Source organism: Fringilla coelebs (genome assembly GCF_963513975.1).
Source record: "Fringilla coelebs genome assembly, chromosome: 2".
In the NCBI taxonomy this organism is placed as follows: Eukaryota; Metazoa; Chordata; class Aves; order Passeriformes; family Fringillidae; genus Fringilla; species Fringilla coelebs.
The window spans coordinates 116289730-116432443 of record NC_140029.1 but is presented as its reverse complement, the minus strand read 5'-3'; the positions used below and the strand labels follow the sequence as shown (position 1 = coordinate 116432443).

The following is a 142714-nucleotide window of genomic DNA, read 5'->3' as shown; positions in this document are numbered from 1 at the left end:
AGGAAACATCAGAAGGCTACACAAGAATGAAGGATAAAAGCCCGTGACAGACTCAGAGACCCAGCTGGACTGGGATTGGCCATTAATTAAAAACAATTCACATGCTGGGCAAACAGTTCTCCAAATCACATTCCAGAGCAGTAAAACATGGAGAAACTGAGGCTTCTCATCTTCCCAGGAGAAGAAATCCTGGTGATCCTGGGATTTTTCAGAAAATATCCTGGTGACACCCAGGTTTTCTGACTCTAGAGGAGAGACATGCAGCAGCAGGGTTGTGCTGGCTGGGGAGGGGAGGCACAGGGCATGAACTCTGCTGTGAGCCCTGCAGGGTGAGTTCCTGCCTGGGTTATTCAGTGGGGCTGCCCTGGGGCATGGCACCACTGCTGGCCACAGCTCTGGGGTCAGACAGGGGCAGGGGCTGCCACAGGATCCTGTTCCACACGTGGGACAGAGCCCAGGCACGTGCAGGGCAGAGAAACCCCTGTCAGATACTGGAGAAACGCATTTGGAGGAGGAAATGGCCCGAGGAGCAGCGTGTCCTGCACGCTTGGCTTTGGCAATACATAGAGCAGGCAGAGGAAGGGGTTTAATCACTCTCCCTCAGCAGTGTGGGTCATTAATCCAGGACTGAAACCTGTGGTTTCTCTCACAGGAACTGCAGAATCTGAGTTATCCTGCCCCAATCCCCCTCCAAGTGATCCTCCTAAGTGATGAAGGACAAACAAAGCTGGATGTGTCTGTGGATGAAATTAAACTTGTTAAATTAGAACTCTCCTGGTGGGCCAAACTCTCCTGCTCCTAAAGTCGCAACAAAGAGTTTATCTAGGACTTAAAACATGGGGAAACTATCTTTTGTTTGTATAGATTTTTTTATTATTTGTTTTACACACAAAAGGATCTACCCTTTGAATTTCCTAGAATGCAAGTGGCAAAGTAGGAGTCAAATTTAGGTCTAAAACTGTGTCCTTTCCACTAGCCCAGGTTGTCCCAAACCTTGGACACTTTCAGGGACGGGATTTGTGATTCTGTGACTGTCTGCTGGGTCATTCTGATTCCTACCCCACACATTGTTCTTTTCCCTACAGAGTTCAGGATTTACCTGCCCAAATTCACCCAATTCCAGCACGTTTATTCCTGGTTCTCCAGCAGCTCCCTGCTGGCACTGGCAGGACGAGGCTGCCCAGTGTCAGTGCTCCCTGCTGTAATGGAATCTATTTTCCCTTTGCCTTTCTGGAGTGAGATGTAAGCAAAAGTTACACTTTTGAAGCACAGAAAGGGACCACCATGGTGAAATTAGCATTAAAATGTTAAAAAAAAGTTCTTCTGCTGCAAGAAAACGACAAACTGCTAATTTACGTATTAATAGCATAACTTAATGCTCAGGAAGATAAAAAGTGCAATCTTTGGCCAGTTGCAGGGAATTAATTCCAGCAGTGAAAGGATCCTATGAAAAGCACAAAGCAAGGCCTGAATATTCTGAGAGAATGTTGTTGTCAGTCAGGTTTGAGTGTGTGTAGGGACAGAGAGAATTGTTGTGTTGTTGCAGGGCTTTAGAGAGAGCCTGGGCAGGTATTTAGGGTGGGCTGTCCTTTGGGGCATGCTGCCAAAGCAGAGAGAAAAGATAAAAAGGAAAAAGATAAAAAGATAAAATGGAACACAGAGGGCCACAGAACCAGCCCCTGGGCTTTTCTTTTTCTGTACTTCCTTCTCTTACTCTGGAATGTTGGTGCTCATCCTGGGAGTGTCACTGTTGACATTGACTAAGATTTTCTCACAGAAGTTCTAGGAAATACATTTGCCACCACATGAATTATGTAGGGAAACAAGGCACCATCAAACCCCATTAAACAGATATTTTCAGCTCTCCTTCTCCTGTTCCACAGGGGATGAAACCTCAGAGACAAATTAGTAACAACAGATTGCAGGGAAGGTGTTGAAAGGGGCTAAAAGAAAAACAAACAAAAGAAAACCCAAAAAGAATTACATAAAAGAATTGCGGAAAACAAAAGAATTACACAATTTTAAAAGTCCCCAAACGTACCTGAAAGGGAGGGGTGGATTTTCAGGCACTTGTTAGAGGAGTAAATACACAGTGAGTAATCTGTGCTCGGTTATTTCCTGCTAACCTGTGGGAGAGCTCCATGCTTAGCACCACTCGATCCACCAGTGACACGAGATTGGGAAACCTGGGAAGGGATTGGAGGGGATGGGCTGCATTGTCCATCCCCACTGAAACCACCACCCAAACCTCTCCAGGGCTGCAGGGCTTTGTCCATCCCCACCACCCAAACCTCTCCAGGGCTGCAGGGCATTGTCCATCCCCACCACCCAAACCTCTCCAGGGCTGCAGGGCATTGTCCATCCCCACCACCCAAACCTCTCCAGGGCTGCAGGGCATTGTCCATCCCCACCACCCAAACCTCTCCAGGGCTGCAGGGCATTGTCCATCCCCACCACCCAAACCTCTCCAGGGCTGCAGGGCATTGTCCATCCCCACCAACCAAACCTCTCCAGGGCTGCAGGGCTCTGTCCTCACAACCAGGCAAACCTCTCCAGGGCAGCTGACCCTGGGTAACTCTAACTGGGGCTGACACATCTGGTGACAGCAGGACCTTTCCAGGGGCTCCATTAGCCCTCCACCCTCCTCGGGAGGGCAGGAGAACCCCCGGGGATGTCTGTGCCAGCTCTGGCGTGCCTGTGGCTGTGCCAGCCCCGGGGAGCAGGGATGTTCTGGCTCTGTGTGTGACGTGGCACCCAAAGTGCAGACAGGTTCTGGGTGTCACACAAGCCCTGCTGGCCGTGGTGAGCCCGGGCAGAGGAAATCCCTGGGGCGGGGCTGGGCAGGCAGCGCTCCATCGCGCGCACACGTCCCTTGCTCCCCAAACTGCATTTCCTGAGGGTTGCCGGGGTCATCCTGCGCTTGGCTGCTTCAAGGGACGCGCACAGGAGCTGGGCAGAGGAGTGGAGGGCTGCTGGAGAGTCCTGGGGCAGCAGCACAGCAGCACAGACCTCTGGGCACCTGCAGCGTGCCTGCGCTCACCAGGAAACGCTCAGAACCCCAGAATCGTTCAGGCTGGAAAAGCCCTCAAGGATCTGAGTCCAGGCTGGGACTGATCCCCCACGGGGGTTTGGGATGTCCCAAAGGCTCAGGGCAGGCTGGCCCTGCAGAAGGCACTCGGTCACCAGCACCCTTGGCCACCACAGGGCCGGTTTGTGTTGGCAGCTCTCGCTGGAGCCCGCTGGATGTGGCAGCGTGAGAGGCAGGGTCTGCCAGGGTCTGGAGGGGATCTCCTCCCCCAGCAGCCCTGGGGAGCCCCAGATGAGCAGAGGAGCAGTGCCCTGGCAGTCCCTGGTGGTGCTGCTGGGCTCATCCCCGCTGGCAGTGCAGGGCAGCTGAGAGCAGGTCAGGCACACAGCAGGAGCGGGTCACAGAACTCGTGCAGGTGCTGTGGCTGCTCCAGGAACGGGTGAGTTTTCTGCTTTTGAAGTGTCTGTTTGGCACGAAGGTGTTGGATTTGTCACTTAAATTGCTGCCAGCTCTTGCTGTTGTTGGAATGAAGAGAGATGTGTAAAGGAAAGGGGGTGCTGAAGGGAACTGTATGACATGTTCAGTGACACTCAGATTGTATTTGGTTAAAATTGCACCTCAGAAAACTCCCCTCAGCAGCAGGATTTGTTCTGGGGGGCAGGGAGGTGCTTTGAAGGGCAGCACCACTGGCACAGACCCTGGTGGGACTCGCTGCCTGGCAAGAGAAGAATTTACAGCAGAGTTTATTTTCCACAATGCCTCAGAATTTCCCACTGCTCAGGTGGTGACACGTTGGAGTGAGGAGCCTTTTTGGAGGGACAGGCAAAGGATGAGATAAAAGAATAAAAGGCCTAATGGTAAAATTAGCTCTCTCTTTCATTTTTAAAGAGCTGGGAGTGGAGGGCTGAGATCTCAGGTAGCCATTTGTGCTCTGCTTTTGCTCTGCTGCAGACAGCTGAGCTCCATATAGCATTTTCTGTTTCCCCCTGAATTGTTTTTAAGATGAGACAATTGGTTGTATTTGCTGTCAGTGAGGACAGGCTGGCTTCAGTGCCTTCAGATCCCTGGGATGGAATAACTCTGTGGCTGTACATGGCCTGTAAACCCTCCTGTCAGCCCCTCCCCAGCCACTCCTGCTCCTCGATGCTGCTAAAACCAGACCATTTGTGCTTTGGAACGCCTTTTGTTTGTCCTCCCTGACAGCTGGAACATTTTCTGCTTGGCAGCCCGGTACAGGCAGCGCTGGCAGAGATCTGCAGCTGAAATGCCCTGCCCAGCACAGTTCTCGTTTTCTCTTGCTCTTTGCTGCTTCCATAGCCAGAGAGTGCCAGGTTAGCCCCAGCCAGGCTCTGAGTGGAACCAGGAGGGCAGAGGGTAAGCCAGGGAGCATTCCCAGGGCAGGCAGAGGGAAGGGGCTGTTGGCTGGGGGCTCAGCTCTCCAGGCTCCCCTGGAAAAACCTCTCCTGCCTTTTCTGAAGGCTGCCCGTGTGGGGGCTCACAGGGATCTGCAGGAGAGCTGTGACATTTCTGAGCACAAACACATTTAGGCTTAATGCCCCTCACACCCCAGGGCTGGGGACTGCGTGTATTTATTTGTCTCAGAGCCTGTCTGAGCCTTCCCCCTGCTATAATGAAGTGTTTTGCTAAGCCATTGTTTTTACCATAAATATATTCCCTTGGCTGCATCTTTGTGGTGGATTACTTGCTCCAGAATCTTTTCTTTTCATCTCAGAGATGAATATACATTTCGGGACCAGGTTTTGAAATACCAGTTTGCTTCAGGAAACTTCTTATGAGCAAGTCTGGGAAGCCAGCACTAAATCACTTTTGTATATTTTATTTCCCAAGGAATCAGACACACTTTGTTTATTATCTAGCAAAACCCCAAGCAGAATGTAAAAACCAAGACTGAATCAGAAAGGAGCATTATAAAAATACTGAACCTGTCTTTCCCTGGCAATGGGGAAATACATTGCTTGGCTTTAATGTGAAAAAGAAATGATGCAGTGGTAAAGGAACAAAACCAAAGGCAGCTCAGAGGCTGAGGGGAAAGCTGATGTCTTTCCAGGCAGTCTGAGGGTGCGAAGCTTTGGGATGGGTTTGGTCTCTCTGCTGACTTGGGGCAGGTTTGTTACACAGCCCAGGCACTCTGGGGCCTGCACAGGCTGAGTTTCTGAACTTTGGGGTAGAGGAACAGGTTCAGGGGGGGAATGGGGCATGTGGTTCAGGAAGGTTTGGGATAAAAGGAGGCTGCAACCCTGAGAGAAAAGGAGGGAGAGAGAGAGAGAAAAAAAAATGGGAGAGAAAGAGAAACAAAACTGGGAGAGAGAGAAGGAAGGAGAGAGAAAAAGAGAGAGAAAAGGGAGAGAGAGTAAGAGGGGGAAAGTGGGAGAGAGAGGGAGAGAAAGAGAGAAAAACCCGGGAGAGGGAGAGAGGAAGGGAGGGAGAGAGAGAAAGAGAGAAAAAAACAGGAGGGGGAGAGAGAGGGAGGAAAAGAGAAAAAGAGATAATAAAATGGGAGAGGGAGAGACAGGGAGGGAGGGAGGGAGGCAGAGAAAAAGAAAATAAAATGGGAGAGAGAGAGAGAGAGGAAGAAACTGGGAGAGAGGGAGAGAAAGAAAATGTGCAAGGGAGAGAATGAGAGAAAAAAACAGGAGGAAGAGAGGGAGAAAGGGAGAAAGAGAAAACCCCTTGGGCATGTTCCCCAGCAGCCTCTGCCTTTACTGGAGGGAAGTTGCAGGACTCTGTCTCCTGTCTGGGGTACCCTGTGGCATTTCCTGACAGGTCTGACTTGCCTGGGATCCTGTCACAGCCTGGGTCCAGCACGTGGCCAGAGGGGCTGGAGGTGCCTCCCCCAGTTGTTGCCCCCAGTGTGGGTGCCCAGCTCCCTTGGGCACTGGCTGGCACCTGGAGGTGCATGGGGCACCCAAGGCTGCCCAGGGCAGAGGAGAGGGGACATGGGGGGGCAGAAAGGACACATGGATGTCCAGAGCAGGCACTGAGGGAAAGTCAGGAAGGGTTTTGGCAAATCTCACCCACGAGTGCAACTTTGGGGAGTAAAACACGGCAGGATGCGTGGCAGCCAAGTCAGATATAGGGTCTGGGCTGTAGGGATGGTGATCAAAAATGCCCCTGCAGGGTCCTTTAGGAAAACATTGGGATGGTTTGCACATTCTCCCAGAGTTGCTGATCACATGGGCACCCAGAGGGGACAGAGGGCTCAGAGAAGGGGTCCTAGCAATCCACACCCAGAGGGGACAATATGGTGTTGGTTTGGGAAAGGATTGGTCAAAGGGGAATGTGGGGAAATAGGCCAAGGCAAATGGAAGTGGGAGGCTGTGTGATCAGGAAAGGCTGGGTGTGCAGGGTAAGGTGCAGGGCAGGCTGTGGGGTGCCCTGTGAGGTACAGGGACAGGGTTTGGTGTGGCACAGGGAGCACTTCTGGTGTGCCTTGTAAGAGATAATGTGTCACCAAAGCCTGACCTGATGCACTGAGGGATTCTGTTTGGCTCACTGGGCAGGTGAGTGATTGTACAAAGAATTTGGTGGCTGTGGGAGGGTGAGAGCCCACGTGCAGGGGATGGAGAGGTGGCTGAGTCTGCCAGGAATTGGTTAGAAAGGGGTCCCAGGTATATGAAAGGTGGAAGAAGGGCTGAGGAAAAGGTGAGGGTACAGGCAAGGATAATGGCACAGTTTTTACAGCTCCCAATGGGAAAAGTGCAGGGAGCCCCAGGAGCAAAGGGAATGGGGAAGCCACCAGGACAGTGACAGGGAAGGAGTCAGTGTGCCATTTGTGAAAAAGACCATTAGAGATGGATTGTTCAGGGTGTCAGGATCTGCTGCTGGACCTGGGCTCACCACACTGGACCAGAAGTGTTCCTGGCAGGCACAGGAACTTCTCTGTCTGCTGTGAATTTTGTGCCAAAGGGGGAACAGTTGTTCAGATGTTCTTTTGCTGAGTGGGAAGGATGGGCAGGTGCATTTGGTTCAAGACTATTGGTGAATGTGTGTGTGGATGGGAATGAGCACTGTGTGCATTATATCCACAGCTACCATTCCCTTCAAACACACTGTACAGGGCTGGGAGAGGCCAGGAAGAACGAGGCATGAGCAGTCTTGTGTCCACTGAGTTGTTTTACACTTTTTCTCTGTGCAACAATATTCATCCCTTTTGGGTTTTTTGAGCCCAGTTTAAGACCCTGTACTGACTGTGTGCAGCAAAACTGCAGGGCTGCCATGATCCAGGTGAGTTCTCTGGCTTGCTCAGATCCTGCTGCTGAGGAGCCAACTCCTCGGGAGGAGCAGATGGATGGAGGGACCAGGATGGGAGGGAAGCTGTGGGAGAGCCTGCCTGGCACCCCTGCCCCTGCCAGCCTGGTTCTGATGGGCTGCTCCTCCCCAGGAGCTGAGGGCGCAGAACCCCAGGGGCTGCTTGACCTCATAGGGGTTTCTTAAGGTCATTTTGGGTTTCTTGAGGTCATTTTGGGTTTCTTGAGGTCATTGCAGTCCCTGGGTGGGGTTATGTCTTAGGTAGGAACAAAAAATGAAACTGAAAGTATGCATGCTATCCCCATCTCCATGAGCTGCTAAAACAGGTGGGACGCTGTTCTTTCCCTCTTCCATGACTCATCTCCAATAAATCTCTCCAAGGGGTATTTCTGTGCAGGTGGCCCCCAAAATCTCTCAGGATGACTCCTAAGTGACATCACCTCGTGGTGAGATGCTCCACCCAGGGGGAGGAGCCAAGCATCCCACCTGCATATAAGCCGAGATTTGGAGCACCATCAGCCCTTTGCCTGCGGAGTTTGCAGAGGAGCAGAGGTCCAGGATCACCAGGGGACCCTCAGAGGAAGACCAGGCCCTTCTGCAGGATCAGTGCTGCGACAGAACCACGTCCATCCCTCCCACAGCCACCTTTGATCAGACCACTGAGGTGCCAGGTTGTATTCTGACTCTGTCACTTTAAGCTGGTGTTTTCTGCCTTTTTTCATTTCTCCTATTAAATTGTAGGTCTGACTTGGGATCTCCCACTGGTTTGCTGTCAAGCTGGTACATATTTGGCACCCTATATGGAGCCAGTCCTGAGAGAAGTCATAATTTTGTGTTACAGAAACCTCCTGTTCACCGTGGTGCTCACCATGCTTACATGGCTCTTACATCTTGCTCTCTCTCTGTTTCCACACATGGCGAGCTACCTGTCTGCTGCAGTGCGCCTGTGGAGCTCAGGGAATGGTATGAAAATTGTTTTGTTGGTCTATTGTGTCTATTGCATGATAACCTCTGGGGAAATGAATATAACTTGGAATAGAAATTCACTTTTGTTCGCTTGTCCTGGTCTGGGCTGCTGCATCTCCATCCTCCTCGACAATCACAGCCAGCCCCTGACTTTCAGACTTGACAGCACAGTTTTTGAAAATCTTGAGTTCCCTCGGGGTGTCAAAGATGGCATCATCATCTCGTTGTTAGCTCTGCTTTGTCTTTTCTCTGGAGTCTGCCCCCTCTGCACCCTGTACATCCTCTACACCATGCTTAGAGACAGAGAAGTGCTCCGTGTGGCACAGTGGCATCTCGAGGAGGAGGAGGAGGGAAGGACAGAGTCAGCAAGCACCACGTCTGCACAGCCTGCCACATGGAGAAGAGGAACCAAGAGCACAGCAACAGGCACCACGTCTGCACAGCCTGCCACGGGGAGGAGAGGAACCAAAACCAAAGGAACGGGCACCACGTCTGCACAGCCTGCCATGGAGAGAAGAGGAACCAAGAGCACAGCAACAGGCACCACATCTGCACAGCCTGCCACAGGGAGGAGAGGAACCAAAACCAAAGGAACGGGCACCACGTCTGCACAGCCTGCCACAGGGAGGAGAGGAGCCCAAAGGGCAGTCAGTGCTTCCACACAGACCCTCACCGAGCCAGCAGGAGTTGCCCCTGTTCAGAAGAAGGAATCCAAGAGCAAATCCATCCACAGAGTGGCTGGACCCTCACACCCAGCAGAAGAGCCAGAGATTATCAGTGACTCTGTGTCCCTGGGTGGGCGGCGAGGCCGGCGGAGGGAGCTCAGCCCCCAGACCAACGAGTCCATCCTGGCCTGGGACAGCACAGGCAGTGACAGCACCCTGGGCAGGCAGCTGGGATCCCTGTCCTGGGATGTGCTCACTGCCCAGGGCACCAGGAGAGCCCAGGGAGCTCTCAGCCTCTGGCAGTGACTCTGGTGAGTGTAAGGGATGGAGATCTTTGTAAAGAAAACCTCCAGGTGCTCCAGGGGAGATGGAGCCCAATGCAACAAGGAGATCATTGTTCCCTGAGAGCCCCAAGGGGTACAGTGCCCATTGCAGATGTGGATGAGATTTGCACACCTTGGAGCAGAGATCCTCCTGTTACCTGGAGGTGCTGCAGGGGGAGAAGGAGAGGACAAGGTGGGAGCACTGGTCAGCAAGTTGAGAATTTACTGGGACACTGTCACTGCCCTGTTATGCACCCATGTCTCCTCCATGGAAACAAAGCTGGCTGAGCACATCTGGAGCTTGGAAGAGAAAATTGAAGAGGGCCACCAGAAACTGAGAAAGGAGCTTCAGGAAGGGATTTACCAGTTCAGGAAGGGATTTACCTCATCTCACCAGAACCACCAAGGCTCTGCATTAGGAGCAGATGTCCCCCAGCCAGGCAGAGAGGATACACTCCACAAGGTAACCTGTGTTTTTTCTTTCAGGAACATGGGATGGAAAACCCCCTCCTCCTCAGCAGCCTGGGTGCCTGAACTGAGAAGAGGAACACCTACCACAAGAAGCTCATCTAGAGTCAACACTGCTCCAGTCTCTCGTGGACAGAACTCCTGCTGGGATAGGAATGATAACATGACTGGTTCTCTTGAAGAACAAGTTCTTGTTCTCAGGAACACATTTCCAGGAGGAGACCAGCTGTACCTTGACCAGGATTAGAGGGGCCCTGCTGCTAGCTGGGTGGAGGAAAAGGAGAATTGGATCTATTGGACTGTGTGGATGCCATGGCCTGGCACGTCTGACCCACACAGGGACAGCTTTGGTGCACACTGGCACTCCGTGTACCCTGATGCCACCCAGGTGTGTGGGAGTGGAACTCATGTCTGTTTCTGGGCTCACAGGAGGATCCCAGCACCTGAAGTGAATTTATCTGGGGACGAGTGGCACAAACACCCCGTGGTGGCTGGCCCAGAGGCCCTGCATCCTCAGCACAGACCAGCTCAGAAATGGGAGTTTCAGAGACCCAAAGGACATCGTTGGGCTTTTGGCATTGCTGCTGCAGAAACAGAAGGCATCAGAGAGCTGGGTGCTCTGCCTGGTCTCTCAGATGAGCCCTCTGCTGTGGGACCGCTGAGAATTGAAGAAGAACAGGAACCAATCACTACAGCAACCCTGCACCATCAACAATTCTTCATCAGAACATAAACTTGCTGTAGAACAGCTCAACAAGGCCAAAGTGCTTTTCTTCCTTCCCCCCACCCCCCTTAATTAAAGCAAAATAAAACCCAAAATAAGACTTGTCTCAACTTGTGTCTGTGATTCCCATTCCCATGAGATGATTTGGGAACTGGGGAGCGAAGGGGGGTCAGCAGGGCCTGTTCAGCCCAGTATGGCCAGTGCCTAAATCCAGTGGACAGTTTGGATTATTTTCAAACCAGGACAGGTTACTTAAAGTCATTTAAGTCCCTGATCAGGGTTACTTGAGGTCACAGGGGTCATGAGGGGTCATTTGAGGTCACAATTGGGGTTACTCTAGGTCATAGGGGTCATGAGAGGTCACAATTGGGGTTACTCTAGGTCATAGAGGTCATGAGAGGTCACAATCGGGGTTACTCTAGGTCATAGGGGTCACTTGAGGTCACAGAGGTTACTTTAGGTCATTTGAGAATTTTTTGGTTTTTCCAGGGGTTACTTTAGGTCGTTTGAGACCCTGCTCGGGGTCATTTGAGGTCATGATCAGGGTTACTGTAGGTCATAGGGGTCATGAGAGGTCACAATCGGGGTTACTCTAGGTCATAGGGGTCGTTTGAGGTCACAATCGGGGTTACTCTAGGTCATAGGGGTCGTTTGAGGTCACTGGGGTTACTTTAGGTCATTTGAGAATTTTTTGGTTTTTCCAGGGGTTACTTTAGGTCATTTGAGACCCTGCTCGGGGTCATTTGAGGTCATGATCAGGGTTACTGTAGGTCATAGGGGTCATGAGAGGTCACAATCGGGGTTACTCTAGGTCATAGGGGTCATGAGAGGTCACAAAGGTTACTTGAGGTCATTTAAAAATTTTTTGCTTTCTTCAAGGGTTACTTTAGGTCATTTGAGACCCTACTCGGGGTCATTCGAGGTCACAATCGAGGTTACTTCAGGTCACAGGGGTCGTTTGAGGTCACAATCAGGGTTACTCTAGGTCACAGGGGTCGTTTCAGGTCACAATCAGGGTTACTTTAGGTCAAAGGGGTCACTTGAGGTCATTTGAGTATTTTATAATTTAATTTATTTTCCTTTCAATCTTCACTTGAGTTAGTTTGGGATGACTTGAACAGGAAGCCCACTCTGCAGAGACTCTGCCTGTGGCCTTTGGTGTCCCTAACATGCAGCCAGGACAGCAGGACAGCAGCCAGGACAGCAGGACACGAGTGGACACCCCACACTCGGGTCAGGCTCTCCAAAGCCCCGCAGATTTGGATTTCTCAGCTGGAAGAGAAGGGTGGGAGAGCTGGGCTCTCAGTGACCATGGGCAGGGATCTCAGGGATATTCAGGGGCTGACAGAGCTGGCTTTACTCTCTGCATTTACTTGCCACACCTCTTGCAGGGAGCAGACGTAGCTAAGTCATGTTTCAAATGTTCAGATGTTGTTAAAAAGGCTTAGGGTAGTGATACCCGGGGTAGTTGCGAGACTCTTCTGTTCTCCTGTTGAAATAAATAATTTTTTAAAAAATCTCAGGCAGTCGTGGATTTTTCTGACAAGTCCATGCTTTTATTTCTAATGCACAGCAAGAGCTCAGCTTGTATCCAAAGTCACTGTGTCCTGCAATCACCGAAGATCAAAGCATGTCAGACCACCAGGATTTTACAGCAGAGATTTAACCACGATATTTACCCAGCCAGCTCTTTCCCAGCGGTGCAGGGAGGCTGAAGGCTCTGCCAGCTGTGAGCACAGAGCCCCAGGGCAGCCTCACCCCTGTAGGAGAGCTCAGGAACCTGACACAAGGCTGTGGCCACCATGTACAGCAAGGACAGCCCCACGCCAGGCCTCTCCCTGCCAGAGAAAAGTGATCACTCCCACCCTGCTCCAGGCCCCTCCCGGAGCTCAGAGGGGCTCCTTCCCCAAAAGTCCTTGCTCTTGTTCCTGGGCATCCTCGCCTTGCCTGGCTCAGGGAAGGACACTTCAGCCACCCAGACCAGCTCCAGGAATCCCCCTGGCTGCTCAGGGCCACTGGACACGGGCTCTGGCTGGATATAACCCAGCAGGAGCAGCCCTGAGCACGGGGATGTGTCCCAGCTCCCAGCCAAACTTCTCCTGCTACCCTCAGAAAACTCATCCACAGCAGCAGGCCAGTTGCAAAGTCCAACTGCAGGGGTTTTTGCTAAATCTTACAGCTTCCTTTTCCTGCTCCTGCTCCCAGAATGCAGCTCCCGAGTCAGCTCGGAGCGTCTGAACAGGGCAAAGGAAGAGGAAAAACTCTGTGTCCCTCAGCAGGCACAAGTGCACCTCTCCAGTGCCAAGTGCCTCCCTTGCACACAGACATAAAACATCTGCTGATCCTCTACGGGGGCTTTTCCCCACCAGAATCCACACTGTGAGAATTCCAGTTCTGCTCAGCAGGAGGAGGCAACCCCTGGTTCCCTGTCCTGCAGATCAGCTGCACCTGAGGCAGTTGTTCCTGCAGCAGACTCTGAAATTTTAGTGCCACAGACCCAGAAAGGTATTCCCGTGAGCCTGAGGTGCTCCACACATCCCCAGATTGCCATTGGTGCCACCCCAGCCCCAGCCATGCCAGCAGCAGCCCAGCCTGGCTCTGCCCTTGGAATCAGGGCTGGGCTGCAAGCCCACACAGGAGCACAGGGCTGGCTGAGCTCCTCTTTTGATCAGCTGGTAAAAGGCAGAAATGGAGAATATGCAGCCATCAGGTGCTAATGCCAGACATAAAAAGCTCAGGTTTGCTTTGAAATGGATGTTAAATGCTCAAATAAAACAGTTTTTTATCTTTCTGCTCTTTGGAAATAAAGTTGCCAGTGCAAATGGCACGCCCAGTTCCAGTTTGATTCCTAGATGAGGCCACTGATAGTGGAAGCGTTCAGGATCCTCTAATTAATGTTACAGAAAACTGTACTTAATTACTTCTTAAGCACTTACATCTGCATAAAGTTGCATTACACTGAATACATCATCATTTAAATCCATTACCTACACATAAATATGTATCAGATTTGCATTGCAGATGTCTTCATCCTCTGCTTTGTTAATCACAAATGTCAAATCGAAATTACTCCAAAATGTGCAAATCTGGCTTACTCACCAAATAGTTCCATATTAAACAAAATATGCATTATAAGGAAAAAAATCACAATAAAATGGGGGTTCCTCAGGGTGGTGGAAATTATAACCAAAGTTACCAGAATGACTCCACTGAAATCATCTGTCAGTGACAGACTTCATAAGACAACAGGAAAAAAAAAAAACCATGGTTTGGTGCTAGAAAAACCTATTTATGAGTGTTTTCTTCAATTTCCATCTAGGATTAGTGAGTGCTGATTTGACTCCTCGAGTGATGAGCTGGAGACATTAAACCAGTTTTGTGGGGCCTGGAAAATTCCCAGTGCAGGATCTGAGCTGGCTGCCTTCAATGCAAATGCTCCTGAGTTAATCCATGTAATGAATTTCTGTGAAGCACGGCGCTGCCTCATCTAAGTTCATCTGAAGGCAAGTTAATAAAAGGCTTCTTTAATTAAATGCAGCTTTCCATGTTCTCTTTCAAATGGAGCAGCCTAATGAATACGCAGAGACATTGCTCTCCTCAGCCCCAGCAGCCAGCACAGCCTTTTCTCAGCAGCAGCCAGAGGCACAGCAGAGGGTCAGCCAGCCTGAGCCCTGTGCCCTGAGATTGTCCCTTCAGTGCTGCCACCATCCCTGCTGGCTGCAGAACCAGAGGAGCCCTGCTCAGCTGGGCCTTCCTTGGGCACTCACCGTGGCAGCCAAATGCAGACTCCCAGGCTTGCAGCTGGGAATGCCAGAATTCCAAACCATGCAAATGCTGTTGGATGCTGCAGGACAGACAGACAGACAGGACCAGGCTGCATTCCCAGGGCAGCTGGAGCAACATCAGGGCTTGGCTGTTTGGGCGTGCTGGGAGCCGTGGGCAGCAGCTGTGTGCTCCGAGGGGCAGGTGGGGACTGCCCTGCATTCCCTGGCTGGGTAATGGCACTGGGCCTTCCTGGGCAGGGTCTGTGCCAGCTCTGCAGAGCAGGAGGGGTGCAAGCAGCAGGGAAGCCAGTCCTGGGAATGATTAAAAACCTGTTCCATGAGCCACGCTCCGTGCCCTGCGGAGGAGATCAGGAGGACGCACCAGCTCCACGAGCATCAGAGAGATCCATGGGCAGTCCCAGAGGCCTCTGCTGGGGTGGCACAAACATCTCTGGGCCGGGACTGGAAGCTGGAGGCTTCTCTGCTCGCTGAGCCGTGCTGCCAGCTCCAGGCTCGTCCCAGGGCACTCCTCAGGGACACTCCACTCCTCAGGGAGATGCCCTGCTCCCTTTGCCACTGGGTACTGCAGAGCAGCTCCTTCCCTGCAGCCCAGCACAGGCTGCTCACCCTCCCTGAGAGCCTGCTGCCATCCCACGCCATTCCTCATTCCCAAAGAGATGCAGACTGGGCTCTGACCACACACCTGTGTGAGAACAGCTCCTGCCAGGCACCAGAGAGCAGAGATCCGAGTCAGCAGTAACAGCAGAGCAGCACCATTTCTCCTCCTGGAGGTAAATTGAGAAGTCAATCAGTGTCAAGCAGGAAGATGACAGCATGCCCCTGGATCCGCGGCAGCGTCCAAGGCCAGGCTGGACGGGGCCTGGAGCTGCCTGGGATGGCGGAGGGTGTCCCTGCCGCGGCAGGGCTGGGATGGATGGTCCTTAGGGCGCTGTGTCCCCAGAGCTCTCGGTGGCAGCGGCTACACGTAGGCATGGACGCCCAGGGCCGGCGCTCCCGCCCGGCGCCGCGCCGCCAGCCAGGGGTAGGCGGGCCCGGCGGCCGCCGTGCCGGCCCGGCTCCAGACGTGGCAGTACATGGCTCCTGCCGCCAGCAGCAGGGCACCGCTGGCCCAGCCCACGTAGAGGGCAGCGCCCAGCTCCCGCTTGAGGGGCACGGGCACGGCGGGGTCGTAGAAGTCGCGGACGATGGCGCCGCCGGTCCAGGAGACGGGCAGCAGCACCAGGCCGGCCGTCAGCAGGAAGGCCACCCCCGCCGCCAGGATGAGGGCGCTGACCCGGGGCCCCTCCTCGCTGGGCCGGCTGTACTTGACCCCCGCGATGGCCAGCAGGAAGGCGGCGACGGCCAGCGCCACGGCCAGGCACATCAGGGCGCGCAGGGCCTCCAGCGGCGGCGGCAGCGCCAGCACCGAGTCGTAGAGCTTGCACTGCAGCCGCAGCCCCAGCTGGCTGATGCAGTCCATCCACAGCCCCTCCCAGATGCTCTCGAACACCACCATGTTGGCCTCCACGTAGGCTGACACCCTCCACTGCGGCATGGCCGTGGCCGCCAGCGTGCCCAGCATGCCCACGCCGCCCAGGATCAGCCCGGTGATCTGCAGCACGCAGCACGCCATGCTGCCCCAAGGTGCTCCTGCTGCTCCCAAAGGTGCTCCTGCTGCTGCCCAAAGGTGCTCCTGCTGCTGCCCAAAGGTGCTCCTGCTGCTGCCCAAGGTGCTCCTGCTGCTCCCAAAGGTGCTCCTGCTGCTGCCCAAAGGTGCTCCTGCTGCTGCCCAAGGTGCTCCTGCTGCTGCCCAAAGGTGCTCCAGCTATTGTCCCAAAGGTGCTCCTGCTGCTGCCCAAGGTGCTCCTGCTGCTGCCCAAAGGTGCTCCCTCCAGATGCCCAAAGGTGCTCCCTCCAGATGCCCAAAGGTGCTCCAGCTGCTGCTGCCCAAAGGTGCTCCTCCAGCTGCCCAAAGGTGCTCCCTCCAGCTGCCCAAGGTGCTCCAGCTGCTGCCAAAGTCACCTACTCACAGGGGCCATGGAAAGCTCCAGTGGAAGCTGCAGGACAGGCCATGTCTCCTCCTCGTGCAGCAGGTCGGGTTCCCAGGGAGAGGCTGGCTGCAGCCCGGAGCTCTCACGGTGGAGATCCATTCCTGAGAGCTCCAAGGCCCTGCTATTTATGGGCTCTGAGATGCTCTGAGTGCAGCCCATCAAGCCCGGCCGGTTTGCAGCCAATGGCAGCCGGCAGAGGTGGGGCAGGGCTGATTTCTCTGCTCCTCATGGGGCGCCTCAAGTGCTGCTGTGATTAAGCAAGTGGCAGGGATTCAATTAAAGGTGCCTAATTGCAGGGCTAACAATTTCTTAACTGCAAGATTGCAGCTCTGTTGAAATCCAGTACAGAAGGCCCGAACTTCCTCCTGCTGAAATATTGTTTAAAATGGGTCGTTACACTTGTTCTTACAACAAAAGCTCAACTTGAGGCCTGAGTGGGGCTCATTTCCTAAGTGCTGGGGAAACAGCTGATTGTTATTTTCCTTTCCATCAAGCCAACAGGTACTTGGTGCAGCCCTTCAATGGAGATTTCTCGTTTTGATCAAGCACAAAAGCTTAATCATGATCTTAGACAGGTACAGGAAAGTCAAGTATTCCAGCCAACATCAAAGCTTCGCTCTTCCAGCTCCAAAACTCACCAGGGCAACGAAGCAAAGAGGAGGCTGAGCTTCACAGCTGCTGCTTTTGACTCCGGGAGCAGAGGCACCACAGCCAGGGGATAATCCTCCGTGAGAACCAGAAGGAAAATGTCCTTGTGTGCCACGCCAGGGGTCTCAGTGACACAGGGCTGCTCTGCTGTGCAGGCACAGAGCCAGAGTCCCTGCCCAGAGCTGCAGATCCCTGCAAGCCTGGGCAAACACCCCTGGCAGAGGCTGCTCTGCCTCGGGCAGCCCAGGAAATGCTGCTGCACCCACCTGGGCTGCTTTCCTCTCCCACCCTGAGGTCTCTGCCTGGTTTGACCTGCTGTCATTTACAGGTGTGTAAGACACAGAGAGAATATGGAGCAAGGCAATTTTTTTCTCAGTAGAAGTATGTCTGAAGTATGCTTTTGCATATATTTTTATGTGGCTTTTATATTTAGATGCTAAGTGCCATTTTGTATTCACTGCATTAATCCTGTGCAGAACTAGAGATGACACTCTTAGTGGCCTTCATAATTTAATGTAAACTGTTGACACTTAGAATTGTCTGACCTCTGAATTTCACAGAGCTAAGTGTGTACACTTACCACAGGTTTTAGAAAACTTACACAGAGTATCAATGTAGCAGTACCGAGACAAGGCTGAACGGGGACAGCTCACAGCTGGTGGAGAAGCTGATGTGCTGCTGCTTTCTCCAGCTCTTAAACCAGTTTAAAAAAATACAAGTTAAAGAAGAACCTTCTAATTTGGCCCACCAAAGCCCTAGAAGCACTGTGGAAGAAGGACATCATCTGGGTTTTTCTGCTGGTGTGTTTGGAAGTCTCAAACATTGCCTGTGATGGCATTAATTTAATTACAGCTTTAGGTGCCTGCACAACATGCTCAAAGCCAAAGGTAAAGCCATGAAAAGGAAACTGTCCACCCAAACCACCCACAGCCCAGTTCCTTCTTGGAAGGAAGGAAGTGTCAGGTAATAGGAATTATTCAGTATAATGTTGCATTTCCATGTGGAAAATGCTCCCAAGGCATGTGGGCAGCTCAGCTTTGAGTCTACAACCAGGAATCTGGTGAGAAAAAAATGTCCCCAGGTGAGGTGTGAAGCACAGAGATGAATCCATCACCAGGTTTGTCCTTACAGGGAGAGAGAGGAGTGTCACATCACCCTTCACAGGCAGAGGAGGAGAGCCCTGTGCTGCAGGAATGTGAGGCACTGTATCCATGCCCCAGAGGAGGAGGTGGAATCAGGAGCCAGGTGGGTCTGAAGGAAGCTCCCTTCTCTGGCAGGACCCTGCACACAGACCTGTGCTGTTCCACTGGAACTCCATCATCTTCCTTTATTTCTGAATTCCCCAAACTGTTTCTTGGATTCCTTATTTGAACTCCAGAACCAGAAATCAATTTATGATGGAAAATCTCTCTCAAAACCAGCATTTGATGGGTTTTTTTTTAGCCAGGAAAGCCCTTTGTGCAAGGTTTGCAGGCAGGCAGCCCCTGCAGGTGAGCACAGCTGGAGCACAGACCGTGCCTGATGCCCTGCATCCATTCTCCTGCCTGCCTGATCCAGCAGGGCTGCTGGGAGATGATTCTCCTGGGATTCATCCTCTGGGATGCTCTGGGAGGGGCAGCAGCTGAGGCCATGCAGGAAATCAGCAGGGCATGGCTGCAGAGAGGAGGAAAACTCTCAGAGAAACAGGATTAAAGTGCAGCCATACACCCAGGGAGTGCCCCTGGCTGGGTGGGGCTCCTCTGGAGCAGGAACCAGAGCCCTTGGTGGGGGAGACCCAGAGCAGCATCACAGGGGACACCCAGGTGACACTGCTGGGGCACAGGGGACACCCAGGTGACACTGGTGCAGGATGGACCCTTCTGTTGGAAGCTGAGGGGAAGGAGGCAGCAGAGGGAAAGCTCCCAATGGAAGCTGAAGGCGAATTTCAGGAGCTGAAAAGAGTTTTGCAGCTTTCAAAAGTTTACAGGGGGATAAACCCCCAAAACTCTGTGAGTATCTGGGACCTGGAGAACCTCCTGAGCCTCCCCCAGCTGCCGGGGAGGCCCTGGCTCTGCCAACCCGAGGAAAAGCCATTTTTGGCAGGTAAATGCCCTGTCTGGGGCAGCCTGGAGGGCTCCTACAGCCCTGTGCCCCCCAGAGCTGCAGCTCCATTTGAGGGCTCCCAGAGGAGGGGCTGGGCTGGCTGAGGCACTTCCAACCCCCCTGGGCAGTGCCTCTCTCAGAGCACAGAGCACACAAGGGCTCCCAGGTGGGAGGGCAGGAGCTAAGGGGAAATCCCTGCTCACCCTGAGCACACCTGGGCAGCCTCCTTGCTGTGCACCATCCCTGTGCTGGGCCCTTTGGATGCCTGCCTGCCTCAGGAGGATGAGAGCAGTTCTCATGCCAGCTGTCAGCCCAAAATGTGCTTCAGAGAGGAGAGGGGGAGCTCTGAGGAGCCCTCCCAGCTCATCTCTCCCTCATTTCCATCTGCTCTTCCCTTCAAATCAGGATGCTCATCTGAATCTCTCCCTGGGGCTCCCCCTTTGCTCCCTCTGTGGCTCTCCAAGTGCTGATGCCCCTTGAAAAGGAAGGAGTGGAGCATCCCCAGCCCCAGGACTAACAGAGCCTGGCAGCAAGCCCGGTGTGTAACTAGTCACAGGCACCAGTACTGGCAGCACTGACCTGCCTCCCCCAAAGCAGGATGGATTCCTCTTTGAGCAGCTTCTCTGCCTTCCATTTCAGAGTGCCCACCCACACAGAGGAGGCAGGAGGCTCTGATCAGCACAGATGTGCAGCCATGGTGTGCAGAGCTCACTCTGCTGGCTCAGGAGCACCCCTGGGGCAGGCAGGTGTGGAGATCTCCCAAAGGCACACTGCAGATCTGTGCTCACCGGGCTTCCAGGGCTCCCCATCTCCCCAGGGCCAGCCCAGCATCCCTGCATCCCTGCCTGGGCCCTGCTGGGAGGGCTCAGGGAGTGAGAGCACGTAGGAAATGCTTGGGAACACGTCCAGGAAGCCCTGTGAGTGGCAGCAGTCCCGTCCTGCCCGTGGCTCCCTGCCCTTCCTCCCTGCTGGGCTAGCCAAAGTGACCCTGAGTCTGTTCTTGCTCCAGGAGAAAACAGCCTGGGGGCAACAGAGGCCTTTTCATTTCTGCTACCTTCACTTGCTGCCTGCTCTTCTGCTCTGTCTGCAATGCTAAAAGGTGAAAGGGCCCCTCCTCCCCCCTCTTCAAGCACAGCACATGGTGGCAGGGATGGCCTAAGGAAAGGTGGGAGGCAAGCTTTGTAGAAAGAAGTGACGGCTTTTGCTTCACCTGGTGCTCTCAGAAACAAGACTTGGGGCTCAGACTCCCAAGATTGTTTCTGGAGCTCAGCATTGTCACACCCCCTGAGCCAGAGCTCCCCTGGAGCCAAGCAGCACTGGGAACTGCAGCAGTCAGTCTCCAACCATGCCAAAAAGGGCTTTTTTCCATCTCTCCTAGTCAGGATTTGGGCACTTCCCTGTCCAGCGTGGTGCCCTGTGCCCAGCCCACGTCCCGAGTGTAATTCCACTGTTCACTTCCAGCTGCACAAAATCAGCTCCAGCACTGCCACCCAGCCTGTGCCCCCAGAGCCCAAAGCAGGAGGGTGTGCAGCCTGCCAGGGCACAAACGTGTGGCACCACATTCCTGAGGCTCCCAGCTCCTCCTCAGGGACAGGCCAGGGCTGTTCCTGGCCAGGCAAAGCGGGAATTCCTCTGCCCACGGCCCAGCAGCAGCAGCTGCTTTCACTCCAGGTCTGAAATGCACGGAGGACAGCACCTCAGGAGAAGGAGGAATGTCTAATAACTATTTATCCCAAAGATGTGCTGGCAGTTTGGGGGCTGGAAGAGAGGGAAGGGAAAGGGAAAAAAAGGGAAAACAGCTTGATGTGTGCAGCCTGACTTTAAACCAAGGATGTTTTCCTCAGGGGAGCTGGTGCAGTTATGTTGGAGAGCAGCAGGGCTCACATTGCAGGCAGAGGATGGAGTTGAGGATCATTAGGATGAGAGGAGCTGCCTCTGTGCACGAGGCCATTGCCAGGGAGGTGAGAGTGCCTGGAGCAGCCAGGGAGAGCAGCTCCTCTGATCCTGAGCGTGTTAGCCTTCATTAGTTACACTGGACACCTCAGGGATGCACATGTGGAAGAGGCTGAACAATTCCTCAGGAAGGAAATGGGAAGCAAAATCAAATACAGCATGGATGTAGCAAAAAAAAAGTCAGGTTGTGTTTGGTGTCCAAAGCTGATAAAATCAAATCCATTTGGACCTTATTAAAGCACCTGGCATGGCAGTGTGGAGGAACAGAGACACTGGAGGGGTGGCAGAGAGGAGCAAGGATGTGAAGTGCAGGCAGAGCCCACAACAACAAAACAACCAAAGGCTGTGCAGGGGGAGAGCTGCCACATTCCTACCTCCACGCACTGATTGCTGCTGCTCTGGGAGGCAGGGGTTCCCCGGGGTCCCACCAACTCCCCTCGGCAACCCAGCAGCAAAAGAGGGAGTGCAGCGAGGAAACCTACCTGAGACCCTGCTCTGGGGGATGTGCTGTCCCTGGCTGGGCCCAAAACCCGGGATAACGGGGTGCAGGGCATCCCACACGGCCTGGGAAGGGCTCTCCTGGCTCTGGGAGCCGCTCACCTGGGCTGGGATCCCTGGGGCAGCGTGCTCCCAGTGCTCTGCAGCAGCCAGGCTCCCTGGCATGCTCTGGGCAGCTCCTCTGGAATCCTATGTGCAGCTCCCCTGGGATGCTCTGGGCAGCTCTTCCCTGGAATTCTGTGCGTGGGTTTGGGGCAAGAAGCCTGGAAAGGGAGAGGAGAAGCAGCCCAAAACTACCTGAGGGGGTAAATTGATGCAAGGAGGGTGACAGAGGGGAGAGGAGGGGAAGGAGAGGACTGTGGCAGGAGGGGCTGCAGAAGCCAGGTGTTGGCAGGGAAAGCTTTTGGGAAGGAATTGTGGAGCAGCCTCAGCTGCAGGGAGGAGGCTGAGGTCAGGCTTCCTGCAAACCCCTCCTGGTGGGATGGGTTTCCAAGGGCTCTGCAGGTGGTGTGGCAGGAACAGCCCCCAGGAGCAGTGGTGGTGCATCTATCCACCCCCAACGTGGCTGTTCCAGAGCTCTGGAATGGAGTGGGAGCTTTTGGAATGTTCTAGAGGGAGCTTCACCCACCTGAGGCAAAGGAGCCTTTTCCCCTCTGGCCTGCAGGGTGTGCATCCATGGCACCAGGTCACCTGGAAGGGCTCCACTTCCACGGGCTGCAATGCCCAGGGTGCAGAGTGGGACGGGGCAGAGCCCCTGGATCAGCTCTGGAAGCAACACTGCTCACTCCCCAAATCCCTCCTTCTTGTCCCTAGGCAGGAAAAAAAGGGTTTGACATCATAAACCTCCGATGAAGTGTTTGAAACAGCCAGGAAACAGGAATGGTGTGCTCCATCAGACACCCCAAATTGAATTATGCTCCCAGTTCAGTCAGTGGCAGGATTCCATTGATTTCTCTTACACTCTATTTATTGGTTGCAAAATTCTATTAAAATATTGCTGCTATTGATTATTTTGGGTCATTCATTAAATCAATTTGTCTGGAATGACTCATTTTTTTACTAGGCTTTGTTTCTTTACATCATTGCTTATCATGGCAGCATGACCTTAATGGGAATAATGTAATTTAGCCTGGTTTAATGGGAACTGTGAGCAAATATTAGGGGTGTTGATATTCCTTATGCTTATCAACTGGGCTGGGGTGTGTGAGTGGGTCCCAGCAAAAGTCTTGGGCTGATTGTACAAAAGATCCTTGTATAAAAAGATATATATTTTTAAAAAATTATATATTTTTAAAAGAAATAAATAATAATTAAAAATATCTATTTATACATGACACGAGAGTCCTGTGGCAAGCATCCAGGGTTTGTGGTGTGTGCAATCCTGGAAGAGAAATGCTGTAAGCCACGAGTTTGCTGCCTCTAAAAGAAGGTTGTGAATGAATTTGACCTAAACGGGCTACAAAGGAAATATTAACTTTCCCTGAAAGGAGGGTAATTGGGATGTACATAGAGAGCTGTGTTTATTCTCTGAAATAAGACATATTTTTTCATGTATTTCAGCTTACCTTGCTCTGCTGGATAAACTCTCCAGGCAACCCTCCATTAAGCCTACAGTAAATCAATCCCTTAGTGAATGCTTTTCTTTTAAACCATTATTATCTTGTCTTTATTCACTGTTATCCCTTCTTTCCCAGGCAGAAAAAAACCCAAAAACCCTCAGCTGCTTAACTCAGCTCTTCATTGCAGCAGGGCACAATTTCAGACCACAGTGTAATCTCAAGCCCTTTATTACTGTTTGTCACACAAAATGCACCCCAAAGCAGGAGCAGAGCCTCCCCACACAAAAGCTGTTCCAAAGCACTCCTAAAATAACCACAGCACTTCCAAAATAACCCAAGGCACTACCAAAATAACACAAAGCCCTACCAAAATAACCCAGGGTGCTAGCAAAATAACCACAGCACTTCCAAAATAACCAAAGCACTACCAAAATAACCCAAGTTACTATCAAAATAATCCAAGTTGCTATCAAAATAACCAAAGCACTACCAAAATAACCCAAGTTATTATCAAAATAACCTGAAGTTACTATCAAAATAGCCCGAGGCACTAGCAGAATAACACAAAGCACTTCCAAAATAACAAAAGTACTTCCAAAAGAACCCAAGTTCCCCTCAAAATAACCCAAGTTACTGCCAAAATAGCCCAAGGCACTCCCAAAATAGCATTATTTTTATATATATAACATCCAGAGCCCACTGGACGGGCTGAGCCCCCAGCCACAGCAAGGAGCAGCAAGAGGCCAAGGCAGGTTTTCATTCCTTTTTTGCCAGACCTTGAATCCCTTTGGAAGAGCTGGAAGCAGCCAGAGCCACTTGGGATAAATGTCCCTTCTGAGGCAAGTGCTCAGCTTGGAGTAATTATTGTAAAAATGAATAACAAAGAGCCCCAAGCCCCAAACTGTGGCTGTGTTCATGCTGAGGGATGGGAAGCCCTGGTGCAGTCCCTGGGGTGTGCTGAGATCAGGAATATTTTATATATGTATATACACACACCTGTGGACATTCCTTTTGCTGCACATGGAGCTGTGGGAATGGCAGGACTGCAGGGATCCCCACGTGCTCAAGGGATTGCACATTCAGCTCCTCAGCTTGGGATCTGAGCCACTCCACAAAGTGTTTTGCTCTGCAGAAATCAGCTGTTTGCCTGTGATGGGATGCAGTGGGAAGCCCCAGGTCCTGAGAGGGCCAGACCTGCTCAAGTTGTTCAGAAGAACAGCCCTTCTGCTTGGGAAAACAAACCAAAACCCCTTCAGATTTATGGCAAGAGGGCGAACTGCCCATTGGAGAGTTCTTGTCTTTCTTTCTTCCTTTCCTGGAAAATGCCAGGTGAAGATATTTGTGAAAACCAGAACAACAGAAACCACGGGTAAAAATCTAAGGGAAGAAACCCAAACAGAGAGGGAACAGCAGATCCTTTTTACAAATTCTTATAGCTGTGAATGCATGCATGAAATACCCAGCCCAGTATCTGAGTGTGGGAAATAAAAACCCAGGCACAAACTGGGATATCTCTGTGGCCAAACTGAACTCCATATGTGAAGAGAAAACCTGATTTGCTACACAGTGAAAGAACAATTGAGGGTCTAAGCAGCTAGATACTGCAATCCAAGCCTGCTGCTATTCCCCTGAACTTTCCTGCCTCTAGTTTTTCCCTTGCCCTTTCCATCTCCTCAGAAGCAGAAGGCAATGCACAGGTGCTGAATGTGCCAGCTGGCTGGCATGCCAGGCACGGAGAAGGGAGAACAGCCCCATTTATAGGGAATATTTTCTGCTGCCCAGGTGTGCCTCTGTGTCTAAAACCATGGCCAGGAGGGGAGGCAAACATTCCACACATCTTTCCACGTTCAGTTTGTCATATCCAGTGACTTACCCCACCTCTGCAGCTGGCTGCTGCCCATAAAACCATGGAAAACATGGGAAAAGGGAAGGCAGGGGGCCTCTCCTTCTGCCTCTGGCCCTTGGAGCTCTGGTTTTCCTTTTGGGTTTTCTGCAGCGGTCGCTGCTGGGTGTCTGGGTCCAGGACTTCAGGAAAACTGAGCGGGGAAATTTCTTGGATAAGCAGATTCCTGGGATCACAGAAGAGTTCAGGCCAGAAGGAGCCCCTGGATCATCTCAGCCACCCCACGCTGGGAGCTGTGCCCTTCCAAATCACTGAGAGCCCAGTCAAGGTCCATCCCCAGCATCAAAAATGCCCCCAGGTTTCCCAGGGGGTTCAATCCTGCCTCCCCCAGGAGGGACTGGAGGAGAGCCTAGAAATGCACGGCATTTCCCTGCTGGAAGGGATCTGGCAGGGTCAGCACAGGAAAAAATGGGATTATCATGGCCTGGCTCTGCAGCCCCCTGGTCGCCACTCAAGCAGCAAAGGAAAAGCTCCCAGCCCAAGAGAACAAACAAACACTTCAATAATGCATCAGGAGGCAAACACCAACAGCAGGGCTGCCTTCTCCCTGAGACTGATGGAGCTCTAATTTACAGGACATGGAAAATAATTAGCTGAGCAAATATAATTTAACCATGTTATTGATTAATTTACAGAAGCATTAAGCTTCCACATAAATTCATGGTAAGATTGTGTCTGCATCAAGGATGCAGCGTTTGTGCATTCTTGGAAGGATTAAATTTAAGTGCCTTATCTTGCTCAAAACCACTTTTGGAAGGAAATGTGGGGAAATCTTATTTGATGTTATGAATTGCATCTGCTTGTTTATAATTAAAACACAGGAGAGGGGCAAGGCAGGAATCTCATTAGTTGTTCTTCTCTGCATTCAGACATGTCATTTCATCGAGGGGAAATATCACAAATGCCTGTGAGTAGCTCGTCACAGCTCACTGTCAGCCACAGGATCCTGCTGCTGTGGAGGAAAACAAATATGTGCAGCCATCCTTTCACTTTTCCTTTCCTCCTTTCCTTTCCCCCCCCATTCCCACTCTGTTAAGGAATTAATACCCCCGAAATCGGTTTCCAACTTTTCTGTACACCCTGTGTGTTTTCCTGCTTGGAGCTCTGCCCTCCTCCCCTTCCTCCTCTCCAGAGAGGGTGAGAGCTGCAGGCACTTTGATTCTGTGTATTTGGACCTCAAATGTTCTAAAATTATGGGTCTGAAACATTTTCCAGGCTTGGAACAGGGACACAGCTCCAAAACAGGATTGCTGTAGTGGCTAAAGAGCCTCAGAGGCTCAACTAACTCCCTGAAGTCCTTGGCTCAGAGAGAGCTGGAACCTCAGATGGATATTGCCCAAGCTGATTTGATTAAAAGTTTCCCATCTCTGCACAAACCCCATCATTTGTGGCCCTTCTGCTCCAACCCACTGGAGGTTACACCACCGCCAGCTTCCATTTCATTTTCTCTTCCAACAGGTCCCCGGGCTTCTGTGTGCAGCATTCCTGACATTCCAGCTGTGGAGGGCTGCCCATGCCGGCTGGCAGCACTTCCAGCAGTGTGGAAAGGCACTTTATTCAAGATAAAAACCCCTGGCTTGGGTTTTATCCGAGGGCTGGGCTCCTGCTGCAGCCTCAGGGACTGCCCTGAGCTTTCACAGGTGGGAACTGGAGCACAGCTTCACACTGAGCTGCTCACCTGGGAGGATCCAGGCAGGGCAGAGAAGGCTGGAAAGCCCAGGGGAGAGCCCAGGGCAGAGCTGCCCAGCCCTGGGGACACAGCAGCAGCAGCACCTGGAGCTGCCACCAGCCTGGCAGAGCTGGGGTGCAGCTGTGGGATTGTGGGGGCAAGGAATGAGGAATCTGACTGCATGCTCCTAGAAGGCTGATTGATTATTTTATGTACTTCTCTTGGATTAAAGAATGCTGTGCTAAATGATATTAAGAATAGAGAAAGGATACTTACAGAAGTTTTGACAAGATACTGATGGAAAACTCGTGACTCTCCGGAGTCTGACACAGCCTGACCATGGGCATTGGTCATTAGGCAAAAACAATCCACCTGCTGGATAAACAATCTCCAGCCACATTCCACAGCAGCAAACACAGGAGAAGCAAATCAGCATTTTTCTCTGAGGCTTCCCAGTGTTGGCTCCTCTCATGAAATTAAAGATTAAATGAGAAACAGGTTCACACCCATGGCAACTCTCATCTGTCTTGGTTTTGCATTTCTACTTCTATATAATAAAATAATTTATTTTCTTCTATAAAACGTGTATATAAATATTTAATATAAAATATATTAAAATATTTTCTATATATTTACATGTATAGTGTATCTTTTAGGTATTATATATATAACATATAAAAATATATACTATAAAATAGATTTTCTATATAATATATATTATAATAGATAAAATATATATAATATAATATATAATAGGTGATATATAATATTATCTATAATAGATAATATTATATATCTAAAGATTGATATAATTACATATATAATATATAAATAAATAACATATAAAAATATATATCAATATATAAATATAGCTTTATAATTTATAATAAATAATAAAATTTATTTTAAAATTAAATATATATTATATATGTATATATAGATATATCTCTATAAATAATAATAAAAATAATTTTTTGAAAAAATATATATCTATATCAATAGATTTGTGACACAGGTGTCATTCCCCCACAATTCCCCCTCTGCAGGAAAGCAGGGCCAGGGAATTGTTCTCCTGCCAAACCTGCCAGGTCAGGTTCCTTTCCATGCTGGCTTCTGCAGCACCGTCCTTGCTCAGTGACAACTTCTTGAGCAGCTCCAAGGACAACAAGCAAAGGGAGAGGCTGGAGAGGGGTGGAGGGGATGAGGAGCACGGGGAGGAAAAGCAGAGCCCTTCACTTCCACCCCCTTCCCTGCAGTGTCCCAAATAATCCTTATCTCAATATTTTGTTCTGAGGCTGTGTTGCCTCTTATCTTGTTACACCACGGTTTTGTATTTGATCTTAATCTTCCTCTGTTTAGCTTGTGCCAGCCTCTGGCCTTTTCACATTTAAGGATTTTCTGTCTGCAGAAATTTCCCCTTAGGACTGGAGGGGGGAAGTGTTTCTGCGGATAAATTATCACATAGGAGCCAACATTATAAGAAGGGGGAAAACAAAATAAAAGATAAGGCCATTTCAGCATGAATTCGTTTTCCTAGAGCTTACAGAAAGATCAGACACTTTGTTTTTTGTTGGATGGAGGCAGTGCCGTGCAATGACACCAGTTCACCACAGTGCAGCTCGGCAGGCTCCAGCCTCTGTCCAGAGCTGCCTCCAGCAGCCCTGGGGGCCTGGGGAGGGAACATTCACTTCATCATTTCACCACCAACTGCAGAGTCAACAGCAGCTCCAGCGCTGCCAAATTATTCCCCCCTCACAGAAGCAGCTGTGCCAGAACATGATCATTACACACCTCAAACGAGCCCTGGTGTTTTGGAGGTCGTTACAAATTCCCATGTAAGACTGCTGATGAATGTTCATCCTCAGTATCCCAAAACACCACGGATTGTACATTCAATCAGGAATTCCTCAGAAAGATCACCAGGGTCTCAGAGCTGCAGCACCTACAGGAGAGATGGAGAGAGGCTGTTTGCAAGGGCCTGGAGTGGCAGGACACAGGGAATGGCTGCAAAAGGGAAGAGAGTGGGTTTGGATGGGATTTTGGGAAGGAATTATTCCCTGGCAGGGTGGGCAGGCCCTGGCACAGGGTGCCCAGAGCATCTGGGGCTGCCCCTGGATCCCTGGCAGTGTCCCAGGCCAGCTTGGAGCACCCTGGGATAGAGGAACGTGTCCCTGCCCATGGCAGGGCTGGAATGGGATGAGCTCCAAGGTCCCTTCCAGCCCGGAGCAATTTCTATCTGAGCAGAGGCAGCAATTGTTGCACTGAAATACCTGCACAAATCCACTGTGCAAGAGATTTCCCCTGAACGAGGAGTCCTTGTGCTTCTCTTTCCAGGAACTTGGCCTTGGCTTTCCTGGCTCCATCATCTTCCAGAGACCTCCTCCCGCTCAGCCTCCCTCCCAGGAGCCTGCCCCAGCTGCTCTGGGGGCAGGCAGAGCTGGGAGAGGAACAACATCGAGGAAATCATCAAACCCCGCAGCCACCCTGGAGCTGAGCTTTGTGCCACATCCTCATGGCTCCCGGGGCTGCTCCTGGGAAACCAGGCACATCTGGGGACATCCTGTGAGCAGCTGCCTTGGGTTTGTCTTTCCTGGGTGAAAAATGAGCAGGGAAGCCTCAGGAAGAGGGGGATGGCTGCAGCCAGGGGTGTAAAGGCTGCTGCTTTGGGAGATCCCTCTGGGAGCCTCCTCTAGAGGCTGCTGTTTAGGAATTCCCTCTGGAAGCCATCCCTTCCCCGAGGAGGAGACTCCCAGAGTGTCCCAAGAGAGGCAGCTGCTTGTCCTGGCTCCTCCTGGCTGGGTTCCTCAGTGGCAGTGCTGGCTGTCCTCCTGACTCCCCAGAGCACAAATTATCCCCTCCCTGCTCCCTGCTCTCCTCAGAGGAAAAAGGAAATTTTCAGCACATGGAAAAAGAAATTCCCGCCCAGGTCGTGAAGGAGCTGCAGCAGGAACTCCTGTCCCCAGCACCCAAATTGTCACTCTTACTGCCATTGTCACTCCAGCCCTTGTGCACTTACTACATTCTAATTTAATTGCTTGTGCTTCGTATTTCACACAGCCTCACAGTGAGCAGAGCTTTTCCAGGCAAAGGCAGGAGCGTGTCCCTCACAAACTGCTCGGTTTTCTGCCCTGGGGTGTGACTGAAATGCTGTTTAAGTGGCAGGCAGCTCAGGAGTCCGAGGGCAATTCCCATCTGTGTGTGTCACAAATTGTCACACAGCACCTCTCGGGAGGCTGATGCACGGTACCAGACACTGCTGGGCTTGCTCCAGGGCAATCCCTGCCTTTCTATGGATGCAGTGCTAGCTGAACATGCTGGAAAAGCAGCTACATCATCACTGGTGCCTTGGCCAAGGCTGGGATTTTGGGCTTTTAATAAAGCCCCTTTTGATTCATCAGTCGATGGCAGCAACAAAGCACTCTGCGTTTCAGGATTTCTCTTCCTGAGCCTTGCCCTGTGAGCACCCCCAGCTCCCTGCCAGTTCTGTCCCGCTCATTCTCACCTGAAAGCCAGCTGGGCAGGGGCATCATGGAGCCAGAGGATCATGGAAGCATTCCTTGGCTTGGGAGGGACATTAAAGCCCACCCAGTTTCCCCCTTCCACGGCAGGGACACCTTCCTCTGGAGCTCCAGGGAGCATCCCAGAACAAACCCTGGCAGCTTGCAGAGGTTGTGGGCTGGGCTCAGGGGGTGTCCTGGGCTCTCCAGGCAGCTCCCAGCGCAGGGATGCTCTCCTGGAGCAGGAGGAGCGTGCTGGATGTGCTCACTGCCTGATTACCACCCACAAAAGCCTGGCACTCCCTGCTGGGCTGCCCGGGAGCGGAGCAGCCCAGCAAATAGCCGCAGTGCTCGCTGCTGACACGTCCCAGGGACAGGAACAACAGGTACCGGGCGTTTGCTGCCCTCCCCTCCTGTCTTACAAGCAGCTCTCAGCTGCTGCTCACCACAAATTCATTACAGCAAAGAGGCAAGGCCAAGTGAAAGCCCCACGCCACCCCCCGGGGAAGCACAACCCATTTCCAACCCTTCTTTGTTCTTAATTCTGCTTTTCTGCGGCCAGCCAGCCCGGGGTGAGGCTGCTCAGAGAGCCCCAGGAGAGGTTCCCAGTGCAAGGAGAGGGAAAGGGTGGCATCCCACAGAAAGGGACACTTTCCTGAGTGTGGAAAGCTCCAGCTCAAAAATAATAATTAGCAGAGGGTGGGAATGGAGCCTCTTTCAGAGTGATGGCCTGGCTGGAGAGGTTAAAGGGGTTGGGAATGGGAGGAGAGCAGGGAGGGTGCCCAGAGAGCAATTTCATCAGCCCCGGGGTGGAGGGGTCACCGCAGCTCCAGGCAGGGCAGTGGAATATAAAGCAGGCATTAAAATACCATGGAGGGAGCCAGAACACACCTGGGCACTTACTCACTGTGCTTCTCCAGACTGCTGGGTGCCAGCAGCCCAAACTGAGCCTCCCACTCACCTGGGAGCAGAAACACCCTGTCCGTGTGCTGGAAACGCGGGGGGGGCTCAGGTCCTGCAGGAGGGTGACAGGGTTACCCCAAAATTCTTCCCTGGAGCCCTCCAGGGACGGGGTGGGCAGGGGGAGGCACAGGCGGGGCAGCCTCTGTGCCTGCAACAGTAAAAACAACAAACAAACCACTAAAACCACCCTGTAAAAACAAACAAAAACCTGAATCGAGCAAAACGAAACAAAAACCTGAATCGAGCAAAACAAAACAAACAAAAACCCAAACAAAGAAAGAAAAGTGAAACTATTTCCCACTTGAGGAAACCCAGAGATGCAGGAATTCCCAAGGCAGGCAGGGAGGGGAGGCCAGGCTCCGGGCCAGCACCTGCTCGGGTGGGTCTGCCCTGCTCCTGAGCTCACCTGGAAGCAGCAGAGGGATGGGAAACGAGGAATGGCAGCAGGAGCTCTCAGACTGGCCCAACGAGGTGTCTGCTGGTGCTTTATGCCGTGCTAGGCAGCCCTGAGGGGTTCATGGACCTCTCCTCAACACAAACGTTCAGGCAAATCCTTTCTTCTGCTCTGTCTTTCAGCAGAACTGACAAAAACTGCAATAAATAGCAGAGGGGAGAGGACCAGCCTGTGGCATGGAAAGGGGGAGACAGAACCTGGTGAAGAAGCCTCAGTGTTGAGAAAATTCATCCACAAACACCAGAGATTTGTGTCCAAAAAGGAGACAGAGTCCTTTCTGGCTTTATTCCAATAAAGGGAGAGGCCATGGGGCATTCCCCTGGGGTCTCTCACATTTTTGGAGGACTCAGCCTCCTTTTTATCCCAATTTCCCTCATTTCCCTTCTCTCTTTCCCCGTTCCTGAGGTACTTGAGAGGTACAGACTCCCCAGAACACCTGATACCAGAGATTTCCCTCTAATGTACAACCCCCCCTTTTCATTTTTAATTCTTACTGAATTCAGGGGTTTTTCTTCCCCATTGTTTCTTTCATCTCTCAATGTCCAATTTCGTTTATCAGCAAACCCAAAGTTTATTTGTAAAAGCAAATCTCTTTTTCCATTCATCAATCAGTGGAACCCTTCCCATGGTTTCTTTTCTCTCCCAGTGCTGGTTTGACCTTCCAGCAGCCCCACAGCTGGTTTGGAAAGACAAATCCTCATTCCTCTCAGCACCAAGGAGGAGAGGGGATGTGCCACCAGGGGATGTCAGTGTCCCACCGGGGTGGGGGACACAGGGTGATTCCTGGCTGGAAATGGGGAGTGAGCAGCCCTCTCTCGGCTGCAGCTCCCTGCCAGGGCTCCTACGGGACAAAGCGGAGCTGGGGACTTCTGCTCCCAGGATTCTGAGGATTTTAAACCCAGGAGCTCACAGGTGCTGGGGCCCAGCTTGTGCCCATTCCCTCTGACAGCTTTTTGGGATGCTCTCTAACAGCTTTTTGTTCCTCTTATATCGTGCTGCCCAAAGCTGCACCCAGTTCTTGCAGCAAGGGACAGCAGGCAAGGGAATGAACCCGACAGGAAAAGCAGGGGAAATGCTTTTCTGTGCTGATCCAAGGCCTGAGGACAATCCAAAATGATTCTGGCTTGAAACAAGTGCTGGGCAAGAGCAGCAGAGGTGGTGCCTTGACACGGAGCCCTCCCAGAGCAGCTCCCCAGCAGCCTGCCCCTGCCAGCCCTGCAGCAGGGTATTGCAGCGTTTGATCCCCCTCCTGCCCTCAGGATTATGGACTAGGAGAAGGAAGGATCTGGAAGATTGTTTTCCTGTGCCCCTGTTAAGCTCCTCTCTCCCAAGCCTGATGCCCATATGGCCTGTTAATAATGCAGCACCATCATTGAGCAGAGTTTGCCTTCAGATCAATCCCAAAGGAAGCCCGGGCTGGGATAATGCTCCCTTAATAGGGCACGCAGAGGGGGCCAAGCAGCAAAGCAAACCACAGAGGTGCCAAGGTGGGAGAAAAACACATGCTATGCACTTCAAAAATAACAAAAATAAAAATGAAAATAATAATTCTTATTATTACTTTCATATTATGCCATATTATTATTTATTGTAATAGTAATAGTAGTAGTAGTAGTAGTAATGATAATGATAATAATAATAGCAGCACAGGTGGCCTGAAAAGGGATTAGAAAATATGAGGTGCAAACAAGCACTGGTGTCAGTTTGAGCTCCTGCTGGAGGGAAAAAAGTCTCCCCCCAGCTCAAATGGCAAGGGGAAGGAAATTTGCCCTTTTTCCCCCCTTTTTGTTTTTTTGGGAATTACACTCCAGCAGCACCCCAGGAGGGATGGAGAGAGCCCAGGGCAGCCCTCACGGCAGATCACTGGCAGGGTCTGCTGAGGAAACAGCAAAGGAGCTGGCTGCTGATTCTGAATTTAGAATTTTTAAATTCTAAATATTTTTTCTAATTTTTCTTTTATTTTAATTTAGAATTTTTCTATTTGCTGGCTATACCCAGACCCGTGCACGCTCAGCACAGTGTGTTTGCCAAGAGCACAGCCACAGGCACTGGCAGCAGCCCTGCAGCCCAAACCTGGGCTCTCAGGAGAGCCAGGGCAGCTCCCACCCCTCTGCAGCAGCCCTGCAGCTCCATTTGCTGTATTGATTACATGGCAACCCATGGCAGGGCTCCATTAGCCATCCACAGAGAGGCTTAGGTTTTGGCTAAGGATTAATTTAAGGGTTTTTATGCAATGCAGGCAAATCTGCTTTGGCTTTGCAAGGCTCTGACATTCCCGGGTGGGAGGGAATTTGCTGCCCCAAAATCCGCTTTTCCCCGCGACGTGCACGGGAATATTAGAAAGCATAATTCTCCGTGAGCCACTCCAGGCTGAGCGCCCCAGTTCCACCAGGGGCTGGAGATTTGAACCTCACAGCTCCCCCCCTGCCCACGGCTCTGTTTATTGCTCTTTCCAACTCACCTAGAAAAGGATTCTCCGAGTTTTCCTGCCGTTCTTTGGAAGTTCCTTCTAAAAGGAGGAGTGGCAGCACCGATGGCCAGAGAGGGATGCTTCCCATGGCTCCCACAGAGGATTTGCACTCCTGCTGACTCTTCAGACCTGACCTTTTCATGGGATACTTTAACCTGCAGAACCAGAAGGACTTGGATACAGAGGCTGATATTTTTGGCAAGAAAACAACAATGGGATATTTTAAAAGTACCTGTGGCGTGAGCTTTCTCAGCCAACCTTGTTGTGACACACCAACCCACAGTGCTGCACTCTAAACTCCTTGCTCACCTCTGGAACTACTTTTATTTTTCTGTATCTTAAACCCTAAAACTATAAACTTTCCTTTACTTAGTTTAACATGTCTCTACTTTGAACCACAAATCCACATTCTCGCTTCCAGTACCTCAGTTTGGGAGCCTTCTCCAAGGGCTCCCACCAAATCCTGGGTTTAATTCTTGCCTTACAGCCCAAAGTTCTGAGAATTCCCTGCATTTCAGATTCCAACACCCCCTCCCTGTGGGAATTCCTGGGACCTTCCTCTCTGCACCCTGCTTGGGATGTTTCTCCAGAGAAAGGGAGAAGCCTTTTTAGGAAGTTACTTTGGGAAGTTTTAGTTAGTTTAGAGAAAAAATGATTAGGAAAGGTGTCTGAGAGATGTTTAGTCAGCCACCTTTCCTTTCCTAAGCCAGGTCCCAAAGTCTGGTCCCTGGTCCAAAACTCTCCAGCTGTGGATGCCACGTGGGGAGATGGATTTTTCCCTACTCACAGGTCTGCTGCCAGCACGGCAGCCTCCTTCTGTCCATGTTCCTCCACCCTGCTGGTAAAGGCTTCTGGGAGGGGCCACGCTCTCCCCAAAAAGACAAGAGCATTCTCCTCCCTCTCAATGGTGTTTCCAGGGGAAAATTATCTCCAAAAGTGCGACTGAAGAGGGCTGAGGTGGATCCAGGGGACTGCATTGTGCTCTGTCTGAGCAGAACTTTGCCTCTGAGGATCGTGCTGGGAATTAATTTCAGTCCATCCATTCACCGGGAGCACGAGCCAGGAGAGCCAGGCTTTGGAAATTGTGAGGACCTCCATCAAATCATTAATTCCTGCCAAATGCACAGAGCAACTTCATTAAGGTTAAGAAAAGAGGCCATCACATGCAATCAGGTTCCCATTATTAAGAGAGAAACCCATTATTCCAGTGACCCTACACCTCTCAGAAGACACCAAATTGTTTCTGCAGGCAGATGGGAAAACAGCCTTTAATGAGTCACCTTTTGGCAGCAAAGAGTGAAACCTGTCTGGATTTAAAGAATTCTGAAAGTTTTTTTTTAAATGTTTTTGTTGAAGAGAGTTTAACACTTGGACCAGGCAGGGGTCTGAGGGACCCCTGCAGCTGCTCAGCCCTGCTGCTGTGCTCCACTGATGCCTCAAGTTTCAGCTTTCGTGTTTTCCAGGCTCTGTACTGCAGTGGTGCAGAGCTCTGAGCTCCACACAGAGTGTCAGCAACTCCTCCTCACGGCTCAGTCACACCAAACAATCCTTGTCCAGCCCCAGAGCCAAGGACACCTCCACAGCTTCAGCCCAAAAAGGTGTGAAAAATGGCAAAGTGAGGAGAGCAGTCTGGGAGGGTGGGACTGCAGAACCTGGAGCTGGGACTGGAGAGTGAACCCCAGTGTGGAAATGGACCCAAACTTATCAAAGCTTTGGAAACTTTGATAAAAACTCACGACTGATCATCCAAGCTGGGTGTAGCCCCGGCTGGGCTCTTGCACTGCCCAAGCTGTATCCTTTAAGGCCTTTTAATAAATCCCTGCTATATTCTTTAGCCCTGCCCAGCCTCTGTTCCAGGCATCAAGGAGCTGACCAGGTGTGTGCCCCACGTCCCCTGGAATGAGAAATGGAACTTTTGGCACACCTGGGCTATTTCTGACTCCAATAAATGAAATTAAACCCGCCCTGCCACCTCAGCAGACACGATTTACCCTCTCTCTCAAGGGCACTGAGAGCTTGTGACAAGAAAAGCCCCTTTTGTTTGGGGAGGAAGCAGAATTAAGCTCGGTGCAGCGCCTGGGCGGCTCAGCCAAGGGCAGGGCTGGGGATGAGCAGGGAGCACAGAGCCCTTCACCCCAAAACACCCACCCTGGCCGGGCCTGGCAGGGCTCTGGGAGGGGAGATCCCACCTCTGCAGCAGCAGTCTGGGAGCACAGGCTCTGCAGCAGCCCCTAAAATCAATGTATTCTCTGTGCACTGCTGCTGAGCCTCTGCCTCACACGCTCTGGGCTTCCCTTCAGGCTGTCTGTTACACCCGTGGCGTTTTATCAGGCTGATAATTCAGCTTTATAAGAATCCCCTGGTACCAGAATTAGTTTTGTCAAGTCCCTTATCCACAGCCTGAAAACAGCCAGGCATTTTGTAGAAACAATAAATCCATTATGTCAACACAATTAATTCTGTTCGCCGCCTAAAACATCCTGTCGAGGAACAAAAGGCATTAACTTAATATCTTTATCTAGTTGACAAAAAGCAAATTAGTTCAGAGCCTTTGATGTGGCTGTGGTTTGCACCAAGGAAAATCCTCCTTGTCAAAAATCCCATTTTATCAGCATTTTGTGAGAGGTCAGGACGCGGGGGCTGCATCAGGGCTCTGCTGATCCTCTCGGTGCCTCCTGAGCAGGCAGAGCTCCTCCTGACCATGTGCTGGGAAGTGAAGAGGCTGCTCTGCCCCCTGGACCATCACTGCCTCCGTGGGTATTTTCAGAGCTCAGAAAGGAAGGGGTGGGAGAGGAATGAGGATTTGTCTTTCCAAACCAGCTGTGGGGCTGCTGGAAGGTAAAATCAGCACTGGGAGAGAAAAGAAACCACGGGAAGGGTTCCACTGATTGATGAATGGAAAAAGAGATTTGCTTTTACAAATAAACTTTGGGTTTGCTGATAAACGAAATTGGACATTGAAAGATGAAAGAAACAATGGGGAAGAAAAACCCCTGAATTCAGTAAGAATTAAAAATGAAAAGGGAGGGTTGTACATTAGAGGGGAATCTTCTGTATCAGGTGTTCTGGGAAGTCTGAACCTCTCAAGTACCTCAGGAACGGGGAAAGAGAGAAGGGAAATGAGGGAAATTGGGATAAAAAGGAGGCTGAGTCCTCCAAAAATGTGAGAGACCCCAGGGGAATGCCCCATGGCCTCTCCCTTTATTGGAATAAAGAAAGGACTCCTCTGTCTCCTTTTTGGACATAAACCTCTGGTGTTTGTGGGTTAATTTTCCCAGCAGGTGGGTTCCTCTCTGCTCCTGCAGCCCCAGCAGCAAGGGCTGGGCTTCTCCTGGCAATGTTTGACTCCAAAGCCACTGATGGGCAGGGGGGCTGGGGGCTCCAGGTTTCTGGAGGAGCTCAGCTCTCCATGCCTTGGGAAAGGCTCTCTCCCATGGATGGGGGCTTCTCCTGCAGCCACTGGAAACCAGGGGTTCCAAGTTCACAGTGAGAGCTGTGCTGGGTTTCCTTCCCTTCAGTGTCCATCTGGGAGTGGCCACAGCAGCACCTCTTCTCCTCCTCACCCTGGGAATAAAGATCTCTCTTGAGAGGGACGAGGTTGGGAAGTGCAGAACTCTGGTATAGCAGAACTAAGAGGTTCATTTCAAAAGGGCAAAAAAAACCAAAACCAAAAAGCCCACAAAAAACCAGAACAAAAAACCCCCAAAACAAACCAAAAACCAACCCAAAAAACCAACAACAAAAAAAAAAACCAAAACCCACCAAAAGACCCACAGGAATTAAAAAGATGCTCACAGTGAACACCCAAGGAAAAGTCTCCAGGTCTATCTCATTCTGCCTCCTCCAGGCTTCTTTCCCAGCCAGGCTTTCCCTGCACTGAGGGCAGCAGCGCAGCTCCAGGCAGTGCAGCTGGAATGATTGTGGATTGTGGGGCCATCAATAGACTCCTGATTAGTCATTTTTCTTCCATTTGTGCCTGCAGTGATTAAGAAACATCCAGCTGTTCCTTTCATTTTTCACAGAACCTTTCCTAACCATTTTCCCCCTCCTGTGCTGCCGTGTCTGGGTTGGGCTGGGCTGTGCTGTGGCCACACAAGGAGCCAGAGGGGCTGAGAGCCCAGCTGGGGGCTGAGGCTCTCCTGGGCTCTCCTGGGCATGCTGCAGGATCAGCTCCTGCCTTTAACTCCCTGCTGCTCAGGGTTGTCAGATTATCCCTTTTCTCACCCAGAGATGGGGCAACTGAGAGGAGTTTTAAAAGCTTTGATTCCATTTTCAGTCTCATAAGAAGGGTGAGACAATACAGATGTTATAATTCACACCATCACAATCAAAACCCAACTATTTCCTGATTACACTACGCTATAAGTGTTTCTTGGCCCTATAAATATATTTGCTGTGACAGGTTTTGAGTGGTTGTCTCCACCCTCCCATGGTACCAAATCCTCTCCTAACACCCCCTCTGCTCTGCCAGCAAGGCAGGCATGACTTCATTCCTGGCCAGGGTTTCTGTGTGTGGCTGACAAAATTCTGGCCTCCACAGGGATGCTGCTACACAACTTTCCCACTTATTTATACATACATACAGCAAAAAGGAAGGAATTCGTGTTCATTGGTTCTAAATGACATAATTCCTTGCATCAGTTAGCATTCTCTCCTCGATTGGTTATTATTTCTCACTCCCATGCTAATTAGTCTGTATTTTTAGTACCTTTTTCCTCCAAATTCCAGGACGTAGTGAGTCTCTTTTAGCATCTTCTTTACTTCTGCTTTCTGCAAAGTGTCCTTGTGGTCCGTAAATTCTGTATTCCAGGTGTCCAATCCATCTTCCTCTCCCAGGCTTTGGTCACTGGAGCACATCAGAGTTAGTTCATCAAAAGTTCAAGTTTCTGTAATTTTCCCCTGCTGCCATCCCACTGAAGCAGCTTATGACAACTTTGCTGAGAGTAACACAATTTATCATTTATACATACGTTGGCTATGATTAATTAAAACAACACTTTGAAAAGGTAATTAAATCCATTACCTCCAATTATTTGAAAGCTCCCTCGTTTCCAGCATGCTCAGAGCTGTTGTGTCAGCCCAGAGCTCCAGAGGTGGCACAGCAGATCACACCCTGGGAAATACATTCTGCTGCTCAGAGACGGATCCAAGTCCAGAGGAAAAGGGGGAAAAAAACCAGGGGGGGATGTATTTTTTTACAGTGCAAGGGCACAGCACAGCAACAGGGTGGGAAAGGCTCGAACGCCCTGGTGGCCCAGGGGAGGGACAAGGGGGGTGGGGGATCCCTGCAGCTCCCACAGGTGAGGGGGGGGGTCTCCTCCTCTCTCCTGGGATCAGGGGGTCCTCCTCCTCTCTCCTGGGATCAGGGGGTGCTCCTCAGATCAGGGGGTTCTCCTCAGATCAGGGGGTTCTCCTCCTGTGCTCCTGGGGATGAGGAGGATTCTCCTCCTGTGCATCTGCGGCTCACAGAGCCAGGGTGCCACCGTGAGCATGGATGTGGAACGGCCAGAGCAGACAGGGAATTCCACAGGGCACATCCAGCCCCTTCAGTGAGGAATGGCAGGACACAAGCACAATCCTCGCTTTGTCTGGGGGCACAGTGTGTCCCTCCCCCCTTCCCCAGCAGGGCTGAGCTGCACTGCCCCAGTTCCTCTGAGCCCACTGGCTTTTCTCTGCAGAAATGGGGGAGTTAACCCCAGGGCTGGGACACACGAATTGGTGGCAGTGAAATCAGCGATTTCCCAAAGTGCAGAGCCAAACAAAACCCCCTGCGGTGCTGCAGAAAAGGTGCATTTGCTGGAATCTCTCTCACACCAACTGCATCTCTTTCTGTGTTTTGTCTTTAGAGGAGAAAACGAAGCTGTTTGCCCTCTGCATTGAAGGGACCTGCACATCCCAGTCCCACACAGGTGGGACTCTCCTTCCAGCAGGATAAATTTATCCGTGCTGCCCCTGAAGGCTGAGGGGGAAGAACTTTCCCCAGCCATGGGCAGGCAAACTGAGCCACCAGCATCCTTTGAGTTTGATTTACTGCTGTTCAAATCAAGGCTGCCAAGGAAACACTGAGCCCTCTGCCTTTTGTGGTGCTGCCCACTCCTGCCTTGATGTTCAGACAGCAATTTTCACAGGAACTGATGCAAGCCCTCCTCATCCCCTGAAATCCACTGCAGCTCCTGCAGGGCTCTTCTGCTGTCACCAAAACAAGAGAGCCAGCAGCAGAAAGGGTTGGGGTGGCTTTCCCCAGCCTGTGTCTGAGCACTGGGGTGTGCACCTGCATCTCTCAGCATTTCTGTGTGCTGTGCTAACAGTCCCTCCAGAGCCAGGCTCACTGCATTTCACTGCACCAGCAAAGTGACAAAGTGACACCGTCCCTTTGCCTCCCTGGAAACGCACACAACGTCCCCAGGATGCTGTTCAATCAATAACCTCCAGGTAAGGCTGGCTCTGCCTGCTTGCACAGGGCTGGAGGAGCCCTGGGAAGAAAATGCTCTGTCCAAAACCAGACACCACAGGTGAGTGATGCAGCCTCAGCTTGGTGGAACTCTCATTGCTACCTCCAAACAACACCAGCTCCCTCTGAGGCACAGAAAAGCCCTTTCCCTCCTGTAAAAACAAAGAGTTAAATGTGGGGACAGCCCTTCCTCATCTCTTTTAGACTTCCTTGCCTTCAGGACCAGAGAGCAGGAGTCCAAGAGAAAGTTTAATTGGTGGACTGTGCTTCCCCAAAAGATCTGCTCCACACTCCAGGTGTAACTGCTGTTGTTGGTACCAGGAGGATGTCTGGCAGCTAAATATCCTAAATAAAATGGCCTAACTCTCCCACAACTGGACCAAACTGCTGTTTTCTTTTACCTTTAATGACAGCTCTTTCTCTGTTCTTTTACACAGGAGACAAGCAAGGAAGGGTCACTTAAAAATCTCTTCATTACCAGCTGCTCATCTTCTCATGTCTCCTGAGGGTTACAGGGGGCAGAGGATTGGATTTTCTTATCTTTTCAAGTAACTTTCTTTTAATCTCCTTTTCCTGGAGTATGCCAGTGTATAATTCAGCTAATAGTCTGGCATTGCAGTGACCTCAAAGGGAGCTGATGCTCTCCCTCTGCTCAAGTCTTTTAATTCCATATTGGAGATCTGAAGGGCTTTTTTAGTGCTCTCCTGGTGCCTGTGGCAGGGGACGGAGCAATTCTCTCTAAGTGCATTTCCACCCAAGCTCTGTTCCACATCCCTCTGCCTCCTCCAGCACTGAGCTCATTCCCATCCTCACCACCCTGAAACAACCACGGAGCTCCTGAGGAGTTAATTAAAGGGGTTTAATCTCTGCTGAGATGAAGAGAAGCTGAACCCATCCCTGGAAATGACTTTCCCTAATGGAATGATGCACAAAGCCACTCGAGGGATGGCAGGGGAGGGTTCCTAACCCCAACCCCAACCCCGTGCAGCCAGAGGAGCCTCCAGGCTCCCACGGAGGAAACCGAGAGCTACGATTCCTGCTGGATGGACCAGAAGGCAGCAGAGCAGGTTTTTCTCCAGGAACTGAAGGAAAAAGCTGCTGGAACCAGGGCTGGGCAGTTGGGTGTAAAATGCAGTGCCAGAGGCACCTGGGCCCTGAGCACAGCTGATCCAGAACAGCCTGTGTCCCTCTCTGGGGTTCCCTCCACTTCCCCAGCACTGAGGCCACGGGCAAAATGTCACACTCTGAGCACCCAGGTTGATTCAGAGCCTGCCCTCCATCCGTGGGCAGCCTAGAACACATTTAATATTCTATTCACACCTCTCTGCAGCTTTATGGATCCCAGTTTCTGCCTTTGATCTGTTCCCTGCAACGTTAATGAATTTCAAGCCCTCTTTATTTTTCAGCGTGCTATTGCTAATCGTTTCCTGGAGTTGGGTGTTTTGTTTCAAACAGTGTTTTCCCCAGAGGCAGACCACTTGGCTTTTGGACCAAGGTGTGATGGCAGAGGGGCCATCAGTTAACTGACCCTGCCAGCTGGGCATCTGGCACAGCTCTCTGCCACACCTGAGTCTGGCCTGGCACAAAAACGAGGGATTGCTGCTCACCTCTCCAAACTGCACAGGGAACTGCAGGAGGATTTCCCCTCTGTGCTCCTCTGTTTCTGGCTGGTGGCAGCACAGAGCTTTAAAGCCAAAGCATCCCAGCTGTGGAGCTGGCATACCCGTGTCACCTGTCACCACTCGTGCGCTGGTTTCTTCTCGAGACCCTCACTGTCTTCTTCTCACCATCTCCCCGACTTCCTGAGGAGTTGGGATTAGCCTGGCAGCCTCACAAGCCCAAAATAATCCTGCTGAAGCAGCAAACACTGCATTGCTGCAAGGCATGCTGTGGAAGTGCTGCACACACCCCACCCCATTTTAATGCCATTTCCCCCGTGTCATTTCTGTCATCCCCCCAGTGCCACCCCAGCTCCATCTGTGGGGTGCCCATGCTCTCCCACTGCTGTGCCAACACCAACCCCCAGCATGCTCCCCGGGTTTGGGCCAAACACAGCACCCCAAAGGGAGAGGGACTGGCCAAGGAACTGGCCACAGAGAGACTGGGGAGCTTTCTCCAATCCAACTGGAATTCTTCCGGAATTTGCTCTTTTTTATCTCATTTTTGAAACCCTCACTTTAAGGTTCCTTGTGACCAGCCTGGAAGAGCAGCAGGGATGGCTGGTTATGGATGCCATAAGGGAAATGGGAATTGCCCCCTCACCAAAACACGAGCAGAGCCTTACCTGAGGGCTCCTTCCTGAGCTGCAGCAGCTGGGAATGCAGGACCTCCTCCCTGCCATCACCCTTCCCACCTCCCAGCCCTCCTGTGACAGGCTCCACACACCACCCTCTGCCGTTATTTTTGGGTTTTTTTCCTCCAGTATTTTATTTCCGACAGGCATTTACAACGTTCCATTCATAGAACTAAAAACATAAAAATAGACCTTCTTTCAGCTTATAAAAGAAATATATAAGAACCTTTGACATAGACATGTCATGACATTATGTACAAGAGCCACGGTACCTTCCCAGTACCAGCCTTCCAGTATGTGAGTGCTGGCTGCATCCTCTGGGAGCAGCCCAGGACAGCCAAACCCTCCAGCACGTGGGACACCGACAGGTGATGGTACAAAAACAACCATGTGATCATACAAAGGGGGTAGAAACTCTTCTAAAGCTCTTACGAAAAGAAACCAGGAGATTGCAAAAAGTTACTAGAGAAAGCTTCCATAAGTCAAGTATAGTGCACCAGAAACCAGGGGAGGGAGGGGGAGAGGGAAGGATGCCGGCTGGGACACACGGACAGTGATGGATGTTTCCAGGGGAGGGGATAATTCTTGTTATGTTTTAAAATATAGTCAGAGTGGATTTTATAAAATATAATCCTAAGGCTATTATAAAATTTCAGGTTCTCAAAGTACCCAGTGATGTGTCAAACACCAGTAGATACCAACAAAACGAAACAAAATTTCATATAATCTTCCTTTTTTTTTTTCCTATAGGTGAGACTGCAATGGGCAAAGCTATATAAATCCTAAAAAAAAAAAAAAAAGTGCTATTTTGTGTTTCGTATTTGGAAGTCTACTTAAAAACCACGAGATTTTAGTCACATTTTACCCTGTTTTATATGTTTAAATAAAGGATTTAAAATGTTAAAGAAGTTTACCTGTGTAGAACTTTTTTCATCCTCTATTGCAGTGGAAAAGCTTTTATAAAGGAATTAAAATACACTAGTTTCACCCACGGTACGAGAGTGGGCGAGGTCAGTTTTTTGGCCATGAATTCCCCTAAGCCCAAACTCTGCCACAGAGAGTGGGGCAAAGGGATCTGCGGCTCCAGCAAGGGCACACCACAGATGCCTTTGCTCCACTGCAATTCAGTCATGCCATTTTATTTATTATTCTTTTTATTAACTAACTAAACTCCAGTCTCAAACATATACAATAAACCTTTTCCTGAAGAAAGTTATACCTAAATAAGAGTTTCCAGTTCATATTTTAATATAAAACCACCGTTCCTAACCCTCTGCAAAAAGCTAGCCTCGTATCCTAGACGTGGAGCTACCCTAAATCTCTTACCCCTTTGTGCCCCTGCATCTCAGGTAAAATACAAAAAAATATCTCTTCAAGTGTTAAATTTGGATCTCTTTCGAGAGAGTTTGGCATCTTTACAAGAGTATGTAAAACTAGAGCTTCCAACATCGACATTAAATTAGACCGGCCACAGACCAAGAGGACTGAACACGACATAGATCCCAAACCTTTCCTCACACGTTCCTAAAATACATGAATAATCTCTTACATTTAGAGAGGGAAAGGGAGTCAGAATACTGCGACTGTACAGGTTAAAAAGGCAGTTTCCTCGTGAAGGAGATGAGCCTACGGCCGACGGCTTTCACCGACCCCTCTGTCCTCGCGCTCCTGCCGGAGCCCATTGGCTGCACAGAGGTTAAGACACCCAGAGTCATTGGTTTTCCAGTGATTACCTTCTCCCCGTACTCAATTTCAGCCCCTGATTGTTTTAGAATAAATAAAGTAGTGTGAAAGCCCTTGGTTAACGCAAGACAGGACCTCGAGCTCGTTTCGTTCCCGGATTTTGAGCGTCCGACGGTGCGGCTCGGGACCGGCTGAGCTGCCGCGACGGCGCGCGGGGTCCCGGCGGGGACGGAGGGCTCGGGGCCGCCTCAGAGCTCGGTGTTGAGCTTCCTGCCGGGCACAAAGTCCTCCCGCCGCACCCAGATCACCTCCTCGCCGTGGCCCTCGGCGGCGCCGTTGATGGCGGGCAGGGCCGCCTGCTTCCTCAGCTGGGCCATCCTGGCGGCGTGCGCCTCCCCGGGCGGGCAGGGCCGCTCGGGCCGCCGGCCGCCCGCCAGCGACGCGGCCTGCAGCCGCTCCCGCAGCTCGCGCTGCGCCCCGCGCGCCGCCTCGCAGAAGTCGTCGTCGTCGCTCAGGATGTCGGTCTCCTTGATGTCCTCCTGCTCCTCGTACTGCGCCAGGTCGAACTGCTCCTCGACCCAGCGGTCAGTGTCCCCTCCCTGCGCGGGCTCTTTCTCGGGGCTGCTGCCGTGGACGGCCTCCGAGTCAATGGTAAACCTGTTTCGGGCCAGCCGCCGCCTCCTCCGCCCCAGAGACTTGCTGGGGGCTGACACTGCACACACAAAGATAAAACCCCACAGGTGTTTTACACGCGGCACAACTCTGCGCTAAAGCTAAGTCCTGCCTGGGGCGGGCAGGGCCCGTCGCTCCCATCTCCCCGCAGCCACGGCTCCTCAGCTCCTCAGCATGAGGCCTTTGCGGCTGCACGAGGAGGTCCTGCTGCTCACATCCACCATGTCACAGATCCCGGCCTCTGGATCCACCGTGCCACAGATCCCGGCCTCTGAATCCACCGTGCCACAGGTCACGGCCCCTCTGGATCCACCGTGTCACAGATCACAGCCTCTGGATCCACCGTGCCACAGATCACGGCCTCACGGCTGCTCCTCCTGAGCGCCAGGCAGCCAGCCAGCACCAAGGGCATCTGCCCAGCTCAGCTTCTCACTCGCAGCCCCTGCTGCCAGCACACCACAAAATCCAACAGCTTCACACCTTGCAGAGGGACATCTGGGCTCAGAGCAGCTTTCCTACAGCTTTCCCAGGGGCTAGCTCAGCGCTGAAGATGCTGCGTTATTTACAAGGAATTATGTTCCTTGTCCAGGCTCTGCTGCTCCCTTCCTCACTTCCTCGCTACTGGGCAAGGACAAAACCAATCCCCCAACCCAGAAGAGCTATCAGAAGTTCTTTCCTCAGCATCTACTCAGCAACTGGCCCAATTAGCAATTTCCCATCCTCTGTGTCAGAACATCTTCCCCAGCAGAGGCAAATCCTGCAGGCACCGCGGTGCTTCAGGGGCACACACAGAGCTCTGAGGTTGGAGTTTGTTCCCCTGCACTGAACAGCACCTCAGCACTGCAGGATGAATTTATCCAGCTCTGCCTTGGGGTTCAGGTCACATTTTAACATCCCTGAGCCTCACGAGGTGCATTAATTACAATGGCTCAGCAGCTGCAAATTTTATCTGTAGGGAGAGGTCTGGACTCCAAGGTGGGATTTTAATCCCTGCAGAATTCATCACACAAATGCCCCACGGAGCCAATCTGAAAGGAGGTCTGGCGTCTCCAGCAGCACCCCGAGTGAGAAGCTGGGCTCAGCTGGTGCTGGTCTGGCCTGCCCTGGTCAGAGGAGGAACAGAAAGCCTGGCTCTCTACAGTGCTGGATCTACTGAGCAGAACAAGAAATAAACAGCAGACCAGAACAAAACACACAGCCGTGCCGTGTACTTTGGGGTTGGAAGCAAATGTTTCTTCCCTCCAGCATCTAGACTTCTGAAAATGAAAACCTGCTTTTCCCTGAAGTCAACTGCAAAGGAAAATCCATGGCTTAGGACAGGCCACAACAAAAATAAGAGTACCAAGTGCTAACTTCTCCAAATGTGGGAAGGAGGAGGATGTCCCCTTTAGCAGTTGAGCTGGAAAGGCTCAGGTGGAGGACACCCACAGCTGCCCCTCAAACCAAGCTCAGGGGAGCTGTTTTTCCTCATGCATTTTAGTTCAAAAGTGCTCGGCTTAGCTCAAAATTCTGTACATGCTTTTAAGGATCACACAGCTTCTGCTCTGTTCAGCTGAACCGCAGCTGGGAGTAAAGTGCACAGCCAATGGGTACTGCCAGGAATCCCACCTCCCTTCCAGGCCGGGAGCACTGCTCTGAAGCTGAGCCTCCAGTGCAAAGCAGGGTAAATAGAGGCAATTTAAGGCTCTCAAGGAAGTGAAGCATGGGAAACCAGCAGTTTTTACACACACAGGAGAGAATGCTAATCCTAATATACAAGTGTCAGACACTGTCGTGTGTCCTACAACGCTGCCGGGGTTACTGGGATCTTGAAAGTCTGTAGCCCTACAGTACCTGCCCTGTTCATGGCTGGCCTTGCACCTTTTAGAGCACACAATCTTTTTCCACCAAAAGGAACATATTGCTGGGAGGAGGGCAAACTTTCGGTTTTAAGGAGCTGTCTTCTGTGTTTGTCCCGCAGGATGGAGTGCACTGCCTTCAGAAAGTCCTTCCTGTGCTCTGGAGAGCTGAAAAAGAGGTGGGAATACAAAAGGCAGAGTTACCCCTTGGGAACTGCTAAAAGCTGCCTGTAAATGAGGTAAATAATGGCCACTTCTGTGATTTAAGACAGTGCAGATCGCCTGGCAGGTGCTTCCCCAGAGAATACCCCACTGAACTCAGTATTTTCATGGTCACTGCAGTGGGCATCCAAGGAAACCAACACCCAGGTCATTAATAAAACATTCAGCCTTTCAGCACTCTCGAGGTTTCCTTTCCCTGCAGTGCCACCCACATGTGGCAATAAGGCTTTTCCCATAAAGCTGCAAAGCTGATCAAGTTATTTCCAGAGGCTGTACAAAATTCTACCTTCCAGAAGTTCGGTTTGAATGCCCTCTCCCCACTCTAACTAAGAAAGGAGTTCCCAACTGCTGGCAGGTGCAGCAACCAGACCTTTGTCCTTAGGGTGCCCAGAGTGACAAACTGAGGGCCAGCCCCAGTTCAGGGGGATGCTATCCTACCCCTTCACCTTCCCCTCAGTGAAGTCTGAATTCAATTCAATTCAGGTCTTCAACTGAGCTGGGATTTATCTGTTTGCACCAGGATTTACTTCAGTGGCACAGCAGGAGAGGTAAATACCAGATCCAGTTTAACAGTTCCCAGATTGCCTCGAAAGGAAAGGCACAGGCAGGCAGGGATGCAGAGATGCAGCTGTGAAGGAGAACAGAAAACAGGGAGTCCCACTTACCTACAGCAGAGGTGAAATGTCCTTTCTGGCCTGCCCTCAGACTCAGATTTGACATGGACAATCTCGCACACAGAATTGGTCTCTGCATCTAAAGGGGAAGCAAGCAGAGCTTTGTGTCTACCTTCACGTGTAAGGGCAGGGCATTTCCTGCATGCCCGGCGAGGGTGCCCAGGCACACAGACTGCAAGCCTGGCAGATCGCAGGTCTGTAACTCCAGGAGCATTACCTGCGCTGGCCAGGGCCCGCACCTGCAGCGCTTCCAAAGGGATCATGTGGCGGAACCGGAACGGATCCCAGTCTTCATAAATGGAGGCTCTGTGGGATCCTCCCTGGAAGAATTTCGAACACCGTCAGGAAAGCAGACGCCCTGGGGCAGGCAGACGGTCCTGCGCTCTGTGCTGAGGGCTCCCAGCTACAGACCTGCTGCAATCCTGCTTTTCCCACCCCACACCTCCCTCGGGGGCCTCTCTGCGGGCACCTTGTGGAGACTGGACTAAAGCAGCCCTAAGGCCCCTCAGCTCTCAGCAACGCCCTCCAGAGTCACCCAGCCCAGCCCTGGGTGCACACACACTCGGCAAACATCAGAGTTTTGCTTTTCCCTCTGAAGTCCCCCTGTGCCAGCTGCCTTTCCCCATGCAGGTGCCTCCAGCCCCTCTCTCTGCTTTATGCCATGAGTAGGGATCACCAGTTTCCCTATACCACTAGAGACTGTGCCCCATGGTAGCACTGCTAAGCTCAGCTTCAACTTGGAATCCCAAACTCCAGTGGGATCCCTGAGCCACTCCTGATGGAGCTGAGAGCAGCCAGCACTGGTGGCACACAAGACCCAGGGCACTGTGTGAGGTGACAGACATTAATTAGCTCTCACACACTCCCTCACACTGACCAAAGAACCTAAGCCAAGAGACACACAGCGACATCTTCAGCCAGGACAATCCCACAGCAGGGAATGGATGTGGCAAGCATGGCAACAAGGGATAAAGGAATGCTTGCTGTGCCCACCCAGCTCCTCAGACACCAGGGACCACGCGTGCCAGAGCACATTCCAGCTCCATGGCTTTGTGGGAAGCAAAACTCCATCACAGCCCCAGAAATGCCCACGGCATCACCCAAACAGTCCCTGCACACTTACCAGTTTCTTCTTCTGTTTGGAACCATCCTTGTACACAAGGACCACGGCAGTTTTGAACACTGGAGGAGAAAGTTAGAGACAAAAGTTATGGAGTCACAGAATCCCAGGATTCCAGGACAGCTGGGGTTGGAAGGGACCTCTGGAGATCACCCAGTCCACCCCCCCCCACCAAGGCAGGGTCACCCGGAACAGGTGACACAGAAATTTTGGGATGTCCCCAGAGATGGAGCCTGCAGGCCCTCCCTGGGCAGCTGTTCCAGGGCTCTGCCCCCTCCGTGGACAGAAGTTCTTCCTCAGGCTGAGGTGGAACTCGTTGTGTTTCAGTTCATGGCCACTGCTCCTCATCCTGTCACTGGCACCACTGAGCAGAGTGTGGCACCATCCTCTGACAGCCTTGGGGATGTTTGTGTGGGTTGATGGGGTATCTGTGTGCATTGATGGGGTATCTGTGCATTGATGGGGTATTTTTGTGGATTGAAGGATCCCCTCTCAGCCCTTCTTTGCTAAGAGGTACCAGGCCCAGCTCCCACAGCCTCTCCTCAAGAGCATCCATAAGGCTTGGGATGGGTCTCCTCTATTCCCGAGCACACAAGCCCTTTGGCTGAGCCAGGAAAACGACCAGAGAGCAGAAGTGAGCGCTGCAGCCAAGAGACAAGCCCAGGTTTAAATTCCAGGCAGCCCTGGGGAAGGCAGTGCTCAGACACTTTAAACATCTGCTGAGGCACAGCTGCCACTCTTTAAGGCATGTGAAATGCAAGTCCTGGGATACAAACCGAATGCTGCCAGCTCAGGTTCCTTCTTCCACTTGCCCAGGGAAGCAGGAGGGTTCAGCCATATCACTGTGTTATGCAAGAGCAAGTCCCCCATGGAAAGGTCGGCCACCTGCCAACACATGCACAAAGGCAAGGGTTTTAATCAGCTCAAGGAATCTGATGGCAGTTTGCAGCTCGAGGAAACTTGCATCAAGTCTAGACCTGCACAAAACTGCCCCCAGCAAACTCCTGGAGTATTTCATCAGCTGACTGCAAACAGATGCAGGCAAACACTTAATTAATGAGCATAAATCAGGGTCAGTTAAACTCAAGAGTCCAGCTCTTAGAAGTCAGGGTCAAAACCAGACTTTTTTTTGCCTTTTCCTCTCCTTTGTCCATTTTTCTCTCTATCAGTTTCTTTGTATTTTGTTGGCATATTTAAGCGCATATTCTGTTTGGGGTGACGTTTAGAGACTGCATCAGGTGCAGTGGCCAAAGCAGCCCCTCCCCACAGTTGCTGTGGCTCTTGACCTTGCCCAAAGGCTCCTCTGGGGACACCACATTGCTGGGAACACACTAAGAAAGGAGTTCCCGACTGCTGGCAGGTGCAGCAACCAGAGCTTTGTCCTTAGGGTGCCCAGAGTGACAAACTGAGGGCCAGCCCCAGTTCAGGGGGATGTTATTGCATCCCTCACCCTCCCCTCAGTGAAGTCTGAATTCAGTTCAGTTCAGGTCTTCAACTGAGCTGGGATTTATCTGTTTGCACCAGGATTTACTTCAGTGGCACAGCAGGAGAGGTAAATACTGGGTCCAGTTTAACAGGCACCAAAATAACCCTTTCCACTCCAACTCTGATTGTTACCTCTTTTTTCTCCCCTGTTTGCTCCGCTATGAGTTGGTCAAACACTGCCCCATATTCTTCATGGATTTTCTGCATTTCATTAATGTGGCTGGCAACTTTGTTCATTGTTTTGATGGCCACTGGAAGAGAGACAGGGGATGAGCAAAAGGCAGTTTTAACCCCCTGAGAGGATGGGAGGGGAGGAGGTTCAAGAGCAGAGGTGAGCCACACAAAGGTGGGGTTAAGTCCTTACCATCAAGGTGATAATGTTCTTCACTGTCCACATCAGTGAGAGCAAAGAGCTCCTTGAGCAGGAGGGGGTATTTGAGTATCCTCTGGATGGGTTTGATGAGGTAAGACTCCAGGGTGGAGGAGTGCTGCCGGCGTGGGTTCTGGGCATCCAGGAACGCCTTGAAAGCAGTGTCTGTCTTGGCTGCCAGATTCAAAGGAAGCATTGGATCAATGAAAATTCATGACTGTGCCCTGAGAAAGCAACTTTTCCAGGTTTAAATTGGTTTATCTGGAGACATTTTGCAAGGAAGTGCAGATTTATTGGGCCTGCAGAATTAGATTTACGCCCTCCAGGATTTGAGTCACTGACACTCTCCCCGGATGTGCTATTTAGGATTTCACAGCAAGCATCCACCTCCAGCAGGGCAATTTTTATTTGCACTATCCATGATAGAATCTCTTGAGCTGAAAGAGCCCCAGGAGGACTATCCAGTCCCACCCCTGTTCCTGCACAGACCCTCAACAATCCTGCCCTGAGTATCCCTGCAGAGCTCTCCAAAGGCTCCTGGAGCTCTGTGGGGCTGTGCCCATGCCCTGGGGAGCCTGGGCAGTGCCCAGCACCTCTGAGGGAAGAGCCTTTCCCTAAAATCCAGCCTGAACCTCCCTTAGCACAGCTCCAGCCTTTCCCTAGGGTCCTGGTCACAGGGAGCAGAGCCTGGAGCTCCCTCTCAGGAGGAGCAGTAAGTACTGCTGGCCTGGCAGCTATTTTAGATGTTTTAATCATCTGCTCCCTTTAAGCAAAGTCAAATTGGACACTTGTGAGAAGTGCCTGCTTCTAAGCCACGGTGCACCCACAATATTGGCGAGTCTGGCTCTTGTTACCTCATTAAACCTTAAAATGCAGCACTGAGTCACAACAAGCAGCGGGAGCTGGTGAGAGGCAGGAGCAGAAACTGAGGCTAATGCACCAGAATTTGGGACCACAGGCAGACTGGACACCTGACTGCCATCATCTTTTCCACCTGACTGCTATGAATTTATAAAATTGCCAGTTTCTCTGCTGCTCCCTCCACTGGAGCATAAGGAGGGAAGGAAGGAGGAGGTGGTATTTATAGACATACAAATTATTCAGTGCAAGAGCAATTCCACACAATTGCTTTTATTGGAGTCATGTCCCCTGCTGGGGTTGGGAGTTTTTTGCAGGCAGTCACCTGATTTCCATAAAGCAACTTGAGTTTCAAATGCAAAAGCCACATGCACCTCAGCTGAGGACACCAAGTGACACCTGAAATACACTCCCAGGCTGTTGAAGAAATTTACCTCTGGAATAGAATTTTAAGTTCTGTTTATGCCATAATTCAAGCACAACACTTTCTCATTTATAAATACAGTCAGCAATGGAAAAGAAAAGCAAAAGAACCAGATCTACCTAGCCTACAGTTTTAACATTAGGGTCCTATAAAATACTGCCAAAAGAAAACATGGATGTGACTAGCAACATATCATTTATTTATGTATTCCACAGAGCTGCCAAGTGTTCTTTGCAGCACAGGGAATAAAAGGTTACAAGCAGAAATGAAAAAAGGAAAAGTGCACAGAAAAAACACAAAGCCCAAACTAACCAAGAAACAAAAATCCTCAAAATTTTTGACTGTCAGACATGCAGCTGTTGTTTGAAAAACCAGAGATCCTCCCTCATTGGCATCACTGCTACAACTGGAGCCATTTTTTGTTTAATGTCTTGGCCAAAATGGAACTGCACAAAGCACTGGTAGCTCCATGAGATTTACACTTCCACAGGGGAAAACACCCCTGTGAGACAAGCTGGCCCAGGAGCCAGACCACAGGGCTTTCATCTCCAACCCAGCACGCCAAGCTCTGCCAGGAATTCTGCCATGGAAACTTCTCAGGCAAATTGGAATGAAGGCAAGAGGAAGGAGAGAGGGCTAAAATGTTTTGCCAGCTTCCATAAAACATTCTCTCAGTCTGATCCTCTGCTGGTGCTCCCCCATTCCTGCCCTCAGAGGTTTGGGGGGCAGTGACGACCACCACCAGCATGTGGCTGTGACAGCTTGCTGGATTATGCCCTTTTCTAACCCAGAAATAAAGCAACTGAGATGCCTTTTAAGAACTTTGATTCCATGTTCAGTCTCATGTGAAGGGTGAGACAATACAGATGTTATAATTCACACCATCACAATCAAAAGCTAATTATTCCCTAATTACAGTACCCTATAAGTGTTTCTTGGCCTGTCAGCTTCTTGTCACACCATGCTGGAAATTCCTTAAAACAAATTATCTAAAATTACTCCTCATGGTTCCTACTACAGTGCATCTTTCATAGTTCTATTTCTCTAAAGTATCCAGTCTTATTTACAAAGTCATCCTTTAAAACTCGTTTCTAGCTCTGTTTCTCGCTCAGCAATGTCTGTCCTATTCCATGGCATTTCTAAGTCAGCATTTCTTATCTCAAAACTTCCATCCATTTCAGATACATACTATGTGAGCCTTCTGTCAGGCTTTGAGATTCTCTACTAATCCATTTCCCACAGCAGCTCTGAAAGGGGCTCTTACCTTTCACCAGGACTTTGGGGACTTTTGTGTGGCTGGCACAGAAGGCACTGTACAGCTTGAACCTGTCAGCGTAGTACAGGAAGGATCCACCCAGGGAGAACAACACTTTCTGGGATTAAAAGGGAAAAGCAAAGCATTAGTAAAAAGGCATTTGGTTACTTTGCCTTCAGCCAGGTCATCTGAAGCTTCCATTCAGCTTTTGGAGGACAGGAGAATGCAGCTTTAATGTGTTTGCACACCAAGACATCACTGCTGGAGTGAGCCCAGGGGAGGCACCAGGATGATGGAGCAGGGGGGATGGAGCAGTTCTGCTGGGAGGAAAGGCTGAGAGAACTGGGATTGTGAGAAGTTTTGGAATGACCTCACTGTGGCCTTCCAGTGCCTGAAGGGAGCCAGCAAGGAAGATGGAGAGAGACTCTTTACAAGGGGCTGGAGTGACAGGACAAGGGGCAGTGGTTTCAAACTAAAAGAAGAGAAGGTTTAGATGGGATATTGGGAAGGAATTGTTCCCTGTGAGGGTGGGCAGGCCCGGGCACAGGGTGCCCAGAGCAGCTGTGGCTGCCCCTGGATCCCTGAAGTGCCTAAGGCCAGGTTGGACAGGGCTTGGAACAGCCTGGGACAGTGGAAGGGATCTTGCAGGTTCCTTCCACCCAAACCATTCTGTGAGTCCATGATTCATCCACCAGGAAACAGGCCCAGCCCTGGTGTGTGGATTCAGCCTCTGTAGTCAGCACCATCAGCCAAGCCCCAGCCTGGAGGCAGCCCTGGCTGCACTGGGAGTTAACTCCAGAGCTGCATCTAAAAGCCTCACTGCCCTCTGCAATGGCCAGAGCCCACAGAGAGGACTGATGTGTCTGAGCCTGCACTGGATCAGGGCACTGAGGAGCTGCAGGCAACCCTCATCCCTCACAAACACACCAAGGGGTTCACCTGCCTGGAAATGACCTGGTGCTCAGGGTCAAACACAATCCCAAAACCTCTTGGGAACCAGACAGCACCTGGTGAGGGGCTGAGAGCACACGTGGGCAGCCTGGGGACAGTCAGGGGAAGCAAACTGCAGAACTGAAAGCACAGAACCCCACATCTCCTTCACACCCAGCTGCTTTCACACAGGGCCCAGGGGCAGAACTGAAAGTGAGCTCGGTGCAGCTTTGTGGGAAGAGCTGGAAGCAGCAGCACTCAGGAGATGGAGCTTTCTCTGGAAGGACCCTACACTGGCACTCCTCTCTTACAGCTCAGAGCACACAGGGGCCTGAGGAACCATCATCATCATCATCATTACTATTATTATTCATATTATTCATTAATTCATTCTGTCCTTTACCAAGGTAAGTGGTGCTGAGAGCCAGAGTGGAACTCCCCAAAGGAAAAACATTCTATTATCTCCTTGCCATGCCTCCACCACCAGTACCACTGCATTAGACACAAAATGCAATCTGCCTCCACATCTCCCTGGGTTTGAAATGCAGTTTGCAGAGCTGCAGTTTCCATTTCTAGCTGTGAAGATGCACACCTGCTGAAAGGTAGAAGTATTTGCCACCATGGACTGAAAGTGGAAATACAAAATTCCATGTATTGTTCTGATCTGTAGCCCCAGAGGGCTTCTGAACATGAGACTTGTCAGGGCAAAGATTTTATGTAACTTTCCATTTCTAGCATATCCTGACAGCTGAAGGCAAGAAATCTGGCAGAAGGGCAAGAATAGAACCAAAAAGCACATGGTTGCTAGTGCTCTATATGGCTAAATGCAGCATAAACTACAATTGCAGCAGAATCACTTTTCAGCAGTACCAGCATCAGTTGAAAATTGATCTTAAATGGAAGAAGATGCAGGTTTTTACATGAACAGTGACAACAGTCAGAAAAAGTAGATGGAGAGTGTTAAAGGTTTCCTCAAAATTTAAACAATGAGATAATGCAAATAATGTGGTTTTGATATATAAAAGTAAACAATTAATTACCTTAAATTGCTCAACCTTTTCAAGCTTTTCCAGGTCTGGAACCAGCCTTACTCCATCTTCCAGAGTTTTTAAGAACTCCACCTGGAATGCTACCATTTCAGTCAGATTCCCAAAGAGAACATCCAGCTAATAAAAGGAGAAAAAAAACAGAATGCTGAAAACATCACTTTGAGGCTAAATTGTGTTTTCTAGAACTGCAGCAATTCTCAGTCCAATTGTAAAACAATGTGATGTCAGGAAAAAACAAGCTGCAGACATTACTGAGCAGCACCTTGATGCTCCACTCGATCCATTATTTGACAGAAATGGAATTCAGTGAAATTAATTTCAGACAAACAAGGGTCAACATACCTCATCTGGTGTGAGGAAGGTTTCTTTCTGTAGAGGCTTCAGGTATCTCTCCATCAGACAATTTAAATCCTAAAAATTCAGAGAAAGATTCCCACATTGGTCCCTCAGACTGCCTCTGGGTATTTCCTGAGGTGGCAAATGATGCTCACCTGATCTGAGGATTTTCCCTTTTTACACACAACACAAAATAGCTGGATTCCAGCCCATTTAAGACAGGAAAAGGAAACATTCACACATTTCTAGTTACAAAACCAGAACCAGACCTCAGCGAGCAGTAACCGCACACCAGCTAAGCCCAACAGCCGAACCATTAGGAAATGCCTTATCTCCGTGGTTTCAGTGATATTTTAGGCACTATATATATTCTATATAAAATACATTTATCTCATAGAACTGAATGCAAGTTCAGCAAGAGCTCCAGACGCGAAGCAGAGCCAGAAAGCAGCAGAGCTCTGGGGGAAGCTGAGGCTGAAGCCCTCACCTTGACGTAGGTGCGCTCGGTCTCCAGGAGCTCACAGATGACCTTCCTGAGCTTGTCTGCGTCTGTGAGCTGCCTCATGGTGCTCAGCTGGGGCCCTGCACAGTCCTGGGGGGGAGCACTGCAGTCAGAGGGGTTCATTTCATGCAGACTGCGACAGAAAGCTGCGACCTGCTCTGTGCTCTTTGGAGAGAAGGGAGAGGAAAGAGCAGTGGTAATATTGGAAGTAAGAGCCAGAGGAACAAAGGGGCTGAGGAGGGTGTGCAGCTGAACAGTTGCAGCTTGGGGACTTCTCAACAGGCACCACAACTGTCTATCCCATCTCTCTGTGACTGAGGATAAAGGAAAAAAAAAAAGGAATTGCAGAACTCAAATTAATTGAAGTGCTGCTCAACTCCATTCCTTGTCTCAGACACACGTGAATTTTAATTAAAACAGGCTCGTCCAGCACTTAACATTGACAAACTCACAGAGAAGCCCAAGAATTGGGAACCAAAAATGCCTGTGCAGACAGAACTCACACCCCAGCCCCTGGCAGTTCCCCAGCCGGGGCTGCAGCAGTGCTGGGAACAGTTCTGCTGACACAGAGGCAGAAACCACTCCGGCTGGGCCGTGGGGAAGCAGAGCCTCCCAGCTAAATCCCCTCCAGGCTCCAAGCAGAAGCTCTTTGGGCCAGCAGCTGTGTCCCTAGGCTGTGTCTGGAAATGTGCCTGGCAGGGTGAACTTCTTCCCCGTAAGTGCCATTTCCCAGAGCTGCTCCTTCTCCCTGCTTCCTTTAATATTTAATCAGCTGCCTATATAAAAAGCCAGTTATCCTCACTTCACCCCCTCGTGTTAGATCATTTCCTCCCATCTTTCATTACACTGAAGAGTTTGGAGCAGGAATAGTCTCTGGTGTCAGTGACGACAGCCCCAGGCTTCCAGGACTGCCAAGGCAGCCGTGGGCTGCCTCCATCCCTCCCAGAGACCTGCAGGGAAAAGGGCTGCTCCAGGGACCACAGCTGATCATCCTGCCAGAGGACCTCAATCCAGGCTCAGTGACTTCCCAGCTCTGCCTCTACAGCCCCCCAGTTCAGGAATTTCCCCATGGAAAGGGTGGCCAGGCACTGGCAGGGGCTCCCAGGGAATTCCCGGAGATGGCACTCAGAGCTCTGGGCTGAGTGACAAGGTGGGGATGGGGCACAGCTTGGACTCCATGGTCTCAGAGGTCTTCTCCAGTATGGGTAATTCTGTAATTCTGTGGAACAACTGACCCAACATCAGCCTGTTCAACCAGAGAAGAGAGCAGAGGAGAAAAAAAAACCAACTAAAAGAGAAGAGAGAGAGAGAAAATGAAGCGCATCCTCACCTTGTAGTTTGAAGACAAAGCTCTGCCCCTGGGACATCACTTCACTCCCACCCACTGGCAGTTGTGATCTCCATGGTTTTTAAGCCATGCAGGCTGCTCACACAGAGCTATTTCCTCTCCATGCACCTACAATCCATGTTAGGACAAGGAAAGATTTCCACCCCCTTTCCTTAGAGGTCTCTTGGGGCTGCAGACGCTCCCCTGAGCTCCCTCTGCACAGCGCAGGAGCAAAGATGCTCATTACACAATGGATCATTTTCTTCAGGACACTCTTGTAAGCCAGGAACTCACTGTAACTGGCTGCCTATGCATAAATGCCTTTGGACACACTTCATTCCAGGGAAAATGTTCACCTTCAGTTTCTGAGGTTTAACTCAGATGTGGAAGAAAGGAAAAACATTGCAAGTTGAAGGCAGGAGGAAGCAGTGAGTTGGACCAGTCCATCTCCAACTCCCTCTGCTCCTGGCACGTGTCACTGAGATTTGAGATTTATTAATCTTAATTATCCAATAATTCCTGTTATTTCTCAGCAAGGTTCTACCTACACTTAATGTGCTTTCAAGTATAAAGCCCACCTAAACTTTTGGATTAGATCTGCCTCAGATTTCAGCAGGTGTGACCTTGATCCCAACAGCCCCAAATCCACTGAGGGCAGTGGGTGCAAGCCTGGCTCCAGCACAGGTTAAAACACCTTCCCAAGCCCCCTGCTCTGCTGGAAGGCGCAGAGAGCTGACAGCTCAGACGTGATAATCTGAGCCTGCGGAGACCCAGCACAGGCAGGGTTTTGCTCAGCAATGCTTGGCTTTGCTAGCACCACTTGAGGCAGACGTGTCCAGTGGTGTTTTGCTTTAACACCCAAATGCACAAACAAATCCAGTTCTAATTCATAAAGCACAATCTGGAATCTAACCCCAAAATAAACCAAGTGTTTTAAGCAGTTCCTGCCTGCCACTCTGCAGATCCTCCCATCCTGTGCAGGCTCCTGCAGGGAAAGATGGGTGACCCAGAAAGAGTGAAAATCTGCTCGGGGTGTGAAACACCAGCTCAGCACTGAAGTTGAAATAACTCACAGAGGCATGTGGTGTGCCCCAGCAGGAGCAGTTACACCCATATGGCAGGAAGGAAGTGTGGAGGACTTCCCAAAGCCTTATCTCCACTTGTGCACGCTCAATAAACCGCTCGAGGGCTGCAGCCAGGGCCAGCACTGCCCTGCCCCACATCTCTGGGGAACTGCCCACACACCACACACCCTACACTGCCAGACAGAGTCACCCCCACAACCTTGTTCTTGTGCTTGTCCACTGAGCAAACAGCTGTGGTGTGTCAGCACACCTGAGTGGGAAGGTCTCCCGAGGTGTCTCCTCAAGGCTGGGGTTCCTGGCCACCACAGAGCCCTGGGAAGCGATCAGGACTTGCTGGACTTTGTATTTATTCTTAGCCAAGGGATGTAAAGCGTTGGCTGTACATATATAATCCTTCAGACACAAACCACTGACCAAGTCTGGCACTAGAGCAGATCCAGCTGCACCTAGACCCCTCAGAATTCAGCAACTCACAGAGTCCTTTCTGACCCTCATCCCTAAATGGGAGGCTGCAGTAAACAACCAAGTGAGCCTCGCCATCAAGCCTTCTTAAACCACCATCATATTGACAAGCAAACTTGGTTACCTTATCAGCCCATATCAATAAAAATATTGTGGTTTCTCTCCTAAAACGGAAATGCACGACTCCACCTACAACAACTGCTGTGCTTCATCTCCAAGCACAATCCTGTCTACCTGGTATTCCCTTTAAAAAATCCATTTCCAGACTCAAAGCAAGCACACACTGCACACGGGGGCTTCAGGGCACAGCTATTTTGGTGAAAACTCTCAAGCAGATTTCACAAAAACCTCTCTGTCCCCATTTTCCCAGATAAAGTGGCTAAGTAGGGAAGGTCTGGAAGAGAAACAGATCCTTTTATCTCCCTGCACCAGCTCTGCCAGCAGTGACAATGACAGCTCTAAACCAGGATTTCTCATGGAGAATTACGGCATCACACTTCAGGCACAATCCCGTAGGCAATCCCTTCAAAAAGCTGAAAATGAGACTGAGGGCTGCCACAACTGGAAAGTGGAGTTCACAAACATTAGCCCCTCCTCGGGAAGGGGCTCAGCAGAGGAGCCAAGCTCACATCCTTCCCATGGAGGGGATCACAACCACGGGGCTGCCGCCCGCAGCGGGGAGCTTCGGTAGCGCTGAAAGCCATTTCCTCCTGTGTTTGCCATGCAGAGACATCCAGGTGCCCGGGCATCAGGAAGCGCACCTCTGGTGCACACTCCGAGCAGCACTGCCCGCCCAGACAAAGCGCATCAAACCGCATCCTTCCTTCCATCAGCACGGCCAGCGCCGCGGCACGGCAAGCAGAGCCTCTGCAGGGCACAATGAACCGCATGACAATCCCCTGAGCGCCGCTCCCGAGCCCATCCCGCTCACCAGGTACAGCATTCGGAGCAGCGAGTCCCCGTCCCTGCCGGCGCTCTCGCTCCGCGCCCTTCGGTTCCCCCTCCGGAGCGCCGACATCGCCGCGGGGCTGTCACCGAGCGGGCACCGCGCTCCCGGGGCCGCACATCCCCGGGGCTCTCCCGCTCCTCCCGGGCTGCTCCTGCTCCACCCAGGCTCCCCGAGCTGCTCCCGCCCCTCCCAGGCTCCCCAACCTGCTCCACCCAGGAACCCCAAGATGCTCTCCCGCTCCCCCCGGGCTGCTCCCCCAGCGTGTGAGCGGGGCAGGGCAGCGCCCGCCTCCTCCCCGGCACCCGGGTGGGTGCCACCTCCCCAGGCTCTCCTCCCGTGCCATCCTCTCACCGCGTCCCGAGGCGGGCGAGGCCAGAGCCGGGCGCTGCTGGGGAGGCAGCTCCGGCAGAGCGGCTGGAATGCGGCGGAGCGGGGACAGCCGGGGAATGTCCGTCGGGAGTATCGCGAATAGCGCTGCCTGTGGCTCAGCACAGCCCGCTGGCTGCCGGCGGCACGGCTCGGGAATACCGAGCAGCGCAAGGGACACGGCACCGAATGAAAGGAACTTAAAAGAGCCGGTTGTGCCGCTGGGAAAGAGACCCCGCAAATCCCCCTTTTAATCCCTTCACGTCTACCGCAACACGCTGAAGGTTTGGAGACTTACGCTGGTCTCGAGTAATGCTGCAGAGAGCAGCCGACCTACTTTTCTTGGAAAAAATCCCTCCGAGTGGCACGGGCGTGCACACACAGAGCCCATCGACCACACTCCCCAAGCAGCACTGCTGCCCGGTAATTGGCCTTGACTGCCTCAGGCACAGGTCTGCAATTAGAAACAGGGAGAAACCAGGGTCCTGCAGCAATTTTAACCGGTGACACTTCTTACAACACAGCCCCAGTTAAATTCAAAGGACCACGACAGGAAAAAAAAGGACACAAAGACTGATTTTGAGATTCAGTACTGGCACCCTGCAACATCAGGAACTCATATACTCAGTTTTCTGGGTGTCCCCTTGGAACCTCAATATTGAAAAGGCCAAAATAATCAGGTCACCACAGGAGCAAGTGAAGAAAATCACTGAAGAAATTACTCTGGTGTGAAATGCTTCTGATGCTCTGTTGAAGAGAGGCTGGCAGAGGGGCATGCCCTCCCTGTTTCATAAACAGCCTGAAATTTGGTGCTAGGTGAAAACAAGCCTGAAAAGGTGGCAGCGAGCAGGCTTTCCTTTCCCCCACTCTTCTTCCTCCCATCTCTCTCATCCCCTTGGCTCTTACGTGAAACAGGGACAGAAAGGAAAGGCAGAAGTCCATGCCAGAGCAAAAACCAGTTGTAGAAAACCTCAGGCCAGGGCCAGCTGCACGGCTTAAGGCAAAGGGCTGCACCTGGAAAGCGCCCTGCTTGCCACCCTTCACATAGATGTCACCCCAAGAGATAAGAGGTGAAACTAGATAGGGAGTGAGTGCAGAGAGCAGCAGCTATCCCACACCGCTGACACCTCAGCCCACCTTGGAGAAGGGTTTCCAGTATTTTACCAGAACAGACACCTCATCTTCCCTTATTCTCTATAATGGAATCATTACTTTGACAACAGCCATGGAGAAGGAAGCTCTGCATTATCAGGCCTTTAGGATATACAGAAGGCAAGCTTCTCAGAAAAGGGAGGAGTCCTCAGGGCTCCTGCTGCACCTCCAAATCCTCCAGCACCACCACAGCTCGGAGGCTTTTGCAGATTAAGAAGCCAAAGCACCACTCGTAAGGAAACACACACCCACGTGCACACATGCTGGGCTGGGGGAAGGCACAGAGGCACCCGGAGGAGGAGGAGGAGGAAGGACACATTCCAGTGCCTCCTGTGTCACACAGCCCTCTGGCACCTGCCTGGCAAAGGAACAAGGGCCCAGGCCCAGCTCTTGGTGAGATTTCCCCCCACTTACCTTCACACAAAGCCTGTGCCACGAGAGCAGACGAAGGCGGCTGTGAGCACCTCGCTCCTCTCCTCTTCCCATCAATCATTCATGTGCCTCAGGATCTCTGTGCCGCCTGCAGAGCCAGGGAGCTTCCTGGGGAAGGTGTCCCTGTCTGCAGGGCTCCCTGGGCAGGGATGGAGCCCTGCCCCAGGACTGGCACAAGACAGAGGCTGCTGGGGATCCCCAGCTCCTAGCACTGCCTCTGCGCTGGAAGGAGGGGAGCTCTGTGTTTAGCTGGGGAGCTCTGCTGCTGCTACAATGGGAACATTCCCCTGCTGACCAGCAGTGAATGCACGGGATGCTCCTGCCCCGCTGTAACCAAAAGGGGCAGAAAAATAAGGGAAGTCTTTCCTGAGCTCCACCATGCACGGCTGGGAGCAGGATGGGATAAAGGGGAAGGTGGCACGAGGGCAGAGCCTTCCCCTTGCCATGTACAGAAATAACTAACCCCCGTGAAACAGCCCTGAGGACACCACCTTAATCTGCTGTGCCATAATCCCAGCAGCATGGAAAGGTGTGGGAGTGCATGGACAGGACAGCACCTTTGTTTTCCTCCTCGTGTCTGTGACTTCCCATGGGAAAACACACACTGCAAGAATCCTTCCTTCCCATGCACAGCAGCTTCCCAGGCACACGGAAAAGCCAAGGGATTAGGAAAACCCTCAGCTGAGCTTTTGTTCTTCCCCCCTACCATGCACTGGAATTTTCTATAGGCATTGCAAGGACTGTTTCTACAGTCAGCAAGGAAGGCACTGAGTACAGAGCAGGGACAGCAGCATCCCTGAGATTGCCAAACTCAGGATGTTAGACATATTCCATGGGTACTTGTGTCCTTCATTTGTGGGAGAACATTCCAAGCAGTTTGAAACAGAAAAAAAAAAAAATTCCTCACTCCCCTCCACCCCCCACAAATACAGAGACATATTTCTGTACTCCCAAAGGAAACACTCGGTGATGTCAACATTTTATAGCCAGACAGGCAGGAGCTCCTCCCGCTGGAAACCAGGGCTCCTTAGAGTTGGGAGCTACTCCTCCAGGAGGGAATATTAAGCATTAAAGCTGCTAACAGCCATTTCTCACTTTGACTCAATCTGCTGAGCTGCAGAGCTAATCGGGTAATCCTCACGCCTTGTGCAGCCAATTCCAGCTCTGAGCACCCAGGAGACAAGGAGCAAAACCCCCCAGGCTGGGGCACAGCTCGGGACAGAAGCCCTGGAAAACCCATGGAGAGCACTGACTCCCCAGCAGCCACGGGCTGTGCTCGCTGCTCTGCCACAGACTCCTCTGACAGAACGCACTCTGCTCGGAGCATATGAAAATCCCACGTATTTACACTCAGAAATCCCCAAATACCAACAAACACCTCCACTGAATGGAGAAATTTACAGTTAAAAATCACAAACTATCAACAAACACTTCCACTGACTAAAGAGAAAATTTACAGTTAAAAATCACAAAGTATCAACAAACATCTCCACTGGCTAAAGAAGAAATTTACAGTTCAAAATCACAAACTATCAACAAACATCTCCACTGGCTAAAGAAGAAATTTACAGTTCAAAATCACAAACTATCAACAAACATCTCCACTGGCTAAAGAAATTTACAGTTCAAAATAACAAACTATCAACAAACACTTCCACTGGCTAAAGAAGAAATTTACAGTTCAAAATCACAAACTATCAACTAACACTTCTACTTACTGGAGAAAAAACTTACATTTAAAAATTCCAAAGCATCAACAAACATCTCCAATTACTAAAGAAGTTCACAGCTGAAACTCCCTAACTATCAAGAAACATCTCCACTGGCTAAAGAAGAAATTTACAGTGAAAATTCCTAAATTATTAAGAAACAATGCCAATTACTGGAGAATAAATTTACAGGTAGAAATCCCAAGTATCAACAAACATCTCCATTTACTAAAGAAGAAATTTACAGTTAAAAATCCTAAATTATTAACAAACATCTCCACTTACAGGAGAAGAAATTTACAGTTAAAAATCACAAAGTTTCAAACGAAGACTTCCCACTTACTGGAGAAGAAGTTACAGTTAAAAATCCCAAAGTATCAACAAACATCTCCACTTACTAGAGAAGAAACTAACAGGTAAAACTCCCAAGCTGTCAACAAACATCTCTACTCACTAAAGAAGAAATTTACAGTTAAAAATTGCAAAATTTCAACAAAGACTTCCACTCACTGGGGAAGGAATTTACAGGTAAAAATCCCAAAGTATCAACAAACATCTCCGCTTACTAGAGAAGAAATTTACAATTGAAAATCCCAAAGTACCAACAAGCATGGCCCCTGACTGAAGAAATTATGTGTACTTACAAGAAGAAGTTCCTCAATAAAACCTAGAAACCAAGTGTATTCCCCTTCCCTGCGATCATTTCATGCTTCCCTTCCACTGTGTGGCTGTCAAGGACCCAAGCCCAGGCTGGAGCGCCAGAAGGGATCAGGAAACAAGAGGCCAAGGTCTTTTCCTTCCTTTCTCTGCAGTGGAGCAGCAAGGGACCAGCCCAGAGCCCACTGCAACACAGCTCGGTTAAACAGAGAGAAAACAGGCACGGAGGGGAAACACCAACAGACTGAGACCCAATTCTCATGACACCATTAACTGTGGAGGAAAGCAGCTGGAAGCTCTCAGCATCACCTATATCACAAATACCTCACAGCAATCAAGATAATCTGCTGGATTGTGCCTCGGAAGCCACCGATCATCACCTACTGTCACCACCGACCGCTGTGGAAAATCGACGGCAATTAGCAAGCTATTTGCACAAGCTCTTAGCTGTAAGTGCAGTTTTCCTTCAGTTTGAGGTGGATTGGCCGTGATTAGTTTGCAGTTAGACACCTGCCTGTGAGCGACGCTACTGCTGTACGGAAACATATTTAATTTACATTTGTCCTAAGCCTAGCAATCAAGAAAGAATAAGAAATCCTAATAATCCACGTGGTTTAGTGGAGCTGCTCTGGGGAGGGAGGTGATAAACCAGCCCATTTACAAACTGCGGGGAGCATTATCACAGGTACTGGAGATGTGAGCCCAGCCTGGGAAAAGGGCCCGGATCTCTGGATCTTGTGAAGAGGTGACGTGCCACCACCAAAGCCGTGGTTTGCTCCATCCAGGATCATCCAGAAACACCTTCACAGATCCCATCTGGGATCATCCACAGACACCTTCCCAGTAAAGGCAGCATTTTCCCAGGAAAGGTGGAAATTGAAGCTCCTCACCTTGCTCATCTTCTCAGCCTCGTCGGACGATTCCAGGTCCTGCGCTTCCGCCTCCTCCGGGGCCGCCTCGGCTGAGCTGTCGGGGTCGCTGCACAGGGAGTGCCCTGCCAGAGCAACACAGGCGTGAAAACATGGCCAGAGTTCCCCAAAATCCCCAGGAAACCCTGCTGCAACCGTGGGGCTCCCACGGAACACCAACACCCAGAGGCAGCCAGTGACCTCCGAGGAGGGTTTACAGCACAGGTGTAAAAACAAACGGGTTACAACCAGACATCATTTCCCTGGCAACTCCAGATTCAGAGATAAGGCTAAAATGTCACATTGAAATCTTGACATCCAGCCTGCATTGCCTGGCTGCTCAGCAGTGCCAAGGACCTTTCCATCCCAGTGGTTTCACATGGGAACTGGGAGCATGCAGCTCTTGGTGCTGGCCAGCCTGCCCTGGCCCACGTGGCATATGGTGATTCCACTGCCTGCACTGCTGGCCTGACACACTCACCTGCTGAGGAAACAAACCCAGTTTCAGACCTTTTTAGGAGTCAGGACCCAATGTTCAGCTGCTGTTCAGGCAAGGTTTTAGACCCCGTTATTAAAAAGAAATTGCATGACTGTGCAAGATTTCCCACTTTTTTATGTCCAGAGATAACCTGGAAAAGCCAGAGTTCAGAAATCTGGAAATTACTTCAGAATATATTCTGCATGCTGGGAGGAAGCCAAGTTGGGCACTGATGAAATGGAAAGGATATAAAAGGTAGCTCAGAGCTCAGGGCCCTCTTCTGAAAAGGGAGGGCTTACCTTGGAGAAAGATGTGCCTGGAGGGGTTGTTTGGCAACACAGAATCGATTTAGAGAAGTGTTTTTTCTGTAAGAAGTTCAGTTTTCTGAGCCTTGCCCAGATTTTATCAAATCTCACTATCAGCTTTCTGCTCTCCCTATTAATGTGTGAAAAAGAATTTTCAAGGTGTCCATTTAAAAAAACAGAGATAATAAGTGCTATGTGCCTTAATTGGTGTGGGGCAGACTATGTTTTTTTCACTGCAATTCATTTCCCTCCTCAAGCTGTGTGAAATGCACCTTGCAGCTGTTTCTCAGCCCAAACCAAGGTAATACTGTTTGCTCACATTACTTTTAAGCCACCCCTTTTCCTTTTCCTGTGTGCCCATTTAACCCGTTTCCTGCACGAGCAGACAGGAATCTCTCACAGGAGCAGACACACAGCACGTGTGCTCAGGCTGTTCCCGATGTCCCTGGCCAGCAGGGACCTGAGCAGGTTTATCTGCTGCTTGTTAAATGCAGCCAGAGCAATAAAGCTGCACGTTCCTGCCGGTGAAAAGCTCCCAGCTCCCGGCCCACTTCTGTCAGGATCATTCCATCACCTGCTTTTTGCCCTGGGGATCCTCATTTAGCTCTGCCAGGAGAGTGAGCCTGCTGCTTTCCTTCCTCCTGACCACTGCCATTTGCTGCCTTCACGGGACACGCAGGGACAAGAAGGGGAAATGCAGAAAAGCAGCAGGAGAAGGGGGTCAGACCCCTGTGTGTGGCTCCATCACAGAGGGAGGTCACAGGAGCCCCTCAGCAGGGTCACACCTGGGACAGTGGGACCAGTGCCCATTAAATAACTCCCCTTGTGGCCACAACCAGCACAATAGAAGGAAGTGTTCTGTCACTGGAGCAAAGGTGCTGGGGCTTGAAGGTCTGGAGAATCACGGAAAGCTCCAGCACCAGCCCAGCACGTGGCTACAATTTCCCACGACTGCTGCTTCCAGGTGTCAGGGCTGGGGTAACTCAAGGTTTTAATGAGAATTCCACAATGTGTGCTACCTTTCCTAAAGCCTCCTTCTTGCTGCCAGGCCATCTATTTACTTATTACTATTTACATATTTATTTCAGTGCCATGGGAATAAAAATCCCAAGCCGAGCTCTGCCAGCTGCAGCACAAAGCTCCAAGTGTGCACCTTGCTAACACAAAATGCACACCAGGAGTCCTGCACCTCGGTGCCTAAGCTTCAAAAACATCCCAGTATCATCTCTTTGGGCAGTTTAACAGCAGCTTCCCTAATCCAAATGCTGCCAGGGAATGGCCCTGTTATGACAACAGAGTCATTAAGCCTCTCTGAAGAGGCTCTGTCATTAAATGCACCATTTCTGACAGGAGTTGTTAGGGAATGGTGTCTCGGATTAAATTTTTATTTAAGGTGGCAGTTCACCTATAAATCCGCAGTAAAACAGGGGAGAATGTCCTTTTTTCTTCCTTGCAGAAGAATTCTGGTTAGCTCGGAAACACTGAGCTATGAAAGGAGCGAGTGCCCTGGGATGCTGGGGATGGGGCTCATTTCCATGGGGAAATCGGGAACAGCAGCCTTGCCTCCTGTGCAGGACCAGAGGCCGCCAGAGGGCGAGGCAGCACCGCAGCAATTTGGGGAACTGGGGATGAAAAATGGAATTTTATCCCAAAGCCCTCCGGTGGCCGCTGCAGGAAGTGCCCCGGAATTGTCACGTCAAAGATAAGAACAGTGCTACAATAAGTCTGAAATCAGCCCCGTGAAAATAACCCTGAAGAAATCAGGGTGACTGGTGGCCTCAGCTGGTTCTGAAATCCAAATTACTCAGCCCAAGGGGGCCTGTGATGGACGAGGATGGAATAAAAACCAGTGGCTGTTCTTACAGTGCAGCAGGAGTTTGTTTCAGTTTTACAGCACAGATTTAGTCTGTCTGTCAATAACTCCAGCCTCTGGCTGCTCTCTGAGCCACAAAACAACCAACTCCCTAAAACACCCACCTGTTCCTATCCAGGAGACTGAAACACCCATTCCAAGCAGGGGGGCACTGTCTTTTTCAGCCTTTATCCATTCTGCATGGTGATTTATGTGCTTCACATCATCCCCCATGCTAAACGGCTCCAAAATCCAGGGGCAGGCAAAGCCTAAACCCCAGAGACTCTGCCCCACACTGAAAGAAGGGAGTGAAACAAACTAATCTGGGTACTGCTCCCATTCCCAATCCCCTTCCAAGGGCAGAATACCTTCCTGATGGTCTGGGGAGATCCAAGGCTGTGCTCCCAGCTTTCAGCTCTCATTCCCTGCACCCAGGGGAGCAGAACACTCCTCGTGGGGAGGGCAGACAGACCCCACTGATCTCTTTAGGCAATCAGGAAAACCTGCTGTGGGGCTCCAGACACAATCAGAGCTAATCCTCCTCAGCCAAATGTATGCAGGCTGTGTTACAGGAGAGAACCCAGAGCCAGGAAAAGCAGGAACAGATGAAAGGAACACAACTTGTGGCTCTGCAAAGGCAGCGCAGCTCCATGGGGAAAGCATCCATCGTGCCCAGGATGGCAGTTCTCACATCAATCACAGGTACAAAACCCAAGGTCACTTCCAGAACAAGCTGCTAAGCAAACACAGTGTAGTAACCACAGCCACAGAGCTGGTTTGCACCTCCAGCCCCAAGCTCAGCATGTGCAAGGGAGCTCCAGATGATGGAGGAGCTGTGAGAGATGTCAGATTTAACAGGAGCTCTGGCAGACACTCCAGGGAGGTCACCTCCCAGAAACACAGCCCTGCTTTGCTCCTCTGAGCGTCCCATTGAGCAGCAAGGCACCAGGAAAGCTCTTCTTCCCAAAAAAAAAAAAAGAAAAAGTAGCACATATCTTTCATATTTTTTTAAGTACATAATATCATTTGCCTCACAAAAAATAAAATCTACCCTTTGCTGCCTGCACAGCTGAAGAAGGATTGCTACGGAAGAAGATCATCCAGCATGATCATGGACCCAGCGCTGGATTCCTGGAGAAGGGATGTGCCCAGAGGGGCTGTGTGCCTGCTGGCACTGCCACCCTGTGCCCAGAGGGGCTGTGTGCCTGCTGGCACTGCCACCCTGTGCCCAGAGGGGCTGTGTGTGCCTGCTGGCACTGCCACCCTGTGCCCAGAGGGGCTGTGTGCCTGCTGGCACTGCCACCCTGTGCCCACAGTCCCTGTGTGCCTGCTGGCACTGCCACCCTGCTGGGGGGCTGCAGTGCTCAGGCACAGACTCAGTGTGTGTCCCAGAAATACAAAAGCACCCAGCAGAAAGCATGGAGCTGATCTGCCTGGCCAGCCAGGCTGCCTGCAACCAACAGGGACACAAATAAATAGGTCAGTGGGTATTTCATCCTTGACTGCTCTCTGCAAGGAGCTGTGGAGCCAAGAACAAAAATCCAAGATGAACAAAAATCTGAGGTAACACCACAATATCCCAAATACAAGCAGAGACCCCTTTGTAAATGTCATGTAGGCAGTGGATCCCTGACAAAGCACAGGAGCAGAAAAAGAAAAGCTTCAATAAAACATAGAAGGAAATGGGTGGGGAAGATCAGCTGCCTCCCAGTCACACACTTGGGTGCAGAGCCTTGATGTCACTCCCACCTCGGGCTAAGCCATCCCCAATTATTTCATGTGGCAGCTCCAGGAGCTGCCAGGGACTCCTGCACTCCTCCTGCTGGCTGGAAGAACTATTCCCCTCCTTCTGGGGAGGAACAGATCCCAGCCCAACGCTCCAGGAGCGTGAGTGCTGGGAGAGCTCTGTGGGAACACAGAAATCCCAGCTGCCAACCTCTGCTCCCAGGGCACACTCACCTCAGGGAAAAGCTCAGCTACAAGGCCCCAGCACTCAGGGTTTCAGTGACAATCACAGGCAAAGGCTTGTGAGAAGCTGCTGCTGAGCAGCAAATGGGGGCATCTTGTGGCCAGCTGTGAAAATGTACAAGACTACCTTGATTTTCCAGCACAAAAGCCAAACTGGAAAAACTTCCTTGAAAATTCAAAGGGGGAAAATTCAGGAAAATGTTGAATTGTAACTGCCTGTGTAGGTGTGGTCCACATCTTACACGAGGCTGCCTTTAGCAGTCCCCTCAGAAGGATTTGCCATAAGCTGTGTGGAAGCTTTTCTTGCTCCCTCTTTTCCACTTGCTATGAATATCACACTCCCCAAAGCCAGTCCCAGCTCAGAACAGTTTTGATTACCTAGAAACTCCTTTATTCTTAATTCCACTGATTTTTCCTGTACTTTAAATGATTCCAAAACACTGAAGCAAGAGGTACAACCAGTGTCCTCTTCTGTTGTCCTATCTAGAGGAGCAGGTAGAAATTCAGGAACCAAGCTTGTGGGGAACAATTCCCAGTTGCTGTAGATTAATCATCTGCCAGCTGGGCAGTGTGGTGAGCAGGAATGTCCCTCCCCCTGGCACTGTGCTCTGGGGTCACCTGCACATGTCAACCCCTAAATTTTGGTGTTTTAAAACATCCCTGTGAGCTATTTGTGCATCTCACCAAACACACAGGGCCCCTGTGCTCCTGGCTGACCCCAGAGGGGGTGAATCACAGAGCCACAGGATCTCCTGAGCTGGAAGGGCCCCACCAGAGCCATCCAGCCCAACCCTGCCCTGCACAGACCCCCCCCCCCCAATCCCACCTGGGCATCCCTGGAGCTCTGTGGGGCTGTGCCCATGCCCAGCACCCTCCAGTATCCAACACAACCCTCCCTGGCACAGCTCCAGCCCCGCCTGTCCCTGTCCCGGGGAGCAGAGATTGGAGCTGCCCCTCTGGAGGAAGCTGCCCTCAGCCTCCTGTCCCCCAGCTGAACATTCCAAGTGCCCTCAGCTGCTCCTTGTGTGGCCCCTCCAGACCCTTCACCACCCTCGTGTCCCCCCTCTGGGCACTCTCCAACAGCTTGAGACCTTCTTTATGCTGTGGTGCCCCAAACTGCCCACAGAATGCTTTAACTCTTCCTCCCCTTGCCACGTGTAGATCCTGTGGGCACATCCAGAAGGGAGCACTTGGTGCTGTGACTGTCCTGGGCCCAGCCCCAGGATGTGGGGTGCCTGTGCTGATGACACAGGTGTCACAGGCTGAGGGTGGGCACAGCCATCCTTCCCCCTCACTCCTGCCCTGCCCCTCCACTCATTCTGCCTGGCTGCAGCTGCCAGGGAGAAAATTTATAATAACAGTGGGTGCAGGCAGATAGAGAGAAGGTAAAGAAAGGAAAGGTAACACCCTGAAGACAGAAGTCTGAGTGCCTGCTGCCAATCCCAATAGCAATAATGGCCATCAAATACAGCCTCAGGTTACTCTGCTGTGTGCCTGGCTGCCCACCCAGGCAGGACTTTAGTCCAGCACATCAGTCACAGAGCCAAAGACATTGATCTTGGGACCTGTTTCTCTGATAAGGAGAAAGCCAGACAGCCTGCCCAGAAGCTGGGAGCCTGATAACCTTTACACACTGCTGTCACTGTCATATTTTCTGAAAAATCCCCTTGCCCAGGATTCTTCTCCTAGGAAGCTGAGAAGCCTCAGAAAAAAATGAAAACAATATTATCTGATTGCTTCTCCTGTGTTTTGCTGCTTTGGAATGTGGTTTGGCCATTGTTTACCAACTGATCATTGTTTCATTGGTTCTGCTGTGAATTATTTTGACTTATTGGCCAATCAGGGGCCAAGCTGTGTGGGACTCTGGAGAGAGAGTCACACAAGTTTTCATTAGTATCTTTCCAGCCTTCTGTCTGTATTCTTTAGTATGGTTTAGTGTAGTTTTCGCATAGCATGCTTTAATATAATATAGATCATAAAATAATAACTTAGCCTTCTAAGAACATGGAGTTGGATTCATCATTCCTTCCTCCCTTTGTTGGGGCACTCAGGAAGTACACCCCCCTGCAGGTAAGCCCAGCTTGGTGCTGGTATTTTACAGATCCTCGCTGGGGTCAGGGTTGCCCCGTGAGCCCCGGGACCCCGTGCCCAGCTCGGGCTGTGGCTGCCCTCCCTCCCGGCAGGGAATGAGCCCTCAGGAGCGGTTTGTGCGCTGCCCCCGTACCTTGGCTGCCCCCAGGGAAGGGCAGGGCCCCGTCCCCGGGCTCGGGGGGGTTCTCTGGGCGCCGTGGGGGCGGCTGGCCCAGCCTCTGGGCCTCCTCCGGCTCGGGGTGCGTGCGCACGGTGAGGCACAGCGCGGGCTGCGCCAGGGCGTCCTTCAGCAGCGCCGAGTCCAGCTCCTCCGCAGCTCTCTGGTTGATCTCCAGCACCTCATCGCCAGCCTTCAGGCCTGTGACACAGAGGAACGGGTCAGGCTCGCACAGCAGCGCTCCCCACTGACATCAGGGAGCTCTGGGGGGTGTTTGGGGCTGGACACGATCATTAATGCCTGCAATGGCACTGGGATGGGATGGACCTGGTGAGATCTGCTGTCTGGCTGCTCCTCCAGCGCCACCCTAAGAGCAGAGTGCACAGAAGTCCCTCGTCCTGGACTGCCAAGCAAACTGGAATCTATTTGCCATCTGTATGGCACTTGTCTTCTGTTAAGTGGGCAGGTTTTTTCCAGATCTGATGATAACAGGCTATTGACTGTCACTGCATGGCTGATAAGAACTACAGCATCCCACTGGGAGATGTGAGCCCAGAGGGAGGAGCCAAGCATTCCTACATGGATATAACCTGAGATTCTGGAACACCAGCACGGCTTCTCCACTGGATTCCCCAGAGGAGCAGCAGCTGCCTCTTCCCCTGGATCTTCAGAGGCAGACTGCACCTTTCCCCCAGGATCCCTGCTCCAGCAGAACCACCCCTGGCACTGCAGGAGGGCTGCAGCCACAATTCCAATGGCCCTGCTGCCAGCACCCTGACCCACAGGGTGTCAGGCTGTGTTCTGACTCTGTCAGTGTTGGTTTGGTTTGCTGCATTGTTCATTTTATTTTTTTATTTTCTTCCCTATTAAAGAACTGTTATTTCCTGCTCCTGTATTTTTTGCCTGAGAGCCCCTTAATTTAAAATTTATAGCAATTTGGAGGGAGGGGATCTGCATTTTCCATTTCAGGGGAGGCTCCTGCCTTCCTTAGCAGGCTCCTGTCTTTCCAAACCAAGACATCCCTCACAAGGTGCCAGCAGCAATTGATCCCCTTCTCCTCATGGCACAGCTGCTGTGCACACTGTGCCCTACGACACAGCGACCCTTCCTGAACTCTATGGCAGCACAAGGCTGCTCAGCAGGCAGATCTGAGCCCTGCTCAGCTAGTCCAGGCTTTTCTGCCAGCCTGCTTCCAGCAGCTATTTATAGCAGCAGCGCCCCAGGGAGAAGGGGATGTGCAGGGAAGCAGCTGACTCCCCGGGATGCTGAGGGCAGCGAGCAGCCCTGCCAGGTGACACGGCAGTCCTGACCTTCCCCGAGGTGACACGGCCATCCTGACCTTCCCCACGGCCAGCTGGGCCCTCCCTGAGCAGCAACAGCGAGCTGCACAGGGGCTTAATCCCCAAATTAATCCCAAATAACCCCTGGGGCAGGCAGGCAGCAGCATAGCAGGGAACAGCAGTGCCAGAGCCCTGGCTGCAGGACCATCCCCATCTCCACCCTTGCCTTTACAGGGATGACAGCTGGAATTTACAGAACAGGGGCGACCATTCCTGCCATGTGCTGGCATCCTGAAAGCCTGCATGAACCTGAAAGCCTGCATGAACCCCCCAGGAGACAGAGTGCTGACCCACACTGCAAGAGGGAGCTTCCTTAGGGAAATGGAGATCTCCCTAAACGCATGTAATTGTGCCCAGAAACTCCAGTGTGGTGTGCAGTTTCAGGGAGAATCAAGTGCACTAGATAGAGTAGCTACAAAGTAAATGGGCTGTAAAATCATAGCTGAAAGAAGGACAAAACAAGGCAAGTCAAGCATTTCGCATGATTTAATTTATTCTACTTAGTGATTCTGTGGCATTAGAGTAGCACACTAATAGGCCTGCAACCATAAACATTGGGGCTCCGTTTACTCTTTGCAGCCTTTGTTTTGGATCGTTTGGGATACAGCCTCACGTCTATCTCAGTGCAATCAAAGAGCTCCCATTCCAATAAGGAATGCCTGCTCTGCTAAGGCAGCCCAACAGAAGAAACAAAAGGATAAATCACAAACATTACCCAGAATAAACAAAAGTCGTCTAATTGGAGGAAAGATTGAAAATTAAATGCAGCATCTCCTCTGATGGAGGGCAGACAATGCATGTAACTAATGGGAGGCACAGAGAGTTTTCCTGCCCTCCTGCTGCTACCCCGGGGAATCCTGTCCCAGTGCCCTGCTGCCTGCTGTCCATAGGGAAGTGCCCTTCCAGGTCAGCTCAGAGCAGACACACATCGCCGAGCTGCTCCCGGTGCCTGTGCTTGCACTGCAGCCCCGCAGGAGGCACTCTGTGCTCACACATCCATCCAAACTGCTCTGCCAGCAGGCACCACAAGCAAACCAGGGAAGGAAGCCCTGATGAAACCCCCACCCACCATCACCTAACCCGCGCTTTCTCCACACAGGAGCCCACAGGGTCACTTCTCTGTGGCAGCCTGGCACAGAGACCCCCAGCCTCTGGCCAGGGCTTTTGGCAGGACATCCCTCCTGTTAACCAGGGAGTGCTGTGGGGCTGAGGGACAGGACAGAACAAGAGTCTTTTCGTGTTTAGCACACACCTACACGGGTTTCTGAAGCTGGCTGCACCTCCGATCTGTCCCCACTCCCTGACCACTGTTCCTGCCTTCACTGTGCCCCTCTGGCCACTCATTCCCAAGCCCACCGGCCCAGGTCACAGAACTGCCAGGGTGTTTTCCATCAGCTGGGCTGGCTCAGCACAGTGCCAGGGTCAGCACCAGCCTGGGGACAGCAGCCTTTGGAACAGCTTTTGGCAAGGGCCAGCTGCTGAATAGGCTCTGCAAGGCCACAAACCCTCACCAGGAGAGCTCTGAAGGTGCTGCTGAGGGCTCTGCACACACCAGAGGTTATGGAGAGATGAGATTCTCCTCACCCCTCACGGTGCCCATGCTCTAGTTCAGAATGGGGGTGGGTTCCAGCTGCCCAGCTCCCTGCCCAGTGCAGCAGGGCAGGCAGGGCATGGGAAATGCAGCGGCCTCAGCTCAGAGAAGCTGCACTAAAGCAGAGCCTGCTCTGCCTTGGGAGCGGCCGGCAGCCTGGCTATCCCTGCTGCCCTCTCCCCAGGTGCTGCCACGCTCCTGCAAAGGCTGGGAGCACAAGCAGAGGCAGCAATCCCAGGCACAGGGAGCACTGAGACGCCTCCCCTGTACCTGTGTCCAGGGGCTGAGCTGGGAGGGCTCTGGGGGTGTTTTACCTTTCTTGAAAGCCAGGCCCGTGTCCTTGACGCCGTTCACGTAGAGCCGGCGAATCCCCTCTTCTTCCACCGAGGACAGGGAGAAACCTGGGGAGACAGCAGGAGTGCTCAGAGGAAGCCAGCCCCTTCCAGGGTGTGCCAGCCACTGCCCTGCAGCCAAGGCTGAGGCTGGGCTGTCCCTGCCCTGAGCAGGCAGGAATCCCTGCCCTCTCCCTCCCCTCAAACCTTTACAAACACAACGGCAAAGTTCAGCAAGGAAAGTGGCTCTACCAAAAACCTGAGCTGAACTTCTCAGTGCATACACCAATTATCTGCAGACATATCTGAGGACACCACAGCTGCAAAGCCTCAGAACAGACCCCCAGTTCTCTTGCCATCAAAGGTCACTCCAGGAGGTTTTGCTGATTGCAGACCAAAGCTTGGGACAGAGCCATGGCTTGGGACAAAAGCTGGCAATCCAAGAGCCACAGCTGATGTGCCACCCCAAACTGTGGCAGGGCACAGCACCTCCTGCTAGAACAGAGTGCTGCCCTCTGCTTTTGGACATTCCTGTCTGTAGAAATGCCCCTTTCCCTTTGGCCCTTCAGCTGGCACAGCCTGTCATGTGCCAAGTCTCAGCTTGGCACATGTTTCGTGCTCAGCAGAGAGCTGCAGAGCAGCCTTGGAGTGGAAATGCTGACACAGCCTCACTCTAAACAGCACAAATGGGACCGTGAGCTGTGGGCTGGGGGGTTTTCCTGCCGCTTGTGGGTGACACAGTAAGATAACGACTGAAGGAAATACAACCGCCAAGTGAAATGCGGCTTGTTTATTTACTGTGGAGAGTTATCTAAAGCAGAACATTTGCCTTTCTGAAACTTCATTACTCCCTAAATGAGTGCAGGCAACCATTTGCTCTCTCTTCTCCTAGAGACTAGAAAAACATTTACAAACCTCTGGGGGGAGTCGTTTGTTTTGACATGGAATCAGCCACCAGCCAGGCGGTGCAGATGTGCTGGGAGCCTATCCTGACTTCAGGACTCCTTTCAAGCTGATCCTTATGGCTGAGAGTTATTTTTCCACCCATGATTTAAAAATAAAATAAAATTTTTAAAAAAGAAGAAGAAAAGAGGGGGAAGAACGTGGCAGCTCAGAAGTGAGAAGCATATGGCCTTTCATGACTTACTGAGCTACTTGGAACCTGCATGCGAGCTACTGGGGCTGAATCAAGTGAAATTTGTGAAGCTCACTCAACACACCAGCTTTGGCAGAGAGAAGAACCCTCAACTAAAAGAGCAGCTGTAAAACAGAGTAGTTATTGGCTGTCATCACCACAAAGCCTACCTGGAAAGCCCTGGAAAAACAGCGGAGCGTGCCCAAGGCTGCAGTTTGAGTCAGCACAAAGCATCAGCTCCTAAGAGCCCTTTTAAACTGAAATTCTGTTCTGGGCCAAACTGCACCCATTAAAACCAGGCTGAGGGGCAGCTCGGGCTCTCACTGGGAGGAGATCAGCATGCCCAAGCAGCCCAAGCTCCATCTCTCCTACAAGGAAAGGCTGAGAGAACTGGGATTGTTCAGCCTGGGGAAGAGAAGCTTTGGGCATGCAGCTTTCCTGAAAGGAGCCCACAGGAAGGATGGAGAGAGACTCATGACAGGGGCCTGGAGTGACAGGACGAGGGGGAATGCCTTCAAACCGAAAGAGAGCAGGTTTAGATGGGATTTTGGGCAGGAATTGTTCCCTGTGAGGGTGGTGAGGCCCTGGCACAGGGTGCCCAGAGCAGCTGTGGCTGCCCCTGGATCCCTGGCAGTGCCCAAGGCCAGGCTGGACATTGGGGCTTGGAGCAGCCTGGGACAGTGGAAGGTGTCCCTGCCATGGCAGGGATGAGCTTTAAGGTCCCTTCCAGCCCATAGAACTCTGGGATTCTATGATTCCTCCATGAGAAGACCTCTGCCTCCTTCAATCCATCAGGCCTGAATGCACACGTGGGTGCTTCTGAATTCATCTTTCAGCCATAGCCATAAATCCCACAGTTATTCCTGGCAGAAAGGGCATAAGGAGCAATTACACAGGTTGTCATCAGCTTTAAGAGATGAGAGATGGGCAGCTGGCAAGAGCTGGAAGTGGTAACCTCACACACACAGTTAACCCCTGCACAGACAGAATGGCACCCTGCCCTGCTGTACTGCCACAGCTGTGACAGTGGCTGGAGTGCCAGGCTTTCCCTGCCATGCACTCAGGTGACAAACACCTCACCCAGGGCCTGTGCAGTCTGTACACACAGGGGGACAGCAGGGATGTGCACTTCCATCTGGCTGCCTTCCAGGGGGGTTCACACAAGAGAGGAAGGGCAGGAGTGGGTGGAAGCCACAGTGATTGCATAAGCTGGCACTGCTGCCAAAAACATTACCATCAAACTGTGCATGGGCTCTGAAACACAGGTGGGAAGAGATGGGTGCTGACCCAGGCACAGCCTTCTCTCTCCACTGCAAAGTTCTGATGGCAGGAGAACAAAAATCTCTGAGTGCACGTGGCCTCGAACAAATCCTCCCCCAGATAATCCCCTCAGCCCCCTGCCATACCCAGCTGCTGGTGAACATGCCAGCATTCCATGAGCTGCAGTCCAAGGATTCTTACTGATTTCTGCCCTCACAGCCCTGGCAAGGAGAAGAGTGCCAGCCAGAGAGGGGAGAACAGCCGTGCTCAGGCCATGGGCAAAGCATCCCATGAAAAATCCCACACTGGCCAGAGCCTCCAGGAGTGCCTCTGCCCACCACAGACACACACCTGGGAGCAGGAACAGCACAGAATGTTCCCAGGTGAGCTCCCCTGAGATGAGGGGTTGGAATGAGGTCAGCTCTAAGGCCCTGTCCAGCCCCAGCTGCTCCAGGACCCTGTGAGTTCAGCACACACTCCTCACTGGATGAACACGCAGGGAGACACACACAGACCACAGAAATCCTTCTGCCACTTAGAGGCAAACCACATTTGGCTGTTTTCCCTCAGTGAGAGAAAAGCCAGCTTTTTTGGGGTGCTCTGAGCATTCCCTGCTGCAGAGTCAGAGCCCTGCACAGCTCCATCCCACACCTCACACAGCTGATCTCATCTCACAGGCCACCACAGTGCATCTCACTTTTCTTTTTCCATTTATCCCTTAGAAATATTCACCAGCCCAGTGATGGGTCAGGGTTCATATTTATGAAGAGTTGGGGCTCTCATAGCATTTCCTCTTTATCTCTTTTTCATCTTGCTTTTCTTTCTTAGGTCTGCAATATTCAAGCCCCAGTCAGTCCCACTGCTTTGTAGCAGAGCTCAATATTCCAATGGCCTGCAGCTGTATAATAAACAGTTTGGGGATTCAGAATTATTCTAGTCATTAAAGCAGAATATTTAGGTAAACAGCAAAAAGATGCAGATTGGCTTCCTGTGGGGCAGGTTGCACAGATAACTCTAAAATACACTCCAGAATTGTAACTGCCAGGCCACAGGGCACACTCACCAGGCTGGAGGGCTGGAACCTGGAACACCTGAGAAGTATGAGCTGCACAGAGATGAGAGATTCTGCTGAAATGGCACAGGGAGGGCCTCCCCTGCTCTGTGCTTCTGCCATGTGTCAGGTCCTGGCTCAGGTGTCCATGGGACATCCTTGAGGGCTGGAGCCAGGCATCCCCAGGCTCAGGACTGATGGGGCAGGCAGGACCCCACCTCGGGTGCCCCTGGCAGGTGAGAAGAAGCCAAGCAGCCTCTCTGGAGCTGCCTGGCCACAGGACCCAGCTGCCTCGTGCCCGCCCGAGGAGGGGGCGAGGAGAAGGAGCGAGTGAGGAGTGTGATGAGGAGGAAGGGTGGTGCTGCAGGGCCCTGCAGGCTGTGGGCAGCGTGGCAGCCCCGGCACAGCCCCCAGCAGGGCCCCGAGGGCTCCTGTGACATGTGGCAGCTGGCAGAGGGTGCTGCTCCCACCCACAGCCTCCGCGGGCGGCTCTGGGAGGAACCACAGCAAGAAGCAAACGCTGATCCTGCTGCACATCCCGCAGCTCCAGGAGAGGCACCTGCAGAGCGCTCCAAACAAAGCTGCCCTCCCGCGGGGCAGGCGAATGCTGCTGTGGGTGGCTCAGCAATCAGAAATGCTTTTCTCACCGTGCTCCAGAGACCTTTCAGGTACGTCAGTAAACAGCAGGCAAGAACCTGCTGGAACTGACTGGGGAGGAACAGCAAAACAAGGCAGGGAGTAACTCACCATAAATATCAGAGGATGCATCAGACTTCTCCATCTGAATGTGCTGGGTAATTTTCTGACAGATTTCTATTTCCTTGTACAGCTGAATAGAGGGGAAAAAAAACAAACACAAAAATATGTTACTGTGGGAGGAGGCATCAATTGTAATGGTTTGGAACAGATTTCTGGTTTTTAATTACAGGCACAAGAGAGGGACTGTGGTCATTATTTATCAAACGGTTTCTCTCCACCTGTGTGAGAAGCATTAGCAGTGTCACTCAGCTCTGCTGTTGGAACACAGAGAGGAGGAAGCAGTGTTTTCCCACCCCCGGCACAAAACAGAGCCTGCATCCACTCCCTCAGTCAATACCATCTTGAGTGCTTGAGAAACTCAGCTTCTGTTCCTGTTTTCCTAATTCACAGGTAGCAACAGTTCAATGTTTTATCTTATTTTAATGAAGACATTGCAGAAATCCAATTATTCAACAGCATTAAAATCACAAGGAGTGATTTTGTTTCTTAAATACATTTCTTCATTATCAGACTATCAGATGTGCTATAGCTCAGCCTGACACTTCACCTTTAACACCTTGATGTTTATTTGTGCCAAGGAAAGCCCCCAAGTGTTTGAAATGGTCATTAACATCCTTCCTGGGAGACCAGCACAAATTCACACCTAGGCAATAGCCCAGAAGTCCCTCCATGCAGCTGCAAATCCCTCTGACTTTCAGCACTGAAGTAACAAACCAGCCTTTGTCTTCGGAAAAAATCATAGCCCCAGGTGAAGAGAGCCCACAGGTGAATATTAATTCTGTTTACATGCTGCTGTGAGCGTGTAAAAACGCAATTTGCAATAATTAACATTTTAAAACTCAATGTTTGGACTGCAGTACTAAGCTATTCCTTTAGAAAAGGAGCTCGTTTGTAAAAGGTTTCCCTGATAAAAATGTAATTTTATCTCCTGCTTCTATCAGCACTGCAAAAATCAGTATTATAGAATAGTTACAGTTACAGAAGTAACTCCATATTCTCCCAAACAAGCCCAAATGAGAAGCAAACAAAGTTTTTTGATTTCATATCCCCACATCAGACACCACGCTGCAGCACGCATCTCTACCATTCCCTGCACAGTCCCACTGACAGAGTTTTGTGTTAATTACAGCTTTTCAGAGTAAACAGTAAGTGATGACTGTCAATCCTACACCCTCTCAACACAAGACAAGTCCCCAAAGTCCTTCCAGAAAACGACAGCTAAAAGCTGTCTCCTCTGAGCTTTAATTTTCCCCAACATTATCACACTTCTCAGTCCTAGCACTCCTCTAGCACTTTCTCACTATTTTTTGTTGTTGTTGTTGTTGACAGCATTAATGGAAATCCCAGAAGTCCTTTGCTAAACGAGCAGAAGCCTCCATAGCTAGCAAAGTTTTACTTTTTACAAGTAAGCCAGCCACCAATGAAAAGGACTTGAAGAAGGTTTACAGCATGCCTGTGTAGAATCACAGAGTTAAAGCATGACATTAATCCTGTTTGGTCTTTTTTTTTAATCTCTCGTGGCAGAATTCCTTTGAAGTCTGCTTTAGAGATGAACGAGATGAAAACGGCCAGCTGAGGCAATTAAGGAAGTATATTCTCACACATAACTCCAGACCTTCCTGACCTCAATCTTTGCCTTACCATCAGGAAAAAAAACCCCAAAAAACACCCAAAAACTTGTGTATTTTCCCCCTCTTTAAAACTCAGACAGTGTGCTGTCTGTAAAACCTCCGTGTGTCTGTAAAACCTCCACGGACAACGTGAACAACAGGAAAAGACAACTTGGAGGGAAGTTAAGCTTCAATGTACCTTAGAGTGACTTTCACACTGCCTGGGGCTGTCCCTCCTCTCTCCCCAGACACATCCACACACAAATGTGAGCTAAACACCAACACAGGATGAAAGGTTGGGAGAGATCCCTTTGCCCAAGGCCAGTTTGCTATGGTCTGCAGAGCACCATAATTGCAAAGCGAAAAGCATAACTCTGGTGCTCCAGAACTCAGATAACACTAATTAACAGCGGTGTCATCCCATCAGCCCGGTGGGCAGCATTACCAGCTCGTAGATCTCCTCCTCTGGCTTTGGCACGTAGAACTGGATCTGGTTCTCCAGCAGGAACTTCAGGCGCAGGTAGTGAGCGGAGCAGTCCAGCTGGTGTGTCTGCAAGAGACAGGGAGCCTTCAGAAAAGCAGCGTTCCCCTCATCTCTGACCCTCACAGCAGCACCTTCCAGCACCATCTCCTGCCTGAAAGCTGAACAAAGCTGGTCTCCCTGCTCTCCCCCAGGAATGAGATCTGCGTACCCACCAACGCTGGCCTGGCGCTCTGCTCCCTCCCAAGCCATCCCAGAAATAAGCCCGTGCTCAGAGCATGCTTCTGGATAAAAGGGCATCTAACTAAATGTTCTGCTAACAGAGCAAAGTAGAGCAGGAGACGGGTTCTCTCTTTGCTTTGGGTTTTTTTAGCACCTTCAGAATTTAGCACGCAAATACGATGCGGCAGATTTCAAGCAAGGTTAATAAGCACAAAAAATCTGTCTGTCCCCTAAATTCCAAGCAGCTCAGGTTACACCGGCTGGAAGAAGCCAAGAGTTGCATCCTGGCTTGCATCCCAGTGGAAGCAGGTCACACCATTTTAATGAATTAGTTATAATTAGCTGAGGATACAGCATTTGGTCTGGGAGATGTTAACGACCTTTTCTCAGCATGATTAATAAGGTTGATTTAAGCAGAGGTTAATGCAGTGTGTAATCAAAACACATTACAAGTATGATAAACACAAAGGATATAATCCAGAAGTTACTTTCAAAGTTCCTACTACATCTAATGAGAAGCCCCAAAGTGATTCACAGATAGAGGAGGTAAATTCTCCTCACTGTCACTTCTGAAATCCCACTATTAAAGGCTTTTATACCTCAGCCTTTTCATTTTACCCCAGCAAATTACCAAGGTTTCTCAGGCTGTGCTGAAAACAATGGCTTATCTGAAAACTCATGCAAGAGCATCGTTATTGCCCGTTTGTCCTGTTTTTTAAAGCCTGGCTTTTCCAGTTCCAGCCCTGATCCAGCAGCACTGAGGTGATGAGCAATGTACCTGTGGAGAACATCCCACCCTGACCCTCCAGCAAACACCCAGAGAACAGGAAACACTTTGGAAAGACTGGATTAGCCCAGGAGTAATAAAAGCTACCAATAATAAGAAGGAAAACCACAACAGATCTATTGCTGCACTCTGCACAGTGCTCTGTTCAAGTATGTCCAACCCAACAAATCAAATTATCATTGGACGAAATGGAGTACCTGAAATGGAACAACCTCTGTAATCCAGGCAAATTCCTAGTTAATGAAATAATGACTGAAATCTACCAAGGGCCAAAAGAAAAACAGCTGAATGTTGGAGATATCCTTGCTCCCCCCCTCTTCTTTCTTGGAAAGCCTCTTGCTTGCTCTTCCCACTGATTACTGCTGTTTTCAGTAGTTCTCTCTTTACAGACACACACACATACAAACACCTCAGAAACTAAAGGGAAGCAGAATTGGCATTAGAGGGTCAGAAATGACACAGACGACTCCTGGGTTACTTTCTGGTTGGCTTAGTTTACTGTCCCTAGACACAGAGCGTCTTGAACAAAAACCCAGAGAGGAGACCAACACCCAGGAAGTGCATGCCCCATGTCTGGGGGTGTCCAGGGCAGGGAATGGAGCCCCAGGAGGGGCTGAGGGAGCTGGGAAGGGGCTCAGCCTGGAGAAAAGGAGGCTCACGGGGGACCCTGTGGCTCTGCACATGTCCCTGCCAGGAGGGGACAGCCAGGGGGAACAGGGACAGGAGGAGAGAGACGGGACTCAGGCTGGGCCAGGGCAGGCTCAGGCTGGACACCAGGAGAATTTCCCCATGGAAAGGAACAGACTGCCCAGGGAGGTTTGGAGTGCCCAAGGAATTCCTGGTGTGGCACTCCATGTATTTAGAGCCATGCATTTCTTCCAACAAACCCCATCAGCCCAAGTGGATGCCATCAATCCAGCACACTGTGATTCCATCCAGGTCAGGAATGAGAGTCCCGACCATGAGCCACCCCATTTAGCTCATTAACATCCCACAGCTGCCCCAGGGCTGCTTCTACCTCAAAATCTGACACTGGTTAAAGTGCCTCAAATAGGGCCATGATGTTCTACTGAAGTGAAAGGAAAAGGTCCCTGGAATGTGGACACAGCCAGGCTGCCCTAAAAGCCAAAGCATTAACCCACTTTTTGTTGCTGGGAGCTGCATCCATATGTGGGGAGGTGGGAGCAGAAACAGGGCAGCTTTAATGATATGAATATCCTTTCAAGACCACCCAAAATACCTTTCAGCCATCCAAATCAGCTTCTTGGTTTATTTATTTCTCTCCTAATAACTCTGGCTAGGTCTGGACTAAATTAAGCAGCTAACCCCGTTTAAAGCACAGCCTGACAGCTCGACTGAGGTGCTCCAGAAGAAGAATTTACAGCCGGGCTGGGATCCCATTCAAGAGGCTCCAAGTGCCAGGGTGGGCTGGCACACAAGCCCAGCTCCTTTCTGGCCAAGGAGAGGGCCTGGCACATTCTCCAGCTTGGTGGGGGAGACCTTTGTGGCAGCAGCACAGGAACGTGGCCATCCCACTGCTCCTGTGTGGCCCCAGCTCTCCCAGCAGGAAAACATCAGCCCAAAGGCAAAGGAAGCCCCCAGAGCATCAGGCTTAACTTCTCAGAGGCTCTGAGCACAAACCCAGAGACCCTGGGCTACCTGCTTCTTGCCCCTCATGCAGGTCCCTTTGAAAAATGTAAATGGTGAGGGGGGAAAAACACCCCAGCCTCTCTCATGCCTCGCTTTTTATGCAGTCAAAAGACAAAATGCCACGTAGTCATCTTGTTCTTTACTGCTATTATCTCCATATTGGGTTTTGGTGTTATTATCTCCACACTGGCTCTGCCTAAATCTGTATACAGAGTGCGATTTCCTCCTCCATTTTAAGACATACCATTATGCAAATGTTAGTAATGCATATACATTCGTTCACACTGAGCAGTGTCATCACAGAATCACAGGATGGTTAAGATTGGAAGGGACCAACTATTTCCTATCAGCCAGAGAAAGCAATTTAATGCATATACACTGAGTTTTCCTGCCTTCCAAGTGATGCTGCTAGTTACATCTGAGGAGAAATCTTTGAGAAACCACTTTAAAAATGCTTTAAACACTCCTCCCACCAATCTTGAATCATAAAAGTGTCACAAAGCATCCTCCAAAGCCTAACTCGCTGTATAATAACAAGCAGCAATGTTAGCATAAGAACACATTTTCCACAATGACTTTAGTGCATTGAATGCTCTCCAACAGAAGAGCCAAGCTCAGTTTAGCAGCACAGATTTAACCACATCTACAAACATGAGGAGGTTTATATGAAATGTAGAGCTTGAAATGTTTACTGTACCAGAACTTGACTGGCTCTCAGATGGCAGATGGCAAACTGATGTGAAATGATGTGGATCGGATATTAAAGGGGGGAAAATGAGCTGAATGCAAGAGACAGAAGAAAGAGATTGATTATTAAATGCTACAGAAAAAAAAGGCATCTCGACAGTGCTTTTCAGGCAGAAAACTCGTACAGAAAGGAAAGAAACAGACAGGAGCTCTTGAAAAAACACTCACCAACCTCCCCTTCTCCCTAAACACCCCCACCCACCGCAGCAACAGCACAGTGAGAGACCAGACCCTCGGCAGGCACCTGCTGAAACCACGGAGCTACACCAGCCAAGGACTCAGTCCGCTGAGTTAACCATCCTCACCCAAAGCAGAACATAAAATATCCTAAAAATAAATCATTACTAATAATGTGTCATCCAGCTTCCCTGTTATGCCACTCTCCAAAAATGTCATCTTTTGCTGAAGACAAAGCAGAGCTTTCACAAGCTGCAGCGCACCTGGCAGAGAGACGGGCGCACCGTGCAATTACTGGAAACAAACGCCTTTCTCTCACCTTCCCTCTCTTTAGAAGCACATGCAACACGCTCTGAAAGTCCCCAAAGTTAAGCTCTCAATAGTAATAAATGTTTTCTTTGCTGCTGCTGTTGTTGTTGTACAAAGCAGACTCACTTTTCAGAGCGGCACGTGACAGGTCGCGCTCGCTCCGAAAACACACATTATGCAGCTGCCAGAGCTGAAAGCCTGTGTTTAATTTGTCAAAGTTTCCAACTCTTTAGAGATGTAACTCTTTTTAATGGCCCAACGTCTCTCATACTTCATCTGGCAAACAAATCCAGGTGGCTTTTCTTCCCCCCCACTCCAAACGTAGATAAAAGCTTTCCCCTGTCCCTCCTGCCACCCACGCGAGGATGGGTCTGGTTCTGCACTGCAGGCAGCCAGCACAGGCACCTTCCCCCCTCCTGGGGCTGCTGCCCTCCCAGTGCCAGTCTGAGGGCAGGGAAGCAGGGATGGCTCCTGGAAACACATCCCCTGGCTCCTGGGAAGGGGTGAGTGAGGCAGAGGGAAGAAGGGGCTGCGGGAGGGACGCAGAGCTGGGGCGGGAGGGATGCAGAGCTGGGGCACCAGGGTGACTGCACTGCCACAATGAGGGGCACCCGGGGGCTGGGAGAGGGGTCCCCCCTCAGCTGGGTGCCACTGCAGGGACAGGGGATGGCTGGCTCTGGGAAGGGCAGCAGCAGGGGCACAGCCAGCCCGAGCAGGCACTTCCAGCCAGAGTGGGGAAGGCAAAGCGAGCCTGCTGCCTGCTGTCCCTGCGGCCACACCGAGTCAGCTCCAGCTGCAGGGAACTCTCTGCTGTGCTCCTGGCCTCAGCACTGCAGCGTGATTTGTGTTCTTCACCCAGACAGAACCGGTGTCCCAGCGCAGAGCAGTCCGAGCAGCGGCACACCAGGCTGCAGTGATTTCCAGCTGCCCCGGGGCACGTTTACCTTGCAGATCATTTCCAGCACGTCCCTGGAGGTGTCCCCAGGCCGGATGACTGTCAGGGCAGGCTGGTTGTTGGGCAGGCAGAACCACGAGGGCGTGAAGTACTCGTGCACCCAGATATCACAGTCGGGGTTGTGCTGGTGGACGCTGCTCAGGGCCACTTCTTTGTCCCTCTAAACAGACAAAATCCATCATGACAATGCCGGCCCAACACAGCTCCCTCTCCCCATCAGTAACTCATGCATTATGTGCTGCACCAGAGCTCTCTCAGAGAGATGATATTTTGCTCCTAAGCCCAGGTTGAAGGCTTGTATGGACAGGAACCTGCAGCTTTCCCTGAGCAGGGAAAAGTGTGCCTCCTGTGCCACCCACACAGCTCCACTGCTGCAGTGTGCTTCTCCTGGGGTTTCACCCTATGCCTACTGGGAATGCTAGGAATGCAACAACAAAATAGTAGGGATGAAAGCAGATTTGAATTTAAAACCGAAATGTGCAGTGTTTCTGGGCAAACCACAACAAAACTGCTGCGGGTACTGCAGCTCCGATGCTTAGAAATGGCAAAAGAGCAAATCTTCTTATTTATTCTGAATTTACTGCCTGCAAACATGGGGGAAGGAGGCAGCTGGGGAGCTGTGGCTTTACCTTGCCATCTGGGACTGTGTCATCAAAGATCCCTTCAAGAGATTTCTTCACTGAATCCACTCCTTCTCCAAACACCTGAGGAACAAGAGAGGGGATCTGCTTTAAACACAAAATGACTCCCTGCGCACAGCACATGCCACGGGCAGAACAGCCTGTCTCACAGCCAGAACAGAATTCAAACTGAGAAACACAAACAGCCATCTCCAAACACACTGCCTGCAGAAATGCTTCACTGTTACAGAAATCTGGGAGGGGGAAAACCTTCTTCAGGGTGGGTGAGTCACGTCCAGCAGCCTCTCTAACCTCCTTCTGCTCGAGCCTGTCATCCAAAAAGAAACAACACAAGAACAAGGAGGTGTTTTCAGCAGAGAGGGGATCCCAAACACCAGGCCAGCTCACTCCAGGTGCCATTCCCTAAATACAGGGAAGTGCTGTCCTGTGTCCCCAGTTCCTCACTAGGACCCCTCCTCCTGAGCACAGCTGTGGCTGTACTGACACAGGCACACCTTTGCACCAGTCTCTGTCCGCACCTGGGCCCTCCACCAAGGTTTGCAGGGCAGTGACCTGGGGGACCTCTCCAACAGTCCCTGCCTCTGCTGCAGATGCACTGGAGAAAAGGAAAACAGCAGCCTGCTGGAAGAGAAGGTGAGGTGAAAAACGAGCTGGTGATGGGGTGGTACAGGAAGATAAGAGGCCACTTCTGCTTGGAAGTCTGTCCTGACTTTCTTGTTAGAGCTGGACTAATTTTATCTCTCTTTGTGCTGAGTTTCTCCATCAGTAGAAGTGGGAAATGAACACTTCCCCACCTCTGCTGAGGACTCAGAAGAACTCTGCTTCTGGCTGGCTTGGTAATGAGCCAGCTGCCAAAACGTACTCAGCAAACATTCAAGCACAAGGCAGTGTAACCCTTCTCTAATGAAACAGGAGCCGGTAACCCAGCACGAGCCAGAGAGCCAAAACCAACAGGATCCCATGCAGGAGGAATCAACAAACAGGAATATGTGCAGCATCCAGCCCAAATCAGCACAGGGCAGGCAGGGTTGGTGCTGCAGCAGAACCCAATAACAAGAACTAAAAAGTTCAGTTTTAGAGCTCCACATCAGCACAGCTCTGGGATCAAGTTGCTGGCCTGTTAATTATTGCCTGGCTAAAATGCAGCAGGGACCAGGCAGGATGGGAAAAGGTCTCTGCCTTTTGGGGATTTTCAGCTGGCTGCTTCCAATAGGCAACACTCTGCACAAGCGAGGGAAACGTGTTCAGCCACTGCATTCACACACTCTGCTACTTCCTCAAAACTTCACACTTTTTACAACTCTCTGCACAATGGATTTCCTTTACCCTGGAACAGAATCCCTCTCCTCACAGAATGCCTGTGCTGTGGAGGAGTGAGGGGGGCAGGAGCAGAGGAGGCAGCGTGAAGAATGAGATTATCTCCACTGAAAGGAAAAACAAAAAGGGGGAGCTCAGGGGGGAAGAAAAACAGGTCTGAAAACAGAGCACAGGCAGGATCCCAGCTCAGGACAAGGGATTTGGGGCAAGTAAATACAAAGCAACGGGGGTGCTGCAGCATCAGCACAAGGAATTGGGAATGTGCTCATGGAGCTGCATTCCAGCCAAGCCCAGGGCTTTTGCTCAGCCTCTAAATATCAGGTGAACTTTCAGTGTCTGACTCCAAACAGGCTCATCATCCTCTGCTGAACAAAACAAACACCCACTGCTGCTTGAACAGACAGCACCAGAAATCACAGGGCACAGAACAGTGTGTGTCCCCAGCCTTTCTCCCCACAATAAGTGAGGGAAGAGAAAGAAAGGCAGAGCCTGCATTTCCTGCAATTAGATGAGGTATGGCTCTCAAAAAGTGAAAGCTGTAATTAGGGATGTTCGGAAAGAATAACAGGGAAGCACCTTCCTACCACACTAGAGCACGTTTTCTAGAGAAAGATCTGGGCAGCGACTGGGTGGAAACTGCACAGCTTCTGCTTTTTTATAGATCTGAAACTCTGAAACAAAACAGGGAGTGTCCTACTACATGCAAAGCTTCTTGGCACTTCAGGAAGTTTTCACCAAACTCAGCTACATTTAAATCATTGTCATTTTAAATTAAAAAGAACCAAACAAGTCTGGATTGTTTTGGGGTTTTTCCTCTCCAAAGCTGTGTCTGTTTTACACTGGTGCTCAGTTGCTCCTGAGATTAGGAAAGGCACCTGCAGGAAGAGCAGAAGGAGCAGAAACGCAGCAACAGAATTCAGCTAAAGAAAAGGGCAGATTCCAGCCCTTTGGCAGGAGCTGCTGTGCACTGATGTGCAGCTGCAGCCCCTGGTTTTGGATGGGGATGAGGAACGCCATGACTCCGTGCGAGCTGCGTTCTGCCCGCCAACAAACCACCCCCGCAGTAACAGCACCCCAAACTCCCACCTCTTACCTGGTTAATGCTGGGCCTCCCCTGCTTCTTCTTCGAGGTAGTGTCCAGCCCCCAGAGAGAAGAAAACCTGCTCCTCCTCTTGCTGGCAGACCTGGACATGGCCTGTGTCCTTCTCCTCACTCCCGACTCCCCCGTGCGAGCCGCCACCTGTCAATGCCACGTGCCTTCAGCACCAGAGCTGCGGCACCCCAGCACAAACTCCTCCAAACTGGGGGGTCTGCTCTGGGGGGGGAAGGCAAATCCTATGGGAATGCAGGGTTCTCACTGCTGGGATGGTGGGGATGCTGCCAGGCCGCTGCCTTCTCACTACGAATTAACTGGCTTCTGCCAGCAGCCCGTACCAAATATTGAAATGGACAGCACACACCACCTCCAGCATTTCTGGCATTTCATGTGAGATATTTCAAAGGAGCCTAATCATCATAGAGCAAAACCTCAGCACCAGTGAAGGGTTTGGGTTTTTAATTTTTCTTTTCCTAGCAAGCTTTCAAAGCTGGACATGTGAAACCTGAGCCTTCCAAACTTATCTGTTGCTTCCCAAAAACCCGGTCTTCCTCTTTGCTCTTTCCTGTGGAAACACTCTGGGCATCCTGGTGCTGACTCAGAAGTGCAGCAAGGCCAGATAAAGGCTTGCTGGGAGCTCATGGCATTTAAGACTGCACTTCCTTAAAGATAAGTGACATCTGAAGGATTGAGCAAGGCACAGGAAGGGAAAAGTGAGCTGAAATGACCCTTCCTTCCCATCAGAGAAGCAAAATGCCCTGTGGTAACAAGAGACATTGCCTTGACTGAGCCCAGCTATCTGGGGAGCTCTGGAGGAGATCAGTGCTGAAGAGTTCAGGCCCAAAAAGAAATCTGTCAAAGCAGATTTCCCACGTGGAGGTGGCTTGAGGAGAGGAGCTCCTCTCCTGGCAAAAAGGGAGTGGTAGGGAACAGCAGGAGGCAGGGCACAGACAAACAGACAGACCGACCCACCCTGCTGCCTGCACCTCGTGGAACACCTCAGTGCTGCATTCCCACAGCCCAGAGCAGCAGAACGGCCCTGGGAACACCCATGTCCCCAAGGGATGTCCCCAGCTGAGGAACTGGCTGGATGCAGCACATCCAGAACTACAGTGGGATGGACAGAGGGCAGGCTGCAGCTCCAGGGAACTGTGTGAGGAATGGGCGCTCTCCTTGGCAAACGGGGGAAAATCCAGGAAAAGGAGAACTCGAGCACCACAGCAACACCTCCATTTCCACAGCCACGACTGTGAGAGGCTCTCCAGCTGTGCCTGGGACATTTATCCAGAGCCACCTGGGGTAACTTAGCACATCCTTGGATGAATGAGCTGGGAACACCTTCGGGAGACTTGGGTCATGGAATCACAGAATCATTTGGGATGGAGGGGACCTTAAAGCCCAGCCCATCCCATCCCCACCCCCTGCCATGGACAGGGACACCTTCCGCTGTTCCCAGGCTGCTCCAAGCCCCATCCAGCCTGGTCTGGGACACTTCAGGATCCAGGGGCAGCCACAGCTGCTCTGGGTAAACTCCCTTCCTGAAACTTGAGCTAGGGCTCCTCACGTGAGATTGCATTTCCCCACGTTCCTGGGGGCAAAGGAGGACACGAGAGTTTGCTGAGAGGAGAAGAAAACACGTGTCTCTTCCAACACAACATTTTCCAAACATATTTTTTCCCTTGGCTCTCCAGAGACACCAGCATGAAGAGGCAGACTGTTTTTCAGGCTAGAGCTCAGTGCTTTGCTTGATGTGAAAAAAAAAAATAAGCATAAATGCAAATTGCAGCCCGCCACTTAAAAAATATAATAAATCCACCAGCAATTAGCAGGATGATGACGCTAATCTTTTCATATAGGAAAGAATAAAAACGCCCCTGACTGAATTACAGCTCTGCATTCAATTGAAGGCTACAGCTGACATCTACAAGACAACAGTGGAGCTCAGCTATTTCTGTGAACTTCCAGGAGTCCAAGACTAAACTACAAGAACTCGATTCAAATTCATTAAAACCTCACCACTTTGCAAAACATCTCCCTGTACTTTTAAGAGCTGGGTTGTTACAGTATTCAAATTTTAAAAAACATTTGCCACACTATAGGGAGCACATTTCCCCTTCCTCGTGGAGCATCAGCTGCTGATGACCAGAGAATTGGAAAAATTGGTGGGTAGTTGGAATAACTGGAATAAAGTCAGATAGGCCCAAGAAGGTCTCAGCCAGCACATGCTGAGGGCCTCAGAATGGCTCCCACTGACTTCAGGGGACGTGTGGATCACACCCAAATCCATGGACACTTGAGATGACCCTGTATCTGTTTCTGGCAGTGGAAATTCCAAACAACACGTCTAGGACACAGACGGCTCTGCCCCATCTGCTCCTCCAGCCCAGCCCAGCCCCTGTGGGAGCAGCCCCTCCTGCAGGGCCGGGTCCCTGAGCCCTGCCCAGCCCTGCCCAGCCCAGCCCACTCACCAGTGCGTGGAAGGAGGACACGGAGAAGATGCCCAGGCGGCCCATGGCCACCTTGGTGGGGCGGCTGGCGAAGGCCAGCAGGCGCTTGGGGTTGGGCAGCTCCCCGCCCTGCAGGCTGGCCAGGTAACAGCGGTAGCGGAACAGGTCCATCTGGAACTGCTCCAGGTTCTGCTCCCACACGAAGATCTGCCAGGGCACAGAAGGGGACAACAGCCCGGTGAATGCCTTGGAACAATTCCCAGCGACACACTCTCACCAGCTCTGCTGGTCACAGTGACTCTGAGATACGGACAAGCCTCTTTTCCCGCCCGGCAGTCGAAGGAGGAGTCAGAATTCTCCTGATCTTGTTCTCAAGGCTGTTTATTATTTCTTATCTATGACATTCCTTCTCCGACCTGCCGAGGTCTGTATGGCAGGCAGGGCTGAGGCACACTGCCCGCCTCAGAGGCGGTGCTGTCTTTTTATGCTAAAACCACGTGTACATTATTTACCGTAACTTCCCAATGCCTATCACCTAGGTTAGACAGTGAGCTTCTACTCTAAAACAATCTAAAAATGCCAGCAGGAGATGGAGGCCAAGAAGAAGAAGGAAAAAGGACAAGGCACGCCCAAATCCCTCCATCTTGGGACCCCGAGCCCCCATTCTAAAAACATCAAAATCTATTTTTCACCCTGTGACAAAATAACTATTATTCTACTTAAACTTTCTTGACTTGTAATTCGTCATATAAAGGTTGGAAATTGTTTTTTCCAAGGGCTAAATCAAAGGCACAGGGGTGTTGGGCTCTGTGCCAAGGTCTCTGAGCCCCCTGGGCAGGGGCTCAAGCCCTCCAGGGCAGCCAGAGGAATTTCCTGGGTTCCGACAATACACCTGTCACTGTGACATTTCCTGAAAAATCCCTTTGTTAGGATTTCTTCTCCTCAGAAGCTGAGAAGCTTCAGAAAAGAAATGTAAACAACAATTATTTGATTGCTTTAGAATGTGCTCTGGAGATTGTTTACTAACAGGTGTATCTTCAATTAGTTTTATGTGAATTGTGTCAACTTCATGACTAATTTTAGTTTAGTTGTGTTGGGATTCTGGTCAGTCACGGGTTTTTATTATTCATTCTTTTCTAGCCTTCTGAGATATGCTATACTAAAACTCTACTAAAAGAATAGAGAAGAGATATCATATCATATCAACCTTCTAAGAACACAGAGTCAAATTCTCATCTCCCACCTCATCCTGGAAACCCTCACAACACCACACTCACCCTTTTCACCAGTGCTGCTCTCACCCAACAAACCCTGATTGCTGATTTTCCCACATTCCCCTGCCCTCCCAACCCCCCAAAGGATGCAAACAGTTAAAGAGCTTTGATTAGATGGAAAACAACTTTTTCTACATTCGTGGCAAAAGTCTCCTCCTGGGACAACCGCTCCTTTGATACAATGCTAATTAACAGGATTAAATTTTCATTTTTAATTTTCTTTGTATTTCCAGGATTCTCTGCTCAGCAGTCCCTTAAGAGGCTTCTTTCATGCATCAAGAGCATCTGAGGAACCAGAAGAGCAAACCCCACCAAACTCCAGGCACAGGGCAACCCAAATCAGCAGCCACAGCAGCAGCTTTGCTGTGAGCAACAACAGAGCTTGAAAAAGTGCCATACACTGGGGATAATTAATCTGATCAGTAGAAGAGTACTGTAATCAGCCTATGGAAAGACTTATTTAAATAATTAAAATAGCTTATAGGAAACAGTTTCAAAGCATCCAGACGAACTCAGTTACATAAAGAGAGATACTGCTCTGCCCTCTCACTGTGAGTGACAGCTTTGAGTGGAGCTCTTCAGCCTCTCCCTCCCCTTCCTCCCCTTCTCACAGGCTTCCAGGGGGTACAAATCCCTTTAGCTCAGCCCCAGCCACTTCCCCCCATGCTTTGCATTAAGGCACACTTGGCAGCCGTGGCAGGAGAGCTCCAAATGAGGGGAGCAGCAGCCATATGTTAAGTTTCCCAAAATAAGGTGCTGCTGCAGCAGCGGGAGAGACATCTGCTTGAGGCTCTCTGCTTCTGAAAGCCAGCCACACTGTCCACTTGAAGGCACCCAGGGGTGCAGCCACAAGGTCAAGGCAGGCCCCTGTGACAAGCAGAAACCAGGCATGGCTCCCTCAGCCCAGCTGCCAGCAGGAGCAGCAGCCTCTGGCACACTTAAAGCAGCAGCAGCAGGGTTGGTTGGTGTGTGAACAGCTGCTCCCCAAGGCATCCCCCAGCCACGGCCCGGCAGCCTCCTGCCATCCAAATCTCCTGGAGGCCAGCAGAAGACAGCCCATGCTGGACCTTAGTGGAGCAACGGTGCAGCTCAGGCAGCCAGCATAGGTCTCCTGCTCCCACATGCTCCAGGGAGCTCCCAAGAACCTCTAAAAGGCCTTAAACCCTCGCTAGGGACTTTTTGTCAGAATTCAGGACATTGCTCTGGCTGTCTTGGATTGCTTGAACCCTGCCAGGGGGCTCAGAGACCTTGGCACAGAGCCCAAGAACCTGTGACTTTGATTATGACCCATGGAAAAAATTACCAACCTTATATGAGGATCTGCAAGCCTCATCTGAAAGTTTGAGTAGAATAATAGTTTGTCACAGGGTGAAAAATAGATTTTTGAGGTTTTTAGAATGGGGGTTCAGGAGGCGAGATGGAGGAACCTGGGAGTGTCCAGTCTTTCTCCTTCTTCTTCTTGGCCTCCACCTTCTGCTGTGATGCTGGCACTTTTGGATTGGTTTAAGGTAGAAGCTCACTGTCTAACATAGGTGATAGGCATTGGGAAGTTACTGTAAATAATGTACACGTAGTTTTTAGTATAAAAAGATAACACCGCCCCGGGGGCAGGCAGAGTGCCTCTGTCTGACCTGCTGAACGGACCTCAGCTGGACAGGAGATAGAATGGTATAGATAAGAAACAACAACCTTGAGAATGAGACCAGAAGAGTTCTGACCCCTCCTTTGACTGCTGGGCTGGGAAAAGAGACTTTCTAACGCATCTCGGGGTCACTCTGAGCAGCACAAGTCCCGAGAACTTTTGCGCTTACCTGATCCAGTATGGTCTTCTTCTTCTTGGAGTCTGTGACGGAGGACAGCTGCATTTCCCCCATTTTCTTCATCTTCTCGTCCATGTCGATCTTCTGCTCCAGCTTCTTGATCTCAGTCTTGAGCAGCTTGAGCGTGTCCTCCTTGTGGTGCTGCCGCGCCACGGCGGTGGCGCAGGCCGAGTGGATGGCCGTGATCCAGTTCTCCAGCTCCGTCTGGCTGCACGTCTGCCCGAGGGGACAGGGGGAAAGAACTCAGCATCCTCCTCCAAACTGATGGCAGATTAACACCTGCAACTCCGAGGAGTTTCCTCTGTCTTTGATCTCCAGATTCAAAGCCTTAAATCCACTTATAAACCCCCATCATCCCTAAGCAGGCCGTTTCCAACTCGGCGCCCAGCACTTGGAATTACACCTCTATCTGTGCTTTGCAGCCGGGGGTGCTTCCCAGCAAGGCCTCAGCAATTACCTCCCTGGCCATCATTTCTACCTTGGCATTTAACTGTGGTTTCTGAACTCCAGCTCCTTAAGGCAGGGAATGCACCACTGCTGTGCCCATCCCAGGATGGAGAGCTTTTCTGCCATGCAGCAGTCAATAGGAAATTAATGGCAGAAAATGTGACCATGAGAAGTATGTTTTGTGGTGCACAGACAAACAAGCTTTCTGCTTCTGAAAGCCCCAAAGCACTCTGAAAACACCCCTGTTACCATTAAAGGCAGGCTCATCCTCGTTTCACAGCCCTGGCACTGTCCCTTCCAAGCATGGATATGGCAGTCTGGGAAAAGGGACATTTCTCCTTGCTCCAGGCTGGACAGGCCTTGGAGCAACCTGGGATAGTGGAAGGTGTCCCAGGCCGTGGCAGGGCACAGAACTGGATAATCTTTAATGCCCCTTCCAGCCCAAACCACTCCATGAGACACCAGGCTGGAGCATGGGAGCAGTACTTCTTTCTGTAAGAGAACTATTCTGATTAGAGGCTTTTGACACACAAAGAAGAATCTTTCCAGATTCTTTTTTCCCAATTTTCAAAATAAAAAGTCAATCTTAGGCCTTTTACTAAATTCCATTCTATTTTACAGCAGCTCAGGGGTTGCAGAGGACTTTCTGTGAGTGTCAGCCTGTGGCAATAATCACACTGGTATTTGGCTGGAAAAGCAGCAAGGTGCCAAACCACCTTGTTCTAATTAAACTTTCTGATGATGCCTGATCTATTAATAGACAGCCCAGCATGACTTCTCCATGTGCTGGAGAAGATGAGGAAGGTCATCCTCGCTGAGGTGACAACCAACAGCCAAGGATGAAGCTAAGGAGAGCTTCCCAGAGAGGCCCAGCTGGGCTTCACACTGATGCTCCCCCAACTTTGGTGGCACAGGTGTGTCTCACAATGACACCACTTTCCTCACTCAGGCTGTAAGCCCTAAGCAGAAGCAGGATCTGCTGCAGAAGGACTGACCTCCTCCTTCCTGTCACCGTCATATTTTCTGAAAAATCCCTTTGCCAGGATTTCTTCTCCTGGGAAGCTGAGAAGCCTCAGAGAAAAATGAAAACAATAATTATCTGATGGCTTCTCCTGTGTTTTGCTGCTGTGGTTTGGACATTGTTTACCAACTGGTCATTGTTTCATTCGTTTCATGTGAATTGTTTTAACTTAATGACCAGTCAGGGTCAGGCTGTGTCGGACTCTGGAGAGAGTCACAAGATTCATTATTATCTTTTAGCCTTCTGTCTGTATCCTTTCTCTATTCTTTAGTATAGTTTAGTGTAGATTTCTTTGACAGAATATAAGCACATAAAATAATAAATTAGCCTTCTAAGGACGTGGAGTCAGATTCAATTATTCCTCCCAACGGCAGGGGACTCAGAAAATACCACACCCTCCCAAATCCCCTGCCTTCAGCTGGCACTGCACACAGGCTGTGGCTCAAAGTGCCAGGCTCTCTGCCCAGGCTCTAGCACTCATGAGAGCAAGCTCTCACTGCACTGCTGAGGAGAGAGGGAGCTCCCCTTGCTGAGGAATGCCTGCTGGAAGCACAGCAATCATTTGCCATAACAGGAGACACTTTGCCCACAGTCAGGTGCTGAAACCTCATCCCCAGCACAGAAGAGATCAGCACTGGACTTAGGATCAGCTTTGTTAATTCAAAGCAAAATCCCAACAGCCTTTGTTATCTTATTGAATTTCAAAGTATTATCTGCATACCATTAGATTCATTTTTCTTTTTGGTTTCCTTGGCAGAGGGAGGGATAAAAGGGCCTGGGGTGGATTTTACCCCCCTGGCAGATGAGCAGGGATGGGAACTGCTGCCCTTCCCGAGGGGAAGGACCACACCACCAAGCTGCAAACCCCTCGTGGTGTCACAAGCTGCTGTGAGCTGCTGGCACACACGTGTGCCATGTGCAGGGTTTGTGTGGGCACAGCCAGAGCTGCCTGAGCCGCGTGGGAGGGATGGGATGGCTCTGGGTGCAGTACAGTGGGCAGGCTCCTCACAAGGTGCCCAGGGTGTGGGGGATCACCAGCAGCCCTGTTTTCCCTTGCCCAGCACAGAAACAGCCTCCTCAGGGCTGTGCCTCTCCCTGCCAACCCCTGCTACAGCTCTGTGCTGGCACGGACAGCCAAGGGCCACTGCTCTGAGGGCATCCCCTCCTTCTCCCCGGTTTCCCTGGCAGAAGGGACGCATCACACGATGTTTCTGGCAATAGAAATGACTGGGTTTTGCTTGACAAGGCTCAGTTCTGCTTCCTCACTGCTCAAAAACCTACCTGTGGCATGAAGACACTGGGTTCTGGGGGAATAAGCTTTGGGGTGGGTCTGGGAGCCCACAAGAAAAATACAGAGGGATCCTTTGTAAGGACATGGAGGGACAGGACACAGGGAATGGCTTCCCACTGCCAGAGGGATATTGGGAAGGAATTCCTCCCTGTGAGGGGGGGCAGGCCCTGGCATAGGGTGCCCAGAGCAGCTGCCCCTGGATCCCTGGCAGTGCCCAAGGCCAGGTTTGACACTGGGGCTTGGAGCAGCCTGGGACAGTGGGAGGTGTCCCTGCCATGGCAGGGGGTGGAACAAGGTGATCTTTAAGGTCCCCTCCAACCCAGGCCATTCTGTGGCTCTGTGATTCCCTCTCACCAGGAGGAAGGTCTCCAGGTGCCAAAACACTCATCTCCTTCCCAGGGAAAGCGTGAAGGAGAGAGGGACAGGGCAGTACTACAGAAGGAGAAATTCCATTGAGGTGGCAGGGAAGTTAGTCCAGAAAAAAAGATGGGGTTTTTCAGTCAGACACTCAGTCCCTCCAAGAATCAGAAGGGCTTTTCTTTTTGCAGCAGTTTGAGAATCCAGCCTTTTGCAAGGACAGCTGCAAGGACCTACAACACAGTGTAATTTTAGTTTTTTCTGGAATGCAGAGGAGTGATGATGTGGGGACACATCCTAGCCCAGAGCAGCTTCTGGTTTAAGAAGGCAAGAAACTCCATTGTAATTGGAACGAGAACTAAAGGGATTCCTCCGGCGAAGAAAACTGAATCACAAGTGGAGGAAATGCACCCACCTCAGCAAGTGCTGCCAATTGCAAATAACAGAATGTCACACCCTGCTTAGTGCCACCTTGACATCAAAAAGGGGATGACAACCTAAAAATCACTCAGGTTACCAAATGACAGAAATCTTTTCAAGTGAAACACATCAACTAATATATGGTCTTTGATGTAAGTCCTGGGATTTGGGGGTTTTTTAACTGCACCCAGCGAAATGGAGACATTTTTATTTGCTGATTAAAGAATCAATCCCAGCACTCCCAGTCTCCTCTGGGGCAGCAGCAAGGTGTGTGAACAAGGGCCAGCCCTCTGGGAGAGCACCTGCAGACCCAGAATCCCCTCGCACTTCCACCTGCTGCTGGTCTTGTTAGCCCCTGGAGCCCCCCTGCAAGACCCTCCTTGGACACAGGTCTGTCACAGAGAGTGGCACAGCACTGCTAGTGCCCAGCTGCATGTCCTGTGTGGTGACTGGCTTGGGCTGTGTGCTCTAAGCATGCTGCCCACCCAGTTTTTACAGGGATGCAAGAGCACTTCTCCATTCTTTGCTCCAGCCATCTACACAAGGAGGGTCCAGCCAGTTATTAAAACAGCAGATTTGACACTGATCACGTTCAGCTCAGTGCTGCCAAAGGAAAGCCCCAAACCTCCTGCAGCCAGCAGGATTTTCCACTCCTCTCAACCAGAGCTAGATGCCCTCCTTGCTGGGAAACATAAAAAAACTTCACAAAAGCCAACCTGGAAGAGGAAAGCGTCGCCAAGGGAGTTGCTGAGGCAGAAGACAAAGTCCTTCTTGGGGTGCTCGGGCACGGCCTGCACGATGCTGTTCTCCACCCAGACCGCGTGCTTGGGGATGCTGTTGTGGTCGATGCCAGACCTGCCGTCCGTCTCGTAGAAGAACAGCGTGCAGCCTGCGGGAGACAACGAGCAGCACCTTCAAATGCTCTGCTGGCTTCAGTGCCAGGCAGGCACACCACGAGCTGGAGGGCACAGCGAGCCCTGACCCCGGGCTGTTTTGCGAGCCCTGAGCTTTGCTCTCCCTAGGATTGCCAGAACAGAAAGTCGGGGGCAGTAAAATACTTTCTCAGATGAGAAACAGCGTAAGAAACCACAAATCTGGGGTTGTCCATGGCCCCCCACCGCACAGGCTCGAGATCCTGGTCCCCTGAGGGTGACAGCCAGCGGTGAGCCAGCCCTGGGAGCAGACAGACCCCCGGGCATGGCCCAGCCTCACCTCTGCAGCTGCTGCTGCAGTCCCCCCAAGGCAAAGACCAAGCCATTTAATTACTGGATGCAGACAAGAACTGGAGTTAAGTAGCTGGGATGAGCTGTGCTTACTGAAAGACTGACGGTCAAAAAAACTTAGCTGGGGCCAGCAAACAACCTGCTCGGTGTTACAAAATAATCTTTACCATCCTCCCAGGGAAGGAAACCAAAATGCAGGGCAAGGGTGCAATTTGGGAGATTCCAAAAAGAAAGGGGCCTCCTCCTCTCCCACCTTCCCACACTATCTCCAGCTGTTTACAGGCTGGCACACAGTTGCTGTGTCCCTGGAAAGGGATGCTCCAGCCTCCCAGAAAACAATTTGCTGCCAAACAATGGCAGCTGTTGACTTCAAAGCCCCGTTAAACACTGCCAGTATCAAGGCACAGCAATCCAAGGAGTTAACACTCCACTTGAGCCAAAGCACTTCAAAACAACATCACTCCCCTGCTCATCCTGACCCTTTCTTCTCCCAGATGGCCCTTTGTTTGCAGCTCCTCACAGCAAGACCCTCCTGCCCCCTCCCAGGAGATCAGGGCTGCCCCTCACCTCCCTTCTCCTCTCCCCCTTCCCCAGCTCTCCAGCCACCCCAAGGAAGAGCTGGCTCCAAACTTTGCTGTTGGCTTTAAAATAGCGCTGCAAATGAAAGATAAACAAGTGCTTTAGGAAGAGCTCTGTGGGGAGGGCAGGGTTTGACCACACTGAGCCTCCTGGGTGACCCCACCTAGAGCAGGGGACACAGCTGTGCCTCTGCTGGCCCTGGCCACAGCACAGGAGAGGGAGGCCAGTCCCGAAGCTGTGGCTCCCCATTTCCCTGCTGATGAAGCACATGGAGATGAGTTTATAAGCACATGGCCAGCAGCAAACTGCAACACTCCAGAGAGAAGAGGGTGTGTGGCCTGGGCAGCTGAGGAGGGAGCGGGGCAGCTGGGTGTCCATCACGGGGTGGGTGACACAGCCAGAGCCATATGCCAGCCTTGATGACCAACCACAGCTTCCTGTCCACCCCGCAAACCTGCTGCAACCCCAAGTATTTATACTCATGAAGCATTTCCTGCAGAAGGAGGGGTACAAGAGGGATGCAGAGCGTGGCAGAGCCCCTGTGTGAAGAGCAGCCACTGTCACCACCAACAGCCCCCCACAACTGTGTGCCTGCAGGGGTACACAGGTATTCATTCACTCAGCAGTCAGCAAGCCATGGACACCTTCTTCAAGGGAATACCCAGTGCCCAGGGGGGTGCCAGCAGGACTCCAAGCAAGGCATGAACCCCACTGCGGTGCCTTGGGGTGCCTACACGTGTGCCATCACTGAGCACATCAGCAGCCCCCACGTAAAACCTCTGGAGAACAGCAGGGCCACTTCTCTATACCTCATGTCAACTGAAGTTCACAGCAGCTTCTCTTGGGAGTCCAGGCCCCTGGTCTGGCCACCCCACAGGACACATCCCTGCCCACTCTCAGTGAACCTCTCAGTGACACCCAGTGTGGCAGCAGCTCTGTGGCCACAGAGAGCAGGAACAGGCCTTCCCAGGCATTTCCCTGGGGAAGGCTGCGAGAAGCTGGGAGAAAGCTCAGAGAAAGAATTACAACAATTCTTATCCCCACTTGCTGTACCTCTTGCTAGGCAAATGTGGAATGTGTTATGGAGATTTGATCACCAAAGAGTGGTGGTGTTTTGCTTGGTTGACCAAAGAAGTCAAAGCTGTATTGGACAGGCTGGGAGAGGTTACGGGTTTCTTAAGAGTATAGCATGAAGATAGTATAGAAGAACAAAGGAATGGTTCAGCCTTCTGCATCATGGAGTTAGTGCTAATTACAACTGTGCCAGGGGGACCCCTACATCGACAAATGGTGACCCCAACGTGATGTATTTATCACGCCTTCATGGAGTCGCTTGACAACCCAGAGTGCCCATCTGGGTACACCCCTGCCCCTCTCAGTGACACCCAGAGTGCCCACCTGGGTACACCCCTGCCCCTCTCAGTGACACCCTGAGTGCCCACTGCACACACCCTGCCCGCTCTGCCCGTACCTTTCAGTGACACCCAGTAGTGCTTCCACTTCCTGCGCGTGGCCGACTCCACCTTCTTGTTCTTCTTGTGCACCAGGAAGTTTTTGACGGCCAGGGCGCCGGCCTTGCGCACGGTGCCCTGCGCGGCGCTCAGCAGGATGTCGGACTGCCCGGGCGAGCTGAGGGTGCCGCTGCTCTGCTCGTCGCTCAGCGCCGAGCCCGCCTCCTCCAGCTGCTCGCTGTTGGCCGTGCTCATCTCCAGCTCGCGGCGGAAGTTCTCGTAGACGCCCTGGCGCAGCCCGTCGCCCGCCGAGCTGCTGCCGCTGTCGCTGCCCACGAAGGCGCGCCCGGCGGGCGGCGAGTAGCTGGCCGTGGTGGCGTTGGAGCGCCGCGACAGCAGCTCCGTGTCCGTGGCCGCGCCCTCGATGCCGCTGTCGGTGAACTCGCTGCCCTCGCCCGCGTTGACGTCCTGCTCGGGAGAGAGACACGGGTCAGGGGAGAGCTCGGCCGAGAGCCTGGGCGCGTCGCGGTTTTTCACGCCTCCGTTTCTTCTAGCGATGGAAAGGCCTCGTCTCCTCTCGTCCCTAAGGCAAACGACTGGAGGAAAAGGTGGCGTGGTGACAAACGGGCGCTGTCCACCTTGGAGAGAAGGGTGAAGCCGCCCCATGCATTGCCCTCCAGCCTCACTGTGTTTCCAACATTTAACATCCCACAGCTCCGGGGCTGTACACCAGTAAACATAACAAGTTATTGTAACGGAGTTAATCACTTAAAATCACGCTTTGTTAAAAATATATAAACTAAAAAACACACAAAATAAAAAACTTCTCTCTTTTTAGACCCTAGTCACGTGTGTATGACACGTCTAGCCTGACAATGACACCCGACTGCTGCAGGAGTCCCTGTGGGTCCACACTTCGCCTTTGGGGCAAGAGGCAAGTTTCCTCCCTTCTGGAGACAAACAGCTGGAGGAGAAGGTGGGGTGGAGGCAGAGCTTCCAGCACAGGTGAGGAAAGACCAGTCCCACGTGCACCGCTCCAGGTGGTGCCTCCATGGCCTCGGCAATTTGGAATCTAAGACGCAGCATCATCTGTTTACATTAAGCCAAGTTAACAGTGCTAAAGGTTTTGCAAAGGGAGAACATATGGTAGCAAAAACTGGCAGTGTCGAGAAAAGCAGCGCCCAACCTACGCGTTTTGAGGAGAAAACATTGATATTGTGCATTCACACCTACAGCTGAAGATACGTTTCAGACACCCCAAGGCCGACCTTTGAAAATTATGTAACCAAAAAGGCTCTTATTTTTTTTCCTTCCTGACAGGTTAATGTCATTGAGATTATTTCTGTTCTCATCACAAACTGTAATGATGGGCCATGTGATATTCCCCACCAAATCCCACAGACCCTTCCTGGTCCCCAAGAACTTGCAGTGCAAGGATCAGAAGAGACAAGAATTCAGCCAATTTGAGCAAGACAGGAGAAAACCCCACTGAATTGAGGTTTTGAAGGCTGTGACTCAGCTGGCCCCGGCTATAAGGCTAATCCCCCCAGGGGGATGCCTACCACCACCTCAGTATCTGCAGGCATCTGTGGCAGATTTTAGAGGACAAAGGCCAAACTCCGTAATCAGAAACAAATATTTTAGGCACTTGAGCGAAGAAGATGCAAAGAAGCGAAAAATATGGCCAAAATCAACAGGAATTTCATCCTCTACCTCTCCTGCAAGAGCAGCTAGCTCTTGATTCACAAGTTAAAAAAAAAAAAAAAAGAAAAAAAAAGATCAGTCTCTGAGAAGAGGTAGCAGAATGGAGTATTTATTTTGAGAGAAAACAAGCTTCCAGATGCTGGTTCAAGCACCAGTTTTCTTTGTATCCAAGAGCAGCTCTGTGGAAACAAAGAAACCCTCCATCAGCTCAGTGTGAAACCATCCTCCCGCGGAGCAAGGAGAGCGGAGGGGCAGGGCAAGGGCTGACTAACTTTCCAGGCACTAATTTGCAATGGATGGGCCCGTTCTTTATAAACAGCGCTTCCCAAGGGACACGTGGGGTCCAGCTGGAAGAACAAGCACTTCCTTCCCCGCTCACTGAGCGCAGCTCTGCCTGTCCAGCTGGTTATTGAATGCAGACAGGCTGCTCTGGCCAGGCCAGTGCTGCTCTGCTCCTCCACGTGTGAACGAGCTGAGCGGGGTTTCCTGGAAGTACAGCCCTGTCCCCACCCAGAGCAGCTTTCACAGCCACATGTGCATCATGCTGCTCCAATGCTCTTGGTTTTGGGAAGCCAATTACCCTCACACTGACAGGCAACAGGTTCAGACTGGAGATTGGGAAGGAATTGTTCCCTGGGAGGGTGGGCAGGCCCTGGCACAAGGCGCCCAGAGCAGCTGGGGCTGCCCCTGGATCCCTGGCAGTGCCCAAGGCCAGGCTGGATGGGGCTTGGAGCAGCCTGGGACAGTGGCAGCTGTCCCTGCCCAGGGCAGGGGTGGCACTGGATGAACTTTAAAGTCCCTTCCACCCAAATAATCCTGTGATTCCATCATTCTATGCTCTACAAAAAGTACACAGCTAGTTCCAAAATCTTAGCCAATGCAACTTTTAGGAAGCACATCTCATGCTCTAGTTAAAATTAGTTGATTCAAGAAAACAAAGAACTACTAGAACAGACCACAAACTTGAGGGAGATAGGATTTGTAAGGCTACAGCCTGTTCAGATGACCTTGGTGAGACTTTGTTTTAACTGCCACAGTTTCCCTGTCAATAAATGGGGCTTATACTCTGTAACTAATGTGTGAGCACATCAGCTTATAAAAACAAGTAATTTCTAAAAAAACTCAAGGATGGAGAACCCAGAGTAAATATATTTGTTTTTCTTGCTCATAAGGCTAAACTGTAGCACATTTTGCAAAGATCTCTATAGTCTTTACCATAATGCAAGTGACAGGCTGCACTGCTCAAAAGATCTTTTCAGTGTAATGCTACAGCCCTGCTCCTAATCTCCCTCTGCTCCCTGCACTCCCCTTTCCACTCCTCAACAGCCCTTATCAAAGGCTTGTGGGCAGCCCACTGAAGGCCTTTGGCAGGAGGAGGGTCTGAGCAGACAAAGGTGGGAGCAGTTCAGAGCCCAGAGCTGCCAGCACTGCTCTGCTCCTGAGTTATCAAATGTGGTGTGGAGGGAGCCTCGTGTGCCCTGAGAGGAGATCAGGGATGGGGTTAGCAGGGTTCAGGGCCAGGCTTAGGAGGGTTCAGGGCATTCTCAGAGGTCTCTGCTTCTGAGCTGCCGCTGCAAGGGCAGCTCGTTGCCATCAGTGGGGAGGGAAAGCCCAGGAGCCTCGCAGCACTGCACAGAACACGCTCGGCTCGGGGCTCTGCACCAAGCACAAAGCTTTAATGCTGCCATCCCACAGAAATCTGCTGGGAATGAGGGGGGAACTGTCCCAGGCCAGGAACAAACCACAGCAGGGGTTGGTGAGCAGAGGCTCGACTGAAGGTCACCCCGTGGACAGCAGGGAGAAAGGCACGTGCAGAGCAGGGGCTGAGGAAGGGAACTGAAGGGGCTCTGGGACTGTGCTGGGTGGGGAGATGTGGGAAGCAGCAGCAGGGCTCCCACTGGGATCTGGGAGCCCTGGCACGGCCCAAGGGCTTGGGGGAGCAGCACCATGGGTGTCCCTGAGGTGCCCAGGGGCTGTGAAAGGAGGCTGAGCACACAGTCCTGAAGGGAAACAGGAGGGAGAGGGGGGATGCCCAGTGCCACAGAGATCAGCCCTGGAACGAGGACCACAGCAGGGCTGAATGGAGCCATTGTCACCAACAAGGCCACGTGCCAGGAGCATCCCAGTGCAACCAAGTGGAATGAGCTATCACAGCCCCAGCAAGTGCAGGGAGCAACTGAACTGCTGAACCAACCGGGTGAAGTGCTACTGCAAGCATTAGCTACCCACTTAGATACGGGGCTGTTTCTTCACATCAACGCTGGCTTTCAGGCAAAACAAGCGAAACAAGGCAGTGGGGAACAGACCTGTAATGCAAAAGCTACATCAGCCTAATGTACCTGGTGCTGTAGCTTTGGCACATGCTCACGTGGTACTCATACCTCTGCATGTCTGCTGCAGCCTGATCTGTTAAACAATTTGAGCTAAATTTAAGATAAACAGAAAAACCCCTCTTTGCTTTAGGAAAAGTGTCTACATTCAACTAGCAAAAATCAGGGGAGGAGCTCTGGGACAGGTTCCAAGTGTCCCCATGTTGAACATACCTGGTACTGGCCTCTGCTGGAGCACAGGATGGCACAAGCCTTGCCCAACTCTGGCTCATGACTGGGCACACTCAGAGCTCCTGCAGGAGCTGCACTCCCCACCACCAGCCTTGCCACAGACACTGTGACAGGCCCTGGTGAATCACCTTCTCCTGCCCCACCAACAGCGCTGATTCATGGGCACTTGGGGCTGGTTTGGTAGGAAAAATCTTACTTCCATAAATAGAAACACTTCCTCACTCCGTTCTGAATGAACCATTACATTAAAAGTACAGCTGAGTGGGGGTTTTCCTGGGAAGGGGCTCCCTCCAAGCCACTGCATATCCTTTGTTCCCTGTCCTGTTGAGCAAGAGAGCAATCAGATGCTCACACTCAGCAAGAGTGATTGCACACAACCTGTCTGGCTGCTCCTGAGGCAAGCACCGCGGAATACATTTCAAATGGGCCAGCAGCCTGATGGTTTGCATGCTTTTATCTGACTGCTGTCCCTTTGAAGCTCCTATGTGGAGAAAGATTGGCCTGATAAGCGCTTTTCCTTTCTTTTCAGTACTGACTCTGCCATCATTTGATGGTCAAGGTATGGCTTGCTGCAAATCCAAATTGAATCCTTTCTCCACAGTGACATCAAGAAGCAAAGATAAATCATAAAGCATGAAACCTGAGTGGGAGAAATTGTTTGATTCCTACTTCTGTGCGCTCACTGCACTGGGGCAGCAGCTCTTGAGGTGCCTGAAAGAGTCAAAATTTTTTAGAAGTTAAGTCTAGAAAAGATAAAATAAACAAACCCTCGCATGTACCATTAAAAGCTTCTCAGGGTAATTTAATAAGCAAGCAGGTTTGGGTCATGGTTCTCTGAAATCAAATTTGCTCCTGACAGAAAGGGCCTAGCCCAGACCTCCAGATCCTTCTCCTGGCAATAAACGCCAGCCTTATGATGAAAGGATGAATCACAGCCACAGGTGTCTGGGCAATAATCCCTGGGAAAGTCTCAGGGCTAAGCTGTCACCTCAGCTCTAGGCAGGAGGCTTGGCAGCATTTTTGGCTCACCCATTGCCCAGATATTTTCAGCCAATATGTGGCAGAAAGATCATGCCTGTGCTTCCCAAAGGAACCTGCCTTTCTTACCTTGAGTGCCCTAAAGGCAAATCATGGACACACAGGGACTCCTGCAGCAGTCAGGAGAGTACAGCCCTGGAGCTGTCAGACATGAAATGTGGAAAATTAAATCATCCCTGCCAGCTCCTCTCCCTGGCTTTTGAGGGGTGCTAAATCCCTAATTCCATGAAGGAGAATCCAGCCCATATCCCCTCTTGCAGTGTGGTTCCTGCCTGCAGCTCCCAACACCTGCACAGATCTGAGGTGAGTTCCCACTTTCCATGCCCTCAGTTCTCGGGTGCTGCAGGGTTTAATGCCTCTGTTCCTAAAGGATACACCGAGGAACCCCCAAATTCACCCTGCTTCCATCCCAGGACCACCCAGCTAAAAGTTTCCAGAGGAGCTGAGTTAACCATAAACTAATAAAAGCAGCCAAACTGTGCTCAAGTTAAACCAAGGGCAACGTGCCATCAAAATCCTCCCAGTTAAATTAAAATACAGGGTTGGGTTACTTTTTGTTTGCTGAAGCCAAGAAGAGGCAATTCCTCCTGAGAAATACAACAGAGAGGGTAGAAGCGGGGGACAGCTGCTGGAACAGCAGCTTGAAACCCAAACACATCAGCTGGGAGGAGCTCACCTGAACAAGCACCCGGCTCAGGAAGCAGGGCAATCATGCCTGTCATCAGGGAGGATAACCAGGCACCCCATCACACACTGCAGCTCTCTGAAAAGGAGCATTTCAACGGAGCACTTCACTGGGAAGGAGCACTCCTGCAAATTGCATCCATGTAAGGGAGCACAGCCCAGCAAACAAGCAGCTGGGGCAACCTGGCTGTGATTTTTAAGTGCAAAATACTTGGAACTAAAACCATGCAGGGTGTAGAGCTTCCCGGAGAATACAGCTATTGCCAATGTTGTTATATACACTTCAGATGTATGAATGAGAAAGTCCTACTGTTTAAAAAAACATGCCTGAGTGGAGCTAGATCAAATATCAGGGCTGGTGATTTGATTTCCCTTGGCCTCCGGCCGAGAGAGAGGGAAGAAAAACAAATTAAGGTCTTTGAAAAAGTATCAAAATATTTGCCAGTGAAGACCAAAACACCAATTTTCACATGCTCCTTTCCCTGACAACACTGGGGCAGAGCTGCGTGCTCTGAAGGGAGTGACTATTTGCTTTTAACTATCCCGACTAGGAAATACCTGATCTAATCTCCTCCATCTGGGTGACAGGGCAGCAGAGACCTCTGAGTCTGGCTCTGAAGCTCTCCGTTCCAGCCTTCCTCACCGAATCCACTTCCAGTCAGCCAGGCTATAAACAGCTCGTTTGATCCAGGCATCCACGGGCTGTGGCCATTCTGAGCTGCCACAGGAGGACCCAAGATGGGCACTCCCGAGCAGTTTGCCCTTCTGCAAGCCTGGGCTGCCCCAAAAACGAGTGGTTTCTGTTTCCCCCAGCCCGTTCCCAGCCCTTCCTTGCCCTGGGGCCCGGCGCTGAAGGCAGAGCTATTTGGTTTGTCCGGGTGGTTTGCCTGGAGGCTCAGCAGGGTGACCAGCTTAGCCCTGCTCCTCAGTGGGATCCAGCTGAGCCAGTCTCACTCCCGGCTTTTGGGCATTGGGAACGTGGCTTGGGCACATCTGAGACCTTGGGAACAGCCAGTGTCCGAACGAGACTGGAATCAGCGAGCCCCAGAGTGCAGCTGCCAACCAGCAGCACCCTGCTTTTAGCTGCCCACCGACCTGAGTGCCAGCCATTATCACTGTATTCCTGCAGCTCTGTCTGTAGTTCCTCCTTGACTCCATCTGGAGGCAAACAGCTCAGATTAGAGGTCCAACTGATTAGGAACCACACCTGGGCTGGAAATAGCCATGTTTTCCAGACTCCAGGCAGCATTCCTTTAGAGGAGCAGAGCTCCAGCTGCTGGAGATGCTCTGCCTGGAAAAGCCATGGCTGAGGAGGGCTGGAAGAGCAGGCTGGAAGGCCACAAGTGCTCTGCAGAGAGTGAACAGGATGCAGGGGAAGCCAGAAGCAGAAAATGATTTCAGAGAAGAGAATCCATGGGGGACAGGTCAACCCAATGGTCTTGGATGCATTCCTTGCACAGGAAGGCTCCAATCTCTAACCTGCTGGCTTTGGGGGAAATGCCCTGAGGGAAAATTCACCCTATACTCAATCTCTTTCCTTTCCTGAGCAGCTGGTTTTTGGGAACAAGGTACTGGGCTGGATGGGGCTTCCATGGGACTGACCCAGTGCAGCCCTCTTCCATTTTGGGGCCGTATCCTCTAAGCCACAAAATGATTTTATGAAAAAGTTTCTTTACACAACAGCAAGTGTCAGCTCTCTGGAGTTTAGCCATCTTACAGAACATAATGGAACACTGTAACCAGTTACAAAATTCCCTGAGACAGTAAAAAAAATAGTATCAACTGGAAAGATTGTCTCATTTTAGACTGGTTTCTCTGCACGTCCTGATCTAATTCCCACAAACCCACTTAGCTTCAACTCCTGCATATTCTGCAAAAATTTTTATGTTGGATTTTTTTTTTTTAAGGTTTGAGATCCCAAATTCCTGCAGGCTACCTAGAGAGGCCTAAAAATAGCAATAAATGTGAAAATTGGACAAAGGGGGATTTAACACGCCAAGGACATGGCCTGGGGCTGGCTCTGAGGCTTCCAAGTGAGTCAGGCAGGAAGTTTGTTGCTTCCCCCCCACTCAGCTTCACAAGGAATACAGAATAAGGAGGTGGCAAGACAGGCTTGGAAGGGGCACAAAACCACTCCTCAAGGTTTTCATCCCTTAGTTCACAGAATCACAGAAGGGTTGGGTTGGGAGGGGGCCTTAAATCCCATCCCATTCCACCCCCTGCCATGGGCAGGGACACCTTCCCCTGTCCCAGGTTGGTCCAAGCTCTATCCAACGTTGCCTTGGACACCTCCAGGGATCCAGGGGCAGCCACAGTTGCTCTGGGAAATTCCCTCCCTGAAATGTCAATCAGGGCTCATAACAGCAGGCAAGGGGGAGTACGTTTGTTCCTGAACATCTACCAGGAGGAGGAAGAGGAGGGAGGAGGAGGGAGTCTCCTGCAGGCAGATGTTTAGCTGCCCCAGGACACAAGAGGGCCGCTAAAGAAAATCTGGATGCCACAAAACAGGCTGCAGGGTCCTGGGGATCTCACAGCCCACAGTCAGAACAAGCTGTATCCAAGCCGTGTGCTTCCTCCCTTCCAGGAAAATGGGTGCAAATGGCAGCCAATTAAGGCCTTTCCACCTACGCCACCTCAGCTCGGAAAGCCAAAGCGATCCCAGCAGAGCTCCCCGGGAAGCCTGGCTCGGCAGAGCTGAGCCCTTAATGGCACAGTGCTGGGAAAAGCAGAGCTGCTGCGTGGGTGCCCCAGAGCCACCCTGGGAGCACTAATCACTTGTGCATATTGAATAGAACTGTCTCTCCATGGCAAAAAGCTCCCTCCCATTACTGGAGAGGGACTCCCACCCTTCAAATGAAGGCTTAAATTTGGACAGGGAGAGATTTTCCTCCCTGGTTTTGGTGTGTTGGGTTTTTCACTTTAATGTAAACCACACACTTGCAAAGAAACCACGGATAAGGCATTGGAACACAACATGTGCAGCCATGATTCTGTCACCTTCCTTCTGGGACGCATTTTTCCAGGACAGCCCAGCGAGCACAGCTAGTGAGGAGCTGCAGCAAATGTAACTTACAGAAAGCATGATGGTGCTATGAATGCAGCTGAGCACGCAATGGAACGATGGCTGGACTTGGGAACCAAACAGCAGGGCACAAGGCCATGGCTGTGCTCTCAGACTCACCCCTCTTCAGGAACCAAACCAGCCGAGAGACACCCACCAGGGATCATCAGGCCCTTCCAGCACTTCTAGCACCAGGGCAGCTGAGGCTAAAGAAACAGGCAGATATCCCAGCTACAGCTTTCCAAAAACTGGGGAAAAAACCTCCAAACCACTGGAAAACACAACCCCAAAGTCTTGTGAGGACTGACAACAGGGATCTGGGCACAAACTTCACTCCTGGCTAGGAGAACCCATTAGGTGACTCCACGGAGCAGTGACACCTCACTGGCCCGGAGGCCAAGAGGGAAATCTGTGTCCAACACCCCATTGCACTTGGCCCTGGGTCACCTTTGTGTGGTGGCCTCGTGGCCCTAAGACACAACAATTATTTTGTGGTATTGGGATGGGGGAAGCAGTTTAAAAGGCTGGTCAAAACACACATGTACAGCAGGAAGTGTTTTCCAGCAGGAGCACACACATGGCAGGCCCTGGGGCAATGGGGGCATCAAGGGTGTAAAGATAAAAGTGCTGAAAGACTGGGAGGGCAGAGGGAAACAAAACTGCCCCAAAGGTGCCCGGTGCCAGCTGGCACAGGCCAGAACAGTGCCCAGGAGCACAGTAAGAGCAGGGCAGTGACACAGCCTTAGCTCCCAGCACACTCCACATCAGCAGCGCCAAGGAAAGAGGAGCAAAGTGGAGGCGCTGCTGACTGGGGAGCTGCTGCAGGCACAGACTGGTCACCTCCCTCACCCCATCCAAAGCCACCTCATCAGGCTCACCAGGGACTCCTCTCACTTTGTGTGCAAATTTGGACTTCATTTCTGCCTTTTCAAACACATAATGGCAGTCATTTCCCTAAGCTTGCTCAGGCTAGGCTGGGGCTGACATGACTTCATTTCTGACAACTATCTTATACTTACAGGATGCTGCTGGGATTAAAGACTTGGGAGGAGGAATTTTGACCTTTGCAAAGCTTTAATTTTGTTGAATTTATCCATGGTAATAATCACTGCTAAGACTCCTTACAGCCATCATCTCCTGTCTCGGGAGATCCATCTAGTGAAACCAGCCCCACGAAATAATTTCCCTGGGTATGGCTGAGGCCTCACAAAAATACTACTTAAATTCCAGACTTTCACTACATGCCTCAGAGGAATCTTCTGAATGCCAGCATAGGCACCAAGAAGAAAAACAAACGCTTGGCTGTTCATCACCGACTCTATTCTCTTTTTCCTTAAATACCCTTGGAAAGCAGGCTGCACCCAACAATCTTCAGGAAAGCTGTTAGGTCCAAGGCTGCCAAAACCCTTTTTTTTTCCCCTTCTTCTTGTTCTCTAGGTTTTTATCCTGCCCTGGCACACCAAAGGCTTTTCACCTCCGAGAGCAAAGAGCTGACTTGGAAGAACAAAGCTGCTGTTTTGGGACGCTGCAGCATCTGCTTCAGCATGTCAGATTTATATTTAGCAGCAGCCCATCTCCACAGACCAAGCATGGCCAGGGAGTCCCTGAGCAGCCCCATCCCAGCACGAGTCAGGGTTTGGAACTACTTTCTGCCCCTCTCTACCAGTCATCTGCCACTGAACTGCCAGCACAACCACTGCCTGCAGCCTGAGGCAGGAACTCCATCAGGCAGGACCGGGAAAAGCAGGGAAACGTGTAAGAAAGCCCCAAAATCACAGGCCTGGTGTCCGGAGTGCAGGAGGGGCACCTGACAGCAAAGCTTCTCTTGAATCTCTGCTGTCCCTGGCTCAGAGAAGCAGCATCTTCTCCACACATCTCCATGCCCCATCATCCCTCAGCTTACAGCAGGCCTGGCAGTGCCAGCGCTGTTTCGGGGAGATGTTTTGCACAGACACTAACATCAGCTAATTAGAAGAGTGAAATTTCAGCCCAGTGTTTAGCATGGAGGGGAAACACTGACAGGTTTTTTCTTTGCCTCCAGCCACGAGTGCAGGCAGGGGAGGGTGACAAGGCGGGGAGGGCAGAAGGGGGGACACAGCTCTGCAGAGGAGCGATCAGTTTTGGCAGCTACCCTGGAAAAAAAGGAACCGTCAGCACTGCAAAACACGCAGGCAAATCTTCTGCTGGCAAATGCAGATTTCCCCTTCTCAGAGGCAGCGGAGAGTGCAAAAGGTCCAAGGAGAGCTGCAGATAAAGAAGGGACAGCAATGGAATTGAGCCAGCTCTGGCGACCGGCTGGTTGAGCTCTCTCCTGGAAACAGCTCTCTGCTTGGAAAGGGGATGTCGAAGGAAAACACAGCCGGGGAGAACCCGGAAAACCTTCATTTTATCAACCCAGCCCAGCAAACGCCGAACCACGGGAGAAAACCGCCTTACCTGGGTGGTTTTCGCCCTTCTGCCTTGCATGCTGCTGCTGTGGCTCATCTGGGGGTTGGAGGCGCCTTCGGAGAGGCAGTGGGACTTCCTGCAGGGCAGCGTGTTGTAGTTGCTGTAGGAGGAGGGCGCGTCCTCGGCGGCCGCCGAAGCCATCTTATGGCCGCCCAGCTCGGGGATGTCGGACACCAGGCTCCGGCAGTACCCCCCGAAGGCGTTGCGGGGGCCGCCGTTGATGGCGGCGCCGGGGGTTTTGGGGGAGTACAGGTCGCTCATGGAGTTGGCCCGCTGGCAGGCCGCCGGGGGCCGGGGGCTGCCGCCCGCCTCCGGGCCGCGCGCCGCCTCGGCCTCCTTCTCCTCGGCCAGGCCCAGGATCTCCTCGTTGCTGGTCAGGTGCTCCTGGCTGAGGTCGGAGAGCGAGAACTCCAGGCTGTCCTCGCGCCAGATGTCGGCCGACTTGGAGCGCTTCTTCTTGAAGGCGGCCGCCTCGGCGAAGGCGGCGCCGTTGGCCGCGTAGCGCAGCGCCCGCGCGTCGGCCTCGGCCAGGAAGGGCGGCTCGTCACCGTAGAGCCGGCTCTCCTCCGAGTCGGGCACGCTGTGCACGGAGGCGGCCGTCAGCGCCGTGCTGCTGTCCACGCTGGGCGTCACCGAGGAGTCCGTGTGGTAGGAGACGGGCCGCAGCGCCATGTCCACGCGCTCCGCCCACGTGGCGCTGCCGAAGTCCTCCAGGCGGGCCTCGGGGGCGAAGGGCTCCAGGCCGTTCTCGGCCAGCGACTGCGGGATGCTGGGCGTGCTGCTGGAGCGCGTGCTCACCTCGGAGCCGCGGTGCGCCGCCTTGCCCGAGGAGGAGTGGCGGGCGCGGCGCGAGGCCTTGCCCGAGAGGCGCAGCGAGCGCGAGGTGTGCTTGCGGCCCAGCGCCGGCTGCTTGTCCCCGTAGAAGGCCTGCTCCACGCTCTGGCTCTCCGCGTTGCCCATGGCGTCACGGTCTGCGGGGGACACGGGGGGCACCGTTAGGGGAGGAAGGCACGTGGACACCCACCCCATTGTCCCCCCCACCCACAGGTGATTTTTTACTTCATTCGTTACCGAGCGCGCCCCAAAAGCCACACCGCGGATTCTCGCGGGCACTGCCGCAACAATCCCACGGATGAATTAATGACGGGAGCCAGCAAAGCCAGAAATACAGCTAAATCAGGAGGTAGCAAACAGCCAGACAGACTGGTGCAAACCAAGAGGGCAGAGGAGCGAAGGACTGAACCCTGGAGCTCGGTGCGAACTGGAACCAGTTCAGCACCACAGGGCCACCTCAGCTCTGCGCACGTTCACCTGACCCTCAGCATCAGCGTTGCCATTCCAGCCAACAGACTCAAAAAATCAACAGCCCTTGTTTATCTGCAGGTAACAGATGCTGAAAAGTAGAGGGATGTACACCTTTAGCTGAGATTTCACCTTTTTTTTTTGGCTAGGAACTGCACAGCGAAGCACCAAACAGCAAAGTACAAATCCACCCGTTTGGCAGCGAGCTAATGACAGGTTTGATTTCTGGAACAAAAAACCTGTGCAACATTAAGCAGGTACGGAGAGTCCCCCACTAGAAAGCCATATTATGAAAAATAAATTAGCATGAGTGACTCAGACTGTATAAAAATAACCTCTCCTTCCCACTCCCTCTGAAGCAGATAAGCAGATCTGAGCTCTTTGATCTGAGCTGGAACGCAGGGACGGGGCTGGTGTCCCCAGCCCCAGCCTCCTGCATTATTCAGCTGTGCACGTCCCGCCGTGGAACAGGCTTCCCACCCAGGAGGTGGGAGTGATGATCTGATTCAACCTTGGGAAACACTTTGAGGTCTGTGATCTCACTCAACAAATGTCAGAAATATTTTATCAGTAGTATTGGGTCCTTCCCCTCTGGCCTGACGGCAAGAAGAAGAAGAAAAGTAAATGCCAGAGTTCAAAATTAAACAGGAGATCCTGAATTACACACGAGACAACTACATAGAGAAAAATAGCCCATCAGTCTTGAAAAGAAATTCCGAGACAGAACTTCTTTGTTTTGAGGCATTTCCATCACTTTTGGTTGCAAATAAAGAAGCTGTCCTGACAGTAAAGTAATCTGGAGTTTTTAATTTCTTGGGGCAATTTCCTCTCCTTTGCCAGGATGCTGGTGGGTACTGAACCAGATGCTGGCAGAATGAATGCACCCACATATTTTCCTTCACTATCTGTATACACACAATTTTGCTGCTGCACAGAACTGAATGAGCCCCACATGGACACATGGAAAGCGAGGAACTGATGGCACTAAAAACCAGAACAGCATGGGAGAGCTGAACTCTGCACTGACACTTCTGACCACAGCAAGAGGACTGTGCCTCTGCTCCTTGCTCAGCAAAGCTCCTCCTGGCTCAGGCTAAAAGTCTGTTCAGTGCTGGAGCAACAGACAACACCATAAATACCTGGGCATTTCTGCATTGCACATAAATACAACTGCATGGAAATAAACTGCAGCAGGAAATGCCCTACATCTACTCAACTGAATGGCAGAACTCCCTTTGGCTGCCATGACTTGTTTAGAAAAACAAAAGCACTGAATAAAGGGCAGGTTTAAATCTTAAAACAAAAAAGAAAAAGACAGCTTTATCAATCCCTAGACAAGGGTTCATTCTCTCCCCAGAGCTACAGCTCTTGGATACAGACTAAAAACCATCAGCCAGCTTTTGCCTATGGAACATTTTAAAGCACAAAACCTGCATCTTTTCTTCTGCAGATATCTAAAACAAGCCCTCAATGCTTCCATCCTGTAGAAGAAACCCTCTCAGGGCAATGCTTCCCTGCTTTGGCTCCTGCTGACCACACTTCCCTCCGGGGGGATTTCCACTGGCTGCACAGCCTGGCAGAGCCTGCACCATTTATCCCCAGCCTCCAGCCATCCATCCCATCTCCAGCCATCCCTTCTCCCCCTAAGGAGAATGAGCAGTCTTTAAAGTCCTGTTGAAACCTACAATGGTTCTTTACCTTCCAAGCACACCAGGCAAGACTTCCCCAAGCCAGAAAAGCAACAGGACCACAAGTGGGCTCGGTGAGAAAAGGAGCAGCAGCTCAGGCTGCATCCCGTGAGGAAATAACACTCTCCTGGAAGGAGGGAAGCCTTCTCTCCACAGAAGGAATGCTCAGGGAGCGATTTCACACAATGAAGTATCTGCTAGAGACTGGCAAGAAGTGTCAGACTTCAAAGCAAAGAGCCGACCTTCCCGAATTCAGTGGGCTGGCGCTTTGGGCGAGGAGACTGCAAATCCACAAATGGCTGTCAGGGAGCCCACACCTCACCCCCAACCCTGGAAAGGCCCTGCCTAATCCCACTGAATCCCCAAACGCTGCCCAGTGGGTGCAGGAGGGCTGCAGGCAGCGCAGCTGGTCCATCCAGTGCCATCCCCAAGCGTGTCACCATGCCCTGGCAGAGCCCATCTCCCCTGGGACAGGCAGGACACAGCTTGGGTGGGACATTCAACCCCACCGGGTCAGGCTGAGGGGGTCCTCTGAAAGGGTCCCCCCAGTGCTCCCTTCTCACCCCACTCCTGCCTGCCTCCTGCATCGCTGGCTGAGCGCTTCCACCAGCCACCCTGAACCTAATCGAGTGCTCGTGCAGCAGAGTCCACTAAAAAGGCAGAAAATAAATCTGGGGGGCAAGAAAAAGCAACAAAAAGAAGAGCTTATTAGTCAGTTTTTGCTCAGCTAGCAAGCTGGCCTGGCACGTGCCAGAGGCAGCACAAGGGCGCCTGTCTGGGGACACAGTGGGGACAGGAGGGCACAATGCTTCTGGAGAGTGACACCTCCTCGCTTTTTGGCAGCGGGGAGCTGAGAGGTGAGCTCGGGCAGATGTGGAAAGGCAGCCCCGAGAGGGGAACTGGCACTCCTACAGACTCCAGCATCCCCAGCGAGCAGGAGCTGGGCAGGGGAGGGGAGCCCCAGCCTCCCCCTCCCACGGGCCACAGCAGACACCCTGGGGCAACAGCGTCTCAAAGTGCTCAGCTACGACTGCCAGATGCTGCCTGTCTGTGGCTTAACTGCATTTAGCACACTCAGTGAAAAAAATCTGTATCAAATTAAGAAAATGAGTAATGTTAATGGGAGCTGCACGCAAGTGCTGGTAGGACAAAGGCTCCCCTTGTTAGCTCGGCAGCCAAACGCAAAGCCACCATTAAAGAGCCATCAAGGTACCACCAGGATATGACACAGATCGAGTGTGACACATCTCCATGCTTCAGACAGGCCTGTGGTGGCGTGAGGAATCTGCTGTGAGCGACCCTGAACCTCGCAGGGATCAGCACGGGGCCGTGAGCACGACTGGCTGCGGCGTTTTTCAGCTGAAAAATGTTGATTCATCAGAACCCAAACTTTTTGTGGGAATAGAGAGCCTCTGACGAAATCTCTCTCTCTGGGAGGGAGAGGCTTGAGAAGCAAAGCAGGGAGACAGGCACATCTCCTGGAAGAGGCAGCAGCGCCCTGACTCAGGCGCTAGATTCATATCTGCAGCCCAAGCCAGGCAAACGAGGGGCGGCACCTTCTGCCTCCACAGCCCCAAAGAGCTGGCCCGACCATCCATCCTGGGAAAGGGCTCCCTCTCCCAGAAAACCTGCTCCTTCCTGGCTCAGCACAAGGAAAATGTCAGAAATGAGGTGACTTCAAGAAAGTCACCTTTAAGCCAGCTTGCACATCAAGAGACAGGACAGAGGGTTGAGATATGTTTTTTGAAAGCTCAAACTTCAGACTGACATCAAGACTAGGCTGCCAGCAGGGAGAGCATGGATTTTGCAGGAAAAACAGTGTTCCCTACACTGGGTATGTGGGAAAAGCAGACTGACCTCCAGCTGAACTGCTGAGGTTTTGCTGGATGACTCTTACAAGAAATGGTTACACATAAATTATATCACATTCTAGATGACCACTGATGATGGCCCACTCAGAGAACATAATTTCCTTTAAAAACAGTAATTTTCCTTCCTCTTCCTCTGTGCCGATATTAAATTATTTCTTAAAATAATTACAAAACCAGAATACCCATTTCAATTAAACCCCCGTTACTAACTCTTGAACCCGCAAAAGGCTGGACCACTAGATTCCAGGAGCATATCTGAAAAATACTAAATCTCCAACCAAATTTGAAGCACCTCACAAGACAACAGATTGCAAATTTAAAATTAGATTCTAGTGGGAGGCCCTGGTGACAAATCTGTATTTTTCTCCTGGAGCGTAGCTCGAAGGCTGTGAGAACCAGAACAATGATCAAATCCACAGCGGGCAGTGAGCCTACAGAAATAAACTTCTGCTAAAATCTGCCAGCCAACAACAAAGATTTTCTCTGAACTCACCAGAACCACATAGAAAAATGTACAAGACTAATAACCGAGTGTGAACACACACATTTTATTGTAATTAAAATGTGCTTTTTCAAAAGGGCAATAGAGAGGCTGAAATTCCACAGAAAGCCTTGGAGTTTCTCAGAAACTCCAGCGGCGTATTTCATTGTTTTCACATCAGAACCTCTTAACCAGCCACTTCTTTTTTGTGAGCCGCTCTCACATGTGTTAAAGCACGGGATGGACTCCAGAAGGACCCTGCGGGCAGCTCGAGGAAGAGGAGGAGGGAGGGAGGAAGGGATGGCACCCTCGAAAAGCCCCTGTGCTGCCCAGCCCAGCAGCCGGCCATGCAGCTCTGCCTCGCCCTCCCCAGCAGCCCGGAGCACAGCAGAGCCCTGCAGAAACACAAGGGAGGCACATGTACCTTCCGAGGCAGTCCCGGTATCCAGCGCAACCTTCCCCCAGAGAGCTGTGGCATTTAGAGGTACAGAATTGCAAATGACCCCAAAGTGAGCAGTTACTGGGGCTGCAGAAGCTGTCAGCACCTGCCACTCAGCGACTCCATGACTCCCGCCTCACAGTCTATGACTACATGCCAAAAACCTGGGGAGAAAGGGGAGAAAAACAAATCAGACAAAGCAGGGTTAGCGGGGAGGGCTGGACAGGAGCATCTTCTGCAGGGGCCTGCCATCAGCACTTACCTAAGGAGCACTGGGCAGAATGCCGGGCTCAGATTCGCATGATGCAAGCTGATGGTGGCAGAATAGATGAAAAACCCACTCAAGAACCACCGGCCCCCACCACGGGATGTGGAGAGCTCCTCTTCCCAACCAAAATGCCCCCAGACTCGAGCACTGCCTTGCTGCGGCCGGTCTGTCTCAGCTCAGGGCCAAAACCACACCTGCGTGCGAGGAGGACCACCAAGAGAGGCACCTTCCAACAGAGCAGGGCTGAATTCTGGCAGCCAGGGGAACCCAGCCGCCCAGGAGACGCCGGGAGGCCTCGCAGGAGATCTCCCTGCAGGCTGTCTCACTCATGGAAAGAGGTTTTCCAGGCAGGGATTTCATTGCCGTTTTCCAAGGGCGAATCACACACTGGGGCAGAGCGTTTACATCTGGTTTTGTGAGCAAGGATTCTCGGGTTAACTGTGCTCACGAAGGCGCAGATACAAGAGATCAGTCTGTGCTTACCTAGACCTGAGACAATCCTCAGGACAGACCTCGAGTCAGACACTGAGCTCACGTGGACACCAAATCCCAGCCCTTTCCAGGCCTGGTACCACTGGTGAGCTCCCTTGCAAGGAGCCCAGCTCTCATTTAGGTTTGGGAGAGGCTGAATGCTTTCCCAGTCCAGCTCTCACCCAACTCCCCCTTCTCCCAGCCAAGCACCAGCACTAAAACATCATCTCAACACCGCACACAAACTTGGGAGAGCTATAAACTTCTCCACAGGTCCCAAGGAGCAGAAACCTGGGGAGGGATTACTGCTGCCCTTCATGCTCTTGGGGCTGCTTGGTGGAGAAAGTGTGATCCTCACTCCTGGCTGGATTCTTAAAGGAGACGATAGTCACTGGCTCTTCTTAAAATTAAAAATATTCTCATTTTCTTTCTCTTCCTTCATGTTCCCTTCTTTGCTCCCTACCTCCCCCTCTTCCCCCAAGCTGTTGGTAGAGATCTGAAAAGCAGTTCATGAATTGCTCAGGAGCTGGCAGAAATTAATAAAATGAAGCTCATTTATATTGAAATGGACTAATTATCATGCCAGCTGCCAATAATTTCCAAGAGGGGAATCTTGCTGACAAAAAAGGTCCTACAGGCAAGAGGCTCCCCACCTGCACCCACCACACAGGGAGCAGCCCTGCCACGAGCATTCCTGACCTCCCAAGAAAGGGAATTGTGACCATCTCTGCTCAGATCTGCCTGCTACTGCCCAAGAAAACCTGCCCAAAAGACCAGAACAAACACAGCCCAGCATTCTGTCAGATTTTCCACCCTGACATGGCTTTTGAGAAGTTTGTAACTCTAAAATCTGCTCCAGGGTGACACAAACTCTGGTCACTCCCCTGAGAAACCAGCTCCAAGGCAGCCTGTTCCACACACCACCTGTGCTCCTGCAGCAAAACCCCTTCTCTCCTGGCAGTCCTTGGTTAAAAGGGGGATGTTCACACCTGCATCCTGCATTATCCAAATCCTCACGCTGCTCCAGTGCATCTGAAGGGCTGGCAACAACCTTTGCCATGAACAGGTGAGTCCTGGGCACCACAGTTCCTCCAAAAACAAGGATTTATCATTAACCATCCACTCTTTCCTGAGAGGTTTTGCTCCCATTAACTGTAACAACTTGGACAGTCTTTCCTAAATTAAACCAATTCATACTTTTCAAGAAGAACATTTGTTTCTCATACTTTGACATTAATATGCACTGGAACAGTCCTCAGCGTCCTGGTTCATTCCAACAGCTCAGGCTCTGCTGCTGCAGAATTTCTGGAGCCCTGAAGCTGCCTCCAGCAAAGCCTTCCTTCCAGCAAGGTCTTGGAAGGTCCAACAGGGCAGAAAGTGATTCCCCAGGAGGAAGGGCTGAAGCAAGCACGAGCACAGCCCCATCACTTCCTTTCCAGCACAGAGCCCTTTCTGGACACGTTCGCTCCCAAGGATGCTGGCCAAGGGAAAAGCTGACCAGTGACCCAGCAGCCTGCTCTCAGGGGAGATGGACAGTTGTAAACATCAACACGTGGAACAACTGATCTGGTTTTTTGAAAAAAATCAAATAAAGCTTTTCAAACTTCCACGCTGGAGACAAAACATCCCCTGTCAGCGCCGACTGCTCCCGACGCTCAGACACGTCCCTGGTGTGTGTGAGCCAGCGCCTGCACACGTCAGAGCAGCTCCCCGTGCTCTGAAGGGCTGCAGGCAGCACAGCTGTATTTACTGCACAGCCACAAAACAGCCTCCAAAATCCAGGCCAAGGGGTTCCCACAGGGCTCCCCGTGCTGCCAAGCCCGGCCGGCGAGCGCAGGAAACCTCCACGCATGGATTAAACAGAGAGCAGGCAAGCAGAACAGATGAAAGGAGCACCTTGTTATTCCTCACATCTGCTACCTGTGATTCCAGGTACAGCACAGAGCTCTGGCTTCCATGTGCTGCAGCAGTTTGCAGTGCCAAGAGTCAGGAGAAAAATCCCGCACACCTGTTTTCTGTTTGCTTGCGGACAGGAACGTTAATGGATGAAAAATATGGAAACTGTAGCTTTCTGAGAGCCTCCTTTCCAAAGCACAACCCTTCCTTTCCAGAATGAAAAAAAACAGTATGCAAATATATCCCCTTGTCCAGTGAACAGGAGGAGTTGGCGAGAAGGACAACATCTCTCTTTCAATTCTATTTTTACTTTTTCATTTTACGAGGCATTGTTTTTGTCAGATTTCAAATGCAATCAGATGGCTGCTCAGCAAATCTTCACCCTGTTTGGAGAAGCCCTCTGTAATGCTACCATCAAGCAGGATGTACATGCAGAGACAGGAAGCAGTATGCATTCCATACAGAAACCAGTTAATATCCATCAGCAGCTCTGGGCTGTATTCCCCACCCATGATCCCAATTCCACTGTAACTCCAGTGTTTGATCCCATCTCCTGAAATGGACAGTCAGGCCCTTGGTTTGTGACTGCAGGCCACATTTTGTTAGTTAATAGTCAGTGAGCTAATATGAACTGCTGCTGAGATCAGCCCAGCCAATGCCCTGCCCTGAGACCGAGGTAAACGCTCTCCTGCGCTCCAGGGTTCTGCTGGCCTGGCAGCTCTGCCTCTCCCCATCCCGTGTTCCTGGGCTGCCCTCTGCAAAACAAAACCCACAGGAGAGGGAGCATAAAATATCCTGAGCTGGAAGGGACCCACAGGGATCAGACTCCAGCTCCTGGCCCTGCACAGACACCCATCCTCGCCTCCCTCCTTTGGATGCTCTTCAACAGCTTTAGATCCTTCTTAAACTGTGGTGCCCAAAGCTGCCCCCATGCCTTGAGGTGAGGCTGCAGCAGTGCTGGACCCATGGATGGATGGATGGATGGAGAAGAGACTGCTCTATGCCCAGATCTTTGTTCACAAATGCAATTCAGAAATGCTCCAAGCTTCCCCACTCTTGATCTAGACACTGAGCCCCGAAACCAACTTCAGAGGATTGCAGAAGCTGGTTGACTTTTAAAGCAGCAAAAATAAATGACAAACGTGCTCCTCTCTGTGTTTTCTTTCTATGACATTTAAAATGCCATAGAAGCCTTTTGTTTGTGAGAAAAATTAATTTTAAACTGAGTGTTGCTGGTGAGAAAAATGAATTTCAAGCCAAGCAGGGCTTATAGTACCTGTTGAGGAGAATGGCTGCTCCTGAAGCTGCAGTGTGATGACAATGACCGTGCAGGAAGGTCAGGGATCCATCCATCCATCCCCAGGAGTGGGCTGGTAGAGCTCCAGTTGCAAAACCTCTTTGCAAGCGTCTCGCTAGCACACACCCTCCGTGTCTGTCACGGCTGCGAGAACAATGCTGGTGATCCTCCAGATGAAGAGGAGGGCAAAGAAAAATAAACCCACATTCCCTTTGAGCAGAGCTCCTGAAGGGGAAGGTGTGGGAAGCCCTGCTCCTTCAGCTGCAGCACCACCCCTACGACAATTCCCAAGGGACAGAAGAAAAGGCAAGGAGAGAGGGAGGGAGGGAGGTTTGTCAAGAGACCTTGAACCTCCACGGAGGCAACAGTGAGCCATCCCTAAATCCCAGCTAAAGGAAACAAAACCAGGAGCACAGCACCGAGAAAGCACCGTGGCAATAAATTAATGAAAGAGCAGAGCAGGTAGCCCAAGGGAAAGCCCCCTCTCCAGGGTTTCTCTATTTATAGACGGGATGTGAATAATTGACACGGTTGTGGGTTTGTTTGTTTTTCAGTCCTTTTTACAACTATCTGAGCATGTTTTAACTCTTTCTCCTTCCCTTCCCTTTTATTTCTAATGGTGGGAAAATCCCCCTTTCTACCCTGGGGGGAAACCTGCATGGTTTTACACGTTTCCAACAAAGGGCAGAGCAGGGGAAGGATTCTAATTTCAGATCATCAGACATAAGCAAATCTATAGGAAGCCACGAGGGCAACTCCCTGGAGCCTGTGGGGCAGACTAAGCCCAGCCACGAGGGAACTGCAGGGAAGGAGGAGCCCGCTTGGCTTCCATGGAGGCTCTGAGGACTGTGTGTACATTTCTATGATACTTGAATAACGAAAAGAATTCCCAAAATGCAGCTACAATAAAAAATAAGGAGTGGCTTGTTTATTTACCTTTAGGTTCTAAGTTATAGTTATTACACTTAGCTTAAAAAGGGCTTTCTGCTTGTGCCAAATGAGCCGAGAACTGCTGATACACAGCAAGGGTGGGACGTGCCAAATGCACTCAAAAGATTGAGAAGTAACAAGAAGATGTTCAGGCCAGGAGACAGAGCTCCAAATGGATCTGGGTGAGCTCTCCCTGTACAGCCAAGGAGGGGGACCTTGCACAGAAGAACCAGCCAGCACCACGGGCTCCAGCCATAAAAACTGAAACCCTTGGCTCGAGTGACCGACGAGACAGGATGCGAAGGATTAAAATGGTGTGGAAAAAAATGAAGGGCAATAATTGTGGTAGGGGGAATTGCAGAGGAAGTGCTTGGTGTATCTCCTCATTTAAGCACTGAGGTAAGTAATCTGATTTTCAAGCAATGCCAAAGACCTCACACAGATCATTAAGATGGTGCCTGAGATATGAAGTATCTAATTTTAGATACCCTGACTTAAGTACTAGGGAGGGATTCCAGAGGTCTGTGGAAAAACCGGTGTGAAATACAACTCAGGCAGATCAGCAGAGCTTTCCCTTTCTGCTGGTGTGAAATACAACTCAGGCAGATCGGCAGAGCTTTCCCTTTCTGCTCCCTCTCTCTGAGGGAGCCTGAGGAACGTCACTGAGCACCAGAGCTTTCTCAATCACTGCTGCAGAGTCAGGAGAAAGGACAGAAAATAACTTCCATAATAAGGAAAAGGATGTCCTTTGCAGATGACAGCATGCCTTGCACAAGTTTTGGCACCAGGATCTGTCTGTGAGCTCCCGCTCTGAAATCAGCACTGCTCAGGACTCGTCCTCCACTGAGACTGCACTGGGGTGGGATGGAGAGGCCAGCCCTGCAGGGAGGGCTGGATTCCTGCTGCCAGGCTCCCTTCTCCCTAGGAACACAGTGTCCAGCACAACCACGTCCCAGTGGGAAAGGGTATGGGGTGACTAAGGAGAAAAGCTGTGTCCAACCAGCAGAAAGCAGGCATTGAACATCCCAGACTTCCCAAAACCAGGGGGTTATTGCCTGCCATGTCAGTGCAGCACAGACAGGGCTCTCTGCAGGGGCAGGGACAAAGGTGAAGGAGGCACTCAGGTTTTACCTGGCACGTCCCAGCAGAACCTGATGGCTCCAGCGGATCTGGGCTGCCCTGGCAGAACCTGATGGCTTCAGTGGATCTGGGCTGACCTGGCAGAACCTGATGGCTTCAGTGGGTCTGGGCTGGCCTGGCAGAACCTGATGGCTTCAGTGGGTCTGGGCTGACCTGGCAGAACCTGATGGCTCCAGTGGATCTGGGCTGACTGGTTCCAGTCACGGCTCATCCCTCACAGCTCCCGACACGGCTCTCCCACCCCCAGGGAGGAACACACACTCCAGGGCCACATGGCTGGGTGGTGCTTCTTTAATTAAGAGGGGACAGGACCCTGAGGGGCAGAAATCCCAGGAGAAGACACCTCGGGGCTCAGGGGGTGAGCTCCCACCCTGGGAAGGGGTGGGAAAGGGATGGATCAGCAAATGCTCTGGAGAGGAAAAGCCAGAAGTACCAAAAGCCAGGCTAAGGCAGCTCAGGGTGGAAAGCTGATACCCATCAGCTCTGAGTGTGGCCTCCAACGAAAATGAAGGCTTTGCCTCCTTTTCCAGGGAGTGCATGGTGGGGAGAGGCATGTGAATCACCACATCTGAGGTTATCAGGAGCAAAACCCGGAGTTTGAAACGTGCCAGTCAGCAGCAGCTTTCAATCTGCATCCCAAAACTATGAGAGAAGCGACCACAGGGCTACGGGAAGGAATTTTTATATTAAAACCTGCGGATCAGGATCTGCCTGGGACTGCAGAACAAGTGATCCCAGCAGTGATGTACCCATCTGGCTGTCAATGGGATGCAAGGCTGAGAGATGGAACAGGGAATGACAGGGAAAAAATGGGAAACGGAATTAATTTCTGCCTGCTACTCTTGATCACTCCCTGCAAGAAGATGACCCATTTTCCAGAGGAGGAAAGGCAGAAGACACCTTTCCAAGAAACTGCTAGTGGAGCTGAAGATGACAAAAACTGGCACAGGAATTATTATGATCTGCATAAGAAACTTTGCACAGAGGTTGTGCTGAGGAGAGAATTACCTCACTCGAGTCTTTTCATGTTTTCAGTGCAGACACATAAAAATGAAATGTGCTGGTGACTTGTGCTGAGGACACAAAGCTGGGAAAAGTCAGAGCACAGAACAGACCTTTTGTCTCATATTGATCCCAGAGGGCCACGAGCTCCCTGTGTGTGACAGAAATGCCAAGAAAAGCAAATGTAAATCAAAGGATGCACCAAGCAGGACTTGCCCAGCAGAAACAGCAGAGAGTGATGCTGCAGAAGACACTGACCTCATCTGGAACGTGCAATCCTCACCATGGCCAAGGTTAACACAGACCAGACACCTGAGGCAAAGCTAAGGCCAAAACTCCGAGAGGAGATCAGAACAACAGAGCTGCTGTCAAATGGAACACAGGCAGAGGGGCAGCTGAGCAGCCCCAGTGCATCCAGCTGGGGGTTCAGGGGCTGAACACTGCCCTGGAGCCCTGACCAGCCTCGGTGAGACCCAGGGATCACAGCTGCACACAGGGACAGAGCTCAACTCAAGCTGCACCTGAGCAATAGGAAAAAGCCAACAACAAATGCTCCACAGTTGGGCAGCACCACAGTTGGTCCAGGTCCTCCTCTGGCTTTGCAATCTGTGGTCAGTAAGAGGAGAATGTTGTTGCTGGCACGTGGGAGCTGCCTGTGAGTGGTGCCAGGTGACCAGCTGCAGGGCTTGTAGCTGTGAGCTCCTGACATCCTGCACAGCACACTGCCAAAACCAGCTTCAGCTTCATTCTCCCCTGAAAATGGCCCAAAGAGCAGTGCCAGAGAAGGAGCAGGGAGAGATGCTCCAAACCCTAGTGGGAATATTCCAGCACCAGGCTCTCACTCCTTTTCGTGCACTTACTGCTGGCTACAGTCACAGAAACAAAACACTGAGCTGAAGTATGAAGAAGTGGGATTTTGTTTTTTAGGCATTCTAAAATATGTCAGGAAGGCAAACTCCTCGTAAAACAACAGCTATGCCTCCTCCAAATGCCAGGCTGGTGAGGTATCAGCCTCAGCACCAAACAAAACCACAGTCAATCCACCAGCACTGTCACTGAGTGCCCTGGGCTGGTGACATCAGGCACAGGCTGGACCCCACACCTTAGAGGTCGCCTCCAACCTGTGACTGATATTCTCAGCAGCAGCAGCAAGTGCCATTCCATCATTTCAGTGCTTCCCTTCTCCAAAACAGCCCTGCAAGAAAAGAACCAGCTTCGTCTTTACTTTTGAAGAGCAGAAGATGATTTTAGTGGCTGCCAAAGCCACTGGTGTGTTCTGTGGCATCATTCCCGGCCAAATGAAAGCAAACCCTGCAGCAGATGCACACTCAGTCTATCTGTGCACACACTGACCAGAGTCACCTTGCCTGTGCTGCAAGGGAATTGCTCACCCACCTGAGCTCAGAGCAGCTCCTGAATTCACCTGAACGGCTTCTGTCCCCCCACAGAGCCACCTCCAAGCTGCAGGGACATCCAGCCTTTCCCAGGAACCTCCCAGCACTGTTTTTGTCTGCATGCACACAGCCCCCACTGTGTTACTGCTTAAAGCAGCTTTTACTCAAAAGGCTGTTAAAAATAACATCAGGGACCGGGAATTTCCTCTTGAAAGACACTTTTCCACCCTCCTGATCCAAAGCCAGCAGGAGAGGTGGCTCTCCCGTGCCCTTCCCTCCACCAGCAGCCACAGCCACATCTCACACTGATCCTGCAGACTCAGGCCAGAAGCAGTAACTATTTTTGCAGCGAGGGATGCACCTCAGACACAGAGTGACTGCTACCCCTTTCGAGGGAAGCCCTTTAAAGAAGGGGGAAAAAAGAGAGAGGCAAAGGACACATTTACAACAGAGCTAAACAAAGACTCCATGGCTCTGCACCAGCCCTCTCACCTGCACCTGCCAGGGCAGGGGGTTCCACCTTGAACTTTGCTGCTGTCTACTACAGAGTCTGCCCTAGAGGTGCTCTGGAGACCTCTGGATGTTCTGCCATCAAAGACAGTCTTGGTCTGAAAAGATCTCCCTATCACACATCACTCATAGGCTGTACATCCTTTCAAGTCACCCATGAGCAATAGCAAAATATTTCAAATGCAATTCCCTTCCTTCTTTGTTTTCCTAGGTTTTTTCCACCACTTTTTAGAGCTGACAAACCTACATGAAAAGAGGGGTGAGAGGTAAAAAAACCCTCGTATTTTGTACTTCATTATTCCCAGTTTTTAATCAACTCCTACAAAACCCTTCTCAGGATGTCACTCCCTGTACATTAAAGAGGAAGGACAGCTCTGTGCAGCGCAGGACTCAAAGCCCAGCCTCCACACCGGGGCCGGATCCACATGACAAATATTTGCCAGCACAGCTGAGTTCACTGCTGCGCTGGGACACGACCTCTGACTGAGCCTGCAGAGGCCACTGCAACACGGCCACAGCAGCAAAATGCTGATGTGCCTCACAGCAACACATCCTTCTCTAAGTCCCAAAGAAAGCCAAGCTCAGGATGAGCTGCTCCAGCAGCAGCACAGCCTGGCTGGCGTGACACAGCAACACGAACGCTCCCGGAGGAGCTCTCCTGATGGCTCCCTGTCTGTGGGGATGGCAGAGGGCAAGGAGAGGTGTCTCCCTGGCTGGCTGCAGAGTGCTGACTGCAGCCTGTTCTTGCCCGGGGAGCTGCCGGGCCCCTGCACACGGGGCAGGAGGGAACAAGCCGGGGCACGAGCGGCTTCCGCCCGCGCAGAGCGGCTCCCCGACACCCTGCCCGCCGGCCAGCGAGAGCTGCCACGCTGGTCAGGGCTTCAGAGAGAGCAAAACTCCCTCCCTGGGCTCTGCATCTGGCCCCCAAAGCAGCCCTGAGGTTTGGAGAGGGGCACACGGGAGCAAAGAGCTTCTGATGCCGCAGAGGGAAATCTCGCGGCACCTGACGCTCACAGCGAGAGGGAAAAGGCCAAAGGGAGCAAAGAACAGAGGGGGAGATCTCAGAGAAACAAGATGCTATTTCTCTATTTTCCACGAACCATTTCCTCAGGGGTCAATTTAAGGACCTTTTCTTTGACTCACAGCCCCGTCAGCAGCTCCACCGGCCCCCCTCAGGAGCTGTCCCTGGCTGCAGGGAAGGCTCCTTCTCCTCTTCCTCCTCCTTCCCTTCTCCCTGCTGTGCCCCAGGAGACCAGCAGAGCCAGTGATGAGAAGGAGGAGAAAGAGGAGGAAGCACAGGCAGTTCTCTGCCATCTCCCAGCACCATCCCAGGTCACAATCCCCATCTCATTCTCCCATTAAAACAAAACAGCACCCTTCAAAAGAAACTCACAAAAAGCTCTGAGAACATCCTCGTTAACAACTTACACCTAAGTTTTTAAAATACGTGAAATTCTGCCAGCAAAGCACCCAAAAAGCAGCCAGATACTCTCCTCCCTCTGCAAAAAGTGTTCCTGGCTCTGAACTGCAGGGAGCCAAAGGAAGGCAGCAGAGGCTGGAGAAATCCATCCCTCCTGGTGCCATCTGTAAGGCTGCAATTAGCTACCAGTATTCCTGTAACCCTATAGAGTGCTGCAAACAGAAAATCCATTAACTGGGACACTTTTGTGGGATTTCTGTCAGTTTGATTGTTCCAGAGGCTTAAATTTATAACAGATACAAAAACCTGACGGGCTTCCTTTGTTCAGTGTTTCACAAAGATCCATCAACTTTCAGGGCTCAATTCCACTGTAATTATTAGATTAGTAATTATGTAAACAGGCAGTAAACCCCTCTTTAAGACAATAAAAACATTTGCAGAGTAACTTAATGTTCAGAAGCAGAGTGAAGCTCCTCCAAGCAGCTCCCGAAATCCCAGGGCAGCAATTAATATTGGGATATTGTTTAGCCTGACCACTTACCAGCACAACAGGTCACGAGGGAGGAGTAATTCAAACCAGCCGTGGAATGGCTTTGAAACGAGACAAATAAACTGCTACAGGCATGGCTGGAAATGTGGTTTGGGGCCCATTTCCACCACCCCCATCCCCCAGGAGCTCTGCTTTACCTGAGGAGCTGGACAACCTCACTGGGCAGCAGGAGAGGGGAAAAAGGGGCACTCAGCACAGAGCTGGTTCCCTGGATGGGCTGGTGGGATGGGAAAGGGGACAGCAGCGAGCACCATGGTCAGGAGGGCACAGGGATGAGGGTGTCCCCGGGAAGAGAAGAGCCCCCTGAGCACCTCAGCCCTCTCCATGTCCCAGCAGCCCCCAGGGGCCAGGGCTGTGAGCACAAGGAGCCAGGCACTGAGGTCTGGCACGTCCTCCCTCCGCCCAGCTGTGGGAAAGGAGAGGAGCACTCCATTATCGCTCCTCACACAGGCTCTAACATGCCTCAACTTATTCTCTGCCTCTTAAAAAAACCCAAACAAGCCATGAAAAGGAATGTATAATCACCTGGCAGGGCACCTCTCTGCTCCAGCTTGCAGGCTCTGCCCCACCACGCTCTCTTCCCAGCCCAATGTGACTTGTGAAACATTTTACACAATGGGCACCTCCAGCTTGACAAGGGAAACAACTTCCCAGCCCCACTGACAGAGCAGGCTGGGGGCTCCTGACATGGGGGAACCAAGCCCTGATGGGATCTGGACATGGAGGTGAAATCAGGAAGAACAAGTGTGGGTTCCTGCAGGAGATGCAGCAAACACTGGCAAAAACCCAGCCCGTGAGGCAGCCAGGATCTGCAGTATGGGAGTCACAGAACCATGGCATGGTTTGGGCTGGAAGGGACCTTAAAGCTCACCCAGTGCCACCCCCTGACAGGGCCAATGACACCTCCCACTGCCCCAGGCTGCTCCAAGCCCTGTCCAGCCTGGCCTGGGGCACTGCCAGGGCTCCAGGGGCAGCCACAGGGAGGGCAAAGGGATGCAGTTCCTCCTCCCAACAAACAGAAAGGCTGGAGAGCCCTGGGAAGGTTCAGTGTGAGGATGTGTCCCTGCTCCCAGGGCTCTGCAGGGTTAATAACCCGATCCTCTGGCAGCCCCACATGCAAATACACAATTTTGGGGCACAGGGCCCCCGCTCTGAGTTCATGCTGCACAGTTCCATTTTAGTTTTCCTCCTCAAGGCCTGACTTCCAACTGCCTTCTGAAAAGGAAACAAGTCCTGGACTTGTTTGAACAAGTGGGCAACACCTGCTCCAAGCTTTTGGCTTTACTGCATTGTCTGGGGTTTGAGGTTTGTTCTTTAAAGCCCAACCTAACTGGCTTAGGAAAAAAAAAAAAAAAGAAAAGCTCATAACCAGTTTCAGGAATAAGAGAGAAAAAGACTTCATTCATTCCAACCCTTTGTTTTCAGGAAACTTACCCTGACATTTCTTTGCCAACACATGAGGAAAACTGCAGAAAATGCAAACACAGGCAGGATGGTGCTTCAAAGGGAGAAGGTACAGCCCTGCCTTGGCTCCAGTTCTCCTGACCCAGCCTCTCTTCTGGGATATTTCTGTATCAGGGAGCCCGTTTTACTGGAACTCTTAACAAGCAGGGAAGAGCACAGCAGCATCCTGCCTGCCAAGTGCAATTTGTTTATGCAAGACTTCCAGAACCCATCTCCTTCTCTGCCCCAGAAACACTCTGTACACTCAGAGGCAAGATGCTGAAGTGGGATGATGTGAGAGCTGGGCAGAGCTGAGTGCTGCTGGAGTGGGAAGTGGCTCCCAGCAGAGTCCAGGGATGGCTCCATCCCAGCAGGGATATGACTGCAGTTCTGCACTGCCCCAGGGATGGCTCCATCCCAGCCCTGCACTGCCCCAGGGATGGCTCCATCCCAGCTCTCCCATGACTGCAGTCCTGCACTGGAGTGCTTTTCCCAGAGAACATCCAGATGGACATTCATGGGGACAGAAGGACAGCTCCCAGTCCAGCCTCCAGCCAGTGACTTCAGCCCAAACTGAATTAGGAGGTGGGAATCCCAGAGGAACACTGCTTGGAGGTTTTCTCTGCTCAAACACGATCCACCCACGAGAAACAGAGCAGAATTATTTATCTGTCGGGGGAGATTTTGCCCAATTAATTCATTAAGGAGTTTGGGGGGAATATTCTGGAGCATGCCACATGCTGTGAGCAGATAAATAACATGTCCCACTGTAGATGTTTCCTAACTTAGCCTGCATTTAAGGCAAGTGATAAATAACAGCACTGAACATGGTTCTTAACACCAACAGAGAATTTCAAAAACCAAATGTTGTCTAATTTTGTTGATTCCTTTGCTGTGCCAGTTGTAACAGGTTGATAAATTCCCACTGAAAGGATATCATTCCTAAGGACCTTGCATGCCTCTGCTGGGACAATTTTTAGGGATGTACTCAGCAAAAGATGATGCACAACAGGTTACGAGCATCACAATGGGTTGGAATTTGCACACAGAAGAGAAGAATTAATCAAAATAAATCCCATTTACTATCATGACAGCCAACTATAAATTTTAATTTAGCTGAAGGGAAACCAAATATTGACATCCTGGACTAGACTGACCACGAAGTTTGACTGATGTCACACAAAGTTAACCTGATGCTTAAACAACAACAATTAATAAGTTGTCAGCTCCACCAGCCTTAAAATGTGAAAATTCTACCAATATTTTCCCAATCCATTCAGGTGAAAAAACACATCAACGCAAGAGCCATCCAGCTCTTTCAAAATGACAGTGCCTTTCATGAAAGAAACCAGGAGCAATGCTACCTGCCAAGTCAGTAAACAAAATCAGAACTAGAAGAGTAATAAATTCCATTTTTCATCAGGGAAAACGCCAGAAATAATTAAAAACTAATACTCTTTATGAAGTATTTGCTGATTTAAAATTAAAATGGTCTTGCGTTGGACTAACAAAGAGTTATATTTAGAATGTTTCAACGTTCCCTTCCTGAAAGCAGCACAGACATGCAGCCACCCCCTGATTGCAGAGGGAGCCACAGAACAGGGTTATCTGCACAGGGCTGTGGCAAGCCCAGGCACAAATGCTCCTTTAGCCCAAACTCTCAATTTCTCAGCTCAGTTTCTGCAGGAAACCCCGACAGCCCAGCCCAGGCTCTGGGGATCAAGCTGCTCACATCCACATCCACCTAATCCTCGGAGCACTCTTACAGTGCCACGACGGGAATGAAATAACAGCTCTGGAGTGCAGCTACTGAGATAATCACACCCAGCCAGCTCCAGCCCTCCCACCCCCATTCCCAGGGCGACAGCCCATGCCAACAGGTGGCATTTCAGAACTCTGTGCCGCTGGATAAGCCTGGCCTTACACAAAGCTGGGCCCGGGGAAGCCATGGAATAACCTGCAGCGCTCCCACGGGGTGGGTCCATCCCCCCGCGTTTCCCTGCCCATCGCTCATTTTCCCCTATTCAGCGTTCCCAGAGAACACCCAGCCCAGATGTGGGGGACGTTTATCACACAAGGACAGGGTATTTAATGCTGAGGGCTCCTCTTCCCCCCCAAGCTTTTAAATTCTAGAGGATTTCATTCAATTGCAAGGCAATGATTTCAGCACCCCGGCTGCCTGACAGCTTTAGTGGGTTGTTCAGTGGTGAGGCTTAACCAAAGCTGTGCCTGAGAAAATAAGTGCTAGATTAGGGCTCTGCTCTTCAACCCAGTTCCAGGGATTCGCAGGCAAGAGCCTGAAATCTCCCCGTGCCTCAAAGCCCCTTTTACAGCCTGAGAAGTTCCTTTCCCGCAGCACTGAAAGAAAGCCAGAATAAATCACAGAATGGTGTGGGACCTTCGAGATCACCCCTCCATCCTGGTGAGGAGCTCATGGAGGGGACGGGGGGGTGACAAATATCTCCTCAGACAGCGGGGGCTGTGCTCAGCACGGTGCCACTTCATCAGAAAAGGCCTCCAAAATCAAGTGAAAGGGGTCACAAGCACCTCCAGAATCTGGCTGCTACACAGACTTGTGGGACCTACTCAATTACTCCGGGATAATGTTGCCATAAATTGTGGGTCAGGCACAGTGGAATATGAATCCTTGGCATTCCTCTACTAGGTTTAAAAAGAGAGGTTGGACAAAGATAATCCTCTTATTGCTCTGTCAATTTTACTAGCAGAGACTCTAAATGTGAAATTTGGTCCAGCTTGAGCGATAAAACAAGATTTCCATTTCCAGGTTCCCAAGAGCTGCAGCCGGGAGCCTCAGTGAGCCCCAGGAGCTGGAGAACTGGGGGCTTTGGGAAGCCCTTTGAGTGGGGAGCTGAGCAGGAGCTGGGAGAGGCTTCCCCACCGGTGGATTGAGTTCCTGAGGCCTCGGGAGAGCTCTGCTCACGGGGACACGTGGCGGAGCCGTCTGCTGCGAGAGGCAGGAGGTGCCAGGGAGGCGTGAAGTCTGTCCCTTCTGTCCCCAGCTCCCAGCTCCGTGGGGACGTGACTCACAGCTCGCTGCAGCCTGAGCCAGGCAAGACATTTCCTTGCCATTTAGACAGTGATTCAGGAGCTCTGCAAGCAACACAACCCCTACGAGGCCTCCTCTCCCTGAAGTCGAATCCAGATCTTATTTGTAGGAAGAATTTGATGAAAGGGTAATTTTATGTACCTGCTGAAAAGGTTCTGCTCCTTCATTCCTTCCCAGCAGTCACGACCTCGAGCCACAGATCCACAGAATATCCTGAACTGGAAGGGACCCACGAGGACTGAGTCCAGCTCCTGACCCCGCACAGGACAGCCCAACGACCCCACCACATTCCTGAGAAACACCTGGACGTGTTTCATTTCTCCCAAAGCAGGTTACAGCAAAGTCAGTGGAAGCAACAGGTAGGCAGAGGTTTTGAAAAACTGCTGCAGCTCCCTTAAGTGACTCATTTAGGGGTTCAACGAGCAAAAAGTGCATTAAAATTTCAAAGGGTTCCTGTACAAAAATAGCTCCGCACAGCTGGAGTGGCTTCAAGTGAGACGCACACTCTGATGAGCAGCTCGAGATTGCTCTGAAAGAGCTAAATATCTGCAATCTTGTGTGAATGCCAGGTGAGCTGTGCTCCTCCTGAAGCTGCTGAGGGAACATGGGCTGGGCAGTTATGTCAAACACAGGGTGAGCAAATCCAATCAAACCTTGGCTAAGCACAGCACAGCCTGAGCAGGGACCAGCAGGAGCAGCCCCTCGACCTGGGAACCCTGGAGCTCAGACCAGGACCCCATCCCAGTGCCAGGGAGAAGGTGCTCACAGGGATGGCAGGTCTGTGCCCTAGAAGTGGGGCTGGCTGGACCCCAAATGAACTCCAAAGGCAATCCCTCAGACTTCCTGTTCCCCTTGTAGGCCAACAGCTCTCAGCACAGCACACTGGCAATGTGCAGACTGCAGGGCAGGCTCAGGCTGCACATCTGAAGGGATTTCTCCATGCAAAGGGTGATTAAGGGGTGCCCAGGCAGGTATGGAACTCCCATCCCTGGAGGTGTCCAAGGAAGGGCTGGAGCTGGCACTCAGTGCTCTGGGCTGGGGACAAGGTGGGGATGGGGCACAGCTTCCACCTGATGATCTCCGAGTTCCTTTCCAGCCTCAGTGATTCTGGGATTCTGTGAGTCTGAGCCTGAGGAAAGCCCCCATGGGATCCATGGCCACTCCTGCCCCTCTGTGAGCAGGGACACAGCTTCACCTCCAGCCAAAAGCACCCCCAGGAAAAGCCTGGAATCCCAGACCGCTGTGCACAGTTTGGTCTGCAAGGGTTATTTTTCCTCTTAATATACTGGTTAGCGATTCTGCCTGCCCAGCCACATGCTGTCCAGGAGCTGTGGGTCCTGCTGGGTTCCTTCAAAGCCTTCAGCCTTTTCTGCCTTGCACGTTTGCCCTCAGCACCAAGCAAACATTTGCTGCAGCGCTTTCCACCGATGCTCTGTGTTGCTGAATGATGCAAAAAGAGCACGTTCCACGGACACACTTCCTATGGTTTGCAAGATGCAGCTGTGCTGTACACACAGGAGGGCTGTGCTGTCTGCAGGAGCCCTCCTTGTGGGACACCATCCCCCCTGACCACCTCGGGAGCTGCTCAGGGATTCATCCTGCAGCTGCATCCCAGAGCTCCTGCACGGGCTGAAAGCAGAGCTCCACAGTCACATGAGGATACGTGAGCCCGAGTCCAGGGGCTCACACAAAGCCGGAGCTGTTTTTCCTGTCATCACAGACCTGGGACTGGCAATTATTTCATTTCCATCTATCTGGTGCTGATGGGGGAATCACCACCCTGCCTCAGGCAGCAGAACAGCCCCAGCTCCCATTTCCTATGGCACCACCACTCTCAAAGCCAAAAAAGCCTTGGTTTCTCTCTCTCCACCTGCCCAGAAACACAAACCAAGGGCTCTGTGATTCTCTCATGACCACAGACAGTCTCTGCCTGTTCCTTGCATTGCTTCCCCAGGTTTGGAAAGGCAGGCTCAGCCCCTGGAGCGCCTGCAGGGCTGTGCAACTCTGCCCTTGCCTTGCCTCAGCCCCTGCTGCACCAGGGCTGGAGGGCACATTTCAGCAGAGAGGCACTGCCTGAGCCAGGTGGGCATGGACAGCCACAGCCAGGGGCTCCCAGGGACATTCCCAGCAGCTTCTCACTCTTCATGGAGCTCTGGACATTTACATGAATTCCCCAACCCCAGGTGGTTTAAAACAAGTGGCTGCATCTTACTCCCCTTCACAAATCTCTTATTCTTTTTAATTTCCCTTTCAGAAAACTCTCCATAAACTCCAAACTCAAAGGTATGCTCAGGTAACCACGTCAAGCATAAAGACCTGTTTGAAGCAGTAAACAGGAGCTGAAATGTCATGGACTCATTGAGGTGCCTCCAGGAATGACAGCTCGAAGGAACACATCACACAGTGTGACTCTCCAAATTTTTAAAAACCAGGCTGGTAAATTACAGTGATTTATCACTCCACAACAAAGTACACACACACACAAAAGCACTTCCCAGAAAAAGATTACCAAGCAATCATCCAGATGTTACTAAAACATTAAGATTAATTTGAAAAAAAAAATCAGCAAGGAACTGACTCCCACAGGCTTGTTATTGTCATCAATTTTCTCCTGCAACTTCCAAGGGAACAGAGTTCTGGACTGTGCCTCAAGTCTCACTGGCTGTGCGTGTTTCTGCTGCCCACCTCAGAGCTCTTACAGCAGCACCCTCTAACTCACCACGGGAGACCACCAGAGTCAACAAAAACACAACTTCCACTTCAGGGGAAAACAACCCCACCAGATCCTCATTGTTGCAAAGGAAGAAAGAAAAGGCTCCTTTGTTACTGCTAAAAAAAAAGCACATCGGTCACTTTTCACCAGAGCAGCCTTTGGCACGTGTTACACATCACCTGCAGCCAGAGGATGCCTGACAAGGGCTCTCAGCCACTGCTGCAGTTCCTGCACAGACACCACCCAACCATCACAAACACCCTGGAAAACTGGAGCACTCCAGCTCCTGCCCAGGGCCTCTGCCAGGGATCCCCTCACCAGCAAGGGGGGGAAAAGGCTGGGAGGGAAAAGGCTTGCAGGAGCAGGGAGAGCCTCTGGGCTGGCTCTCCCAGGCTGTGCCAGTGCCCCTGTGCTCCTGGAGTGCCCATCCCTGGAGGTGGCACGCAGCGCTCCGGGCTGGGGACAAGGTGGGCATGGGGCACAGCTGGCACCGGCTGACCCCAAAGATCGATCTCTTCCAGCCTGAAAGATCCTGTGAGGTGGCTGCAGCCAGCAGCTCCTTTCCCAGCTCCCCTCCCGGGGTGCCCTTGCGCAACGGGGAGCCTTTGTCTCCACTGCAGTGTCTGAGGGCCTGGGGCACACTCTGAACACACCTTCCCCACCCAGGCTAATGCAAACGAGCAGCCAGGCAATTCCCAGCTGGGGAGCAGACAGCACAAGGTGCTTTGTTCTCCCAGTTAGAGGGACTGGGCTGGGAGCACACCTGGGAGAGCCAGGGCAGCGGGGTTGCTGAGTGGTACAGCAGTGCATGAAGCCAACCTCCCGCCCCGGTATTTCAGCACTGCCACTGGGCAGTGTAAGGCGTGCAGGGAGATCCTGGCCTCCCCCAGAAACACGGGAAGAAGGTATTCATGCAAAACCCACATACTTCCCTTCTCCTCCCCAACTTCTGCTATTTCAGAGACCCCAAACCCACTTTCTGGCTTTGGACAAAATGCTGCAGGAAAGGTCTGGCAACTTCTCCCCCTCCTGCAGCTCTGCCTTGCTGGTGCCCTGCACTGCCCAACTTCATCTTCGGAGGGGGACAACAGCTCCAGCACTAGCTGAAAGGGACATTTCCCTACACACACAGGAAAAACACCTCCTGCATAAAGACTCTGCCATTCCAGAGCTGGTTCTGCACTTATTACCCAGTATCACATCCCCTCAACAAGTGACTCATTCTCCTGCGCCTCGCAGAAGAAACTGAGCCCATCGCTTCCAAATTGTTTGGATGGGAAAACACAAATAGAAATGCAGAGCAGCTTTCAGAAGAAAACAACAGTTTCTGCCCCTTCAGAAACAAACAGGGCTGCTGCCAAGCCCGGGGCTGCCCACTGGCACCCCTCTTGCCCTTACACCCACGCAAGAGCACGCCCATGGTGACTTCCACATTCCTGTGTGCCCATGGCAGATTTTTGGGCAACGTCCCTGCCTGCAGACACTTGTGCCCTCCCAGCAGGATGTACGTGTGCAGGGTGATTTGTGGTCAGCCCCAGAGGAGCTTCCAGAGCTGCTGCTCACTCCCTGTAACTCAGGGGCACTCTGGCAAGGCCAGGTGATGCAGTTTGCCCCATACCAGTCTTGCTCAAGTGGCACCATGACACATTTTCCATGCTCCTCCTAACAACAGGCACACAGCTCTTCCAGAGAATGCCTGGCCACTGGTTAAACTCTGTAACATCACCAGGAGCCCGGGCTCCTAACTACCCCTGGAACCATGGAATCACACAGTTATTACAGATGGAAAAGACCTCTGAGACCACTGAGTGACACCATGGGACATCTGCCTAGACACTGCTACAAAGTGCCAGAGTTGAACCACTGCTGCTTTCCCAGTCTCCAGCCTGCCAGCCCAGAGCTCACTGCTGGGCAGACCAAAGGCAGAAAGCAGAGTGGGAACTGCTGTGGGTGCTGGAAGCAGGGAGATTCCTGAGGCAAACCAGGAGCAGAGCCCCTTCCCAGGACCAGAGCTCTCCCTGGGCTCAGCCTGCAGGTCCTGCCTGATGGGCACTCCCTTCCCCTGCCCAGATCATTCCTTTGCTTGGCTTTGTGAGGGCTTTGCGAGCTGCCTGAGAACATCACATGCCAGCTCTCAGGGCAAGCCTAACTGGAAGCCTCAAGAAGCAATTACACTAAAAGCACTCTGCAGCGAGCCCAGCACCTGCCTGGCAGCCCCAGCGCTGGCTCACGGGGCTGTGCCTCTGGGACACTGCACACAGAAAGCCTTCACACGTGGAGCAGCACCACAGCTCCTGCCCTGCAAGGGAGGAGGGGCTGGCAGCCCCCACAAACATCCCCCCTTCCTCAAGCCCTCTGCCTGCATCCCGCTGGGAACACACGCACGCAGCCGGGAGCCAGGCTGCTGAACCAGGCAAAAGATGCTCCTGTCTGTTTCCAGCTCACTTAGGATCTGAGATGTCACAAGCAATAAAAACTCCATCCTGGTTCCAGAAACCCCTAGCTCTCCTGTGCCTCGTGAGGCACGATGCAAACACGAACATCTACGTGGTGGCTGCCCCTTCGCCCCCTGCTTGTGGCACAGCTGGGCTAATCCCATTCCCACTGCTCTGCTTCCTGACCTCCTTAAACAACCCCGTGCGAGGATGTTCAAACACTCTGATCTATAAATAATGTATTCCCCTCATCCAGCAATGGATTACTGGGCCATAAAACTCCCTGGAATGCTCTGCACAGTCGCCAGTTTAATGAAATAATACCCAGGAAGACACATCAGTACAGCTTCATCCTCCTCCTCGATGAATCCCTGCAAAGACCCGATGCCACTGTTACTTTCGCACTGCATTTTTCTTTACAATTAATTATTTAGAAGCGGCCTTTTTTGTCCCCCACCAAAGACCCTTTAATTTTGTGAGTTAATAACCCTCACAGCTGGGAGAAGAGCAGCACTGGGGAGCTGATCAGAGCCAAAGGGAAGCAGCGAGGTCTCTCTGCTTGACGCACACGGTGAGGTCACAGTTTAGACCAAGCCAACCTGTTGGGAGTTCCCATTGCTGCCACCTCATCCTGGATTCCCAGGCATTCCCTGGAGCAGTCCAGGTCACTGATCCTTCAGGGAAGCAGCTGTGTTTTCCTGGGGGTTCCTTTCCAAACAGCCATTACCTACAAGTCAAGCCACAGCGTGTAACTTCATTAGAGACAAACGAGTCTGCTCCAAACACTGCTGCCTAATAGACTCACTGCCACTGCAAAATCAATGCTTCATCTCAACACCAATTCCAGCAGGAGTCCTACCACTGACTTCCCAGAGCAAAAGCATTAAGCTCAACCAAATGCTTAAACTATGCAAATTTGTGGTTTGGCAGATTTTTTTTTTTCTGTCAGGCATTTCGGAAAAATAAAGTATTTCTGCCTCAAAACAAGTTAGGAACCAGCCAGGCACCCTTTAAAGAGCAGGTTCCCCAGGAAGCACAAGCAGGCCTGCCACATTTGGGCACCTGATCCCTCCACGTGCCCTGCTGAGCACAGCGATTTCCCACCCCTTTTCCATAATGCACAGATCGCTTTTAACTCCGAAAGGATGGGGGAAAACAGGCAAGCCAGTGACACCCACCAAACCTGCTCGCTTCATTCCACAGCGGGGATCACGTGTGGAAATGTAAATCCCTCCTGCAATATTCAAACACCATCCCAGGAACCAACAGCCAGCTCAGAACGGGGCTCTGCTACACGGAACAAAGCTCTGAAAGCACATTTCCAACAGCTCAGAGTGACTTAGCTCCCAGAAAAAGGTGTGCACGATCCTTAGCCTCGGCCCCGGAGGATTACTCACAGCTGATGGCTTGCATGCAGGCGGAACCCTGCCCCTGGGGAAGCGGGAGCCGTCCCTGCCATCGTCACAGCAGCCCTGGGGACAGCAGGTCGGGCTGGGCAGCCGGGACAGGACAGGAGCAGGGCCAGGAGACAGCGCTGCTGCTGCTCGGTGCTCAGCCCCGATGCTTAGTCACAGTAATTGCAGAGCCAGGGCTCTGCGCTCACATTTCCTGTCACCGACCCAAGAATTAGGCAATTTAGATTCAGAGATAGCGCCCGGGATATTAAATAACTTGATAAGCCATCGCTGAAGGAACCGGGAGGAAAATGAGCAGCTCGACGGGGACGAGGTTCCCCCAGTCCCGGCTGTGCAGCGTTCCCAAATCCTTGGGAAGTGGGAGCCCCCCAAAAGGGAGCAGCGCTGCCCTGCACAGACAGCCAGCAGAGCTGCCGTGTCAAGTTGAAACCTTTCACGGGGCTCGTTTTCAACGATTAAAGAGCATGGCAACCTGTAATTAGGGAAAATAAAGCCAGACAGCTGGAGAAGGGAACATCTCCACTCAGTAACACGATACCACATTTTCTCTCTTTGGGAATTCAGCTATGAACTCCCCGGCTCCCACTCACTCAGTTCCGAGAAGCACAAACCCTGGAGAAGCAAACAGCACCTGCGAACCCAAGTAAACACGACTCATAGAAAGCAACCCCTCTATCCACAAAAGACGGGAATCGGGAGAGGAGAGCCCTCCCGGACACACAGCCCGGGACAGCCCGACGGCGCCGCATCCCAAAGCCATTTGCCCGGCTCCGGCAGCCCCCGGCTCTCACCGCTCATCATCAGCAGCACAAACATCTTCGCCCTCGCTGCTCGCCGAGCCCCAGCTGCCGCCAGCACCGAGGAGGAAGCGCCTGCAGTGCATTCCCCCGCCGCTCCGGAGTGGGTGTAACTCGCGAAGTTTCACGCTGAGATGAGATGGGTCAATTGGGTGTGTTTGAAGGTTTGGGGTTTTGCCATCCCTCCCTTCCTCCCTCCCTCTGCTGATTAATCCCTCCCGTCACAGGCTTCAGACGAGCTGCCGCTCAGCCCCGCTGGCTCCTGAAATCTGAATTCCTAAGGACATCCCTCCGGGTGACTGCAACTCACCGGCGCTGCCAGAGGAGCCCGGAGAGGCGGCTGGCTCCCGATGCCGGCTGCACAGCCCTCGGGATTCTGCTGTGTTCGCAGGCACCAGCTCGCCAGGAGACAGCAAATAAAACATTCTGACCCAGCCTGTGCCTTTTGCCTCTGCCCTCCACCCCGAGGGTTTCCCCGGTCCGCAGGGGATGGTGCTTCTGGAGGGGACTCCTTAAAAACACACCCGCAGCTGCTGCCAGTCAGCTGCCCACAGGTGCAGGAGGGTTTCCAGGATAGGGAATTAGGAATTACATCGATCTGGTTTTACTTAATTCCCTACTTCCACAGGTGCAGGAGGGTTTCCAGGATAGGGAATTAGGCATTACATCGATCTGGTTTTACTTAATTCCCTACTTCCACATAAACGTCTCTGGATTAAGATTTGAGCAGCAGCATCCTCCAGACCAGGGCTGGCTAATGGTTGCTATAAATAAGAAATACCAACACAAAAGCCAGCCTGTCTGTGTTTGTCCCCCAACTTCCCCCACCTTGCCTATGCACCGTGTACATGGGACAAGAAAAACAGGTATGAAACTGCTCTGAAA

At 51.4% G+C, this 142714-nt stretch overlaps 2 protein-coding genes across 2 annotated transcripts; both read right to left on the bottom strand.

Moving 5' to 3' along the window:
- Positions 1-15186: 15186 nt before the first annotated feature.
- LOC311151014 (claudin-8-like) lies at positions 15187-15840 on the bottom strand (the record flags this gene model as incomplete). The annotated part of the gene is made up of 1 exon (XM_084201075.1): positions 15187-15840. The coding sequence occupies one exon, from the start codon at positions 15838-15840 to the stop codon at positions 15187-15189; it is 654 nt and encodes a 217-aa protein (XP_084057201.1).
- A 28789-nt stretch (positions 15841-44629) lies between these two features.
- TIAM1 (TIAM Rac1 associated GEF 1) lies at positions 44630-114260 on the bottom strand (the record flags this gene model as incomplete). Its single annotated transcript, XM_084226056.1, has 25 exons — positions 44630-45093; positions 46887-47059; positions 47779-47866; positions 48005-48107; positions 48911-48969; positions 49684-49792; positions 50525-50643; positions 50757-50936; positions 53309-53417; positions 55270-55395; positions 55621-55689; positions 56102-56281; positions 65146-65249; positions 71991-72215; positions 75260-75346; positions 79471-79552; positions 81538-81642; positions 86410-86580; positions 87050-87124; positions 89472-89618; positions 91943-92128; positions 95007-95231; positions 99268-99440; positions 101825-102272; positions 113289-114260. The coding sequence occupies 25 exons, from the start codon at positions 114258-114260 to the stop codon at positions 44630-44632; spliced, it is 4779 nt and encodes a 1592-aa protein (XP_084082182.1).
- Positions 114261-142714: the final 28454 nt, after the last annotated feature.